We start from the raw sequence: 128,049 nt of genomic DNA on the forward strand, positions 1-128,049 counted from the left end.
TAACATTGCTAATAATATTTCTTGTATGCACATATTGCTTGCACTGTAGAATTATTTCTCTTGTATTTTATGGTTGTTACCAGGGCTGTAATTGAGGGCAGTATACACTGTACACCCTCTGGTTAACCTTACTCATTAGCATATGCCTTCTACTTTCGTTTAGTTTATATTTACTTAATGGGTGTTCAATAAAAATCTGCACAAGGTTCAGTGAGAAATATATTTGAACAAGACATACAGAAAAAGGTAAGAAGGTGATACATATAGGAAGGCACAGCACAGAGAACATTGTGGGATCAATAACGACTTTCAATCACTCCGTCACAATGCACCTTGTCGATACGACGTCTGGTGGCTCTTGCAAGGTTTCATACAACAGACAGATCAATGTTCCGGAGACAGTATCAGATCTGTCGAATAAGCTGCTCTGTGTTTGCTGCGTGCCATTGCTTAGCATAAACAGCAGCCTTCAAAATTGCCCAGAAATTTTCGATAGGTCAAAGTTCCGGAACATTAGTGGGGTTATCTTCTTTCGGTACAAATTCAATATTTTCCTGCTGGATGTGCACAAACGACTTTGGCATAATGCGATGATGCTAGATCAGGCTAGAACACACAGGACTCTGGCTCATAGTTGTCACATATGTAAGATATCAGTCTCTTCTTAACACACACCTCCAGGTATGTCTGGGCATTGATAGAGAATCCAGATTTCCGCAGCAACAGTCGGCTGAGACCTTGTGGACCCATGGCAATCCACACCAGCACTTTCTCTTCAAATTTCTTCTTGGTGACAAATTTAACACTAGCTGGAGCTTGAGAAGGGTCCGAAGTGTAGTATCCATCATTTCCATTAATGGAGGAATGGGTTAATTTCATATAGGTTTCATCATCCAAGATGAAAGCACGACCACCAAATTTCCGCAACAGGCGGCCACACTTGGTTTGAGCCATGTTTATTTGTTGTTCTGTGTGCTTGGAGATGGTTTGTTTCTTCCTGTATTGTATACCCATCTTCTTATGCACTACATAGTGGACCATGGTTGCAGAAGACTTGAAATTTCGCGCCACCATACACATTGAAACACTATCATTGTTCTGAAGGGTCTTCTTCAGCTGCTGAACCTTCCTGTTCGGGATAATACGCGCTGGTCATCCTGATCCCAATTGCCGTTTACACTCAGTCCCACTCTCACATCTTTTAATGATGTCGTAGATAGTTCTTCGCGGCACTCTCTCAGCTGCAAAATGCCTTACTGTATACATTTTCCCCTTACTCTCATGTGTCACGTAGAACTTGTACACACGTTCCCGCAACACGTCTTCCTTTGAGGCCATCCTCACCGTCAAACAGGGTCATGATAACACCACTCGTTTCTGTGCCTGTTGGTGCACTACTGACACATCTTTCCGTCTGGCCTTCAAGCTGTGTCTGTCTTTGGGCATCTGGTGCTGTCCTCGACGACTTTGTGCGGATTTTTATTGAACACCCCTTATATAATTTGTTCATTACTCCAGTGAAAATACTTCTGGTTTCACTTGATCGGGAACACCCCCATCCATGCCGAAATCAGAGTCCCTGGAAAAGCCCCCAGGCCCCCTCCCCTCCTCCAGACCAGTCTACAACTGGAAAAGAGTCAACTGGGAGCAGCTTTCTCTTGTCACCAGCCTTGTACCATGGACAATGATGGATCCCCTCCCCGCGGAAGAAGCAGTGGATTTCCTCGTGGACTGTGTGCAAGCCATAATTTAAGATCATGTGCCCCTAAGGAAAACAAAAGCATCCCGATTCCCAGTGAAGAGACAAAACTTACGCTGAAGAACAAAAAGAATGCGTGGATCCTGTGGAAACAAGTCCCAAATGTTCATACACGGAACACTTTTACTCAATTAAGAAAACATAGCAAAAACTTAATGCAAAGAGACTATAATAATTACATTCAAACTGTGACGGAAAGTGCTGCTAAAAACCCCAAAATGTTCTGGACGTTAATTAACTCACGCCGACAACACGATTGTATTCCTGTTCAAGCCTCCTGGAACGGTAAGTCTGCTACAAAGAAGGAGCGCACATCACTTTTTAACTTGTATTTTCACAGCAACTTTACAAATAATACCGCTACCGCACTGCCTGAAGTCAAGCCCATCACTCCTTACACACACTCTCAAATCTCAACTAACTGCAATGAAGTCCACAAATTATTAAAATCTCTTTCATGTTCTAAAGCTAACGCTCCTAATGATATCCCTGGCATATTTCTACAACGATTAGCCCATATTCTATCCAAACCAATCAGCATAATCTTTAACAAATGTTTTTCCGAGGGTGTATTTCCTCTTGCATGGAATATAGTTCCTATACTCAAACACGGAAACAAAACTCATGTTACTTCTTATCGTCTGATTTCCTTACTTCCTGCACTTGCAATACTAGCCGAAAAAATAATTTCCAATCGTATCCTTGCGCATGCTACTCCGTTCCTCTCTCCCACTCAACACTGTTTTCTTCCTCATGCTTCATGTGACACAAACCTTGCTTGTTTGCTCACCAATGCGGTTAACTGCCTGAGTGCCAAGCAAGACATGGATGTCGCTTTTGACACTGTCCCTCATACAAAACTCATCCATAAACTTTCAAACAGATTCAACGTTCACGGACCTCTTCTTAAATTACTCTCACCTTACTTGCACAATAGAAAGCAAAAGGTTATCATATCTGGTTGCTCTTTGTCATGGCTCCCTGTAGTTTCCGGTGTGCCTCAAGGAAGTTCTCTAGGGCCCCTGTGTTTCACTCTTTTCATGGACGATATTCATGAATATATTTCTCCAGAATGCTCAATTTTATTGTATGCTGATGACTGCAAGTTATTTAGAAACATCGCTTCAGTTGAAGACACTTGTTCCATGCAAGACAATCTCACACACATTGAACGCTGCTGCCAAGACTGGAATCTGAAAATAAATCCCGAGAAATCTGTTTTTATTAGGTTTACCCTCAAATCCAATTTTACAGCACCATCCTACAGATTATGCAACAAAATCATCCCGTTTGTACAACAGCACAAAGATCTTGGAGTCATTTTCGACAGCAAACTCACTTTCAGCCACCACATAGATTACATAACTTCGAGAGCCATGAATACCCTTGGGCTAATTTACAGATTTACAGATATCACACATGTTTCTGCCCTCAAAACCTACTTTACATCGTGCATCGTACCTATTCTTGAATATGGTTCCTGTATTTGGTCAATGGCCTGTGATAGCAATATAAAGAGAACAAACAAAGTGGTAAATTTCTTTATCAGAATAGTCAAACATAGATGTCCAGCCCTTGCAAACTTTTTCAAACATGAAATTCTATCCACTCTTGAAATTCACGATCCGTCCCTTCGCCGTCAAGTTTCAGATCTATCTAACTTTCTTTTCAAAATCATGAATGGACAACTTTTCACTAATGAACTTTCGCCACATCTTCACATCCGGATCCCACGTACCAACAGCAAATGCAACAACTTCTTTTACACAAAAGCCTCAAGGCTATCCCTAGAACAAACGTCATTTCTCTATAGGCTACAAACAAGGTACAATACACTAAATGATCCTCCAGGCTTCCATCTATCTAAGCAGGCTTTCAGAAATGCGTGCATCAAACAGCTGAAGAGAAATTAATATTTGATATACCCTTGTTATTGTTTTTTTATTATTAATTTTTTATTTTATTATTCTTGTTACATACGTGTGCGTCCTTGCTCATTTGTTAATTTCTATTTTTCTCACTGTTGATATCCTGATATAAAATGGATTCTCTGTATTCAGGATTTCTCAAATAAATAAAAAAAATATATATTGTTGAGAAGGGTAAAGACATGATGCACATCAGCCTTTTATCGCCATTATTTGACTGCTAAAATACTTTTGTAGAAATGTGTACCGTTCTTGAGTTAGGTATCTGAATTTTGTTACCAAAACCAAGTTTGACTTTGTATTGAGTAAGCCCTATGCGAAAGTCTCAACAATGTTCTTTTCTTTACCGCAACAATTGGCAGGGGAATATAAAGGATCGTATCTTTAATTGAAGTCTGTTGTATTTCAGTTTTAAAAAATTAGGAAAAGAAAAAAGTAAATTGTTGCTTTTCCTCTAAATTTTTATTTTATTTTGTATGTACCGTTTTTCCCAGTTTTAATTTTTAGTGTAATTAGCAGTATTATTAATGTTATTAACAGTATAGAATCTGACAATTTATAAGCAATATCAACAAACAATGTCATTTTAAAAATGCATTCTCTATTGTAATATCCCTCTTCAAACATGAATTACTTTCTTTTTTGTCAAGTTAATTCATTTTAATAGAAACATAATCTAAAGTTAATGTAAACATAGTATCCACTACACGTTTAATGAAACATAGCATATACCTCGTTTAAAATAGCATGCTGTGCAAGAGAGCTGGGCTTGAGCCTGCACTTTTTGCTGAAATTTCTATGTTGAGCATCTCCTGTGTGTGCCAAACAGTAAGATAAAATATCTGTGTCTTATATTTATCAGAATTGCAAGTCTGAAACACGCACACTTCGAAACCTCCTGTCCATGGAGGCTACCTTCTGCTAAAAGTTATACTTAAGCTCGAATGATGTTGGTTTTGCTGTATATCGTACAGTTTCCTCAAAAAATAGGGGGGATACCAATGGTATAGCGTGAAGCAAGATACCATAGTAGTGACATTATCCTCTTCGTGTGATGTTAAAGGTTATAATACTAAAAACAACAGGCAAAACACATCCTCACTTTACGAACTGTGTCACAGGTCCTGATCCACCACAAGAACTACAGACCCTCCATCTAGTAGCAGAAAAAGCAGTGGCATGAAGTACAGCATAGAACAATGGTTCCCAAAGCATGCACTGTGGCTAGCTTACAAGGTCACCACAAAATGTTCCAATATTTTCACTGAAATGACACTTACTTGTTAGTCTACCCATGGTTTTAGTACTTTTTACATGTAAAACGTTTCTGAATTTCAAATATGTGTTTATTTTTTAACTTAACGCAACCAACCTAACCACACTAACTTGGGCACCGTGGAAAAATCTTGAAACCGTAAGGGTGCCGTGAAAGGAAAAAGTTTGGGAACCACTGGCATAGAAGAAGGAACCAAACCCAAGATCCATTCTCTCTGTCCCCCCTCCCTTTCCTGCATTGGCATTTACATAGTTTTCCTGCCAATGTGGGTGAACTAAGCTAAGAACATGATAAATGGTTTTGCAAGGAAATTGGCAACATGGAGCACCAATTTCAGGGGCTTTGGAATACAACAGTGATGGCAGATTACTGTTGGACATTGATAGGTGAAGATTCACAAGGTGCACACAAGAGAATATCTGTTTTTTTTGGAGCTTCCAAGTGAAAAGGCAGAAACGGACACGAGATATATGTGTTTCACAAATGACATTTCAAATTTATTCTGAAAATTAGCCTTTTTTTTTTAAAGAAAGATCTAGCTGCTAGTGTTCGCAAATAGCGTATGTAAATATCGACATTTGGAATCTTGTTTACCAATTTGTGAAAAAATCTTGACGTGATGGGAAAAAAAGGATTACACATTCATAATCAGCATCCTCTAATTATGTTAAATCACCTATCTTCAAAACAGCTCTCAACAAATGTTATCTTTGTTATGGGTAATTATTAAAATATTTATTGTCCTTTCTTGCCACACACATTTTCACCTTTTGCTAAAATGTGAAATTGTCAAATTTTTCCTTGATCATGTGCGAGTGAAATTTCAGAATTTCCAATAAGAATGTTGCTCAATGACTTTCTGTTGTGATTGCAATGAATCACGTACAGATGGTTTTAGATTTTCTCTTTACAGGATGAGGTACAGGTTCATAGACCACACAGTTCTTCCTGTTTTTGTGGTTATATAAAGAAAAGCAAGTTATTAAAAAACACATTTTTTAATACTTTTTATTGATGAAATGTACATATGGAACACTGGTGCAAGTCACACAAAATATGTGAAAAGCACACAATTCATTTTTTTTCTTTTTTGCATGTGCAAAATGACAGAAAATGTACTGCAATAGTACATAAGATTTCATTGATGAGTTAAACAAAACTCAGACTGATTCATGACAACTGATTTGATTTAAATTTTTCACAACATAGCATGAATATGAAAATAAGCCGTACTCATTGCATTAAATGATTACAAAGACTACACGTTAAATATAAAAATTATTGTTTTGGAGATAAAAAACTACTTTACATATGTACTCTATATACTTTATATGTACAAGACTGTAACTATTTAACATTTCGTATATAACACACTGTGTGGGGAAATAATTTGAGAGCTTGCTGAAGCTCGAAAAACTGTAGGAATTTTTAGTGCTTTGTGAAACATCTACTCTAGTCTATAACGGAGCATAACTTAAAATTGGTACATTAAAAAAAAAAGTGCTGGTACAAGATTTTGCAATTAATCAAGCTCATCTTTATTCTTGATCAGTAATATAATGCTGCTGAATTATAATATTAAGCTACTATCTTTTGTTTTCCGCAGAAGGATTTCTGGCTCGTCTCTAAAGCTTAATACATATTTACAAAATGTCCAACAAAATAATCAGTTTACCAGAGCATCACTTTTATTTTATCAATTACTGGCAACAGCCAAGGGAAACTGGAAGTCAACAATAATTATATCAATAACAATAAAAAAGAACAACACTAATTTCATTTTCCTACAGTTTTCAGTTCGAATTCCCCACACTTTACCTTTACATTAACTGTACACTGACCATAATTACATTGCCATGTCCCGTTGAAGTTTGTATTGCTTTCCAATGCAGAATGTTTTCAGATCCTCGACATTTGTTAACCGCCTGTGTGCAAGTTGATGTGATATCTGAAGTTCAACTAAGGGAGCTTTCACACCAAAGCAACTTGGGGTCACTAATTCAATGCACTGAGGACACGATGCACACCATTGAGAGTCCAAGTGACATATGCAGCTTGTTGCTTTGGTTCGAAAGGCTGCATTGACTACTAAGGGAGATTTCACACCGAAGCAAGAAACTACAAGCGACACTGGAAGAGCGAACCATCAGTAATTACTTAAACCTTTTGAACAGAAGCGACACTACAAGTTGCACGCATTGCTCTGACTGGCCCATTTTCTCAATATCGTGCATCGTGTCGCCTCATGCTCTTGTTTGTGAATGTTTTGGTTTAGACTGAATGGGCTGGTGTTGCTCCCAAGCTACACATGTCACTTGTTGCTCAGTCTGAGAGTTCCCTATGACTGGTCTTGTAGTAAGTCTTATCACAAAATATATCCACTTAGACTTGCAAGTAGTAGTTTAATGCCAATTGGTTAATTCTTATCTCGCTTCTTACATAGATATATTGACTGTATTGTATATTTAAAGTATTACATCACACAATTTTACTATAGTAGCTTAGTTTATCTTAATCAACTGTCACTGGAATTAGCCAATTGGATTTCCAACAAGCTACATGCATTTGTTTACACTGCATTCATACTTACAATAGAATAGTTTGTAACTTGACTGGACAATTCTCTCAATGGCAAAATTTGCAAGCTCTGTTAATGTAATATTTATAAGTAAATATTTGACATTATACTCGTATATTATCAATTTTAAATATCTAGACAGTAATTGAACTAAACAAAACAAATGAAGGTTGGTTAGAAAAGAAAATATATCAAAGTACTTGTGTATAAATGACAGTATCAAGAATTGCATAAGTAAACTTCATCATGTGTACAGTTTGTTATGTGCTGTTTATGGTTAAATTTTATAAACAAAATATGTTCATTGTATGTGATCTTTGCAAATCAAGTACATAATTCACAAAATATAATTTTAAATTTCCACTTAAGATATTAGGTTGATCAAAGCAGTTAATATGTACACACATTTATTTTCAGTAACTTCCAACAAAACTAGTTTACATAAATATAACAAAATACAAGTGTCAAACTTCATTCATAGCTGGTATCCTATACACAAAGAAAATATATATATATATATATATATATATATATATATATCTCTCTCTCTCTGAAAGCCTGTAAACAATTCACATTAACCCCCTAATATAAACATATCTTGTCAGATTGCAAGGGGGGAGGGATTAAAACCTTAATTGACTGGCATGATAAAGTTGCACATCCATTTATAAGTGTACGGAATATCAGACAAGTATAAAAGAACACTGTAATCCGATTGGTTTGTTTATTTCATGAAAAATAGAGTTTTATTATTGAAAAAACAAAATTTTAAAAATATTTATTTTTGAGAAACTAACTAGATAAACAAGGAACATTTTAGAAACTCTATACATTAATGATACAAATAGAAAGATACATTCTGTAACTTGTTGTAGTAATCAATGATTTTTGTAACTTTTACAAGAGCATTAGAGAATTGGAAATAATTGAGAGAGTTAGTAAAAAGCCTTGAGAAAGTAGTTTGTGTTGTGTGAAGTTGCACATAGTATTACTTGTCAGAGAAATTGTGATTTGAAAAACTGGTTAGGCAAACATTTTTTTTGTAAATATGAGCATTCAAGGTAACAGGTATTTTTGAACACTGGTGCTGGTGTATAAGACACATTTTTCCTTTAAAAATAGGTCTGAAAAACAGGGTGTCTCTTATACACATGTAATCAGTAGATTACCGGTACCTTCAATTCTGATTAGGTTTAAAGTGGCTCTTCACTTAGGTCTGGGGATGAATATTTGGATGATGATGAAGCCTTACTTTTTATGTATTACATCATATTTTCCTAACAGAAATTAACAATAACAGAACTTCTCTTGGCTCATCAAGTGGATAATTATAATATATTATTAGCGCCTAACCGATACTGATGTCAATTTGTCTCTCGCAGGGCATGTAACAGACATAATATCATGGGAATTATGGAAAATATATAATTTTCATTATTTTGCAACAACATTGTTGGAGAAATGAATTTTGATTAACTTATTTGAAATGATAAATATTGAAAGCAAAACTATGGTAAATTGACATGGTAGTTCCAATTAAAAACTATATTTTAAAATTTATCTAAACTACATCAAACGGTTTCAGTTTCAAAGTATGGCACCAATGAGAATTGGTGAGGCTATTCACATTGTTTATTTGTATCAGTTGAGCCTTAAATATTACATTAATAATAATTACAATCTTTCAAAGCTCAAATAGCAAAGCTGATTGACGAATCACACGTAAGTGCACCTATCTTCTCACTTATCAACTGGGTCACCACAAGAACGTCAAAACTTATGGAATACCAGACAAGTTGTTTCTTAAAACCTGCACACAACAGCCAAAATACTACAATCACTCAGAAAACATGCAGATGTAATGTTCATTCTGCAGCAACTCTATACAATCATAATTACAAGCCTAAAATATACTAACATACAAATCCTTAGCCTACTGATATGGACCGTGGCACTGCATTATTGTTTTAAAAATGTAACGTATATTTCATTCTATAAAAACCATCGGAATAAGTCATTTCATTCTTAAAAACAACACAAAAATATTTCAGTGTCAATGGCCTTTGCTGTGTGTATGCATCCAGCTGGTTCCCTCTAAAGGATCCTCTTTGCAAACTCTGTCGTAAAACTCCTTTTCCGCGCCAGTCAAGAATCCCGCACCCTTTATATACGGAACGTTCTTATATTTCTTATCTCTCTTGCACGAACATGTTCGAACACACATATTGCTTTCACCGTCTTCAGCAAAGTCTGACAATTCCGCATACACATAATCTGTGTAACGCCTTTGTACTCGTTTTTCCCTCAAGTTATACGCACCTTGGCTATATTTCGAGTTGTCTCTTCGACCATTTCTCTGGACGACACTTCTCTCGACCGGTCTCCGAGACATTCCGCCAAAAATTAATTTTTCCGGAGGGCTGCCACTTGAAACATTACCCCGTTGAGATGGGTTAAAAATGTCACTATCACATGAACTACTAGAGTCGCACGAATCTCGTCGAGTAATATAAGTCGATGAAACGTAACTACCATTCAACACTTTACTTTTACTTAACTTCCTTTCAGTTACGCTGTATAATATATTGGTGGGATTTCCAAACAGTGAGCAACTGCGTTTATCGGGTACATACTTTCTTTTGTGCTTCACACGTTTTCCCTTCCCACGGACAATTCTTCTCTTGCTTTCGCACGAGATTGCACTCAGCTCTTCTTTCGTCCCGTCAGTAGTGGTTCCCGCTTGATCCGTGTCTGCATGTTCAATCTTAGATTGTTCTGTGGATGGAAACTCATCCCCCAACAATGCTCTGTCACTTTCGGGAAGAAGTAATTGTCCATCTTGGTTCGGTGCACTGGAGTTGTTAATTTGGTGTATCATGCTCAGGCAGTTCACAAAATCCTGCAGAAGAAAATGACAATTAGATTTACAGCACGGTGATATACACTGTTGGAACTGTTTCAGGAATCAAGCATCCGTAATGTAATGGTAGAAGCATCAGTCTTCGTTCGAAGTACAGGGTGACTCAGAAATATGACTACATGTTTGAAGTAAATGTAGTGTGTTACTGTACAATATAGTGGGAAAATGGTGAATGGTACATTAAACATAATTTTTTTCATTTCACATAAGTGTCACATGCTAGAGCTTACGTCATTAGCCAAGATGGCCCTGAACAAGTTGTGACTGAGCCCACGCTGATGTGTCTGTACCGGAAAATATCTGTTGGATTTTATTTACTGATACTGGCCTATACTTTTCCAGCATTTTAATCATTCATGGGGTCCGCAAAATTTCTAATGATTTTATACCAATTATGTAAAAAAAAGCAGTATTTTGGGATTGTATAAGAGGTATTTTTACAATGATGTAATTTTTGAATATTTTAAAGCAATACAGATAAATTGATGCTTTCGAGTGGAATTACTCATTCACTATTAACCGATATAGGCAAATCGGTTTACCAGTTTGTAAGTGAAATTACCAATTATTTTACCCATGTCTATAAATATATGATAATTTAGTGCAAAATTGTCATTTGTTATAAATTTTAGATAATCTCCATGCCTTACTTTTAAAAAAGTAAATGTCTAAATATGCAACTTCTGTTTTATTGCAGTCACCTCAAAACAAATTTATTAAGGAGGTCAATGAAGTATTCATGTTTTTCAAGGACCATTTGGAATTTTATATCGGATTAGTAGAATATTTGTTATCAGTATCGGTAAATTATATATCATCCCATCTCTACAATATTTTGAACAACTTTCAATGGTTACAATTTTCAAGCATCGGTATCAGTGGGAATCACTAAGATCGGTATTGTTATGGGTATCGGTTCAGCCCTAGTTAACCCTTAAAGGATAGGCCAGCCCCCGTGGCAGAGTGGTTAGCACCCATGGGCGCCCAGAAGAGGGGCCGTGCCCCCGTGGCAGAGTGGTTAGCACTCATGGGCACCCAGAAGAGGGACCGTGCCCCCCCTGGAAAATCAAAGTCAAGCAAAAATTATGTATTTCACACATATAATTTCATTTTAGCCACAATAATGTGTGTTAATTATTCCATGAACATCATAAATTCAAATTTAAGCAATGTTTTTTTAGGGAACAACACTATTTTTGGAGAACATGTGCCATGCTCCCCCCCCCCCCCTGGGAAAAAATACTTTCCTTGCCCCTCCCTGGAAAAAATCCTGCAGATGTCCATGTAATAGCACATCATGCTACGATGCCAGGGGTCCCAGGTTCGAATCCCAGCCTGGACATGCATGTTTGTGAGTGTCCATTCATGATATCATCACTCATCCCAATCTTTGCAAATTAGCCAAAAGTGGCACACCAGTCTCACAAGCAGCTTTTTCTCATAGTATGTTACTTTTTTACCATACTGTAACTTGGATAATGATCGGAGATATATGTTTTGAGTTCTGATTGAGTCTAGAGCTATGTAATTAACAATTAGAAAAGTTTAATTTCATTGTTACTATTGGGGGGGGGGGGGGGTAGGCTGATGTCCAAAAAATTGATTTTTTTTTTTTGCAATTTACTTTAATTTGTTTCGAAAACATTGCTTCTTTTTCAATTTTGGTGATTCAAAACACATTTTGGCAATAGAAGTACGACCTTCCGACATTCCTAGTGCCAAAAGCATGGGTGGGGGGCAGCAGGAGGGGGATGGGGGAGGTGGCAGGGAAAGGAAGTCAAAAGCCTACAGCCACCAACAAGGGTTTCACGAATTAAAATTATTCGAGTTTGAACTTTTGTTCAGTGTTTGTGTGTGTGTTCCCAGCTTGTGGCATGTGAAATATAAAATTTCATTTAGAAGCATGCAGAATTTCAAATTTCCTGCTGAAAACATGCTCAGCGTTAGTGCAAATACCTGGAAAATCAGCCTCGGCGTCTAAGGGTTAAAAGATAAAATGAACGGGAACAAACAATGCAGTGACGCGGTACCATCTCCGCTTCAAACGCCGTACCCTTTTGTGAAGGAAGACAGTGGATCTTCGAAATTAATAGGATTGAAACATTAAATTGTGCAATGCGGAAGTGCGAAATCTTCTAAATTTCACGTAAGTAATTTTAAACCACGTTTACCGCAACCATCATGAATAAAATAAGAAGATGGATCATGTTGAAGATAAAAGTTGGCTGACTATAGCAAGAGGTCCTATTTTAAATCCAGATTCAGAAAATTTACTATCCACATTTCTGAGGTAATCTGGATTTTGCAGGCAATCCGTTTTCCATCCAGAATACAGATTCTCCAGTTTTACTATTTGGATTTGACCATACCTAGTATGTACGTCTTACATTATTTGCATGATACACGTGCACACAAATATATGAACACTTACACGTGTTTCTAGTACATACAAATTTTTTATGTGCACAATTTTTCAATTAGACCAAGTGGTCACCATTAGATGATGAAATCAAAATGTATTCAACCCTAAAAAATTTCAAATGGGAACTAACTCAGAGAGAACATGAAGAGAAGTAGAAATTTTATAATAATTATTAACTGCAAAGCTGTGATAATTTGTATTATATTTTGTGAACAAGGTTAAGACAACACACCACACATTTTATTTTCTGGAATGTTTGTAGGTACACCTAGTGCTCTGCATTGGAACTTGGAACAATATCAAGTTGAAACGATAAAATATGAGGGACGTTCAAATGCAAACAAGAATTTTACGCATATTTCTCATTGTAGTCCATATCAAGTGCACTTTGGCTAACATTATGGCAATAATCACCTCACCATTAAGTCTAAATTTCTGAACATCTAAAAAAATCTTTCATGGGGGGAAGGGGGAGCAAATTCAGGACTGTATAGTGGATAAGGCAGTGTTATACAATATCATGTACTCAATGTAAACAATGCCAAAGATAATGGTAGAAAAATTGTCCATCACTATTTTTTATTATTTTATATTCTTTATCCTGTGTTCTTTTAAGGAATGGAATTCTGTTCTCATGTAAAGCAGATGTTGTTCTCTGCTTACTGACGTTTTTGTTTCAATCCGTGGTCATCACATTCTGGAAAACAGACTGAATGAAAATGGTGATCTTTCGCCATTGGGTGTACAATACATATACTCTTTGTGTAAGCTGATCAAGTCTCGTAGCATTTTCGGGAGTCAAGAGCTTCTGAACATGAGCTTTGTTTTGAACATGGTATGGTCCTTCTTAAAATATTTTTGTTCTGCTAAACATCCTTATCTGGAAGAAACAATCATCCTTGAACTGTTCTTCTCTGTAAGCAGGATGAAATATTTTGATAATTTTATTAGAAAAAAATATATGTTAAATTTTGTGATGCACAACAAGTTACTTTCTGACATCCTGTTTCCAACTGACTGGTGCAATTAATGGGAACTGGCTAGTAGCGATGTCATGCTGGAACATGTCCAAACATGACAGCATGCATCTTTCCTGTTTTTGTGGACTCATTCATATCTGAATGCCCCTTGGACACAGCAACATAATTTTTTTCTTTTCACAAGCTGTCAAGCCAATTAATAACTAAATAATCAGCTTCGGGCCATTATAGTTTATGTTTTGGTGCAATCAGATGTACTTTGCTAGAATCCAAATGGTAAATGTAGGCTCAATCACGACTCAAACCTGCCATACCCTGGTTTCTTGTCTTTCGCTCCTGCCATTTAAAGTGTACAGAAATGATCTTACAGTCATGCTGCAATGGATTCTGTTGTCTTTGAAATTGCTAGAAACGAAAATAAGGGAAAACTGGAGCCTGTTCGGTACACTGGAATGATTTACCAGGGACCCACGTTTGAGCCCTGGTCGAGCCTACATTTTTCACTAGGTTTCTAGACTAGCTTAGATGTCAGGATGATTCCTGACCTTCATCGTTACCTGTTAGGTCTTTGGTAACTTTAAATTCTTGTTGGCCATACCTACCCCAGTCAGTAGATGCTTTGATGCTGCCAATTTGCATAGCCTCATTCTCCTCATTTTCTGACTTCATCCACTGCGCCTGTTGTCAGAAAAATATTTATCAACTGTGACCTCTCTCAATATTATTTTTACATGGAGCTACGCTTTTGTTTTACAGGGTGATTTGTAATTCGACCTAGTCCTGGAAAGGGGTTTATACTAGAGCACATTTGCAACAAATTTGACCCTATGGACCGGGGGTCGGAAATCAATGGGTTTCGAGTTATTGCAGTTTGTAGATTTTCGTGACATATTCCGACTTGCGACCAAAAAGTACTAATTGTGAAAAAATTATCCACCCTGGGCACTTAATTGACACGTTGCCAACAGCTGACGAATGAGTGACTCCTGGGAAAAAAAATCATGCCCACAGAAAGAAACAGTCATTAGATCACATGTCATGAACAAATTTGGAAACTATCGTTTAAATCGAAGAGGATGACTAACAAAAATGGTAAGAGAGCGTAAAAATTATGGAAGAAACTTCCTCGTTTCATTAGCTCTCCAAAAGATACAAATGTTGTCAACTGTCAAACGGGTTGGGGAAAAAAATCTGAATAAAACGCACAGAGCAAGTAGCAGATTTTTGTTTCTTTTCATTTACGTGAGTTTTCAGGAATCTGTGGGAATATTCGGGGACACAACCCAGGCTCACTCTCTCGCTGAATTCCGTAATCAGTTACTTTCAACCATTGGGAGTTCGGACGTCGCGTTGTTAACTTAACGCTCACAACAGCTTCCATGTCACATGGCTCCTGTCGAAAATGCAGAATACGCGGATATCATGTATTGTTACGGGATTTGTGATGGTGACACCGCTGCAGCACGAAGAGACTACCACAGGCATTTCCCTAACTGCCATTTACCTGACGTGAGCGTGTCTGGTACGACATATCAGCGCATTCGAGAAACAGGATCGGTTCAATGAAACCAAGGCGATACTGGCAAACCCTGAGTTCATGATCCTGTCGAAGAGGAGGAAATCGTGCAGTGTTTTCGAGCAGACGGCACTACTGCAACAAGAGCTGTGGCAAGGTGACTTGGCTTGACTCAATGGAAAGTCTGGTTCACTGTGCATACAGCACTACTGTATCCATACCATTACACGCCAGTGCATGCTATTGAGGAGGGAGATCCTTTCAGAAGGATGGATTTTTGTCGATATTTACTAAAAACCGACACTGAAGACCCCCATTATCTGACAAGAATTCTGTGGACGCATGAATCCAAATTCGACTGCGATGGTATTACGAATTTTCATAATGCGCATTTTTGGGCCCCAAAGGGGCATAACCCAAGGAAATCGAAAGAAAATGCTCACCAGAGAAAATACTCACTAAATGTGTGGATGGGAACCATCCACAATCATGTGATCGGGCCATTCTTTCTACTATAAAACCTAAACAGCATTACCTACGAAAACTTCCTAAGGGAAGACTTGACGACGCTGCTGGAGGATGTGCCACTCGCCACAAGAAGGGGTATGATTTACCAACACGATAGCTGCCCAGCCCACTATTTCCAGGGTGTACGACAGTGGCTGGATGACAATTATCCCATGCGATGGATTGCTCGAGGTGGCCCGACCCCCTGACGGCGAGGAGTCCGGATTTGACGCCAAGCGACTTTTACATTTGGGTTCACATGAAAGAGTTAGTCTACAGTTGTAACGGTGATGACGTGAATCTGTCATTTGTAAGTCCCGCTTTACGTCATCCCATTACAATAAGTGAAAATTTCCCACCCGGGAAATTTCGCATCCATAAAAATCACCTTGAGGTTATTTTCCTCATTACCATTTTATACCGATAGAGGTCTCCCCAGTCACTTTTCACCCTTTTCTTTCTTCGCTAGCAACGGAAGTATGCAAAACACAGTTCGTCACATTCCACTCAAGGTTCAACGTCGTATTTGTATTTTATTCTCAATTGGGGCAAGCTTTATTGTATCGTGTGCAACCTTATATCGTAAGTTGAGACTTTGTGAACTTTTCTGCATGCATTTTTAAAAGTTGCGTGTTACTATTTTGAACTTAGATTGTTTTCTTGCAACAACGAGTCACGTCACGAAAACATTAGTAAGGAATTGTGCATTGGATCTATTTTTCGAGAACCAACTTTCATTTTATATAAAAAATCTTCCGATAGACATTTTTGTGGTAATCGTCACGCCCAGTTGTTTTAATTTCGCGGAACCATTTTTATATATATATATATTTGCATGACCAGTATTTATTTCGAAATAATTAAGTGAGAAGTATTTGATGTCAGTATGAACTGGAGACTGAACTTTGGCATTGAACCTTGAAATAACTAGATCAGATACACTTTGCTACAGTTTCCGCACGAGCACGTGTCAACCAGGAAGTAACGGCGAAATCCATTACGTAACCATAACGCTTGAATTTGACCGCATCAATTTGACGACTTGGATATTATGAACAGTCTGGCTAATTCGCAACTAGAACTTTCGAAGGCACGTAAGAATACGTGTGTTATAGTGAATTGAACTTATGTAACAAAACTCAAATTCATACTTGCCTATTTACTGCATAAAGGGGATTTTTTTCTGAATGGCACATACTTTACTATTCATACGGATGCTTTTTAGATTCTTGCCCACTTATCGCTGTTAAAAAATTGTGAACTTCAATATATCGATGATTTGCGGAAGTGATTTTTATGCATTATTAAAAGACGTGATAACAGATGGGCATTTTGAATGCATCATGTGTATAAAATAAATATCATGAGTGAGAAATAAATATGTACTTGTGCGTGTACTAAGTAATAGTGTAGAACAGCGTCGCAACAGTAAGTCAAAGTGCAACCGATACACGTTTGACCTAAGATTGCAATTCTATGAATAATCATTCAACCTCAAGACATCGTAGTGAAAGTCCTTTTACTAACAACAACAAAAACGAGACGAATAATAACCAACAAGTGTATCTAGAATTTCATGAGCATTTAATTCTCTTAAAAAATAGGCAGAAATTTAAATTTTAAATAATTACAGTTTTATGTATTTTATAATCTAGTAAAACTCGTGTGTTGAATGTTGAAGTGCTAAAAACTTTTAAATGAAGTAATTTTTATCTGTAATATTGCCGAAGGCAAAAAAAAGCGTATTTTTTAATTGGATTGTTATTTTTTTTAGATTATAATTTATTCTGGCTAAGAATACCTAAAATGAGAATGGTCTGTTCGTACATAAACTGGAATTTTATTGTGAAAGCTTATTAAAATTTAGAATGAAATATTAAATGAATGTTGCTACAACTAAATTGTTAAATAAACGTGCATAGTTGAATGTGATACTTTTCATTGGTGTGAGTTATGATTGGCGACGGAACAGATGTAAAGGTTTGTTGTATAACTTACTGAATTTTGGAAGGGTAGAGAAGGGTGCGGACATACGCACGTATTTTTCAAACTGTTGTTATTGTGGGAATTATTCCGTGTACATTTCGGCCAACCCCGTAACAAGCAAAAATTGTAATTGTGGTTCCTCGATTTTATATTGTCCACGCTAAACATACCTCTGCGCGTATTGGTCTCTTGTTTCATGCTTCCATTTTTAGGGACATCGAGGAACTGCGTTACACAGTACACCAGTGGACTCCCAAGAAGAGTTGAGAGAGGGAATTGTGGCAGCTGCCCAATACATAAGAGACAGTATCAACGCGAGTGACTGTGTCTGAAGTATGCTGTACGCTGCACGCTTGCATACATAACCGGGGGAGGCAATTTGAACAGGATTTGTAGTTTTTGTAACAGTTACCGGTAATTCTGACACCGTGGAATCATGAGAATGGTAAATAACATTATTACTTAACTTATTTTCGTTCATTTATTTCTTCAAACCGACAATTTTTTTCACTTGACAAAGAGGTCTCCAACGCGCCTTCTCAGTTTTTTATTCAGATTTTCTCCCCAAACCTGTGTGACAATTGACAACATTTGTATCTTTTTGAAGAGCTTATGAAACGAGGAAGTTTTTTCTGTAATTTTTACACTTTAGTAGTTTTTTATTCGAAAGTCAGAAAATGTCACGAAAATCTACAAACTGCAATAACAAGAAACCCATTGATTTCCGACCCCCGGTGCATAGGGTCAAATTTGTTGCAAATGTGCTTTAGTATTCCCCCTTTCCAGGAATAGGTTGAATTACAAATCACCCTGTATACAAGAAAGTGTAAGTATTCAGTCATGGGTTGAATCAGCCATAATTTGAAATTATATATATATATATTGTTGTTATCATGGCTACTTGTTTATTTTATGTGTGTGTTAGGAAGCTAAAATATAAAAATGAATGAAACCTAGTGTTTGATTTGAAATTATACAAATTGTGTTAGTAAACACAATAGTAAAAATAAAGATATGATAAGTGGTGATAGTTGTGATCAATTTGTAAGTTAAGAATTAAGTATTTAGTGGTACAGAAAATTGAAAACCTAGAAGATGGAAAACGAATCCTAAGTAGGAAGTATTAAAGCTCATGTATGACGATTTGATTCATTTATGATGTTAAAGAAAATAAAAAGGTTAATTTATTGTTATCAGTAATCGGGAATCACGCATTTGAGGCATTGTATATTAAATTAGCTCCCAAGGATTCAAGTAGTTTTCTTGTACAAGTATTGTTGATATTTATGAACCTAAAACAAATAAATTGGTACAGAGTGTACATAAAAGAATACAGCAGTTTTAACAATTTTTCATTTCTTATAGTGACAGGGAGAACAAATGATACATTGGATGAAAGAAGAACTGTCCAAGTTTGTGCAACTTACATTACACGTGTTCAATGTGAAAATGTGAAACACCTTGGTGACACAGCATATATCAGTCAGGACGTCCATTTTCTGTCACACTCGTATCAGCGTGTCTGATGTGATGGACTGAATGGCTGAAACAATCTGGTCTCTCAATTCAGGCAGATTGGTTGGTAGTAATGGCATGTAAATATGGTGTATATATATAAAAAAATATCCCAGATTTGTCAGCACTGTGCTGAAAAATCGCTCTAACACTTCCCACCTTCTCCTCGGCCACATGCAGACATCCTGAACTTTTACTTGTACAGATGCACCCCGTTGTCTGGAACTCCTCATGCCATCACCAGATGTTGTTGCTGGATGGGTGGGGGTCTGCTCTAAATTGTCGCCGGACAGCTCACTGCACAGTAACCACCAAATCACATTTCGCAAACTTGAGTACACAGAATGCTTTCTGCTGGGAGTCGCCATTTTTCGACAGTGGCATCGCCCGTGGCAGTGAGGGAAAGTACAAGTTCATGGGTATGTTTAAAAAATCTTTCACAGTACTTCTTTCATCCAATGTAACATTTGTTCTCATACCCTGTCACTACAAGAAATAAAAAAAAAAGTTGAAACTGCTATACTATTTTATGTACACCCTGTATAAATGTCAAATTGCCAAGAAAGAACATGGAGAATCAATGGAGCACGAGTTAAGAAGTTGTCATTAACTTGCGAGTATAAACCAGAAAATTGACGAAGTATTAGGACAACAAACAATTTTGACTTGAGGAAGGTACATAAATTGATTCTGGAGACACCTAAGACATACAAAGATGTCTGTGACTACATTAGAGACCATGAAGTGCTAGAGAAACATATCAACTTTGAATAAGAAAATTATAGAAGAATGATGCACCCACCAATGGAAAGATAGATAATTGACAATTCCCAATCAATCTGGCAAACAGTAACGTCAATGCTCATTGTAACGTTTTCTTCTACACAGGGTGATTCAGAAGTCCAGTCCCACAAGACAACTCCAGTCATTAGTGCACATAGTGCAAAATGCAAAGATGGGAAAGTTGGAAATATGCAGGTTTCAGTCTGAAATTCTTGAATTTTCAATGTTGTATGCTCCATTGAGACTGTACACTGGTATGAGCCTCATCGATAGCCAAAAATGCCTTGTTGCCATGTGCTTCAGTCATAATACTGTACATCACTGCAGTGGGTAAATTAAGAATTGATGATGCTATTTAGTCCAAGTAAAAACTGTGAATATGTGACCCCTTCCCTGACCACTAGAAAAGGCTAAACATGTAAAAATGACTACCTGGCTATGCCCCTGGTCACCGAGATTCATCAATGTCACCTTAATCAGACAAAAAGATGGAGGATACAAAGTAAAAGTACTAAGCCACACTGCAGGCATTTGTATAATTATAAACTAAAATACTCGCCACTTTATCTACTGGTCTGGGGAGAACGGGAGGGAAGAAAGGTTGCACGAGCCATGTGTTCAACTTTTCTGTTACTTTTTTTTACTTTGCTTGTAATTATCGTCAACAATTTAAATTTACCCAGTACAGTACATTTGCAATGAAGTCCAGTATTCGGGAAGAAACATGTGGCAACATTAGGGTTGCCATACGTCCTGGAATAGTATTACAGTACTTGTTCCTGTGTCCAGAAACGTTTCTTCAGGATGCACTAATATCTGGCAGAAATGATTGAGACTATATTTTCATGAATTTTGTTTTTCATTAATTACATTCCTATACACAAATCTATTATGTAAGGTAGAAAATGGTTTTCTAAAAATTATTTATTTATAAGTATTGAATTTTTGTGACTTTTATCATTTAGCTACCATTGAGGCTTATACAGGCTCCATGATTCATGCAACATTGAAAATTCATGCACTTAGATTCAAACCCACAAGTTTCCAACAACTTTTATTTTTCTCTATGTTCACCGATAATTGAGCTGTAATATGGGAAGAGACTTTTGAATCACCCTGTATATCATACCATATATACGAGGAATTTTGCACATTGGTAACATGTGACATGTTTCATTCTCACAATTTGAACTTGATATTGTTGAAAATTCTGTGAAAACCTTTCAGTCACAATTAGAACCTGGAACCTGTGTAAGTCAAGTTAATTCTTACTAAATTTATGATACATTGATTGACTGATTTGGTGTTTTAAGTCCACTTTATGCACAGTAAGGCTAATCGGGACTGGACCTACAGTTTAAAGTGGGATCCAAACCACTACATACCTCCACCGGGTATCAAACCCCGGGACCCCTTGATTACAAGGCGACGACGCTACCACTGCACCATCAGGGAGGCACCTAAATTTATGGTACAGTTTAGACCCTGTGCATGCAAGGATCTAAATTGCAACACCTAATTTAGTTTCAAACCATGCACATGCTATGTATAAAGAGTTAGTACATTGTTTATACAAATCTGCATTACCACAGCCAGGAAAATTAAAGGACATTTCACACTTATCTTGTATGTATAAAGATGACAAACTGTCCTTAAAGATGAAGGCTGCCTCATCTTCAACATAAACCTCTTACGTGTTCTTACCTTACCAGGTGTGACAATAAAAAAATAAGATGCTTTTTAAATCATCATCATCACAAATTTAGTACACAAAAAATATATATTCAATATATTTTTCAAGTGGGGTTTAACTTTTGATACAAAAAAGAGCATGTTGGAAAGGTGTTAAGGAAAAAATAAGATTGTGATAAAATTAAAATAAAAAAAGATGCAAGATATTGGTGAAACTTGTTGAAAACTACATAGGAATAGTTCAAGTGTTGTCAAGAACATGCTGTGCATAGTAACAAAAAGATATTCCTGAACTTCTGGCCTTTGCACGATGTTCATGAAACCACAGCTACTAATGTAAAAAATGCTTTTTTTTCCTATTTGTTTGCCGTTTTGACACAAGTGCAGATGTGCCTTTGTGGAGAGCAAAGAATGATTTAGAAATGAAATAATACATAAGATACTTAATATTTGTATTTTTGTCTAGTTGGTAGGTCTTCTGACTACCACGCAGTAGACTTGGGTTCGATTGATTTGATCTAAGGTCAAAATTTTTCTGGCCTTCTCCACACATAAAGCAGCTCTGGGACTCACCCGGCCTCAAACCAATGGGTACCTGGGGGCAATCCTAAGGCAGGAGGGGGGGGGGGGGGCAGAGCATGGTGCTGATCACACCACCTCAAAAAAAAAAAGGGGGAAAGGCTGAGATCGAGAATATATGCTCCCTCTCCACTCACCCACACACACATATATGCAAAGCATACATAGGATTTTTGGTGGCCACTGGCATGTACAAGGGGGTTGGTGGAAGTCATACCCCCCCTTCTCTTTGGCCCAGCATTCCTAAAAAAATAACTCCAAAGGCAGGAAAAGGTTTGCAAAATGAAGGCTGACTACAAAAAAAAAAAAGTATACGCAACCCTTAATGTTAACGTGCTCGGCAACCAAGCTCGCAAAATAAGAAATTTCAATCAGGATTGGAAAACAATTGATCAAAGAATTCCACTAAATAATGGAATTAAACAAGCATTTAAATTAACTTTTAGGAGATACTTTATGTGTGTTAAAGCCATATACAGTGTATCCGTAAAATAATGGTGGGGTTTTAAACAGTCATAGTTTTGGAACAAAGCATGGTAGGAAGAGGAATGATACGTCAAAGCAAAGAGAAACTCTCCAAGTTTATGTATGCGAAAGCTTACACGCTGACACCTACAGGCGCGAGGGGTAGCACATGTGCATTGCGTTTCAAGGACACACAAGCTGCATGAGCTCGTGAATGTGTGGTGCGTTATTGGACGAGACAGAGATATTGGCCCCTTCTTTTTTGCTGAACAAACAATAACTGGGTCCACCTTCCTGGATATGTTACAAGGGTATGCCGTGCCCCAAATACCGGAGAATTCCATTTTCCAGTTAGATAGTGCTCCTCCACATTTTTCCACAATCGTGAGGGATTTTCTTAACGAAACATTTCCTCAGCGATGGGTCGGACGAGGAGAGGGGATTGCCTGGTCCGCACGGTCTGCAGATCTTACACCCACTGTTCGAAATCTGAACCTTTTAAAAGCAAGGATTATTGAAACTGTTTCGTCTATCACGCCGGATGTTCTCTGCCGTGTATGGGAAGAGACTGAATATCATCTTGACATCTGCAGGGCAACGAACGGTTCACACATCAAAGTCTACTGAACAGGTAAGAAACTTGGAGAGGTTCTCTGTGCTTTGACGTATCGTTCATCTCTCTACCATGCTTTGTTCCAAAACTGTGACTGTTTAAAAACCCACCATTATTTTATGGACACACTGTATTTATGGTGAATAAAACCCTAAATTTGATTTAAAAAGTATACTTACTACACAACATAAACTTTTCCCTTCTAATAGCATATTTTATGTAGTAATCAGAGTATTAAGTTTAGTTTATTCCTGTGTACAAGAGTCTACTGTTGCTTCTCAAATATACAGCAGAATTAATTAATTTTCTGTTATTTGTGTAGCTCACAGGATAATTTAGACCAGAAATAAACTCTAAATTTTGTGTTTAAGGTGAGAAGGGACAATTTTCCCTAGGTCTTTCTTGCTGGGGCAGGTGCCGATCACTGTTGCCAACGGTAATTAATATACGTACTATAGGAATATCCATAGAACTGGAGCGAGATCTGGCTCTTTCATGCACTCCTTTGACTGTGAACTGTGGCACCCGCCCTCCGTCCCACCATGATGCCACCACTGGCTCCGGCCCATAGAGACCAATCTTTGGCATGAGTGTACAGTTTGCATGTGATGTGATATTCATATATAGGCTGCGTCACCCACCCCCCTCTTTCCTCCCCACGTATTTTTATATACCGCGTGAGGCACCTAAATAACGAAATAGCGAAGAAACCAGAAACAGTAGCGATGTGAGGTTTGCGGGAAACAATAATATCAAATGGGGCTCATAAATCGGAGGTATGGCGTGGGTCGAAAAATATCGACAAATGGAGCATCTGGAGCAAAGTCATATTTTTTTAAATGGAACGATATACAATAACATGCATAATATAAAAGAGCACACGCAGAGAAACACAATGCCGTTGGTCTCATGCATTAACAAACTAACAAGTGGCCCACTTGACCGCATATACAAGTATGAGATGTCGGAAGCCATTGGACAAGATGAAGACAGAACGTGTTAAAGGAAGAAAAAATAAAGTAGACATCGTCAGCACCATGTATTTGACAGTGTTACAGCATAATGAAAATGACCATGACAGTATGTCGAAGAACCACTGCGTAACAAGCGAAAACCTGTCAAAGTGTGTGTTCAAAGTGGTGGCCGTCAGCTGCGATACAGGCAACGAGGCGCCCATGCAAAGATCGTTGCACAGAATGTAGCATCTCGTAGGGAATGTCCCTACAGGCCGCAGTAATGCGGTGTTGCATATCCTCTGGAGTTGTTGGCACATCCCGGTAGACAATGTCCTTCAGCTTTCCCCACAGGAAAAAGTCTAACGGTGTCAAATCTGGGGAACGAGCCGGCCATTTGACAGGCCCTCCACGTCCAATCCAACGATTTGGAAATGTATTTTCCACACATGCTGTAGCGCGTCTTGCACTGTGAGCTGGGCACCCGTCATGTTGGTACCACATTTCCCTCCTTGTCTGAAGTGGTATGTCCTCCAATAGTACAGGCAGTTCATGTTGTAAAAACTGTATGTATCGGTCACCATTCAGTGTCCCTTGTATAAAAAAAGGGCCAATGAGATGTTCAACCACTATACCACACCACACGTTCACACTCCATGGGCGCTGGCGTTCCACTTGGCGAAGCCAATGTGGATTTGTCACCGACCAATAGTGCATGTTCCTTAGGTTGACATTTCCATGATTGGTAAAAGTTGCCTAGTCAGTGAAGAGGATACGTGACAAATCGGGTGTGTCGTGTCGTAACATCCATGTGCAAAACCGAACACGGTCCACAAAATCATTCCCGTGAAGTTCCTGATGGAGGGAGATATGATATGGGTGAAACTTGTGTGTGTGCAGAATGCGCAATACACTTCGCTGACTCATCCCAGCATCCCTGGCAATTTCACGGGAGCTAACGTGCGGATTCACAGCAACAGCGGCGAGAACATTTGTTGCACCTGCCTCACCTGTAGTTGGCTTGTTCCGCACACGTGCTCATGGTGTTACACTTCCGGTGTCTCTTAATTTAATAAATAACTTACCAAACAGACGTCGAGATGGCTGTCGTCTGTCCGGATATCTCTCTGCGTACACACGGTATGCTTCTGAGGCATTATTTCGTCATTCCCCATAAATCAGGATCATGTCCGCTTTTTCTATGTTTGTGAACACCATAATCTTCACTCTTACCACTACGACTGCTTGCTATGAACTAACACGATCTCGTGGACCTGCTATCAAAACTAGCTCTGCGTAAAGGCAGTTCTGTCAGGCACCTGAGAAGTCTTACATGCCGTGGTACTGACGGTCAAGTGGGCCACTTGTTAGTTTGTTTACATATTTACACATGGCCATATCTTCGTTCCTATGTGCAGTAGATGCATGAGACCAACGGCGTTGTGTTTCTCTGCGTGTGCTCTTTTATATTATGCATGTTATTGTATATCGTTCCATTTAAAAAAATATGACTTTGCTCCAGATGCCCCATTTGTCGATATTTTTCGACCCACCCCATACCTCCGATTTACGAGCCCCATTTGATATTATTGTTTCCTGCAAACGTCACATCGCTACTGTTTCTGGTTTCTTCGCTATTTCAGGTGGTACTTTTAGGTGCCTCACGCAGTATAGCGCTGTGGCTAAGGTGAAGATGACAATATTATTATCCGGGAATCCTTTATTTTCGATTTTGTATGAACATCATTGGATTATTGAGATGGGTGATGCTGCCAAATCTAGGCTGTGAAAACCAAGAATAAATTGCCATCACTTTAAAGCTAATGGTAATAGCAGTGCCCACACCCCTCTGACACATAAAATTACCCTAGGAGGCCCTTTATGCAGCCTTCGTTAATCTAGATCCTTGAAAGTCATCTTTAGCTCCATTAATGATGAAATGTAGCTTTTTTATGCACATCAGGTTTGGCAACACTGCCAGGATGGCCGTATGAGGCAAGGAGAAATACATTAGGTTTATGGGACCATTATTTTATTTATTCTCTCGGGAATATCAAACATCCGATGACGTAGAAAAGTACATGGACGGAAAAAGGACACGTTGAACTATGTCATAGTAGTAGGAAGAGTCGAAACTCCCATTTGATTAGCCGTAACTTGAAGCTGAAGTCAGTTTCCCATAAGGAATACATGGGATTCTGTAAATCAATCATATTTTTCAAACATCGTGTCTAGCTTACTAATCAACTTGAGAAACAGTTTCCACTTGCAACATGGAGAGAAATTCATACTCTCTTGCATACTAAACCCTTTTTTAAATAGCAGTGCCTAATCAGATGATATTGAAATAAATGCACAACTAGTGCGTATTTGCCCCTCCTTGCCTTAAGAGTTTATTGCATGTTTTGCAGTTCATGTCGCACCATTTCATGACAAAACCTGGTAGGAAAATGCACCTTTACACCTTTCAAAATCATTTTGTGTTTCCATCAAAAATGAATTAGCGATGGGACTGATTAATTGGTACACCATCGGTACCTGCCAATATAGCCATATCGGTAAGATTACCGATAATTTTACCGAACTGATATATCTATAAATATCTTCTAATTTAGAATATTTTGCCATTTGTTATGATTATTATGAATATAAACATATAATCTTCATGTCCTATTTGTTTTTTTTTTTAAAAAAAGGAAATGCCAAAATATGCAGCTTCTTTTGCACTGCAGTCCTCGGTAACATGTATTTATTAAAGAGGTCAATCAAATATTCAGGTTCTTCAAGGGCCATTTGGAATTTTATATTGGATCGGTTGAACATCGGTTATTGGTATCGGTAAATTTGATATTGGACTTTATCCGGATTGGCCAAAATTTCATATTGGCTCATCCTTATGAAATATGCATGCCTCTAGTGTGTGTGTGTGTGTGTGTATGTAACATCATAATTATCCCACATGTGAATTCATTAGTCTTCAGGTAATAATTTTCCACGGCGTACTATGAGGAAGAACAATCCACCCCGAATAACAAAGATGGTTTCAAATCTAGAAATGAATTAGAACATGTAACAACATGCACACTACTAACTTACTGTTTTTTTCCAACGGCCCTCATACGGGCGAACACGAGCAGCTGTATTGTTGTCATCGTCATCATCATCGGATTCTTCCGTTGGGTATATTTCGTCTGTCGAATGTCTTAATGGATCTTCGGATTCATTAACACCTGAAATTGAAATATGATTTTCCTCAAGGTTTCAAGGAAAACTACAGAGTGGTGAAATGATTTGTATATGAAGTAAACATACAAAGGTAGAACATATTAACGAGTCAACATTTGCTTACCTTTCCTTTGACGATGGGAACTTCATTTTGCTAAAACAATTCCCCTACTTTTCCGAGATATATTAAAATATATTTTCAGACTATTTTTGACATTTTAACTTACCCAAATTTATTCTTCTATGTACATTGTGGAATTACTTTTTAATGCAAAAAAAAAAAAAAAGAATTTATTTAAATGCTTGTAATAATTGTAACCCAAAAGATGAATTACTTAACTTTTTATTTTTACTTATGAACACCCACTATGTATAAATCCACTCTGGATTTACAGTTCAAAGTGAGATCTGACCGACTATGCAATTTGCTTCCACCACGTATCAAATGGAGGCATACCTGTTGTATCTGATTAGAATCATATTTAGGGCAAAAGCTCAGTTAAGGCAAAGAGTAACAGTTTTGAGAAGCAACTTCAAGTTATGGCTATTCAAATGTAAGTTTTGACTTTTCCGACAAAGAAAATATTCAACGTGTCCTTTTTCTGTTCATGTTTTTTCTACACCATCAGAAGTTTGACACTCCCAAGAGAACAAGTAAAATAATACTCCCATAAGCATATTGCTGAGTTTTCTCCCCTCTTACAACCATCCAGTGCACAGACCTCTCCCTCTACAGGTCAGTGTGGCAGGGACAATTTAGGGACTTTCCAGAACATCGTGTCTGGCCGGACACTGAAAATGTTTCTTGTGGCCTTAAGGCATGAATTTTTATCTGAAACTAATTGTTGTTAATGGTATTCACATTTTATTAATTCAGCTTATATTTTTTCTCTACCCAGAGTCATCATATTGTAAAGAATATCTAACTGTAAAATTATTTTTAAAAAAATACTCACAAAAAGACAGTTTGTTATATTAACGAATTTTGTAGGCTACATTTTAAGTTTATAACGTTATATTTTGGTAACTTTTAGTGCACAAATACATGCAAATTCCAAAACTTTTCAGGTCATAGAAATACAAACCATGATGAGATTAGGTTATCTATTGGCCTACCTTGACTAGTTGATGATCTAGCTCTGTTTGCAGATACCAGTCTCAATGGGTCTATGAATATGGGAGCAGCACGTTCTTCAGGATACATAATTTTCTGGAAGAGGCATTGCAGTTACAGACACACACACTTCAATCATGCATAGAAGATGAAAACACTTGTTAGGTTAGCATTAGATTCATTTAAAAAACAGCAAGAAACAACTAGCAACAAACAACATAATCACACAAGGAATAAAATGCAAAGGAATATTGTATCTCTAGTATTTATGAATACTTACAATCTCAGATGAGCAACTCTGACATGTTCTGTAGGTGCTAACCTTTAACATGGCCCAAGTAAGAAAACTGTAGGTTTTGACAAAAATGATGTCAATGTTTCCATGAAACAAGATATTACAGTAATATTTAGTCCTGAAATATGATCCTCTCCCAAGTCTGCTCTTGTAACTAGTATTTTAGGATTGTTTTCTTAGAAATATGTTCATAAACAGTACTAAGCAAATCTAATTATACTAATCTGAAGTACCACAGATTTAGTATTATTATTCACTATTTAATTTCTCAACAGTACACTGTTACTATAACAGGTGATGTTTCACAATTTCCTTGTATTATCAGAGCTAATGAAGGTGGAAGAAAAACACTTGCGTTGCATAATACTGTTGAACAAGATCCAAGATGGATGAACCTGATTGAATAAACTATGCAGTCCACAATATAGGTTTCTTCTTTAAACCATCAATGTGCTGTTCAGAAACGGAATAATTAATAATAAAAGCTTAAAACACCAGGACTCGAAAAATCCCAGTCGCCAGGTCGACTAGAAATTTCAGCTTGGTGACTGTTCTTTTGCTGTAATATTGCCATTTTTTCAAGTTTGCATGTACGAAATTCTGAAAACTCCAAGTTAAATTTGCAGTACAGCGTAAGTTAGCAAATTATTTTTTTTATCAACGTTGATTTCAAAGAATAAATAACAATTTCTTACTCTTTGGCTCCCAACTCCCCCCCCTCCATTTTCCGCTTTCTCACATGATTTAGCGATGTTTTGAATACAGCGATGCTCAGCTTCTTATAGATTGATTGATTTGCTTTATTTTACTTTGCTTTCTTTTTTGCCACTTTTGACTTATTTGTGAAGATGGGGATGAGTGAGGATATGATCAATGAACACTCACAAACATCCATGCTCAGGCCGGGATTGAAACCTGAGACCCCTGGCATCGTAGCACGATGTGCTAACCACTATGCCACTAGGGCCGGCTCACCTTCTTATAGTATGCACAATTGCTAGTAGGTGGTTTCCTGGTGCCTGATTTTTAGAAGAAGATTTTTCGAGCACTGGTCATGTCCCCCTTCTCCCTGGAATGTACGTATCAAACAAGCATTACATATTTCATATACAGTGTGCCCCAAATTAGTGTTTAGAGTCTTTGAATGTTAATAAATTGGCTCACCTCTTGCCATTTTGTATACATTTATGCCTTTTATCTGGCAAGCTGTGATGGAACTAGAAACAACAGAATGCCTACACTCGCTCAACATAGACATTGCAGCTTCACATATAGAAAGTCCAGTCAAGTGATCTTCGTTTCTCCGTTATTAACGTTCAAAGAATGTAAACATTATTTTGGGACACACCGTATATACATTTATTTAAGCGACAGTTTGTTTCATTCAGTGTGCTTTTGCAACCTGCCAAGTTTTCTGATTATGTCAGAATAGGATCGAATAAATTCAAGGATATCTATAAAATAAGTTCTATTTGCAAACACTGCTGCAGCGATCACAATAGAATAACTACCACCCAACGATAATACATTTTTAAGCAGATAGCTGCAACTTATTTTACTCAGATGAACCCATAAAGATTTGACAGAAATGTGCCCTTAACTTCTCCCAGTGATCACATACAAGGTCCTGAGCTTACTGATATGATCTCATATACATGAATTAAGAAGCTGAAGTACTTACAGCATGCGTCACTCCTTGCCATGGTGCAGGTGCCTGGCCCTTGCAGCGTTTCAGCAGGAACTTGTATTTGGTGAAACTGCTCTCCTCGCTGGTCTGCCAACCTTTCTCAACAGTGTATAGGCCTGAAATGATAGACCAACACAACGGGTAAGTTCAAAAAAATATTTGTTCTCCTAAAACTTCCTCAAAGTTGTAGTCAGATTAGAAATGGGATATTTCAATTCTTTATGATGGTTGCGGTAAACGCGGTTTAAAATTACTTACGTGAAATTTAGAAGATTTCGCACTTCCGCATTGCACAATTTAATGGTTCAATCCTATTGATTTCGTACCCTTTTGTGAATGAAGACAGTGGATCTTCGAAATTAATAGGATTGAACCATTAAATTGTGCAATGCGGAAGTGCGAAATCTTCTAAATTTCAAGTAAGTAATTCAATTCTTTATATAACAATCTTTAAAAGGATTCAATTAAGTCACTATTGTTCATAATCTGCAACATTCTCTAGTAGTAATTGTGGAAATGTTTCATTGAAATACACAGAACAAAAATTGGAAATGCCAATACTGTTCTTTGAGTTGAGTTAAAGTTTGCTCCAAGTACACTTTATGCACAGATAGGCTAATCGGAACTCAAAATACAGTTTAAAGTGGGATAAAAACCAGTATGTGGCTCCACAGGGCATTGAACCTATGACCTCCTCATTACACGGCAAGACATTACTACTATGCCATCCATCAGTGAGACATTCCAACTGTTCAGGGATTCAAGAATATGCATTACAAGTAGAGATAAGCTGATACCAATGCTGGCGTATTGGTTGGAATTCATTTACTGACACTGGCTGATAGTTTTCTATGATTGTAGAAGCATTAAAAAATGCTACACAACACTTCATAAGCTATCCTGGAAATTACACAAAATTCAAGTATCCATTTATTTTCACTGCATGAAAAATGGAACTTGCAATTACATAACAGCAATTTTAATATTCTGATGTAATTTACTCTGACATGCAAATTTTCTTTGCAGAAAAAATGAAAAGTAAGCTTATAAAAGTAAATTATCATATTTACGCGTGTATAATGCACACCCTGGTTTTTCATGGTGAAAAGCAACTAACAATTATAGCTCGTATATAATGGGCAGTACAATTTAGGTTAAAAAATTGGCTTTCTCGGTTGTAGGTCTTAAAGCTGCTGCTATGCCAATCAAGAGGCCAGCAAATATGTGTAACATAACAGTGTTGTAGGGCCTACATGTTAGCCACATTGATGTATTTATATTAGTCAGTTTTTATTGGTGCTTCGGAGCAATATTTCCAAATATATTTTATGAGGTCATAATTGGTCATATTTAGGCTCTAATTTTGGTGTAAGTGGTTTGTTATTCCTTCTTTACTTTTTCTAATAAAAACTTGAAAATATGCTTTTTCCGTGACTAATGTACACTATAAGAGGCACATTCAGGATGCACAACAGTTAGCAGCACACGATTTCTTCCATTAAGGCATTTATACACTCCATGCATGTCATATTGTTTGGCCAGTAATACATTTAATTATTTCTTTTTTCCATATCTTTTCTTTCATCCAAAGTACAATAAAAATCAGAATGTTCCTTTATTTTGTGATAGCTTATTTCAACAGTATTGCCATCTTCAATGGAATACTGTTGCTATATTCAAAAACTACAGAATTCAAGCTTTACAACAATATATAACATGATAGGATTCCGTAAACATGAAAAAACAATGCAAGTGTCAAAAAATCATGGAATGACCCTGTACGCTTTCATGTTGGCTGTCTAAATTATTCTGTGAATAATACACACGACAGTTTTTGAGGGCAAAAATTTTGGAAAAAAGTGTTCATTATACATGAGTAAATACGGTATCTATCTCTGCGTAACCGCCAAACAGATATCTTTAGATACAATGTATTCTGATGTAGTTCATGAATATTATACTTTGCTAAATTGATGCATGTACAGTACTCAAAAAAATGTTGCAAATTGTGAAAACATTGTGTGGCACTACCGTGACCTTATTGTCACCCTGTTCCTACACGAGGACAGATTCCATCGCAGACATGACCACCTTACTCACCAAACTCAACTTCATCAAATATTCTTTGCAACTCCTGAAGAGAGCTATCACTAGAGGCACATATTTTTGGTAAATAAAAAAGCAAAATTTCGGTATAAAAACTGAGTCAATTTCGGGTTCAAAAGTGGTAAATAAAATAAAATATAGGTGTTATAGCGGTGAAAAATTGGATCAAAAGTGTATATAAAAAGAAATTTTGGTTTTAAAATTGTGAATATAATCCTAAATTTGATTTAAAAACTACACTTATTCCACAGAATTAACATTTCACTTCTAATAGCCCATTTATGTAGTTATCCGAGTATTAAGTTTATTTCTGTGTAAAGGAGTCAATTTTTGTTTCTCCAATATTAACAGCAGAATTAATCAATTTTCCGGGAATTGCATAACTCTCAGAATAATTCAGACCTCAGAAGGTGCCGCATCAGTGAATAAACCCCAAATTTCGTGTTTAAGAGTTAATTTCGCTTTTTGCAGTTCATTTCGCATTATTTCGTGACAAAACATAATCACAAAATGCATTTCACACCTTTCAAAAACATGAAAAATTAACACTACAATGTGTTTTTTCAAATTTAGTTTTTTCGTCAAAAACGAAATATGTATACCCCTAGCTATCACCAACCATCACAACCCAACAGACCCTCTGATAGCTCACCGAGGTCAACATACAGGAATGGGACTGTATTCCTCAGGATACACTGGACAACCTGGTGCGAAGCATGTCACATCATGTAGCATGCAGTGCATCTTGCGAAGGTGCACTGGTTCCTGAAGACAGCGATAGCTGTTGGGACTGCTGACACTCATTATACACCTAGAATGTTGCGGTCCATTTTGCAACAGCGTTACTGTATACATTTTCCTTTTGTTTGTTGTAAAACACTTTGACTTTACCGTCAAATAAAACTATTTGCTTTCTGCCTCATTTCCAGGAAATCCTATTTCCTTCTGTAAAAATCACATTATTCAACAATTTTTCTGAGCACTGTAATTGGAGTAATACTCATACGATAATATTATTCAATATAAAGAACAACTTTCAATTGTTACAATTTTGAAGCATTGGTTCATAGGCATCCCTTCCGGCTCGGCCTTATTAAGAACACTTAACTTGCTGAAACTCTTCATATTTAAAAAATTGGCAAAGAGGACTCACCATCGTAACGATACCCATCCGTAGGAGCGTAGTCACTTTGAAGTTTGGATTCTCTGACCACACGGACCGGCCTTCCGGATTTTATACTTCGCCGCAGCGTAAATACAGACCTTGGGACAGTTGGCTGCAGAGAGAGACAACATATTAATATCATAATTGATCCCTTTTAGTGTGCACTTATTTCTTCCTATAATATAAAGATCTATAAAAACATTTTTCAAAAGGTTTAATAAAGATTGACAAACATGACATTTCCATAGTCACTGCTAAAAATAAGGGACCAATTAATTGGTAGTCTATCATTATCGGCCAATATAGCCATTTTAGGGATGGGCCGATATGAAATTTTGGCCGATACCGATAAAGTACCGATATAAAATTTACCGATACCGATATTCTACCGATCCGATATAAAATTAGAAATGGTCCTTGAAGAACCTGAAATGATCATTGATCTCCTTAATAAATGCGTGTTTCAAGGTGACTGCAGTGCAAAAGAAGTTGAATATTTAGACAATTACATTTTTAAAAAGTAGGGCATTGAGATTATCCATAAAAATTACAACAAAATGGCAGAATTTTGCACTAAATTATAAGATATTTATCGATATATCGGATCGGTAAAATAATCGGCAATTTTACCGATAAACTGATGCACCCATATCGGCCGATACCGATAGAGTACCGATTAATCGGTCCTATCCCTAAGCCATATCAATGTTTATTGTTAACATTTCCGATAATTTCACTGATCTGATAAATATCTTCTAATTTAGTGCAATATTGTGACATTTTGTTACAATTTTTATGGTTACAAACATATAATCTAGATTCCCTATTTTCTTAAAGTATCACGTATCTACCCTATTTTTTATCCAAACTTTTTACTGACTTGCACCAATTTCTGGGATAAAGAGATAACTTGCAGAACATTTTAAAATGTAAGGAAGTTTAAAAGAACATAAAAGATAAAAAAAAAAAATTGTACACCTGTAGGGTATTAACTAATAATGTATCTCAATTCCCATTATTATTTGGGATGTTAGTTTCTTGGCAATTAAAAATTTTGATACATTTGGAAGTTCCAAAAACTGAAGTAAGGCACACACTGGAGGTTAGTGTGAGGAGAATTTCTGTTGCAATACATTTTCAAATTCTCCGAACTTCACTTAAAGAGTTTTACTTTCATCTTTTCTTACTCATTCACTCACTCACTCTCACTCTCTCTCTCTTTCCTTGTACACAAAATCCCCTGGTAAACTCCCATATCATATTACACAGAGCCATATGACAAGACACCAACGTCAAAGCATTCTTATGCCATTATGCTACATTTAAATACATACAACAACTGCATATGAACCTTTTCGTTCAGTTGTCGATCATACGCATTCTCCTCCGCTGTGTATACAAACTCCTCTCCGTTGTCCACCACATTCCCGCAGAGGCCGGACAACAACACCGAGTATATGCCATCAGGTCCATTGTGGGCAGTCACGTTGATAGGGCAGTGGACTTTGTCTCGCGATAAATCATGCCTTGAAACCCAAACTGATCCTATTTCTATGCCTGGAAATACAATCAATATACCAATACAATCAGCCATTTACTGTAACAGGTTTTCTACCATGAACATATGCAAGATTGAATTAAATTACATACATACACTGAGCGAAGCATTCTTGCGATAATTTTCATTCTATACAAAGTAATAATTTCAATTATCAAAATCTTGCAAAACATGGTAAAATATTACTTTCACACACACAGATATATATATTAGGGTTGAGTCAATACAATTTTGAACCAATACCAACACTGATGCGAACACTATTACCATTTCCCACCAATACTGACAATTGAAAATCGTAATTCAAATTCAAATTGTTCAAAATACTGATACCACTACTGGGTGAACATTCCACTCCAATTATAAGAATCTAACAAATTGGAAAAATGTGATGCAAAACCTTCGCGGAATCTAATTATCCTGAAAGTTACACAACATTTGAAGTTTCTACTGTATTTTGTGATTATATAACAGGTATTTAGAGTGGCCGCAGTGGCTCAGTCGGTAACGTGTCTGACTACCATGCTAAAGGTCCCGGGTTCGATTCCCGGCCGGTTCAAATCCGGGAACTTTTTTAACGATGGAAGTGGCCCCGGCGACCACCCAGCATCGAATAACATGGGTACCTGGGGGAAACCCTGGGGGGTAAAGGCGGTCAGGGGCGTGATGCTGATCACATCACCCCCACTCCCGACCGGATCAAGAAAGTGTGGGGCATTACCCCCCCACCCCCTATATGCCTTCATGGCATAGTGCTATGCACAGGGGAGCTTTTACCTTTTTTTTTATAACAGGTATTTATATAATCTGATGTGATTTTTGAATATTTTAAAGCAAAACTCTGTTAACTTGATGCTTATGCAGGGTGTCTACCAAAATAATAAATCCAAAATTCTTGACCTTTCCATGACATTTTCTTGACGTGTTTTTCGTTATTTATTCGACCCCTACTTAGGTAGAGTTGGAAATTAGCAAATAAGAAAATAAATATTTATGAACTGGAAAACTCCTACCAAAAGGCCAATTACAATGAAAACCGAAGCTGTATTTAACAAGAGAATTAGACTTGCTTTATCTACTAATGCATTGTGGACTGCATTTGGCAGACTAGTGTGGCCCTGGCATCTGGACTCTCAGTCAGTATAAACATCTGTGGGGATCATGTTGTCGTTCCTATATATTTGTGATTGTCCCTTCATTCATCTAATCTTACCACCCTTCATCCTCATTACAATTAGCCAAAAAGAGCAGAAAAGTGAAATAAAATAAACTAAATCCATCAATCAGACATCGTGATAGCAAAAATTCTTGACCACAAGTATAATTTCATAACTTTCCTGACTTTCTTGACCGGAAGACACCCTGCTAAAATTGGAATGGAATACTATCTCATTAATATTAATCATAATTTTGAACAACTTTTAATTGTTACGATTTTCAAGCATCAGTAATGGTAAGTACTGATTAGTAGGGACATTGAATTTTCGCGATGCGCGAAATCACGAAATGTGAAAAAAATATCAATTTTGAACATTCTGCACTACACCCCCAATGATGAAGTATGCATGAGTTTTATTCGCGAAGTAATGCGAAATGTGTGCTTTTCCACGAAATGAATGCTTTTTCGTGAAATAACCGTGAAATATCATCAAATTAAGTAGAAAACACACAAAAACCGGGAATCGAGGTTGTTCACGCAAACTGTCGATTTGTAACGAAACGTTTGCCTAAAGTTTCCTACCACTTGCAGCTGAAGAACGTTTTATCTTCAATCACATCAGGAAGATGCTGCAAATTGGGATTTCCCATGCACATAATCTCAGTTCGAAAACTTTGTTCCCTGTCAAGCTGCATTCCTTTCTTCCCCCGAATGTCTACTCAACTTCCAGTTTCATTGAACTTGCTATCTGTAGCAGTGATAAGATTAGTCTGTTCCCGCACATCAAGGGAAACAATGGTGTCATATGTGTTCAGTCATGAATGAATTTTGTTTATTATCATGTGATTTTCAACATGTGTTTGTGTATGTGCAGTAGTGATTATTTTATTTGTTGGACAGCAAGGATATCCTTTAAATACATACAATAAATAAATCACTTGAGATATGCAATTTAGAAATGAAGAGATTTTGTGTTGATGTTTTCTTCTTGGTTGGACAGCTAAGTACTTGTGTATGTGTACAGTATATAAAAATGAAGTAGTTTATCAATTTATAGCTCTTTTGTATGTTGTTTCCTCTCATGATGAAAAAGTGTGTGCCAGTTTTTTTTTCCACCACTGGTATATACCGCCGATTTAACATTTTATTTACCGCTCTCCTCAGTTTTTATTTACCATAAATTTGTCTTCCTACTGATTAGCATCACCATGGGTATCAGCTCAGCTAAAAATTTAGTTTTATGTTCAGAATTGATAACTTGATATTTTATTTACATAAAAACCAGCCAAAACTGACTCTATCCTCTATAGGCCTACCTTCAATTGGTCCATAGGAATGCCGATTCGATCCACTCGATCTGTGCACAGGTGTTCTCCAACTGTGGTCCTCCGAAACTTTTGGTTTCTGGATCTTGCGTGCAGACTTCTGAATGCGACTACCACTAAACGTCTGCTGCGCAAATTCACTACCATCCGATATCCGTAAAAAACCACTTCCCCGAGAACTGTACGGGCAGTTGGAGTCACTGGTCGACGACGCACGACAGTAGTCGCGACTTAATGTCTTTTGGCTGTGGTCACTCTCTGACACATTCCGGCTGAATGGTTTCTGGTCGTACCTCTCCGATGGTGTTTCCTGTAGAGGGTCGGTAGTTGGTGACGTCTGCATGTAGTTTCTGCGTGGTGCTTTATGTAAGTGTCCGGTCCGTGACAGCTTCGGTGCATAACTTGTGGATGATGATGCATGGGCACGTTCACTTGCAAATGATTTCTGCATTGGATGACTTCCCAGAGGACTTGAATTGTCCTGAAAGAAACAATACATACACATACTAATACCAATATTATTATTTTCTACTTTTTGTATTTTCTTGATTGACTGAGTTGGTGTTTTAAGTCCACTTTATGCACAGTAAGGCTAATTGGGACTGGACCTACAATTTAAAGTGGGATACGAACCACTATATGCCTCCAATGGGTATTGAATCCGGGCCCCCTTGATTACAAGTCAATGATGCTACCATTAGGCCATTGGATTTTATTTGTATTTTCGTATTTGTCTCTCTCTTTACACTACTTGTCATGACAAGAATAAGTGTGAATGGATGAAACTAATGACACTAACACAGAACTACTGATGACAGGACTTGAACACAAACATTCAGTGACAAAACTGTATGTAGACCACTTAACATATCAAACAGCAAGGCAGCCATACCCAGGGGTAGAAAAAATCTAAAACAATTTCATTCGCCAGCCCCTTTTTGCCAGAAGCCAATTTTTTCTATAACTTTTTATTTTTTTTTAGTTTAGCAAATATGGTCTAACAAAGTAATGAACACAACTAAGATAAAGGTACACATTTTGAACTTAACACATTTCTTACTTACATGAAATTTAGAAGATTTCGCACTTCCGCATTTTTATTTATTAATTAACCCTAGCTTTCCTGTGACACCCCTTCCCACCCCTTTCCTAGAGTACTGAACACCCAATTTATACTATGGCTACCAGTAAAACTCAGTGTATCAAACTGATGTATGGTTTGTCCACAATAAATTTAAAATGTCTTGCTCGTCCTTTTCTTTGTTCAAAAACTTTCTTTTTGTGCACTTCAAAAAAAATATTGATTTTTCTTGAAATACAGGAAATTTCCCAGACTTTTCCAGGATTTCCAGATGGATAGATGCCCTGACTACCATATTTAATACTGGCATCAGCTCATAGCCATTTCCAACATACTACTCATTCAGAAGAATATAATTTTGAGAAATGTTCACATTAAGCTCTGCAATAAGAGACTTATCAGGTATCCTGTAGTTTAGTGTCATATGCTTTATTGTTCTGACAAATCTTTCTGGAAGAAACCAAAACTAATCGAGAATGTTTCCAAAAAAAAAAAAAACACTTACCTCATCAACATACAAACATGGTCGCTTAATTCTCTTTTCCCTCCTGTTAACAGATGATATTAGTCCATTCACTTTGTTCTCAGCCACGTCACTGAGTTGCAGAAGATCATTCACCATGTTCTTCAGATCTTTCTTGTCATCTTCCTGTGCCCTCCCTGTGCCTGGATGAGTTCTTCTTGTAGAGTATCTGGGAGTCAATGGCCTTGCGGACAGTTCTTCTTCACTACCTGGAATAAAGGAATAAACAAGATGTACTTTCAGCATTTAGACTTTTTAAAAATCAAAGTGATTGATTGAAACAAAAATTATGGGTGCTTCAGCACTTAGGCTATTTGTACCCATCACATTATGTAGGGTAAAGCTCTTTCCCTAGTTGAAATCAATATATTTCACCAAGTTAAAAGCTGAGGATGTAAAGGGGCACACATGTGGATATATGGACAAAACAGCTCTACAGAGGATTATACTCGTTGTAGGTCTAGGTGCCTAGTTGATCTGCAAGACTTCAGTTTCCGGGGTGTACTATGTGGAAGTGAGGTTCACATTTGGGTGTCCTTGGAGAGGATCATCCCTAGGGGCATGCATATTTCGTTTTTGACGAAAATACAAAATGTCAAAAAACACATCTTAGTGTAAATTTTTCATGATTTTGAAAGGTGTGAGATGCATTTTGCTACCGTGTTTTGTCATGAAATAATGCGAAATGAACTGCAAAATGCAAAATAAACTCTTAAACACGAAATTTAGGGTTTATTAACCGACATGACACCTTCTGAGGTCTGAATTATCCTGTGAGTTATGCAATTCACGGAAAATTGATTGATTCTGCTGTTAATATTGTAGAAATTAACTTAATACTCTGATAATGACATAAATGTGCTTTTAGAAGTGAAATGTTAATTTTGTGTAATAAGTATAGTTTTTAAATCAAATTTAGGATTATATTCACAATTTTAATACCAAAATGTCTTCTTTTATACCACTTTTTATCCAATTTTTCACCGCTATAACACCGAAATTTTAGTTTATTTGCCGCTTTTGAACCCAAAATTGAGTACATTTTTGTACCGAAATTTTGCTTTTTTATTTACCAAAATTATGTGCCTCTAATCATTCCTTACAATGCAAAAAATTTGAAGTTGCAGCTATTCACTGTAGAGACTAGCAGATTGTTAGGTTGATTGGTTTAGTGTATTTTTCTCACCTTTTTCTGCCACTTGTGGCTAATTGCAAAGATAAGGATGGATAGTGATAAGATGAGACAGATGGATGAAACAAAAAGAGCCCCACAGAGGATGTGAGTTGAAAGACAGCCTCACTAGTCTGCAAAATGCAGTCCAGGGTGTACTACATGGAAGGGTGGTTGACATTCAGGTTATCTTTCGAAAGGGTCCTTCCTTGCACTCCTGTCAATGATAGATTACAGTGGTGAAGCCAATACCAGGATGTAGGATCAGAATTAATCACTATGTAACATCGGTCACTAATTGATTCTGTAACATGCTAGAACTGCTCTATCAAGGCTCTTTAGCTGCTCTTCAGCACAATAATGTAGGTGTAGTGGACTAGATTTAATTCGAACTTGGAAATTCTGAAATCCTAACAGCCTATTGAAAACAGTGTTAAAAAAATTATATGTTTTCAAACCTTTTATTTGGGCAATTCGAAGGCAGCTATCCACAGAGAGCCATAGAAAAGAGAAAGTTTCTTTTTACAGCTATGCAGCCTCCACCTTCTCAACAATGTGGGACTGCCTACTCCTTTTTGTGTGCAAGCGTTCGTCTTTGAACAGCCACTAACCAATTGTGAAAGCCTTCATATCGGGCTCCGTTGTGATTAGTCAGGTTACATTGCTCACAATGTCAAAGCGTAGCACACTGAATCTTAAAAAAAAACATTGGTGATGATTTGTTTCACGCCATGTAAAAATAAAGAAACAAAAATCACAAACTTCTTTAAGTGAGAACATGTACCTATTCTTGTTTTACATGTATGTGATTTTGTATGTTACTACAGTGTACTTAAACTTGTTTCCCATTTACTGGTGGCTTAATTACTATTGTGAGAAAAATTGTTTGGCTCGAGCAAAATTTACAAAATATGGCATCTTTTATGTATGCATGTTCAATATTTTTGTTTATACTGTATTATTTATTGATTTTCTTCTTGAAATGTTTTTATGTCCTCTTGGAGTTTGAATTAAAGAGTCCATTGTACAAATAAATAAAACTCTGAGACTATATGTTATAGGGATGGGACCGATTGATCGGTTCTCTATCGGTATCGGCCGATATAGGCATATCGGTGTATCGGTAAAATTACCAATTATTTTACCGACCTGATATATCGATAAATATCTGATAATTTAGTGCTAAATTCTGCCATTTTGTTGTAATTTTTATGGATAATCTCCATACCCTACTTTCTAAAAAGTAAACGTCTAAATATGCAATTTCTTTTGTACAGCAGGCACCTCGAAACACACATTTATTAAGGAGGTCAATGAACATTTCAGGTTCTTCAAGGACCATTTCTAATTTTATATCGGATCGGTAGAATATCAGTTATCGGTATCGGTAAATTTAATATCGGTACTTTATCGGTATCGGCCAAAATTTCATATCGACCCATCCCTAATATGTTATGACGAATATCCAGTTCATTGTACAAGTTTCTGTAAATTATAGCTGTTTCAGTGGGCAAACACATTCATTTTTGTGTGTGTGTGGCAGGGGGGGAGAGGGAACTCCAAAGTAAGCCTGCCTCCACCCGTATATATATGAGGGTATGCACTTAGTGTCCTGGTGCCTTAAAATATACCAGGACATTACTTGCATGAATTTAACAGTTCGCCTTCCACTTAATTTGTCTCATTTATTGATTATTTATTCTAGGGATGGGACCTTACTCTATCGGTATTGGCTGATATAGGCATATCGGTGCATCGGTAAAATTACCGATTATTTTACCGATATGATAATTGATAAATATCTGATAATTTAGTGCAAAATCCAGCTATTTTGTTGTAATTTTTATGGATAATCTCCATGCCCTACTTTCTAAAAAAAAGTAAATGCCTAAATATGTAATTTCTTTTTCACTGCAGTCACCTTGAAACACACATTTATTAAGGTCAATGAACCTTTCAGGTTCTTCAAGGACCATTTCTAATTTTATATCGGATCGGTAGCGTATCGGTTATCGGTATCTGCCAAAATTTCATATTGGCCCATCCCTAATTTATTCATACAATATACATGAGAAAAATAAACATGATAGAATAATAATACAGATATAGTAAAATAAAAATAAAATAAAATTAAATATTGCACGGTACTTAATTTCTAGTGATTGTTTATTAAGTACTTTGTGAGTGAGGTGATCGATTACTGCAAAGTAGGTTGAGGTCTGATTGTCATTAAATTTGATATTTAAGTGTTGCGACTGTATCAGCAACAGCAAATCCAGTGTTATCAGAACGGGTATTTGAAGCGAGTTTTTTTGTTTCCCTTATTCTGAAGTCCAGAACAAATAACTTGCGTTTTTAATGAACTGTGTGCCATGTTACAATCTACAGTTTGAAATTGATAAAATGTTTCAGAATGTATGTAATTTTGTTTTGATGCACCGACATCATGCGCCTCATTACAAGCACATTAAGTGGTTGACTTTCGATCTCGCCACCTAAGCTCCTTGGTTCAATTCCAGCTTGTCATGGGTGTTCTTTACAGGTCATCACAAACAGCCAAAAGTGGCAGAAAACTGACATAAAATAACAAAAATATAAATCCTTAAAATACATCGGCTAGGATGTTACAAAGCAATAAACAAGTGTGTGGAACGTCACCGCTTGAAGGAAAAAAGGTGCTCTTTACAAAATGAAATAAGCATTGATTGATTTAAAGTTGGTGGGTGCATTTGCACATATGGCCCCTTTGCACCCTTCAATGTCTACGGAGAAATATCCCCTTATCTAAAATTCTTACAACTGTTAAAGCAAGGGGTGTAAGAAGCCCCTTGAGAAAGGGTAAAAGTGTGACGTTGTAGAGGGACTTGCACCAAAACAAACACAACACATTAAAAAGTAGGGATGGGCCGATATGAAATTTTTGGCCGATACCGATAAAGTACCGATATAAAATTTACCGATACCGATATTCTACCAATCTGATATAAAATTAGAAATGGTCCTTGAAGAACCTGAAATGATCATTGATCTCCTTAATAAATGTGTGTTTCAAGGTGACTGCAGTGCAAAAGAAGTTGAATATTTAGACATTTCCTTTTTTAGAAATTAGGACATGGAGATTATCCATAAAAATTACAACAAAATGGCAGAATTTTGCACTAAATTATAAGATATTTATCAATATATCGGATTGGTAAATTAATCGGTAATTTTACCGATAAACCAATATGCCTATATCTGCCGATACCGATAGAGTACCAATTAATTGGTCCCATTGCTATTAAAAAGTAAGAATAACTTTTCACAGACAGTGAAAAACAACAGCTCTTCTCAAAAACCTAAAAACAGTTGATAAAACACTGTCGTCGTACGGAAAAAAGCTGAGTGGAACAGATGTAATTCTGAATGTTTCTATCAGATTACCACAGGTTTTCCAACATGGTTATCCACCTAATTTTTTTAACGTTTCTTTCTCCTTCAATTACACTTAGGGTGACCAATCTCCGATATTTTCTGGGAACTCTCGTATTAGAATTAATGTTTCTGGAATGTTCCGGTTCCTGTATATATTTCATCAAGAATGAGAATTGTGAAGATCAGTGAATCATACAAAACTTCAAGTTGACTGCAAGATCTCGCAAGCTTAGAGTTCAGTGGGTGTGATTGTGATATAGTGAAAACAGGAAGTCTAGATCAATGATGGGTCAATATTTTCAGTGATTTATTGATTTGCCAAAGTTTAGGAAGATCTTAATCTTTGTTTTGAGCATCCCAGGCTAAAATGCCATTCATGAGCAATGCATGGACTGATCAGAGAAATCGAAGCAGCTTAGAACTAATTAAGCCAGAACTCATGGTAGCAATTAATTATGAGTATAGTTGTAGCATTTTTGAAATTTGCACGAGATAAAAAATTCTTGGTTCTTCAGCATCAGTGAACAAATACATATAGGTTAGGGCTAAGAAACATGCAAATTGTAAATTTTTATTCTGTATTGTGAACGGTATATTATATAAAATGCAAATTAATTCTTTTGTTCAACATTATCCAATCCATGAGTTTTTGCTGAAGTGTCACTGGGCCGTTGAAAATGTGCAAAATTTGTCACGAATAAATCTCATGGAAATTCAATGCCGAAAGCTGGAAATCTCCCTTAAATTCATAGCCACAAGTTGGTCACTCTAACCACACTGCTCCCCCAATGAGTTGTGACTGATGTTCCTGATATCTTGACACAAAATTTATAAATTCTCATCTCCACTCACCAATCACTGAGGGATTTTCTGTTTTTTGCCTCAGGCTGTATGACCGTCCCACCTGCTCATCCTGCAAAAAAAGAAAGAATTTTAAAATAAAATCTGACACTAATCTATAAGTGAAGGAAGCATAATACATATATTGTTTTAAAAGAAATATACTTTTAATACATTTATCGGCATGTTACTTCTCTCCATTACATCATTTTAAACAATTTAACATCTCTCTTATTATTTTTTTTTAATATCTCAAGTCACGGGATTGCCTGATGAAGAAACAAGAAATAGTTTCGCAATATTGGAGATTTGAAGACCAACCATTTGTAAATATATGCTAATTTTCATGTTTTTATCCCTCTTACATAATTCAAGATTGCAATTGTACATTACACTGAACTTGTACTTCATACAATATATGAACAATGAGCAGACTTTTATACAATTTAAAAGTTGAATTTCAAGTCCTTAGAGCTCAACTGAGTTTTGAGGATGTTACAGAAGTTACATTGCAAGAATTAAAAACATAGTATAACCGACTGTTTGGAGGACTGGTGATTTGTTCAGAGAAGGAGTATAAAGATATTAACACCCCTTGGACAAAATAAACTGTGCTTACTACGCAGTTTGTAAAGGGGACAAAGGAAAACGGGGGGTCAGTTTCTAGCAGTCGTTGCAGAGTCTTCAGATGGAAGACCACGTTGCTTCGTACATTGGCTGCATATGACCATAGCAGTTGGCATTGAGATTTCTGCAAAAGCGAGACCTCACAAGCTTTGATTGTGCAGGAAGTAGCAGTTATCTGTGGACATTTTTATTGAAGTCGTTTGCTTGGATAGTTTCTAGTTGACAGTTAATAATGTGCTGTCTTTTGGAAGTTTCATCATTTGCGTGGTTGAAAAGAAGCTTTACTTGGATACAGACAGTACCCCTGTGGTAGTTCTTACAGTGCGGGAAGTAAAAAGAACTCAGCAAATTTGTAGTTGTACCCAAAGCGGTATTTTAGTTGTGAACTGAGGTTCGCTAATCGAGAAGGTGGTGTTGTCACCAAGTTCCATCTTCAGACTGTGGATTCAGCAGAGTTACTTCAAAGGAGAGATGTTGAAGAACTCTGGTGGAAAGAAGCAGAAACAAGAAATCAAGAAGCTGCAATGAAAAGTGTTCCCCTAGTGTCGAGAGCTCTCGAGATATAATTTTTCGTACAGAGTGTCAATTGAAAGATAAAAGAAAAGTAAGTAAAAGTGCACGGCTGAATTCCTCGCAAAGCTAGTTAGTTTCCGTAAGCAGAGGCCAAGCATATTATTATTTTAAGATTTGAGAGTTTGGTTTTTATTTGAAAATCTATGTAACTTTTAATTCCTCATTTAAGAATAATCTATGGCATCTGGAGGTAACTTTTGTATTAGATTTATCCAAGTAAAACAAAACCTTCCAGCTTACCAGGTCAAATTTAAATTTTGTTAATTGCTTTAATTTAGAAATTTGTAATAAAAACCAGTAAAGAATTCTTTGGTTTTCCTTAGCAATTTAAAAGTGTAAATTAAAAAAAAAATCTGTTCTTGCTTGACGCAAAACTAACTTTAACTGTTATAATAGTTCATATTCTTAACCTATTACTAGAGGCACATATTTTTGGTAAATAAAAAGGCAAAATTTCGGTACAAAAACTGGGTCAATTTCGGGTTCAAAAGCGGTAAATAAAAGAAAATATCGGTGTTATAGCGGTGAAAAAAATGGATGAAAAGTGGTATATAAAAAGACATATTAGTTTTAAAATTGTGAAAATAATCCTAAATTTGATTTAAAAACTACACTTATTCCACAGAATTAACATTTCACTTCTAATAGCACATTTATGTAGTTATCAGAGTATTAAGTTTATTTTTGTGTAAAGGAGTCCATTTTTGCTTCTCTAATATTAACAGCAGAATTAATCAATTTTCCGGGAATTGCATAACTCTCAGGATAATTCAGACCTCGGAAGGTGTCGCGTCGGTGAATAAACCCTGAATTTCGTGTTTAAGAGTTAATTTCGCTTTTTGCAGTTCATTTCGCATTATTTCGTGACAAAATATGGTCACAAAATGCACCTCACACCTTTCAAAAACATGAAAAATTAACACTACAATGTGTTTTTTCAAATTTCGTTTTTTCGTCAAAAACGAAATATGCATGCCCCTACCTATTACTTTCTTAATTCTTAACCTATTACTAAACATAAAAATAAATCGAAACCAACAACTTTAAAACATTCTTGAACTCAGCAAGTCCCTGTTAATTTATAAAAAAAATGCACAATAGAAAATAAATAAATATTTGACATTTCTGAGTGTAGAAGACAGTCACAAGGTAATATGAAAATTAACGTATCCACTTAAGGAGGATAAAAGCAATTGACTTTAAAAAAAAAACAACAAAAAAAACAAAAAAAAACAAAGGAGGCGGGGCACTGTTATGTAGACAGTTGCAATATGAAAGCGTACTGTACACTTACAGGTTCATCTGCTAAGTCCCTGTATGGTATGGGTTTCTGCCGACCCATTCTTTCAAAGAGAAACTTGTAAGGAATCTTCCCAGACAACCCACCGCTGGTCGTGTAATACTCCTTCACAACGTACACACCTGCAAAAGTATAAATAGATTTAACTACAGCTTTATTGCAATTATTAAGGCTTGACTCGACTTTTGACTGACTTCAGTGAAGCCCTTTTCGATAATTTCTCTCCTTTTGAGAAACCGATATGGTATTTCAAACTCTGAATAATTACATGTGCTTAGAATACTTTCTAGAGCATTCACGCAAATCTTGGTGCATTTTGCGTTGACTGTTGTCTAGATATTCAGAATAATTTCGTAGCTACCTAAATCTATTAAACTACTGATTATCTAGAAAATACCCAAAGCAAATTACACGAACATTCATTTGAATGCTGTAGAAGGAATGATAAGCATATGTAATTTTTCAGATTTTGAAATATCATAGTGGTTTTTCGAGACGAGAGGAATTTTCAACTTTGCTATAGAGTGACCACAAGGAAAAAAACCTTAAGGAAGCATGGTCCACTCTCCCCCTCCCCCCTCGCGGGTCTGTGCAGGTTTCTTTGCTTGTGGTTCTTCCACTATAGCATTCTGCCAAAGGTCCAGTTGTGCCTTGAAGTAAATATCAACATTTCACAGGTAAACAAAATAATATAAGTAAAGATGAGCTGATACCAATATCTAAGCATGAAATTTGCAGATTCTGATGTATACAGGGAAATAGTATGAGATTATATGAGGGTCATCCAGAACATAAAGACCGTTTGGTTATATAAAATGAAAAACACAATATTTATTGGAAAAACAATATTGTTATATACCTGAAGCTTCCTTCACTTCTCTACATAATCACCTCCTACATTTAAACATTTGTCGTATCTGGGCACGAACTTCAGAATTCCCATATTATACTCTTTTGCCGCCACTTCATTAAGCCAGGTGGTCACTGCATTCAAACAAAAGACCGTCGCACATTTCTGCCAAAAGGCACTACGATCAATGCAAATCGTTATTGTGAGACTCTCAGAAAACTACAGCGAGCCATCCAAAACAGGAGGCGAGGAATGCTTTCTGGAGGAATTGTGCTTCTGCACGATAATGCCCACCCTCACACTGCTGGTGCAACTCAAGAATTGCTGGATCAATTCGGATGGGAAATTTTTGATCACCTACCCTATAGTCCAGACCTTGCTCCTAGCGATTTCCACCTTTTCCCTAAGCTGAAAGAGTTTCTGGGCAGTAAACGTTTTGGAAGTGATGAAGAGTTGGAGAATGCAGTGACCACCTGGCTTAATAAACTGGCGGCAGAAGAGTATAACATGGGAGTTCTGAAGCTCGTGCCCAGATACGACAAATGTTTAAATGTAGGAGGTGATTATGTAGAGAAGTGAAGGAAGCTTCAGGTATGTAACAGAATTGTTGTTCTCTAATAAATATTGTGTTTTTCATTTTATATAACCAAACGGTCTTTATGTTCTGGATGACCCTCGTAATATTTAATTTCCTTTTCTTCATATGTTCATGTTTATTTTGTATATTCTTAAAGATTTTTACAGCATGTCTGTAAACATATTTTGTTTGTTTTTAGTGCACATAAATCCTCATTCTAAATCCCTCTTTCAATACTACACTTCCCTCGTCCTTGTAGTCAAGGGATCCTGGGTCCTATACCCGGTGGAGGCATATGGCACAGTAGCTCCAGTCCCAATTAGCCTATCTGTGCATAAAGTGGACTTAAAACAACAAAGCAAACAACACCCTTCCCTATGGGAAGTACGAAGCATAATCCATTTTAGCAAGTGAATACCTACCATCATGCCAGCCTCTGCGAAATTGTGCTACATCACATGGTGTCCTAGGTACGAATCCCAGCCGAGGCATGGATGTTCTTTGTGAGCATACCTCCATCATTTCTCATCCTCATCTTGTGAACGGCCAAAAGTGACAAACAAGCAAACTCAAGTAAACCAAATCAATCAATAAGCCTACCATCGTAACGGAATCCGGTTTCAGGTGCATAGTTGCTTCTCAGGGTGTGACTACGAATGACCCTCACGTGCCGCTGGCCTTTGTAGCTGGCAATCAGGGCCAGGGTGTTCCTACTGGGCTTGGCATCTTCCGGTTCTTCAAGCAGCCCCCAGCTCTCATTCTGGCAAGAGAAATAAAACGATCATTAATGTCTCCTCTCCCTTTCGGAAAAATTTCAAAAGATTCGTTGAAATTAGGGTTGAATCAATGCCAAAGTATTGGAAAGTATAAGTTGAATTTTATTTACCGATACTTTCCTTGTATTTCGGTCTTACACAGGATCCACAAAAATGCCAGACAACTCTTACGTGGAGTGAAATTATCCTGCAAGAAGTTTCTCTTTACTTTTTCCCAATATTGCATGATAAACTGTACTTTTGTGATACGCAATAGATATTTTAATATTCGCATATAATTCTTGAATGTTTCAAAGCAAACTTTTGTAAATTGATGTTCATAATTCAAATGGAATACTCACAAACTAATATAAATCAATATGTTCGAACAACTTATTGTTACAATAAGTCGCAGTCGAAATGTATATGAAATAGGGATGGATCGATATGAAATTGTGGCTGATACCTATAAAGAAAGTACTGATAAAATTCCAAATGGTTCATTGACCTCCATAATAAATGTGTTACCAGATGATGCTTGATGTTTTGAAAGAAAATAGAGAATGGAAATTATATGTCCATATCCCATAAAAATTATTTAAAGAATGACACCTACCAATAGAGTACTGTCCCATCCCAAATATGAAAGGAATTTCTACCTATAATTCACCATTACTTTAGGCTATCATAAAATATTCCATGACAACAGGAAGTGAGGGAGGGGGAGAGAACCACTCCACCCTCTCACTGTCTGTCTGTGACCATGCGGGGTAAAAGTAGAACGGAGGGAATCAGGAACACTTTCTGGAGACCGGGAGAACAGTTGATATTTCATGGCCTGCAGATGCATTGTTGTGACTAGGGATAGAAAAATCGGAATAAAATTTTATCTGGGGATATTAGATATTTTGATATCTGAATTATCTGGATATTCGAATTGGCCAAAATGTCCGGATATCCAGATTATCTGTAAATACCCAAATGTATGCATTATTAGTTTTATCCCTGATTTGTTTTACTGGCTCTTGCCATATACTTCTACTACTCATGTTTTTATTGCTATTGTACAGATTTTCTACAAATTCTTCACCCAGTCTGCCAGTTTATCCTTTCACGAATTCTCCACATATTTTTTAAATGTTTAAGTTGTTTTTTTTTGTCTAAAACCAGCACTCAAAGTGGAAAATGTTAGCTGGGGGGATGTTTGGTCGAGCCTTGTGGTTAGCTGAGGGATGCTCATGGTTTAACATGGCGACAATGAGACACCTGGGGGCATGCTTTCAAAAATTTTGCTAGCTGGGGGGATGCCATCCCCCCACATCCCCCCTCACTTCGAGCACTGCCTAAAACAGTTCTCTGCATTACTACAGCAACAAAAAAAGCGTAAAAGACATACAGTTTAGAATATATCATTCTAAGTTTGGTGTCCCAATCCTTTATTTGGCAATTATTTCCTTAATTCAGACACCATTCTTATCAGAACAACTTACTGAACTTGAACAAATTAAGGTTTGAATACTCAGATAACATGAATAACAGAATTAGTCTGATATCCAGACTATCCTTACTATCCACATACTTAGATTAACCAGATATCCATGTAATGCAGATATTCAGAATATCCAGATTATCCATCGCATCCGAAATGGATATCATAATTTGTAATCAGGATATCAATTATTCGGATTTTATGGCCATCCCTAGTTGGGACACAGTGCAGACAGGCATCAGTCAACAAACAGGATGAAATCACATCAGTGAAAGAGTAAGTGGTGACAGAGGTTTGCATGCATAAATGATATAGTGCACTGAAAATGAAGTGTCTTACTGACTGCTTGCAACAGCTAACCAGCAATATTCTCATTCTAGATGCACCACTTCCTTTTTTCATAATAGCACAGAAGGTGCTTAAGTTGAGCATTTCACCTGTGCCTTACTCTTAAAATATTTTAAGCTACTTACTGTGTCCCTCGGCTCTGATTTAATACAGTGTTCCTCAACGGTGTACGTGAAGCAAGATCCATTATCCTCCACCATGTCAGCTCCTGAGAGCACGACGGAATACACCCCTTTCTCCCCAATGTGGAGACCAGTGGAGTTAGGTACATGGATGCCATCAGGCTCCAGGCTCTCGACGGAGTCGTACACCTTTCCTACTTCGATACCTGAAAGTATATTTGAAAAGAGACATAACAATTAGCTGACTGACGTGAACACATCATGTTTAACCAGGTGTTTTTTTTGTGATATGATGTGGAAAAAGGTTCTAAGATATTATTCACCAAACCCTTCTGAATCTACAAAACATCCTCTTTCCCCAGACGTATGTGTTACATGCTATACTCACAGAAGGACCACAACCAGAATAGCTGACAATGCAATATAAAGAAATGTGGTTTTAAAAAAAAAACATTAGCATTACCCGAGTTAATATTGTTTACAAAAAAATATTGTATGTCTTGACTCTAACCATATTAAGTTGATAATAATAATAATAACACCAATATGTAATGTAAAAATAATCAATGAAAAATTATGACAATAAAATTAATACATTGTCATAACAACATTTGAAAATGGTTAGGCTAAGTTCAGAGTTCCACATTTGTGCAATGGTTATAATAATTTTGGTCATATGAGTGCTCAAAATCTATTCACCTAATACAATTAAGTGTCTGAAATTTGTATTTAAACTAATTTTAATAAATATGATGTTTAAAAAAAAACAATTTGTATATCATGACAAAATTATCAAATTGGGCAATATTTTGAATTCATATTTATAACCAGTGCTCGAAAAATCTTTTTCAGAGCTAGGCGACAGCTCTGAAAATCAGGCGCCAAGGAATCACCTACTAGCAATTGCGCATACTACAAGAAGTTGAGCATCACCGTATTCAAAACATTGCTAAATCATGTGAGAAAGCTGCAAATGGGGAGGGGGAGTTCGGGGACAAAGAGTAAGGAATAGTTATTGATTCTATGAAATGTTCACAACATTGATAAAAAAAACATTTGCTAACTTTCACTGTATTGCAATTTGAACTTAGAATCTTCAAAATTTCATACGTGCAAATTTAAAAAAATGGCAATATTACAGCAAAAGATCACAGTTGCCAGGCTGAAATATTTAGTCGCCATGGCAACCTGGTGACTGGGATTTTTCGAGCCCTGTTTATAACAGATATTTTTGATTAATATTATGGAAAATAACCATATCTTCAATCATATGTGTTCTTTCAGACAAGCAAGATAAGATACATTCAGATTTATAATTAATTTTATTAAAATTGTGTACATTTGCTTAGGCATCAAAGTTCATATACAAAGGTCAAATCTTTAAAATTCTTCTATGTATAATATGATGTCATTCTTGGTATTTTGTATCAACATTAAAAAAAAACAGGCAATTGTAATAATTAGATAAGTATATTGTGATATACATTGCAAAATAGCTGAAACAGAGCAAATATGTACATTTACTACACAAATATTCAAGCTGTTAAGCACTTATTGACAAAAATATAAAACAAAAACAATTGAAGATAACACATACTAAAAAATCTTGCTTGAACTAGCTGGTTCTCCATGACTTTTGAGGAATCGGATGATGGATGGAGGATAAGTAAAAATGTGGCAACTGGTAAAGGATTTATATTTGTATAAATCTTGATATTTTGTAAGATTATACTATATAGTTTGTTTAAACTATATAGAGACATTTTTGTTCATAAAGAATCTTGAAAATGCTTTTATAATGACATAATCTTTAAAAAGATTTGGAACTTGTGAAAAGTAAAGGTAAAGGTAAAGTGTTCCCCTGTGCATAGCACCACGCCATGAAGGTGTATAGGGGGTGTGGGGGTAACGCCCCACACTTTCTTGATCCGGTCGTGAGTGGGGGTGATGTGATCAGCATCACGCCCCTGACTGCCTTTACCCCCCAGGGTTTCCCCCAGGTACCCATGTTATTCGATGCTGGGTGGGCGCCGGGGCCGCTTCCATCGTTAGAAAAGTTCCCGGATTTGAACCGGCCGGGGATCGAACCCGGGACCTTGAGCATGGTAGTCAGACGCGTTACCGACTGAGCCACCGCGGCTGCCAAGTTTAAATTTGAAGCAGGAAATTATTATCTGCTTGCATCTGCATTTTCAAGCTAGTAGATGCATTACCTCAAATGGATGTTTTGAGAAATAAGACTTAAAGTGAGAGAAATATCTTCTGCATTTTGGATGTTAATTAACCATATGTGGAGTTTTAAAAATTGAAGAATGGAAGCATAAGAATGCATAATTTGATACTGCTGTAACCTTTGTTTTTCCCTGGTTTTTATCAATATAATTTGCATAAAAATGCTTATAATTGTTTGAACATAAACGCTATTCCTCAGCATATGTAAGCTCGTATTCCTTTTCAACATATATCCGTAGCTTCCTACTGTGCTATAACATTAATTTGAATTCTGACAGGTATATACATAAAATGATGTGTCAATCAAGACTTCATATTTAACCGAGGGCATTTATCAAAGTGATGTGCCAATCAAGACTTCATATTTAACCGAGGGCATTTATCAAAGTGATTGATTAGTGAGATAGATTAACAGAATTGTCTTCTCGATATTTAGTCTCACTGTATCTCACTTCTCTTTTCATTTATCATAATAAAATAACCTAAACAGTAAATATACTATTTCCTCTTCAGAAGTGAAGTAGTCACAACTTAAAAAATCCGAATTGGAATCCTAAAGGAAGAATTTCCACAATGTGATCTGTATCTAACTTGTTCAAGAGTACAAACAAAGGTAACACAGTTCAACATTCAAATTTGAAAGAAGTGGTTACAATACACATGCACAAGAGACATGGTGAGATTGAAGCATATTGTTGATTCACAATATGATTGGTTGAGTTGTTATTTAAAGTCCACTTTATGCACAGTTAAGGCTAATCGAGACTGGACCTACAATTTAAAGTGGGATCCGAACCACTATGTGCCTCCACCTGGTTTCGAACCCGGGACCCTTTAGATTCACAAGATGAATTTACCTCATTGCCCATCTAATTGAACAGTAGTTGTGCAATGAGCCATGTGTTAATTTGGGATGAAAACTATGAACAGCACATAATGCCATAGACAATACACTAAAGTTCTTTGATATTTAGTTGGAATGTTGTGCTAGTTCGTTTTTAATTTGTCAAATGTTTAAGGTGTCACAGGCAACTAGTATTAGTAGGTCAAATAGACTAACCTGCAAATGTCAACTGATAGATCTATCGAGTTCAAAATAGCATAGCAACAAGATAACTGTAGTATAGAAATATCAAGAGAATACCAATGTGTGATTTTATGTTTCTAAATCACTGTTAACTGCCTTTATGACGAATAATTGATTGATTGATTGATTTGCTGTTTTGAGTCCACTTTATGCACAGTAAGGCTAATCGGGACTGGACCTACAGTTTAAAGTGGAATCCAAACCACTATGTGCCTCCACCGGATATTGAACCCGGGATCCCTTTATTAAAAGGCAATGACACTACCATTCTGCCATCGGGGAGGCCTTTTATGACGAATAAACCTTTTATTAAGGTAAAACAGAGAGTTTCAATAACCACTATCAGTCTTTTCCTCATGACGTGAAGATGGTGGGGTAGATTCCTAGAAAGATTCAAAGTTATGTTAACATACGTTGGCAACATAGGAAGGATTATATAACAATGTTTATTTACATTTATAAGTTAAAAGGCACAGGAAAGATAGCAAAAGGGGTGGAAGAGGAAAATGGAAGAAAACTGTGACCTTCGTAGCATAGATCATCTTGGCATTCGGGTGGAGTTAATGAGAAAAAAATACATATGTTTAGAATTTATTCTGCAATCTTTGTGTGGTTTGCTTTTGCATTTTTTTTTAGATATTATCAATAGTTTAATAGGCACAAAACTATTACAACTATCTACACAACAGCGAATGTAAATCGCAGGAAGGTTCACTTGAATGCTCTGGAAGGAATTGTAATGATGTAATTATTTGGATATTTGAATATAACTGTTTCTCGAAAGGAGAGGAAAATTCAAATAAAGCTGCTCTGGCATCAGCCAAAGCTCCTGCCAAGCCTTAACATTAAAGTTCATTCATTTACACCCTTAATAGCATATTTTAAGAAAAAAATTTCTGTAGATAGTGGAGAAAATACCTTTTACTGATCCATATCTGTCACATACAGCCACAGCCTTCTCTTTCGGCACTTTGCAAGTTTCCTGTGCAGTGGCTTGGGTTTGCACCACTCTGCCAGTCACCTGCAATCAAAACATCATACAGAAATATCAATAGTACTGTTACAAACGATAACGCTTTCACCAAATTATAATGCAAAAGAAGCACATGGATGTGGCAGTCAAGGTCGTTGAAGACTTTCCCCTACCCCGCTTCAAGAGGTCTGACCATAACAGCCCCTTTTCTGTGGGGGGAGGGGATAGTAAACTTGTGACATCTACTTTGACAAAGTCATTTGAAAACAACGATGACGTCTCAATATTTTTCAATAGTTACAACAAACTATTTGATTCATTACGTCGTTCATTTCTTTTCTGGGGCATGGCATGGACATACGTACTTATCTGGAAATATATTCGGGAAGTGTTCTCGGACGTTGGTCAATTGTATCACATGTAATATGAATAGCAAAATTGTCTTGATATTACAATATCTGCTAATAATAATATACAAGGTGTCCCACAAGTCTTTCCCTGATTACAAACTTTATTTATATCCGCTATATGCAAGGTAGAGATGTGAAAGTTGTGCCAAAATGTTGAAAAACTAACTAAGTTTTTTTGTTGCAGGTTTGAGTAACGTGGCTGTAGTGTAGCAGTGTCAGTGCCCAGAAAACCAGAAATGTTAACAAATCAGGAAAAAGCTCAGCATGTCCTCTGGTATCACGAGACCCGGTCACCAATAACAGTGCAGAGAAACTTTGAAATGTACAGAATCCTTTCGTCTAGAATATCTGCCATCAATAAGTTGGTATTTAAAAAATGGAATTTATCTTCATTCCCAAATCCTGTCAAGTCCAAGAAACATTGTACGGAAAGATGTCACCCAATGTCAAGAGCAATAATTCCGGATTCCTTGGCACTGACACTGCTACACTACAGCCTTATTACTGAAACCTACAACAAATAAACTTGGTTAGTTTTCCAACATTTTGGCACCACTTTCACATTTCTACATTGCATATAGCAGATATGAATAAAGTTTGTAATCAGGGAAAAACTTCTGGAACACCCGGTATTATAAGACAGAGCGCACAAAGTGGTCGACTTTCGCCTGGGCGTGCATGTTCTTCATCAATTTCATCCAAATATCACTTGTCGCGATTAGCCAAAAGTGACAGAAATGCGATAAAATAACTAAGTAGAAAGAAATAGATACAGAACAGATAATACTTGTAATAATTATGGATTATTATGTGAACAGAGGCAGGGAACGCCGGTGATATAGTCGTAGGGCATCTGACTGCAACGAGACCTGAGTTCGATTCCCGATGTGGTCTAAGGTCGGAATTTTTCCTGCCTTGTCCCTGCATGAAGCGACTATGGGGTTCACACTGCCTCAAATAAATGGGTTCTTGGGTACAACCCTTGGGGTTGGATAAGTCTGCCGGAGCATGATGCTGATCACACATCTAAAATGACGAGAATTGTGTGCTTAATGGCACGGTGAAATGGGAAATGGGAACTTTACCTTACCTATATGAACAGTAAAGAGATGGTGTAAGAATATACATGTAACAAAACACATTTTCATTTTCTAGCTTCTTTCTACTTAAGAACACTATTCTTTTTATCAGAGGGAGATATTGTACCTAGAAAATTAATGTCAAAATAAATAGTAAAATGAGAAATGTATAGATTAACAAAAAGATCGATTGATTGATTTGTTGTTTTAAGTCCACTTTATGCACAGATAGGCTAATCAGGACTGGCCTACAGTTTAAAGATGGGTTTCCAAACAACTATGTGCATCCATCGGGTATCCAACACCAGACCCCTTGATTACAAGGCGACGACGAGATTAACGAAAATGTTGATAGTTCCAGATGATAAAAATGTGGCCACTGAAATTAATCGAAAAAGAAGAAAAACAACAGCTTCGCGGATAAAAGTGAGTACTAGTTTCTCCGTATTTATATACTACCGCGTCTCTCTTTTCCCAATCATGAATAAAAATGTAATGTATTACTATCTTCACCATGCACTAATTTCTGCAGGCACTGTCAATACAAAACTAATTTATTCAATAGCCGGAATGCCAATCACAAATGAATAGACATGGGAACTATGTACTTTAATTTGATTTATTTTACTTTGCTTTTCTGCCACTTTAGGCTAATTGCGAAGATGGGCTCTCATAATCACTCATGCCCGGATTTGAACCCGTGACCCTTTGCATTGTAGGGTGATGTGCTAACCACTCTGTCATGGGGGCCGGCTCATGGGAACTACTACTTCTAATAATAATAATAATAATAAAGGTATTAAAACAATGTAATTTTATTTATTATATTATTATCATCATTAGTGATACTTTTGTGGGAAGAGAGGTTTTGGTACCCTTTAGGTTCCTTTGCTTTTATTATTATTTGTTATGTACATCATAAAAACTACTCTAAATATTGTGGTATGTTCATAAATGATTGTGGGGGTGTAAGGAGTGACCCCTTCTCAAGACACCCACATGTCAACCTCACTGGACTACATTATTCAGGGGCGTCTGAATCCATGGGCAGTATATTCCTCTATGGGGCTTGTGTTGCGTGCTCTCAATATGAATTTATGATTGTGCCTCATCTATATCTTACCACCATTTTCCCTCATTTACACAATTAGCCAAAAGTGGCAAAAAGCACCACATAAAATAAAACAATTTATCAATCTTAAAGCCGTGGTAGCCTAGTCATTACGGCATCTGACTACCATGCGAGAGACCCGGGTTAGATCCCCGGCTGGGGAGAATAGGGATTTTTTCAACCTGTTCAAGCAGCTCCGGCACCCTCCCAGCATTGTATAATGTGGGTCCTGGAGGAAACTCTGGGAGGTAAAGGTGGACATAGGTGTGGTGCTTATCACATCACCCCCACCTTCGGTCATGATCAAGAAAGTGTGGGGCCCTAACTCCACACCCCCTATATGCCTTCATGGCATGGTGCAAAGCACAGGGGAGCACTATACCTTTACCGTCATTCATAATTGATCGTGCAAGAGAAAATTGGAGTGATTATTATTATTGCATCCTATAAACACAAGATCTATCGCGTCTGTCACTTCAGGAAATTAGGTTCTCAATTAAAACTTAAACGAATTGCACTGACTAAAATGTATATTATTTTCTAAATTTCGGACCACCCACCGACAAGAGACAAATTTAGCTGTCATTCATCTTTACCTATTCTTTACAAGGTGTAACAAATGGTGGACTTCCGTGTACCTGAGTTCCGCCAACAAACGGAGTTCGGGAGCATTCCCACTCACATACTGCAATTCAGTATTTTGGTTATTTAATTTTAGTACTTGGAAACTTTTCCTGAGGAGCTTGATGCCCCCGGACCCTCCCTCTAAATACGACGTTGTATACAAAAACTCCAACAAGAATTGCATACACATATGTCTGTATACTAATTGATAACATTCATGCCTCCATATAAAAAGACTGGCGAAGGAAGGCAAGTGCTTCCACGATGACTTCACAGAATTCTCAACTGCGGGGGTTGTTAGAAAGCCCAGTTATGGCGGAACCTTCTCAGGCCCTTGTGTGGCGGTCACATCTATCTAATGTGTGCTACAAAATGAGTTCATCCAGTGAACTTCGATTATACGTTCTTTAGGGAACCAAGAACAAAAAAAACTTAAAATGCAGGGAAATGTAAAATCTGGATTCCGCTGTATGCTAATACGAAATCAATGCTATAGACTGATGTTTATAGGAGGAACACACAATTCAAAGACAAGCATAACAGAGAAACAAACCTTCTGTTTTTATCCTTCTTACTTAAAAAAAAAATACAAAAATGAAAGACTGATATGGCCAATGTTGCTATACAAACTTTACGAGAGCAATTCACACATAACATACATTGTGAGTTTCTGTCAAAAAAGAAGTAAATACCAGGGTATTTACAGTTTCATAAAAACAAAATTCCATGACTTGTCCAGGTTTTCCAGTTCAAGAATAAAAAAATTTCCTGCCCAAATTATTTAGGCAATTAGCGTACAAGAACAGGTCTGAAAGAACACTAAACACTCTTGTATAGAATTAAACAAGTTTTAGAATAGTATTGAATGATTGATTGGTTTTATTTTACTTCACTTTTCTGCCATGAAGATGAGGATGAATGATGAAACTCATGAAGGAACACTCACAAAGAAAATGGAATTCCAGCATTACACGTTTGACATTTCACACATAAAATGTAAGCTTCTAGACATCAAATACTTATAAATTTTCATAAAATGATTTCATAGAATTATAGGGCTGGGCCCATTAGAATTTTGGCTGATACCGATAAAAAATTTACCGAAACCAATCCGATATAAAAGTAGAAATGGTCCTTGAAGAACCTGAAAGGTTCATTGACCTCCTTAATAAATGTGTGTTTCAAGGTGACTGCAGTGCAAGAGAAATTGCATATTTAGAGATTTACTTTTTTAGAAAGTAGGGATGGATATTATAAATAAAACAATATGTCAGAATTTTGCACTAAATGATCAGATAATAATCGATATATCGGATCGGTAAAATAATAGGTAATTTTACCGATACACCGACATGCCTATATCGGCCGATACCGATAGACTACTGATTAATCAGTCCCATCCCTATAGAATTATAAGTAATCTGTGGTGTCTGCTAACAAATGAAAAATAAAGAGAATACGACCACATAGTCATTTCACAACATGCACGAAAAGCATTAAGAAAAATGTGTTACGTGCGTGATACTTCAAAAATGTAGCAGCATTTGAATCAATTATCTGTGAAGCGTGTAGGCTGCAAATACTAATAATTTATGTTGATGCAAATTATATGCATTCACAAACACTTAACTTTAATGCAATTAAAAAAAACAATAATAATGTTCGGATTAAAACATTTTGTGATTTACAAGGAGTAGGACTACTTTTTGTGGAATGCTCTAAACCCATGTCTATACTGGGATTGAACCTGGGACCTCTGGGGTTAGAGGATCACTAATTGACTGTTGGATAGGGAAAGATAGTTTCTATGCAATGCTTTTCGGATAAGGAGAGTGTTTCTGTGCAACGCTTGAAATACATTGACTAACAATTAACAATAAATTCTTTTTCCTACGAATCCATAACTATAGTGCAAATAATGCACATACATATATATTATCAAATTTAATATATTACTACAGATATATCTAGCACACATGCCTCCCACAAAAACGCAACAAGAAAGCAGTAAATATAAATACACTCATTGTGGTACATTTCTATGATAAAGAGTTCAAAATATGTCTTTTTCTACAGCATTTAATAAACAATTTACTGTAAGTACCAGTAATACTAAAACTGAAGCCTAATTTGTGCACAATAATCTTAAAATTTGTAGCTTATCGTAACTTTTACGGCAATGTTCACTTTTCCAGAAAAAAAGTAAATTTCCCTGATATTTCCAGCAAAAGTAAATTTCCTGACTTTTCCAAGTTTTTCATACAGACACCCTGAAGTATGTTGAACTCTTACAACAGATCAATCCACACTTAGAGAGGGTCACAGAAACTGCATATTTTCTGGTTCTCTCAAACTCACCTCCGGTTTCTTTTCCCCGTCATGCGCAACCTTCTCCATGACAACAAAGCATTCAAAATCATCTTCGTTGTCTCCTTCTGCTACCTGTTCGTCTCCCGCTTTCTCATCCTTGACCTTCACGACAATTCCGCCCACTTGAACCCCACCTTCAGCATCCACGAAGGCATTACAGTCTTCCGTGAAGAAACCAAAATTCCTCTTCCGGTCCTGTACATCCTCACAAATTGGATAGCTTGTTTCTGGGAAACTATGTGAAGAACTGCATCCATTACTTACATCAGAAGACCATTCACCTTGCTTGCACTGAAAAGAGAAATAACAACTTCAGGTACCAAGTATTCTCATATTACTTGTGTCACAGCTCTACATGGTCTCCCTGATGGCACAGTGATAACGTCGTTACCTCGTAATCAAGGGGTCCCGAGTTCGATACCTGGTGGTTCAGATTCAACATTAAACTCTATGCCCTGTCCTGATAAGCCTTTCTGTAGACTGAAAACAAAAATTCAAAACACTCAATAGCACCACATCCGATGACTTGATGTAAGCCAATCAAAACTGACTCATTGTGCAATGTGTCTCCATCACGGATAAAACCTAGGGCCCCTTGATTACATAGTGACAGTGCTACTAATCCGAAAATCGGGCTACCTCTCTCTGTTCTGAAACTAATACATTATGCCACATCAACTTCATTGGTTAAGATGCTCCATGCGCATACCAGTTTGTATACACCATGCTCACACATGAATTTCATTGGTTTTATTTGTCATTTCTTTCAATATATTCTTACATTGATCGCATTAAAAGTAGTTCATAAATATTTATTGCTAATCTTTTGTTGCAATATTATTGATTTCAGTGTGATAAACAATTTATCAAGAAAACATAACAATAGCTATAATTTTATTTAAATTTACATTTGATTTCATATTTTGGGAAATGAGAGATGTGGTAGTAAATAAATACAAAGAAACTTAGCTCACTTTTCTACAAAGCTTCTTTTCTTCAGCTTCATGAAGAAGACTCTCTGTATTTACTTTTGATGTTAACCAATATGCACAACATTAGTAATAAATTCCATAATTTTTTTCATGTTGACAAGGAGGAATGTAGTTTATTCCTGCCAAATATACTGAGGAGAAAGGACAAGTAAATTAGGATCACCTTCACAGGAAGATTAATCCATGTTGCTTTCATGATCACTGTTTAATGGCTCAAGAACATTATCTTCTGGTCCCTGAAAATCAAATTCTCTGCCCAGGTCTTTCATCACTGATGATCAGCCATGATCGGATCTGCAGTTCTTCATTCGTGGCAAATATCAGTTTTCAAAGTTCATTTAGTGTGAAATATTTGCAGTAATAGGTGAATCGAGATAAATACTGAAGTATCAAAACAGAAAATAGTGAAACACGAATTTAATGGGCACAGAAATAAAATATTCTGAAAAAAAAAATGGTTATGTGGTTGATACACGTGTGAGTATTGTGATCCAGATGTTGTCTCTGCTCAGACTGTGAACAGTGGTGCCACCTGCAACTCAAACTTCTGGCTGAAGACATTTCCAAATAACAGCTACACAAGCTCAGATGATATCATTATCTCAGCCTGAAAAACTAACGATTAAATCCCAGAGTAATACACTTATAGAGAAGAGTTAAATTACTCCATATAAAAACAGTGATTAGAACGCTACATTTTAAAAGTAGCTTCGCTACAGCTACATTTACCAAAAAGTAGCTCGCTACTCTACTCCTGTGTTCACTACTCGCTACTTCACTATTCTTGCACATCAAACCAATAAACATTCACATGTATATTCAAAAGAAAATAACATCATTGACTTGTAATCAAGGGGTCCCGGGTTTGATACCTGGTGAAGGCTTATAGTGGTTCGGATCCCACTTTAAACTGTAGGTCCTGTCCCGATTAGCCTTACTGTGCATAAAGTGGACTTAAAACACCAACTCAATCAATCAAAAGAAAATTTAGCAATTATACTTACACTCCTTCACGCTACCGCCAGGCCAATCGTAGGATGTTACTATTTCAGTGAAGTAGGATGTGAATTTCGGCAATGTTTGAAGGCAATATTTAACTATTGCTTAAAAACCTTGCCCGTCCCATTTATGTATCATTATGGATTTAAAACATATTTTGCATTTGTTACATAGTGGAAATGTCCATTGAATGACTGGAAATCTATATGATGGATATCTTGATATATTTTTATCTGAATATCTGACATTTGGATTTTCCATTTACTGCCACTGGATATCAGAATTACTGAGATACTAATTAAATAATTATGCATATATCTATAATCTGGGATATCAGAATATATATCACCTGGATTATAAGCATTGCTATTATCAAGTAGGCATCAATATTGACAATCTTTTGACACTGTTGCCACACACAAGATTTATCTCCAAACAGGTAGAAGAAATGTAGATGTAGCTGTAGCGAATTTTTGCTACAAGGTACGAGAATTTTGCAGCTTCGCTACAGTTACAATTTTAAAAATGTAGCTCTGGTACAAGTAGCTCGCTACTTCCGACCACTGGTAAAAACCTTGTTGAGATAAGTGTAAGAGTTTGTGGTTTAGCTGTACCAGTTAATGAATTTGTAATATTCCAATACAGTGTGTCTAAAAAGAACAAAATTCCCTGACTTTTCCAGGTTTTCCATACCAGCAATTAATGTATTTAAACATGTCTGTAAGAATGTCAGTACATTTTAGCTAAACACCAGCCTCAGAATCACACTTAACCAAGTTTTTACAATATTCACCTCACACGTTGAAGATGCAGTGGTCTAGTTGGTAGGGTTGCTATGCAGGAGACCCATGGTGTGTGATCTGACGTTGAAATTTTTCTGGCATTGTCCCTGCATAAAGAAGCTCTGGGGCTCACCCAGCCTCAAATAAATGGGTACCTGGGGGGGTTTAATGTGGCTGTAACATGGTGCTGAACACATCACCTACAAAATGGCCCGAGATCGAAAAATGTGTGGGGCCCTAACCTCATGACTTGGCGCAAAGTGCATGGGGTACTTTAAAGTAATAACAACTGAATGAAAATTGACTGTTATATGGGGTCATCAGGGGCTAGCTTTTAAGTATTATTTGCCATGTGTTAACTTATGGTAAACAAAGAATTTTTTTTTATAAAAAATTGCAACAATTGTAGCATAAAAATGCATAACTGTAGTAAGATTTAGTAATATTTGTATAAATCCAAATATCAACCAAACCTAATGCAAAAATTGCAAGAAGAAAGTGGTCAATAGCCACTTACTGTAGTAGACTTCTACTTGGATATAGGTCAAAACCCCTTTTCCTAGAGTATTTAAAACATGCATTTCTTACTGTAACAACCAGTAATGCTCAGTATATCAAACTCAAGTATAGTTTGTCCACAACAAATTTTAAATTCGTTTCCTTCTTTGTTCAAATTTTTTCTTAGTGTATTACTTCAGAAATCTGGATTTTTCCAGAAAGAGTAAATTTCCCTGGCATCTTCAGGATTTCCAGACTAGACATTTAGAAGTGTAATACAACTGAAATTTGCTGCTACTACCCCGTGCTGTCGCCATTGTTTTTACCAGCACTTTGTCCCGATCCCCTCCTGCAGATGAAAACTATCCCTATTACCATCACTGGGACATACCTTGCATTCTGAACTACATTCATTAGACATTGAGTCGTCCTCGTCTTCCAAAAGATCTTGCGAGTGCAACACGGAGTACATCAACTGAAGGCTCTCAGTGTCCATCTGTTCACTGTACCATCCCGGAAAATCGTCCTCCTCATCTTCGCTAACCACTCCTTCGTTTCCCTCCGAGTAGCCATCTTTCTGCCTACTTCCGGTCATCATTGGTAGTGTCAAACTTCAAACTTTAGTTATCACCTAGTACCTGAAAAGTAAAATCAGAAATGAGTCGATAGTCTATGAACCGACAATGAATATTGCCCCATAAACATACACTTATATTCTGTTTTAATTCAATTTTTGTTTACTGTCATTTCCTGCCACTTTTGGCTTACTATGATGATGAAGATGAGTGATGATAACAGGTGGTTACAACTTGGTGTAGAGACTAAAGAGACCAGGGGGAAGTAAATGCTGACAGAAAAAAAATAGTTCAATTTTTTACCACCAGGTGAAAATGTGGTGTTGAAATTTGTGAACAGTGAACATCTTGCTGTTGAATCATTGATCATGCTGCCTTACACTTCCAAAGGGTCATTCATGTTGACAGTGCACACATTGGACACTTCTGTTCTGACGCAAACTAAAAATAATATTAGGGGAGATCAAATGAAAATGGAACAGTGGATGTATTGGGTTACATTTATGTATGTGTGAGGCGACAACCCTGTGTAGAGGTAAAGCGGGAGTGGGTGTACAGTGTTGGAACACCCACCATATAGCCCTGATCTATCAGCATGCAACTTCCATATCTCTGGTCCATTGAAAAAGGCATTGAAGGATCGGCACTTCCACTCAGACAATGAAATCATGGACAATAATCAGTAGTTGTTACAAGTGGAAATATGAAGTTACGCTTGCCGCCATGATAGTATTCCCCAGTTTTGAAATTTTTGGATTCAAGTTGGCCCATGTTAACACATTGGGGTCTCACGACGGGCATAGCCCACAGGGCACTTAAAGTCAATGTGGACAAACGACGGGCATAGCCCGTCCTGCAGTATGCAATCGCAATGGCGGCCCCCCATCATGCACAGGAAATCCGCTTGTTTTGTAATGTTCCCAATTTTCAAAATTACGGTTACAATTACAATTGAAATAAGCACGTAATTTGTCTCAAGGATGCTGGAAAAGGTGACCTCCCAAATACAAATATTTCTGGCACCTTATTTCTGACATCTAATCTAAGATTAGACATCACTACTTTATCCTCAGTTGTCTCGAGAGCGCCGGCTGCTTATCGGGGGAGTTGTCAGCAACGAGAGGGCACTTCATACTGCACAAATGCGACACCTGTTGGCAGTGATGCCAAACCGCAGGGACATGTCCCTACGAATAGGGTCTTTCCACTATATTTTCCCCGCATAGGGACAGATTTTGCCAAATGAGGGAAAACGTAGGGACTTTTTTCAATCTTGGAAAATAACATTTTAATGTGCAAAGGTTACTCGCCAGTCAGTTGCACTTTCTTCGCACTCGGTTTGGAATGACTGGATTAATTTCTCTGGATACTTTAGCAAGCAGGAGAAAAAAAGAACTAATTAACAAATCTCCATCAGAATTACGGAACATGTTATTAGTTACCAAGAACTTTCAAGGCAAATTATTTTTTGAAAACATTTCCACTCTCGCGAAAATTGTCCTAACATTGCCACATTCTAACTTGGAAATGGAAAGAATATGTTCAATGTTAAGTGATACAAAAACAAAAAAGAGAAATAAAATGGGACCAGAATTGTTAAAGACTGCAGGAAATACAGCATCACCAACCAACACCTATCTATTCACACCAGCAGCATGTATGACTTCAAATAACATAATCAACAGTAAACGACTCAACGTTATTCAGTAAGACAAGAATTTACAATATTGGACGCTTCTGTAATTTCAATGCTACGTCTTATACTCACGAAATAATTAGTCATGATGATTTATCTCAGGTTAATATGTTGGAGTGAGGTGAAAAAATTGTTCATTAACATGTAGAAGTTGTAAAATAAGCTTTTCAATTCTCGCAATGATTCTCCGTATATAAGTATGGTAGTCACATTTGGTGATATGAACAATTGACGTTCGCAATTTGTTACACTGTCTACAGCATTGCCACACTGGTGATTTCATACTTGGAGAGCATGGATTGTGTAAGAATGGCGGAGGAGAACAGTAAAAAAGTTGTTAATGTTGTACAGATTGTTAGGTGGAGTGTGCAGGAGGATGGCCGTGGGCTAATTAATAAACTTATCTATCTACAATCACGATGTAGAAGAACATGTGGAATGTGGACTGATTTGATTACAGGTAAGTTTGGCAACAGTGCATCGATCGAAAAATTGCAGGATACGAAAATGGCATCTTTGATGATGAACGTTTGCCGTTAAAGTGATACGTAAATAAGATTTTTTTATCGGTTCGTAATCACAATTAGTGCAAAACCATTCACGGATAGCCCCACTGACCATTCTCGGTAAGGTAAGGTAAGGTTAGGCAAACATAGTTAAAATTTGGGGTCGTAGTAATATCAGTAATATATAAGTTGTTTTTTTAAGTATTGGAAACATAAAATCTTCAGGTAAATTATGAGCAATCGTGCCGATCTCAGACCACTCAATTTAGATTATTTGGCAATTTCTACATGTGACCCCCAAATTTTAACTTTAAATTCGTGATTAGGAGACTTCAATTAGTGAGTATGCGAAATATTACAAAAATCGGGGAGGGTTCCTGTATCCTAAATTTGCTAATTGTGGAAGCACCGAGTAGACATGTTGACTATGTCTGTTGGGACATTGTCGAAAAATGGTTGGCAACACTGTCAGCTACCAGATGTCGTAAGTGCACACTCATGTTCACTTTTGTTTGCGTTTATCAGTACGCGTGTTGTTTATACTGTGTTATTGAGTTTGTGTGCTATTCAGTGCTAGTGCTTTATTGTGTGTTAATTGTAATTGATTCATTAGTGATGCCGCTAAACAAATGTAGTCTTGAACAAATAGTTTTTATGTACGATAATTACGTGAAAACGTACTCTTGCAGAAAAGTGGTCAGGCCATTACGAGACACAGGATCTCTTGAACCTAAGAAACGTATTGTATCGCTGTTGAAGGAGGGCATTTTCAACATCTCTTATCACAGGAGGTTAGTGATCACCATTATTATTACTTTTAAATATCATTTTACGCTTTCGATGCGCTTTATGCACCAGGATGCTGTCTCCCCTTTCTGCCTTCCTTTTCCCATTGTGAAAAGTCGAAACATTACAAAACAAGCGGTTTCTGTTAAGGACTTCCTGTAACGCAATTTGCCAGGACCTGTTGCATGAAGGGGATGCCAAGTGGCTGACGCTCTCGTGGTAAAAGACTTAAATAACCTCCCTGTATATCCGACACAAATGGAAGAAAAACAAGTTAAATTAACGAAAATAAATTGCAGTTATAAAGAAATAGAAATCTCAATATCCAAAAACAAAATAAAAATCATAAATACCAATAAAAAAAATAAAAAAAATTGAATCCTAGTGGAAATTCGCATATTTCTGAATCCAAGATGAGGTTTCTTGCATCCATTTCATGCCCAGAAGTATGGGGTCATCTTGCTTTTGCAGCATATGATGTGGAGTTTTTATTTTCTTTACTGAACAGAACCATGAGCTTCCATTAAGCTCTAACTCTTTCCTCTAACACGCCTACCGCTTTAGCCTTGAACGTCCGCATGCGCCTTGAGCATTGTTGTGCGACAGCACGCAGTGATCGTTGTTCTGAACATTTCTTTTTTATCAATTGTTGTGAGATGTTGTATATTCCACTTGTAAACTTCATAGTAAAGTGTGACATACCATACTATACGAAGGTACGCTACAGAACGGTAACCATTTGTAAGTTTTGAATATAGTTTTTCTTGTTGAAAAATGGGGGTTGTCTTGGATTCAGAGACATACGGTATATCCACATTGAAAACCAAAGTTCGACCTGATAATAATGTGTGTTTACAACATGGGTTTGGTTAAAGGAAAGCAGCTATGGCAAGTATTGTAGTAGTAACTTCTTTATTATTTCATTGAACTGGAACGTTTAATTGAGAAATGTACAGTGCCAATTTGAAGTGTAAAATACTTACTATTAGTGAACAAATATTTTTTTTTACTTCCACATGGTAAAACACAAGGGTCAATTGTGTAGTATAGCCCTAAACCCAACCCACCTAACCTACCAGCGAAATCATTTAGACACACATGGTGTTATTAGCACCTAGAGCCCATAAACTGACCTGCCTAACCTCATAACGAAAGCATTAAGGACGGAATACTACACACATCCTCAACCAAGATGACAATAAAGGAAACGCTTCTAGTAACCGAAAAAGTACATAAGTGTGTATGGAAGGAAAAAATCATTCTCCAGACAAGATGAGGTATATGTAAACAGGCATAAATACAAATCGAACAATGTAAATCATGCACATGAACCATGATCAATTCATAATTAAACAATCGGAACTTGGAGCTGAGGTTTCCCATTGTTTAATTAGTTTCTGTTGGCTATCTGGCAAACGGTTTTAGAAGTGATAACGGGCGGGGCCGCGCAGAGCATGTCCTTGGCAACCAGCCTATTGCAGAAGTGCAATGTTGTACAATTAGGAAACTGCAGCACACAAGTTAAAGGCTGGGTTCTATATTTTTCTTCCGTGCAAGAAGTTTTCATAAAACTCGCCACTTTAAAGTTCATCATAAGATCGAGCAAGACATTTTAAACCTGGCCGTCCAAGTCCCATAAATTTTCATCGTCTACAGCTGGAGTTATCATTTCTCGTAGAAACATTGAGAAACAACACTTCTCAACACACACACAATGACCCATTCATTTTCCTTCCATCTGCTCTTTTTGCCACCATGTTGACATCTGAGTTGTGTTCTGGGAAAACAATGGGTGTTAAATTAGTCTCAATATACACAATGACCCTTCCCTGTCACGGGCATTCTCCAACATTGCAAGTCTGAGTCAGTTTGAGTTCTTATATGCAGCAGTGATATGATATTATAAACCTGCGTAGAAATATTCACTGTACACGTATATACAGTTTAGTTCCAGCATGCGGAAAACACAAATAATGGAGATATTCAATCACAAAGTATGACACGCATAAGCAAAAACCTGCTAACTCCGAGTGCTTTCACCACTTTTTATTATTAGAATGCTTTGTATGCACACTCAAATAGCGAAAGAACACATCGATAATAACTATAGGAACCAAATGTAACAACGTAAAATTATAGTTGCTTAATTCACTTGCGTGAAACCTTTGGGTTATTCTTCACGGTAAAGTAACAGACTACTTTATTTCACAATAACACATTTCCGCAAGCTAAAATCAACTGAAAACTTTCATAAATAACAAAATATTCATATACCATGCAAAATATTTCGCTTTCTCTAGGGGGTACAGAGGGTCAGGGGTACCCCAAAATTTAGACCTGAAAATTGTATTTTAGAAACCCCAAAATTTAGACATGATAAAATGTATTTTAGAAACCCCAAAATTTGACCTGAAAAATTGTATTTCAGAATACTACATTCACTGTAACTGTCATGTAGGTGTCTAATGTGCTACATTAAAAAATGTATGACCTAGTGCTCCATTGTATATTGTTTACGAGTCCATGGCAAAAATTTACTTTGATTGACCATAATAAAACCACAAAAGATCGTGAATGTTTGTCACTTCATTAGCATGATGCATGACACATTGATATTTCACAAACAAGTCGAGAGATGTTATGGATTCATGGTAACCTTGGTTTCCCTGTCATGTTTTCCACATTAACAATATACAGGAGTAATTGAAGGTGACAGAATGTACTAACCAAATAAGTTTTCCGGATGAAGTATCAGAGGTTCTGATGTCCCGGTCACTGTTTGAAATTTGGATATTAGTGTATAAGGTGTAATATATTGCTTTTCATAATGGCGATATTTCTCCAGAAAGAAGTGAGGAAGCCATGTTTTGTGGAATGTAGCCACCGAGTTGCGCTGTCTACAGTGTTGCCGCATAGTGTGTTTGTCACTTGAAGAGGAAGGACCAGTTGAGAATGGCAGGACAGCAGAGAGTGTAATGCATTTAGGGACTTTATGTTAATGCTAAGGGAACCAAACCTAACCTAACCATGAAAGCATATGTTGAACAAAATCTTAAGTAATCACTAAAACTCCGCATGGTAACGATTAGATAAACCCGAAACACATTTCTTGAAATTTAGAGGAGAAAAGACGAGAAAGTACTTACGGAATTTGGTTCTTGTGGACTTTCTGAAGCTGGGAAAAGTGTTTTTACGAATCGTGCAAGTTATTCGGCCTGTAAACCATGTATTTTTCGACATTCATGTATCTCCGTAATAAGATGGCGCCTAACAAGGTAGACGTAGGTATCTCGTGCTCTCAGTTCTCAACATTTTTACAAGATAGTAAATGTGGTAAATGTTCTCGTTAAGTGAAAAATGGAATTTTATGCGATATCTGTGATAAATGGTATCATTTCTCAAAATGTTCTAATGTTAATGAGGCCAATATACCAGAAAATGTGTGGGCGTGTGTAACTTGCGTAAACTATCAGAAAACTGTGACAAAGGAAAGTGCACAACGTGATGATTATAATATTCAGAAAGAAGACTATGAAAGTATAATTAGAAACCTTACGGAGGAAATGGAGTCTTTACGAACAATAAATCAAATCCTCCAAAAACAATTAGAGTGCAAAGGAGGAGAATCCGAGGACCTTTACAGGTATAGTCCCAGTAAAGACTGGCCAACTCTACCAGGTAGGCCAAATTCTAATGTTAGCAATACATGGACATCTGTAATAAAGAACAAGAAAAGATCTAAGAGCCCCCCATTAAGGAAAATTCCGTCAATTTCCAGTCACGAAACCGTTTCGAGATACTACAAGATGTGTCCACCGTACCTGAAGAAACAAACAGTTTAAAGTGCAAGGCAGACTCCTATAGTACAAAGCGCATTTCCGCTGGTAGAAAGTATTTGAAGAACACAAGTTATAAGGGGAAAATATGCTTGTATACCGATAGTCAAGGAAGGAATGTAGCTACAACTTTCAAGGAAGCCACAATGGAGGTGTCTCAAGAAAACATGCAATTATGCTCAAAGGATCTCGTGGTTTTACTAGCAGGAACAAATGACATTGCTAGAAATGGAAGCAAGTGTGTTTATGAGAACTTTGAGGAGACGATTACAACTTCTTCTGCACACAAATGTTCCTCTGTTCACAGTGCCTCACCGTTACGATCTCCTACCTTGGTCATGTGTAAATGTAGAAATAGATCGTGTGAATCAAGAAATTTATAAACTTAGCAAACATTTAAAAAATGTAAGTGTTGTAGACATAAGTTTGATAGGCAGAAGGTTTTACACTAGACACGGACTTCACCTTAATAGGCTAGGTAAGAAATTTGTCTGTTATGAAATACAGAAGGTAAGCAATAAAATATTTGCAAATATGTACAAGGAAATAATACCAATGAACTGGTATGAACAGGGAAACTCCCTTGTGAACCTGACTCCATAAAAAAAACTGCTTCAGTGTGGAGCCAGGTCAAACAATCAAATCTAACGAAACCACTTCAAGATAGCCTTTATAGAGTAGTACGTTCGAATAGTAATGGTGGCAAAAAACAAACTTCACAGCCTGAAAGTGCAACTAATTTATTACTTTTTCATATTAATCTACAATCTATTAGAAATAAATTACCGGAGTTGGAACTTTTTTTGGATGATTTTCCTTGTCATGTTTTTTCCGTTAATGAACATTGGTTGGTTAACGATGAAATAGATATGTACATCCCCTCAAATTACAAGTTAGCTAGTATTTTCTCTAGAAAGTCTATAAGGAGTATCAACCGTTAGATATACATCACTTATGTGTTGAAGGAGTATTTGAAGTTACCGGCATTGTATTTAACAGTTTGAAAGTTGTGGTCATATCCATATACCGCATTCCTAATTCAGATTTAAATGTGTTTTTGTTACAATGGGAAAAACTTACAAGGTCCATTGATAAGTACAAGCAATTTGATGTTGTTTACTTGGGAGATATAAACATAAATGTTCTAATTGATAATGCTGTAAAGAAATCATTCTGTGATACTCTCAGGTCTTATGATTATTATTATGCTAATGATCAAGTAACTAGAATGAAATCTTGCATTGATAATGTGATCACTAATGTTAACAGAAATATGATATCCTGTGGAACTATTGATCCCTGTTTATCAGACCACAGCGGTCTGTGGCTTATTTTACCAATTTTAATTTATAACACACCCCCCACCTCAAAAACTACAAGTTTTAGATTGCTTGGTGAAACTAACATAAGAAACCTCAGAGATAGCCTTATTGAAATAAATTTCTATGAATTGTTAAGTACCTGTAATAATTTGACTGAAGCATGGAACAAATTTACACATACAATTGTCGATATTTATAATGAGTGCAGTCCAATAAAATACAGAACTATCAGCACTGGTAAGAAGAAAATGAGAACACATCTAACATGGTTCACTCCTAAATTAGCGAACCTTAGAGCTATTATGCTCAGACTACATGATAATGCCAAAAATGGCGATCAAACTTCTAAATTGAACTATAATGAGATTAAAAAAAAAATTAGAAAGGAAATAAAATTAGCTAAGCTAAAAGCTAATGAAGAGTACATAGCTAAGGCAAGTAATAAATGCAAAGCTGCCTGGTCAATAATCAAAAAGGAAACAAAGATAACGGACGAAACAAGGTTGCCAAGTATCACACCCAATGAGTTTAATAGTTTCTTTATAAACAATCTTGAACATTTAAACAAAATTCCTGTGAACTATGAAGAAAATGTCAACAATGATCTTAATGGCTATCTTGGTAAGCAAAGTTTCCCACAATTTAATCATATAAATTTTAAGTGGATATAGATTAGTACGGATGAAATTTTAATTATTGTGTCAAAAATGAAAAACTCCTATAGTGAAGATTTTTTCGGTCTATCAACATTTATTATAAAGCATATAATTGACATAATAGCACTTCCAATTACATATCTTATTAATGGGACATTAAATGATGGTATTTTTCCTGATAACCTAAAAATATCTATAACAGTCCCTATCCACAAAAAGGGTGACAGAGATAACCCTGGTAACTACCGACCTATATCCCTTGTTCCAGTGTTTTCTAAAATTATAGAGTACTGTGTAAAAAAACAATTGACCCCCTATTTTTGAACAGAATTCACTTATTAATGTAGCCCACTTTGGATTCAGATCGGGGTTATCTACTATTAATGCGGTAGAGACGGTCGTAAATGAGATAATTAATGGTTTCGAGTCTGGCTCATATACATGTACTACTTTGATAGATTTAAGTAAGGCCTTTGATACAGTTGCGCATGAAATCTTGCTTAAAAAACTACAGTATTATGGAATAAAGGGTATTGAACTATCCCTTCTTAAGTCTTATCTCACGAATCGAAGACAGATAGTAAAATTTAATAATAAGAAATCTGATGAGCTAGACGTTTTGTCTGGTGTCCCCCAAGGATCAGTGTTAGGTCCATTTTTGTTTTTAGTTTATATGAATGACCTACCGTATAAAACAGCTATCTATGCTGATGACACTACCTTTATTACAAATGATCATAGTATTCTTAACCTTAGTATCAAAAATAAAGAAATGTTAAATGCTTCCTCTTTATGGTTTAAAACAAATAGCTTGGTGTTAAATACGACAAAAACAGAAACTCACTTTTTCTACTTAAATAACCCACCATGCACCTTAAATAATCAGGATTATGTAAAATTGCTTGGCATATATTTAGATACAAAATTAAGCTGGTCAATTCATACCCAGGAACTATGTAAGAAACTTGCCCGTGTCTTATATCTATTGCGGAAATTAAAAAGGTCTGTAAGTGAAGAAATGATGATCTCTGTGTACTACGCTCTTTTCCATTCACACTTACTGTATGGAAATTTACTATGGGGAAACTCTACAGGTGCAAAGGAAGTCTTTAAATGGCAAAAGAAGGCTATACGTTGTATTAAAGGAGTACAGGATATGGAGTCATGTAGGGAATTCTTTAAGGAATACCGAATTATGACAGTGCCCTCTATAAATATTTATCATAGTTTAATGTACATAAAGGAAAACCTCCCCAGTTTTAGGTTGCGTTCTAATGTACATGACTATAATACAAGGCACAATCTGAATATAGAAATGCCATACGCTAGACTATGCAAGACTCAACAAAATTTTAAACATAATGGAATGAGATTATTCAATTTGCTACCAGCTTCTATACGTAATTTAGAAAACAAGCAGTTTGCTAAACACATTAATAATATATTAGTACGATATTGTATATATAGTGTCACGGAATTTGAAGAACACTTCCGTCAGGGCCTGTAAAATGTAAATGTCTACTCATAATGCATCACAGAGCTGTAAATTGGGTTTTTGTACATGACTTGTATTGTAATCAAAATAGAGTACTATTTTCCAATTGCTATCGCTGTAATAAACCATGTAGTGTAATTTGCAAACTGTATTGTTGAATGTGTAATATTTTATTATGTATTTTTAATTTTCTTTTCTTTTGTAATTTTTTATATTAGTATTTATATACTTATTATGACGAAGTCTATTGCAATCATGTTGTCTAATGACTAATAAAGTATTCTATTCTATTCTATTCCGTTGCACGATAGCTCGTGCCACCATTACCGTCGACTGCGTGAATCAAATGTTCTGTGCGTTCGATTACGTAACCCCCTGTCAGTGTACCAACCACACGGTAGTTTTACAAGATGACGTGGGAGCGGGATTTTTTTTTCCAATTTAATTTTCTGTTTGCCTAACCTAACCTTCCGTGACTGGTTTGTGGATTAATAACAATCATATTTCGGTTAATAAGTGTTAGTGTAACAACCACGCGGTAGTTTTACAAGACGACGTGTGAGCGGTTTTTTTATTCCAATTCAATTTCTGTTTGCCTAACCTAACTTTCCGTGAATGGTTTGTGGATCAATTTTCACTTAAAAACCTTTTGTGAATAGTTTGAGCGGCATTTATCGGTTCAAAAGTTTGGAAAGATTTGTCTGCCAAATTAGCAACGACCAATAAATAATTATAATGTTAAAAATAACGCTTTTTCATGGAAAAAAAGTGATACAAATTTGAAAAATGTTCCGCTATGCATATGAGGTAAGTAGAAATGAATTTTATTTGAAAATAAACGAGTTTAAATGTGTCTCTGGCATATCTAACTGGTACCCTCCGCAGTATGTGTTAACAGACGTACATCGAAATCGAACCATGTAAAAATTGCATTCGTAGCATGATGAAATCGCAATAAAACAAAAGGAGGAACGAGTTTACAATACCGGACCACTCTTCAATTGCTATGAAATTTCGCCTGCTCACTAATTGAGACCTCCTAATCACGAATCTGCATGTAATAATTGGCGGTCAAGTATGGAAATCGATAAAAAAACGAAATATACTATGTTTTCTTAACGTAACGTAACCCTACCATAAGAACAGCAGCTCCACGGAACACGCCATTTTCCCCGAATGGGTGTCGCTTATCGCACAACACTGTAGCAACATTGTGTTCTGACGTCACTGGAGAGAGCTTTTTCATGTTAGGCAATACAAAATTATTAATATTAATTTTTCTTTGTATTTATGCTAATGGAACCTAACCTAACAGGCCTAACCTAACCATGTAGGCATTCCTCGTCTGACGTCAATATTCAAGGTTGCAAGATTGTTGTGCGTAAAGGAAGAGCATTAACGAATTGTGAAAGAAAGATGGTTCCGAATTGCTGTATGTGGACAATGAACGTGGTAAATCGCAAGGTTATTTTACAAGTCCTACACGTAAATGTACAATTTTAACAAGTAACCGCCAAATATGAACTACAGATAAGTCATCAGGACACCGAAATTAGTAAGTAGGCAAAATTTTATAGAAATTGGAGAGTGGTCCGGTATTGTAAACTCATGCCCAAAAGGAACTTGGGTTCGTGGGGCTATCGTGAATTTTTGGGCTAATGTCAATGGTTTTTGGGGCTACCCGTGGATGGTTTGTGGGAAATAAGGAACAACAGTAAGTACTCGTTAATGTAAGAAATAGACATTATTTTCGTTAGAAATTCATTATTTCACGTAAATAAATGTTCCGCAATGCAGAATAGTACGTTAGCAATGTAAAAAATTGCAAAACAAATCATTGATAGGTGTGTCTGGTATAGTAAAGTAGTACCCGTAAAAGAATTTCATATGCTCATACAATAGTCGTTCACTTCCTAGCCTCATCAAATGGTTTATTCGAGCTTTCCGCGGATGAAGAAATCTACTGTCAACTCCTTATTAAAGAAATTTACCAAATTTACATTATATGTTTCAATTAAAAAACATAAAATCTTACTTGGAATATTCTAATAGCAATTCTCACACCAGACGTTAATAAGGTATGTTATTACAAAGTAAAGACTATCAAGTAGGAAAACTCCGCGGTAATTTTCGCGGAGACAACATCTAGGCTAATACGAAATGCGTGGTAGGTTTATCTACCAATATGTTCTTTCAGTGTGCATATTCACTAATCCGTTCAGAAACATAGCATTTATTCAAAATAAGCACATGAAAAATATAAACAAACAATAATAAAAACAAAGCATCAGAAACAAATCTTCAACTTACGTCACAGATTACTTCCTAATATATTTAGCACAGAATATAAAGTTCTACTAAACCCATCCCATACCACAGAGATGCGTAGGGTGTGCGCCTGTGTAGTAGGGGTTTGCGGAACAGAAATTTTTTGGGTCGGGACAGGAAATTTTTTTATCCTGACATTCGGCACCGAGAAAATTCGCAATTTTCCGACTAGGTCGTAAATTTTCAGGGCGGGAAATGTTCAAAATATCCCGAGGCTCTGAAAATCTCAAATTCTACACGTCATTTTCACCTTAACTGATTGTTTTTGCATTTCTGGTACAAAAACTGACGATTTCCAATAAATTCCAAACATTAACAATACAGAAAACGTCGAGAATTAACGATTTTTTTAAAGGCCGAGTCTGCTGCCACGCACGTGTCAGCAGTAAGAATAAGCATCAAATTTGTTGCTGCCACGTAATTCGTCTGGTAAGAGGATATTACAAATCTTAAGAACAGATTAAGACGAGAGAAATGCAAGTTTGTGGTTAGTGGGAATGAATGTACAGGTAATTTAGAACCTTTTTCTTTAGAAAGCATTTAACGATATTATTTTAATGCTAATAGAACTTAACCTAACTAGGAGAGCATTTAGGTTTATTATTAGAAGAATGCTGAGGGACCTAATCTCAAAACATTTTTGTGAAAGTAATCGCTACAACTTTACAGTATGTGTTACAGACGTAATTGCATACATAGCATGATGAAATCACGATAAAACAAAGACCGAGTCTACTGCCACGCGCATCTTTTTTGAGGTTCCAGCAGAAAAAGAACGTGGCAGCAGACACTGCCTTTTTTAAATGACCATTCGGTATTTCCGAACTCCTCGGGACCCCGAAAAGTCCGGAAGTCATATCATGGTCATATCTCGAAGTCAGGATCGGGACGGAAAATTCCTTTCCTGATCCTGGTCCCGTCTTTTCGGGATCCCGTACCATGCACCTGATATGCAGGATCCCGAGGAAAAATATTCTCGTCCCCACCCCGACTCCGGGAAATGATTTCCAGACTTTTCCGAATCCAAAACAGTCGGAAAATTCCAAATAGTCATGTTTGAATGGAGTTATCTCTCGATGTTTTATTTTCTGTATTTTCGGTCGGGAAGTTACGATATTTTCTATTCAAGGAGGCCCCGCCAAAAAATCTCCTTCTACACAGTACACAGCATTGAAACTTCTCACAAGTGCTCTTTATTTTTGATTCTGGTAACACTACATGCAAATGGCAGACGTGATGGGATAAGTGTAAGTAGTTGTCTTATATACAGTAAACTGCTTTCACTGTATTTTGTAATGAGAGATGAATTAAGGATAAATAGTGTAAGTGAACAGCGTGGACATAATAAGAGACATTGTATGACACTATGCAATATATTATACGTAGAGCGCGTTGTATGACACTTTTTAATTGTTCGAGACACCTTTCTTTATCTAACATTTCCAGATGCTTCGTCAATACTTTTGATCCTGAGTGTTTGTGTGCCTTCGCAGTGTAACAACCAAAATCTGCTGTTTTCTAAACATGAGGCACAGAATATACCATGACGCGAACATGAAGAATGTTAAGTTCAGTGTGCCAACTTGAACAGCTGATTTGTGGCAATTCAATACACCTTACGAAACCCTCCATCGGACACACCTGGAAATGTAAACGAAATTTGTCGCTCTGGGTAAGATTCTACTTTACGTCCTTTTCCTAAGGAATACGCGTCATAGATCGTTGGAAAGCTTATTGTATAAGGAATTCAACAACGTAAGTCCCAAGGGTCCATGTCGAAATCTTACACCCTCGTTTTCACAGGGGATTTTTTATATATATAAAGAGTATGTCCTGCTAATTGTGAATAATAAAATTCTGGAGCGCAGAAATAAGTATTTGCGACTGTACAGCCGTTTGAAGTTGAGATGTAGCCCTTTGAAGTTGCAAGGTGGTTGCTGTGGTGAAATGTCGGTAACACTTTCATATAGAGGAAACGGATTTCTTACTTTGGTACCAGTTAGATATACCGGAAACACATTTAACTGGTTTATTTTTAAATAAAATTCATTTCTACTTACCTCATATGCAGGGCTAGAAAAATCCCGGTCGCCATGGCGACTAAAGATTTCAGCCTGGCGACTGTGATCTTTTGCTATAATATGTACAAAATTTTGATGATGTTCAAATTGCAGTAGAGCGTAAGTTAGTAAGTGATTTTTTTATCAGTGTTGTGAACATTGTATATCATGGAAACCATAAGATATATTTACACCGGGTTTTCTGCATTATAAAGGGAGCGATTTTACAATACCGGGAATTTCTCCATTTTGTTTGAAATTCGGCATACTCACTAAATTAGGGCTCCTAATCACGAATCTGAAGTTAAAATTTGGCGCTCACGTGTCAAACTTGCAAAATAATAGGGTCAGTCATCGGAACCGACAATGCACAATTGCTCATTATTTATTGCAATATTTTCCGTTTCGAATACTTAAAGAACGAAATATATATATTCCTGATATTACTACGACTCTAAAATTTAACTGTTTCCTAACCTAGCCTAACCTAACCACGTGCCAATGGTCCGTGGGGCTAGCCATAATTCAGGAATTTCTATACGTGAGCGCCAAATTTTAAGTGCAGATTCGTGATTAGGAGACCCAAATTAGTAAGTATCCGAAATTGGAGAAATTCCTTGCATTGTTAAATTATACCTTATAAAGTCTCATCCATTGAGATATTTTTCAATGCTTAAAATTAGTTCTGTTAGGTTAGGAAACATAGTTAAAATTTGGTGTCGTGTTGGTATCAGGATCTAGAAATTGGAAATAATTGCGAACCATTGGCACGTCGTTAGGTTAGTTCTGTTAGGTTAGGAAACATAGTTAAAATTTGGTGTCGTGTTAGTATCAGGATCTAGAATGTTGAAAAATACCTTATTTACAGGCCGAATAACTTGCACAATTCGAAAAATTCTTGTCCCAGCTTCAGAAAGTCCACAAGAACTAAATTCCGTAAGTACTTTCTAGTCTTTTCTCCTGTAAATTTCAAGAAATGTGTTTCGGGTATATCTGATCGTTACCCTTACTTTTTACATAAGGGTACTAGTTTACTATTGTTTGGACAGATTTCTTCATATCTACAGAAGAAGCTATGTACCGTAATAAGTTCTTGTAGTATTGTCTAACACCGGGAAGGTGTTTTGTGTGATGTGGGAATGTATGGTAGAGGAAATTCATGTTCTTTGTTGAAAATTTATTATCCGACGGACAATAGCGTTTGGTGCGTACACCTTCGTACATCATCACGCATCGTGATTGTGTTTTGTTCATGTTCATTGGGTATCTAGTGTTTCGAACTGTCTCGTGTCTTTAACAGGGACTCTATAGAGAAAGCCGGAGCAGTGGCGGGGCAGTGGTAGGTCAATTACCCCAGGGGCAGAGCCCGGAATCTGTGGGAAATTTGGACTCAAAAATTTCAAGCAAAAATAATTTTTTAGTTTAAATTTCCCACCGATTATGGGACGGATAGCCCCAAAAACCATTCACGGATAGTGCCACAAAACGTTACAATTTTCTTCGTAAAACCATGGGAAAATGTTTTAAAAATAAATAAATGGATCAGATGAGCTTTGTTCGCGGGTATTTCTTTGGTTTCGAAGGTTGAAACACTGCATAATGAATGAAAATCGACAAAACACAAGCACGACGCGCTATTATATAGGAAGGTGTACGCGCCATATTGTGTCTCAGGCAAGAGAAAAGACTACGAGAAAGAAGTACTCGTAATTTGAAAAATTTCAATTACTTTGATGAAAAAAAGTCAATACACCTTAAGGAATGTTCCGCGAAGCAGAAAGGGAAGTACGAATGTCAAAAATTGACAAAACGAAGAAGTTATAGGTGTCCGAAGGATAATAAATTTTTATCTAATGCGTAATTGTGTTTACCTGCAAAAATATCTCTCCGACACTTTATTGCTGCACGTGAGCACAATGTTCCGTGTGTTGCATGACGTAACGCCCAGTAGGTGTTTCAAACTTTGCCGTGTTTTCACTATAACATGACGTGTCGAGTATTTTTAATTTTTTTTAAACTTTGCTTGCCTAACCTAACCTAACCTTATGGTTTGTGGGGCTAACTTCAATGGTTTGTGAGGTATTAGCATAATTTCAAATCCGGGCAAGAAAGTAGGTACTTTTTGTGGTGAACAAGGTTGCAACACTGCATGCACACTCCAAATCAACAAAACACTGGCACAATGCGTGATGAACCAGTACGCTATCACCATATTTTGTGTTACAGAATGAAAACAACGACGAGCAGTAAGTACTCGAAAATGTAGGAAATATACATTTTTTTCGTTAGAAATACATTATTACACCTAGAGAAATGTTCACCAATGCAAAATAGTACGTTCGCAATGTATAAAAGTGTGAAGTAAATGATTTCTAGGTGTTTCACCTATACGAAAGTGCCGAAATTTCCCACATATTCCGGGCCCCGCCCCTGGGGTAATTAACCTACCGCTACCGTGGCCCCGCCTCCAGTCCGCTCCGGCTACCCACCTTTCTATATAGAGTCCCTTTTGAAGGGATGCCGCCTGCCCCTAATACTATTTTTCGCACCGACACATTTAGGTACCAGAGAAATAAGGCTAAAATTAAACCTAAAAAAAAAATAATTAAACTTACCTCTTTATCTCAAGTGCAGGCTGAATTGTGGGCCGAAGTTAATTTGAAAGTCCAAAAGGGAAGTCAGTTGTATATCAAAAGTCTTTGTAGTCCTTTTCCACAGAATACTACCCTCCCCTGTCAGTACCATCATAGAAATTGCAATTATCCCATCCCACAAGTCATTTCTGGCCTGCGGTTGCGAAGAGAACTGTGTACGAGTTACACAAGATAACATATTTACACACGCTGAGTATACCGTTCAACAATATGTTAAATGATATTCCTCATCTCGTCTCGTCGCTGTTTACCATGCCTGTCAAACCACATAAACTCATCCAGATACTCCTCCAAAAAATGTTGCAAATTATCCCATTGAACAAGCCAGTCATAAGAAGAAAAAGAAAATGTTTAGACTGTGCGCCTGTGACATGAATCCAATATGGAATCCCTGAAAAGTGGTATAGATACGTAAGGAACTTCAATATCAAAGAAACGTAAGTTTCGTAGCCGTAGATGTAAAAAAAAAAAACCTTCTGTGCTATTTGAAACACACTTACAAGAAACTTATTTATTTGACGAAAACATTTGAAATCCAGGGTGTAAGATTTCGGCACCGAACCCAGGCATAACCTAACCTCGCAGGCATACATCGTCCCTGTGAATGGCTCGTGGGGCTACCCGTGCATGGTTTTTGGGGCTATCGTGAACAGAAAGTGTAAAAAGAAAAAGGTACTTGCCCGAAGAGATGCCGGCTGTCTGCAAGCACGGTTTTGAACAATGCACTAAATTCACCACTTCTTTTCACAAATCCCATACCATGGCCCGATTTTAGACATCGAAACCTTCCTACAGCAATAGGTGCCGATTCCAATGGTCTTGGGGGGGGGGGGGGGGGCTAGAGCCCTCCGAATGTTAACAATGTGAGACAGAGCCCCATCAAAATAATTTTGTTTAAGAGGATCTAATGTATTATTTTGCTTCTCTTGTAAAGTTTACTCTGAATTGTGCCACTTGAACTTAACTTTAAATACACATTTGAAATGTTCTAGTCTAGACCATCAACTTGGGGGGGGGGGGGGTGGGTATGGCCAGAGACAGCAAAACACATGACTTATTACTATATACTAAGTACGTAATTATGAGTATTGTTAACATTTTTACTAAAAGAGTTTCAAAAGACAATGTGCATGAAGTAGGGTAGTTCGGGCTACAAATGGCTCTCACATGACATTCAGAACGAAATCATTCATATATTAGGGAGATGTGTTTTGCGCTCCGTGGTAGCAGATATTAAATGTCGGGAATATTTTGCTGTTATGGTTGACGAAACTTGTGCCATATCCATCCGTGGACAGTTAATTTTCTGCATTCGAACTGTGAATAAAATTTTGATATTTTTTAGGAATTCATGGGGTTTTATGAGATTCCGAACACTGAAGCCAAAACTTAAAAAAGGGAGACTGAGTCATTCATTAATTTATTTCAGTGATCAGAGCCCCCCTCCCACACAATAATTTTGGCAAGTCGGCGCCCCTGCCTACAACTCCATAATTTACTTCCAGAATCATCTCGCACCTATGTATCCTACAAATCTTGCCCTTCTTCAAAAATCCGTTTTCCTCACACTATGTCAAACACTTGTCTCTAGTCCCGAAAGTAATTTCCAAGTGCTTCATGTTCCAGAAACCATCCAACCAGACATACGCCATTCTGATCTGTGATCATACACACGCACAACGCACTATGAACGCAAAGAAGCAATCACCACGCAGAACGCAAACGAGCGAAGCATGCTCATTCACAACGTGGACACAAAGACGAGCCTGCAGTGTTGTTAACTCCCATCGGTTACCACCAAAGGGCAATAAGGACGTAAAGTAGAATCTAGCCTCGCGCTGTATCTGTGAGATTATAGTACGGTTTTACTAACATATTCATCATTATTTTTGTTCTGCACAAAATGATTTTTAAGCACCTTAAAAGCATTGTTTTTGCACTCCATATGCTATATATTGTCACCTTACAACAACTTTATTTATATACGTCACTGACATTCATAGCAATCGTCATCACATTTCAGTTCAGTTTCCGAATTGCGTTATCTTATGCCTGCATTATCTCAATCGACAACAGACACCTATCACTGATGATATCATATTCATTGTAATCACCATCACTGCTGCAGAGCATGGAACAAATGAATTTTAAATTCTACAATTTACATTTAACTCAAAGGAGAACAGTCTCACTGTATCTCACACATACAAACAGCCTACTAACCCCAGTCATGAAGGGACTACAGGCAAAGACTGTGTCATTTGTATATAGACAAGGAGGAAAAAAGCTACTGAGAAAGCTAGAACCGTACTCCCTAACAGTTTCCAAGAAAATAAACAGTTTTAGTTGCATATATCTCACTGATGTAGTGTGACTGATGGAGTATAAATCAGGTGTTCCGATTGTAGTATGATTTTTTTAAAATCCACCTAGCAGAAAGACTAATTATCGTAGTATTTTGGCAATCATTCTCACAAAATTTGAACCTTCCTTAAAGTAATGAGCACTGTATGGATTTTGATAAAGTTATTTAGGTTAAAAATAAAACAACTTAAAATTACCTTACGCAGGCATGCGTACTCCCCATGGATAGAAGGTAGAATTCAAACCTTTTGGCTGCGATCAGTAGTAGAAAGCATTTAGGGATTTTATTTTAATGCTAAGAGAACTAAACCTGACCTGCCTAACCATGAAAGCATTTAGGGTTATAATTAAAATTCTAAGAGAACTAAAACCTGACCCACCTAACTACGAGAGCATGTGTTGCAAAGTGAAAAACCATTGTCAAGGAAACATGCAGTAAGTAATCGCGAAAGTTCCTCAGTACGTGTTAACAGACGTAAATCAAAATCAAACCATATGTAGCATCATGAGTTCGCAACTTGGGTTGTTAATCGGTTATATGTATGAAAATATGCACATATACAGGAAGATTTATGTTATTATTGGGCATGAGCTTTTATCAGGATACATGATTAATTTATCTGCTTGGTGTTTACCCAGCTTTCGGTTCTGTAGCATTGAACAAGATCTAGAGCATATTTCAACAATACAGAGTGGCTCAATAAGTCACTTAACACCCCCAGTACAACGCCACTGCGACATGGAACGTGAAAATGGCGATGACCAATCGTTATCAGGCCAAGGGGGAACCACATTGACGTCACCCGCATGGTCGGCAGCCATCTTGATGTCCGCCATCTTGAATTCAACTTCAGAAATTTAAATGGAAGGGGGTTGTGCGACATATCAAAATGGGCTAGAATTTCACCAGGAAAATAACTGTGACATTTGTTTTCACCTAACTTTAATTGTTGCCGAGTTAACAATACCACAAAGTTATGGCTCAATAAGTCACTTAACACCCCCAGTACAAGGCCACTGCGGCATGGAACGTGAAAATGGCAATGACCAATCGTTGCCTGGCCAAGGGGGAACCACACTGACGTCACCCGCATGGTCGGCAGCCATCTTGATGTCTGCCATCTTGAATTCAACTTCAGAAATTTAAATGGGAAGTGGGTCGTGCGACATATCAAAATGGGCTAGAATTTCACCAGGAAAACAACTGTGACATTTGTTTTCACCTAACTTTAATTGTTGCAGAGTTAACAATACCACAAAGTTATGGCTCAATAAGTCACTTAACACCCCCAGTACAAGGCCACTGCGGCATGGAACGTGAAAATGGTGATGACCAATCGTTGCCTGGCCAAGGGGGAACCACATTAACGTCACCCGCATGGTCGGCAGCCATATTAATGCCTGCCATCTTGAATTCAACTTCGGAAATTTAAATGGGAAGGGGGTCGTGCGACATCAAAATGGGCTAGAATTTCACCAGGAAAACAACTGTGACATTTGTTTTCACCTAACTTTAAATTTAAGGGCGATTTCTGCATGGGAGAGTGACACGTCCTTTCCTTTTTGCTTAAATGTTTATTGTTCAAATAATCGTTATAGATCGACCACAAGGAAAAAAAACTTTGGGTCGATAAGTCCCCGCGCAGCTTTCCCTTCTTCCCTCCACCTCGAGCCATAAGGAAGCATTGTCTACTCTCCCCCTCCCCTACTCGCGGGGGTACGGTGCACAGGAGACGCAGGTCTGCGCAAGTTGTTTGATCGTGGTTCCACTATAGTATGTGATTATGTGGTATTTATTGTTTAGACCAATCACTGAAAATGTCCGGATATTGACTTACCGGTATGTACATATCTTGTAGTATTGGTTGGCATTAGAATTACGATTGTGTTTTGTCTTTACATAAAAGTTTAAAAGAGTGATGATGTGAATTGATCGTGTCAAGAGTAGCACATTTCCTTTCTCACTGATCTGAACGAAAATGCCAGTAACACGTGAGGAACGGATTGCCATCATATTGATGTCAGGGGAGAGAAGTACACGTGACATTGCCGCAGACTTCAATAACCGCAATCCTGCAAGACAACCTGTGTCACATGTGGCCGTCAGCCAGTTGCTGGCAAAGTTCCAAGATACTGGATCTGTGGATGACAAGCCACGACATGGACGTCCGAAAACAGCCACGGATGAGGGTACTGCTGTAGCGGTGTTGGCATCATTTGCAAAGTCCCCAACCCGTAGCACATGGAGACTGGCACTGGAAAGTGGTGTCAGCAGGTGTTCAATTCAAAGGATTGTACGTGACCACCACTGGCATCTGTATAAGATACAGCTGCAACAGCACCTTAGTGAGGACGATCCAGACAGGCGTTTGCAGTTTTGTGAGTGGGCTATAGCACAACTGCAACGTGACCCTGCCGTCGGTAGGAAGATTCTGTTCAGTGATTAGGCTAATTTTTATGTGTCGGGAGAGGTGAATAAGCAAAATCTGCGGTAGTGGTCACCCGAAAATCCACATTGGACAGATCCCAGCAAGGTGACGGGAGGCGGGAAGCTAATGGTGTGGTGTGGTACTTGGGGTTCCCGACTTGTTGGTCCATTTTTCATTGAGGGCAACTTAAATGCAGAGGGCTACTTGCTTCTGCCACGGGAGCAGATCTTACCATCCTTACTGTCCGAGGACGGGAGCTATCCTGAATGGTTCCAGCAAGATGGTGCTCCACCGCACTATGGGATGATAGTCCGTCAGTACCTGGATCAACAATTCCCTCACCACTGGATTGGTCGCCGAGGGACTGAGGAATGGCCTGCATGCTCACCTGACCTGACACCATTGGACTTTTACCTCTGGGGACACCTGAAAGCCATGGTGTATGCTACGAAAATCAGGGATCTGGCCCACTTGCGCACACACATTGTGGATGCCTGTACTGCAATAACTAATGAGGTTCTTCAGAATGTGGTAAGGTCATGGGAGAGACGATTACACATGTGTGTTGCACAAGAGGGACGTCATATTGAGCATGTGTTATAACTTTGTGGTATTGTTAGCTCTGCAACAATTAAAGTTAGGTGAAAACAAATGCCACAGTTGTTTTCCTGGTGAAATTCTAGCCCATTTTGATATGTCGCACGACCCCCTTCCCATTTAAATTTCTGAAGTTGAATTCAAGATGGCGGACATCAAGATGGCTGCCAACCATGCGGGTGACGTCAGTGTGGTTCCCCCTTGGCCAGGCAACGCTTGGTCATCACCATTTTCACATTCCATGCCGCAGTGGCCTTGTACTGGGGGTGTTAAGTGACTTATTGAGCCATAACTTTGTGGTATTGTTAACTCGGCAACAATTAAAGTTAGGTGAAAACAAATGTCACAGTTGTTTTCCTGGTGAAATTCTAGCCCATTTTGATATGTCGCACAACCCCCTTCCCATTTAAATTTCTGAAGTTGAATTCAAGATGGCGGACATCAAGATGGCTGCCGACCATGGGGGTGGCGTCAATGTGGTTCCCCCTTGGCCAGGAAACGATTGGTCATTTCCAATTTCACATCCCATGCCGCAGTGACCTTGTACTGGGGGTGTTAAGTGACTTATTGAGCCACCCTGTATATTAACATTCGTGTATTACATCTAGTACTACCAGGTGTGCCGGTTAATAATTCTTAATTGATCCGAGAGAAAACAAGTGTATCTGGGAGAAAGGTAACAAATGCTTTATTCAAAGTATGGGCCATCGCTAGTTATACATTTTGCCCATCTGTCCGTGAAATTGTGGATGCCCTACCAGAAAAATCGTTCACATTTTGAGGTGATCCAGTCGGCAAGCCATTGTTGGACATCTTCGTTATTGTTGAAGTGTTGCTGGAAAAGTGAGTGAGACATCGATGAAAACAAGTGCTAGTCTGAAGGGGCTAAGTCTGGTGCGTTTGGCAGGTGGGGCAAAGATTCCCAGCCAAGTGCAGAAATGGTGTGTGTGATGCCTTTCGCTGTGTGTGATGAGGCGTTGTCGTGCTGCAAAATCACTTTTCCGTGTGTTGTCGCCCAATCTAGACCTTTCCCATGGCATGAAAACTATCAGATATGGTTTGGCGACCAACATTTAACTTCTCTCCCAGTTGTTGTTGCATTTGCGCATCGTCTTCATCCAACAGTGCTTGCAATTTGTCATCTTGGAATTTTTTGGCTGGCCCGGGCAATCTTTGTCTTTCAAGTCAAAATCACCACTTTTTGAATCGTCAAAACCAACGCACTCACGTGTCGTGCGTTAGGACATTGTCACCGTATGTTTCCACAAGGATACGATGTCTTTCACTTGCATTTTCTTTTGATTAAACAAGAAAAGCAGGACGTGCCGCACATGCTTCCAGCGCCATCCAGCGACGAAATTAAGAATTATTAACAGGCACACGTAATTTTTTTGTTGACTAGATAATTATAAGCCTTGTAAAGTATTATCTGCCTACTTTCACGGGATGTGAGAATATCAGAAATAGGTCACCAACAAGAATATTTGTGTTTTCACGTAATTGGTATTTTAACACATTCACACTGCTCCATTAGTTAAATCATTTGCATAGAATCTTATAGTGGGAGTTAAAGAGAAAACAAAGGTAATTATTGTTTTTTTTTTATAGAAAGCCTAACTAACCTATCCAATATGTACATTTTTTTTATCCAGTGATTGTTTATAAGAAAGGTATTGGGTAATGGTTCCGAATGTGTAATGATTTTTGATAATTTTTGGGAGTTTTCTTGAATTCTGGAAATGATTGTAGATGTAAATTTGAAGCTTGAAGAAACTAATTAGCACAGTTAAAAGCCCCCTCCCACCATGACCAAGCAGGGAGTTGAACTCATGAACTTTGGGGACGAGATGGGTCATTCTGTGCCAAATCAACAAAGTTCACAACCCGACCATACCAGAATTTTCTGAAACTCTACTATTTGGTATTTGAAATTGTAGCTTTCTCTGTGGTGTAGTAATGGAGTTTTGGGGGCTCTAAAATACAAAAAAATTGTCGATTTTTGGTCTGCGCTCGAAACTTCCATGGATAATTGCTCTTACCCTAATTGAGGTAGAGAGCTCGTTGTAGACTTGTTTGAAAGGACATGGAATAAGCTTTCCAACGGTGTATCACATCACTATATTTAGAATAAAATCTTTTCAAGGTCACCCACTTTGACCTTTGGACCTTGAACTTTTAAAGATGCATATCTGCTATTTCCTTGGTACTGAAATATATTGTTAACACAAGGTTACGCTATAACGTAACCAAATTTGAAGTTAGGATGGGACGATTATGGGATAATTAAAAAAAAACAATTTAATTCGTATAAGTGTATTTTTTGAACCGGTCATTTCCAGTGGGAGTTTGCAACACTGTTTTTATTTACTTTTAAGAATAATATGATTATCTACCGTAGTGAAAAATGGAGAAGAATGTTTGTTTCCTGAGAAATAACTTACATGCACCATAGTTCACAGGTTGTTCTTCAGTATTCAATCATTCATTCAGTCTTTGCATGGCAAGCTGGCATTCGTCCATTGTTAAAGTGTACATTCTTCTTGTAGCAGTGGAAGGATCCACTTTTGTTAGAACATTGCACGTTGGGACCCAACAAATGTCCAGTTGAACCAAATGGGGACAAAAATGATGCTGATGGTCCTTGAGGTTGAAGAAAGTTAATTTGTAAATCACCGGTGTCTTCAGACACTTTATGAACACACACTAGCCACCAGTTGTTATTATATTCACAAGTAAAATATCCAGTAATATATATGAATTCTAAGGCATTTTAACATATTATGAAACGATGTTCTATAAATTCATCACATGCAGAATTACATTTCATATGTATGACATCTTTTGTAAAACGAAGTACGGCATGAACCTTTTTGATTCCTGGAATGGAATTAACTTTAGCAAATCGGTCACACAACATAGAAAAATCATCCTCATGGTAGGCAACATTGATGAACTTTTTGCGATTTTTGTAGTGTGCTGCTGCTCCATCCGAAAAGTAAAATATCTTGACCAGGTTGTAGGAACCAAATTTATGCTTCTAAAATGTAATAAGTACTTTCTGGAGTAAGTGAACTAATGCTTTATCATGCTATCTGATATGACAACCAAATTTTCAGTTATGATTGTAGAAGTATTGGGATTTCCATAATAAATAGTGAATGGATGTATTGTTGTTGCTTGACCATTGTTCCAATGAAAACCTCGCGAGGCATCTTGCAACACACAGGGGTAATTTTCTGCAAAATCACAAGGGACAATGTAGTGCCTATCAAGAACTGTTTCTTTTAAATGCTTGAGAAATTAAACTTGTTGGCATGAAAAAATTTCCCATCAGGTGCACATTTTTTCAACTAGAATTTCTATGAATTCTGCAGACTTCATTGATGTTTCAAGTGTTGATGTGTCTGTGGATATCCACTGTTTGTTCCTGCTTTGGTGTTAATTTCCAGGTGATATTTATTAATTTCAAAATGTGGACTGTCAAGGTTTCCACGGATCTCAAAATCTTCAAGGCTTTCTAATCTGGATGATGCCATGATGCTGGTGATCAAGGTATCTTACTTAAAAAAAGTCAGCTCAAATTAGAACTGTCACACTAAACACACTATCTATTCAACATTCTACCACACTTGTTTCAAACAACACTGCTGCACACATTCTTCACTTTCTAGTTGCAGAAGTATTGCAGATTAGCAAGTCTGCAATGCAAGAGTGCAGTGTTGCAAACTCCAACTAGAAATGACTGGCTGAAATAATACACTAATACTAATTAAATTGTTTTTCTTTAATTATTCCATTATCATCCCAACTTCAAATTTGGTTACGTTATAGTGTAACCTTGTGTTAACAATATATTTCAGTTCCAAGGAAATCGCAGGTATGCATCTTCAAAAGTTCAAAGTACAAAGATCAAAGTGGATAACCTTGAAAAGATTTTATTCTAAATATAGTGATATGATACACCGTTGGAAAGCTTATTTCATGACCTTTCAAACAAGACTACAACCAGCTCTCTACGTCAATTAGGGTAAGAGCAATTATCCATGAAAGTCTCGAGCGCAGACTAAAAATCGACAATTTTTTGTATTTTCGAGCCCCCAAAACTCCATAACTACGCCACACAGGAAGCTACAATTTCTCAGGATTTCATATCTTCATGAAGACTACCAAATAGTAGAGTTTCAGAAAAATCCAAGATGGTCGGGTCTTTTTTTTGTTGATTTGGCTTGATTTGGCATGGAATGACCCAGATGGAAAGTCAAACAATCGCCCCTGACCACCAAGCTGGCTGGCTTCTTAACCATATGGTAACGAGCCCTCTGATTTTGTGTATATTTCTTTTTCTATGTTTATTGTGTAAGTAGTTGTATATTTTAATAACCATGTAATGTACATATTGTATTTCTCTCCAGTTCCAAACAATGATTGAGCACCTGTAGGAGGCAACCAGAGAATCGTAACGATGTATGACTCCCCGCTTTCCCTCCAAGAGGCATGCGTTGACTTCATCTGCGAGAATATTGAGGCCATTTGCGAAAGCCATCCAGCTCAAGATGACAGTGGTTCCGTGAAACTTACATTTCGCGAAAATGATGTATACTTTCATTCGGAAATATCAGAACAGCTCTTGACTACTCTCTGCGAAAAGGGCAAACTAACGGACTCAACTCTCACTCTATTCGATGCTAGCGTAACTCGTCTGAGGCATGTGAAGTTGAAGAATGCCAGTGGTGTCACGACCAGAGGCCTCAGGGTCTTACGAGCACACAAGATTGTGGACTTGGAAGTGACGGGATTGAAAGTTACAGTGAACGATTTGATTGGCTGTTTAGGAGAGTGGACTTTACAGAATTTACGTTCCCTTAACGTTGCTAGGAGTACTTTTATGGATAGCTCGAAGTACTGTGTAGTGGTTGCGTTGTCAAAGTTGCGGAACCTTCAGACACTTAACGTGAGCAATACCGAGTTTAACAGGCACGGGTTGGAAATCGTTGCGGAAGATCTTCCATTGTTAGAAAATTTAGACATCTCTTGCACGCGTGTGGATGACATATCAGCTTTAAGGAAGTGTCGTGATAGGCTGAAATCTTTAAGTATGTATAATCTGAAAGTGGCGACCTGTGAAAATGTGATTCCGGTGATTCTGGAGCTGAGTGAGTTGCGATGTTTGGACATCTCTGACGAGAGGGATAACCACCCATTCGAGATGTTCACGCCGTTGAGGTCGAAAGTCACCGAGCTGCTTCAAAACCCTGAGTGCATCCGTCATCTCACCTCCCTTGACATTTCCGGCAAGGAAGAGATCGACCTAGTGGATTTAAAGTGGTTTGTCTGCCAGCAAAGAAAATTGACGTTCTTGGGGCTTATTCAGACTGACGTTTGCTATGATGACATGTTCACGGATGAGAAGAATCCACAGTATAATCCGAATTTGGTTGTAAGTAGATTTTCTCCTTTCTTTTCAATAAACAGTGTGTTCACCAGTCTGGAAATCCTGGAAAAATTAGGGAATTTACTTTTTCTGGAAATGTCATGGAAATTTACTCTTTCTGGAAAAAATTATCACTTTTGTAGTTGTACACTAAAAGTGAGGGTAACAGTTCGTTATATCGGAGACACATTAAAATCGGATTTTTTGTGTTTTGCATGGTTCGTACTTGCCAATTGTGTATTGCGGAATATAGTTCAAGGTGCCATTATGCTTTTTACACTAAAACAAACACAATTTTCCACATAGAGAGTAGTTTTTGTTATTCCTTTTTTCACTTCCTTAACACACAATATGGTGGGCAGAGGTTGACTAGCGTTGTAGGTATGCAGTGTTTCCAACCTTCTTCACAAAAAAATACATACTATCGTGTTCGTCACGTGTGCAAATTGTACATTGTGCACGGGTAGCTGATGGATAGCCCAACAAACCATTTCCGATAAGGTTAGGTTAGGCAAGCATAGTTTGAAAAAGGGGGGTTGGAAACACTGACAGGGGGTTACGTCATGAAACGTATGCAGCATCCGGTTCATGTAGCGAAAGCAATGGTGAGATATTTCTCTTGAAAAATACATAATTTCCCGGTGAAAGAAAGTAGCTCGACGAACATTGGAAACCTTACAGAAACTCATTTCCGTAAGTAGTTTCTTCTGTAAAAATGAAGAAATGTGTCTCCCATATAATGAACTGTTACCAAAGTGAGTTTTTGAACAAAGGAAAAAGGATAAGCAAGACATTTTAAATTTGCTTTGGACAACCTATAAGTGTACTTCAGTTTGTTACCAGTAGTTCCTGCATGAATAAATAAATAAAGTTCCTTAAATAATGTAGGAAAAAGGACCATGCTTTGAACTATTTTCAATTGAAAGTCTACTATAGTAAGTTAGTACTTAGCAGTTACCACGTTCTTGTTGCAATTTTTGGATTGTTTGGTTTATATTAGACTTAGAACATATACAGAGGTTGTTTCCGATCTGTGGTGACCAAATTGCACACCTTGTGAAGCAACACCAAGCGGGAAGAGAATGAAGCTGCCAGTCGTGTGGGCACTTTGGACCCTTGACTGTGCGTGACAGGTATGGTGATAGCGTATCGGGAAGAAAGCCGCCAATAATCAGTGCATATTGAGAGGGTTCCATAACTGCAGTTTCAGACGTAAACTACAGTTATAGTGCCATTATAAAACTGTGCAAGGAGCGTGGATTCACTGTGTTCAAAAATGGCATATATAACGGGTGTTGAAAGTGGCAGGTAAGGCGAAGCGTGGGATGATTCCTGTGGGGCAGAACAGAAACAGGCCAACCCCCGGCCTGTCACTAGCCGCACACCAGCTACAATTCGGGACGTCAGGATGCTGGTCACTAGGGAGAATCCAGTCACACAGAGAAGTATCGCGAACCGGCTACAAACATTACTGAAGACAGTGCACACCGTCATTCACCACGATTTGGGTTTTGAAAAGCGACGCAAAGGGCATGTTCATAAGCTCTTGCCAAAACACATCCAGGAACGTCGCACTAACTGTCGATAGCTTTATGAGCGGCACCTGTCAGGTGAAAAGTGGAAGTTTGTTGTTACATTGGACGAGGCTTATGTTTATCTTGATGGCTGTCACAAGCCAGGTGCAATTTTTTATCGATCTACAGGTACAAGGGACTTTCAAAGATGGTTCACTGAATGTAAGGGAAGTTTTGGCACAGGTTTCATGGTCATTGCTAGATACTTGTACAATGGCAAGCTGACCATACATTGTGTTGCCAAAAATACAAATGTTAATTCCGATTATTATCAGGCTAATGTCCTGACATCTGTTTATCGCCATGACATTCCCCATCTCTGCGGGAGGGACCAGAATGGTGTGTGGGTGCATGAAGACAAGGTATCAAGTCACACATCTCTCTCAACCCACCTCTTCGTCCAACAAATGGCAGAAGAAAATGGAATTTGTGCCATTCCTTTCACTCCAGTCAAGTCGTCTGATGTCTCACCGATGGCCTTTTGCGCCTTCGGCCTACTGAAACAAGCCTTGTCTCACAGGAGACCCCACACCATCGAAGGGATATGGAAAGTCTGGCACGAGGAGTTGTTGAGGCTGGGCATGACTACACTTTGCGCCAGTCTCCTACAGTGGAAACTTCGCTGTCGGGCAATTGCCAAGATGCATGGCCACCAAATAGAGCACTCTCGATGGTGGCGACATGGTTTCTCTGAAGGTAGGTGCAGTTGGAAATTGTCACCATAGATTCAAAACAACCTCTGTATTACAAAATTTGACTATAATTATGTATTATCTATGCTATGATTGTTACTTTTTTTTTTTTTTTTTTTACATAAAAGGATCTTAGTTTACCATTAGTCAAAATGTTGCTCCTATCTATCAATCAACTTCTTCAGTTTCCCTACTTGTTATTACTTTTAACTAGGTTAAGTTGAATGCTAACTGTGGTGTGTAGATAAAATGATGTGACCTTTTTAAAGACATGTGTGTAGACATGAATTGCCCGAATGACTTGGTATGGAAAATTTTGGTTATTGGTTTAGAAAATTTGCAGATGTCTGAAAAGTTTGTTTAGATGAGATTGTACAACACTTTAAATAAATAAATTTATGGAATGATGTACATAAGGATTCTGTAGATATCAGAATCACTTTTAGTGAAAGTACATTAATCTCGTAAACATTTAATGGTATTTATTAGGCTCTAAGAAGGAAAACAAAATATATGTACTGATGGGTTGAAGCTCATATGAAGGGAAATTTAATATGTAAACTGGAAGTTCTTAAATTTCTCTTGATATAAAATTCAATACTTCTTGTGGCAGAAATATCAAACATTTTGTGTAGAAAATTATACAAAATACTAATCATGTTAAACCATTAATAGTGTCAATATCATTAAACTGGAAATAAACCTGGCAATTGATATTTAGCAAAGTATCATTTAAAAACTTGCCAAAATTCAGCTACAAAGTCTATAAGAATATTTTAAGTTACAATTATAGAGTACATCCAGAATGTTTTATTTTCACTGGAAGAAAAGTTACTGCAATTAAGATTGTTTCATTAGCATAACACACTCAAGAAACAGTTCTATAGTAGGTTCATATACACAGTATCAGATACAGAAAAATGTATATTTACATATAATTTTTTATTTGCTTTAATCCAACTGTGTGACTGTAATGCACAGATTGTCAAAGAAGAGACATTTAAACCCACGATTGGTAAAGAAAGTTCATGAATTAAGTAATGATAATGGTATAAGATTGATTACTTTTGCAACCTCAAAGAATTTAATTGTGAAAAGTACCACTTTTAAACATAAAAGATATCCATAAATATACCTGGTCTTCTCCAGATGGTAAAACTCATAATCAGATAGATCATATTCTCATTGATAAGAGAAGGCATACTAGTATAATTGACGTTCGTACACATAGAGGTGCTGACTGTGCCAGTGACCATTATTTAGTAATTGCTAAATTAAGAGAAAGACTCTCAGTGATAAAACATAAGCAACAAAATCTAAAAGTTATAAAATTTGATACAGGAAAGTTTGCTGATGCAATAATTAAGAAAGATTACCAAATTAAACTGTCAAATAGATTTGATGTTTTGCAGGATTTAAATGATGCTGAAAATATAAATGAAACAGACGTAAATAAGAATTGGAAGCACATACGTAATGCAATAAAATCAGCAGCTAAAGAAAGGATAGGATACCATAAACCAAGAAAAAGTAAGCCATGGTTTGATAATGAATGTCATAATCTAATAGAAATAAGAAATCAGGCTAGACTTAGGTGGTTAAATAACTCGGATGATACAAATCTAAGCAATTATAATAGAATAAAGCAAGAAGTTAAACGCACGTTTAGAAGTAAAAAAAGAGATTACTTGAAAAGCAAAATTAACGAAATTGAAACAAACAGCAAAAAAAAAAAATATCAGAGATTTATATAAAGGTGTAAATGAATTTAGAAAGGGGTGGCAACCTAAAGTAAACTTGATAAAAGATAAAGACGGTGATTTTCTAGCTGACCCAAGCGATATTCTAAATAGATGGAAGAACTACTTTAATGACCTTTTAAATGTCCATGTAGGAGATAAATCGGAAGTAAATGAAGTACACACAGCAGAACCTTTAGTTCCAGAACCTAACTTGACTGAAGTTAAAGATGCTATTAAAAGGCTAAAGAATAACAAAGCACCTGGCATTGATTTAATACCAGCTGAGTTAATTAAATATGGTGGAAATTCATTAATATGTCAAATTCATAAATTAATTTGTTTAATATGGAATAAAGAAGAAATCCCTCAACAGTGGAAAGAATCCATAATTGTTCCTGTGTTTAAAAAAGGTGATAAAATGAACTGCAGTAATTACCGTGGAATTTCTCTACTCTCAACAACATACAAAATATTGTCTAACATTCTTTTAACAAGACTAACCCCATATGCTAATGAAATTATAGGTGATTATCAATGTGGATTTAAACGTAACCGATCAACTACAGATCAAATTTTTCACATCAGACAGACACTTGAAAAAAAGTGGGAATATCATCAAAATGTCCATCAGCTATTCATTGATTTCAAAAAAGCATATGATTCGGTCAAAAGAGATAAATTATATAATATATTAGTAGAGTTTGGAATACCTAAGAAGCTTGTTAGTATGATAAAAATATGCACTAGTGAAACAGAATATATTAGTAGAGTTTGGAATACCTAAGAAGCTTGTTAGTATGATAAAAATATGCACAAGTGAAACAGAAAGTAAAATTCGTGTGGGTAATAATATGTCTGACAAATTTACAATTCATGATGGGTTAAAACAAGGAGATGCATTATCTCCATTGCTCTTTAATTTTGCCTTAGAATATGCTGTAAGGAAGGTAAGAGAAACTAAAGAAGGACTAAAATTAAATGGTGTGACTCAGTTGTTAGCATATGCAGATGATGTAGACTTACTGGGGGATGATGTGAATACAATTAAGAATAATGCTAAAATATTTTTCAAAACTGCTAAAGAGATAGGTTTGGAAGTTAACAAAGAGAAAACTAAATATATGCTTACAGGCCGAAACCAAGTGTTAGGTAATAATCAAAATCTAATTATTGATAACAACTCGTTTGAACCATTTTCCAAATTCAAATACTTAGGAGTAATATTAACAAATGAAAATTATATTAAAGAGGAAATAAAAAGTAGGCTTAATTCAGGAAATGCATGTTACTTCTCTCTTCATAAACTTTTGTCTTCTCGTTTAATATCTAAGAAACTAAAAGTTAAAATATACAAAACAGTAATTTTGCCCGTAGTATTATATGGGTGTGAAACTTGGTCCCTTACATTGAAAGAGGAACATAAATTGAGAGTATTTGAAAATAAGATCCTTAGGAAAATCTTTGGACCTAAAAGGGATGAGGAGACAGGTGAGTGGAGAAGGTTACATAATTTAGAACTACATAATTTGTACTCATGTCCAGATATTATTAGAATAATTAAATCAAGACGACTTAGGTGGGCCGGCCATGTGGCACGAATGGGAGAGGAAAGAGGAGTTTACAGGATTCTTGTTGGGAAACCAGATGGTAAGAGACCTGTAGGAAGGCCAAGACGAAGATCAAGGGACAACGTTGAGATGGACCTAAAGGAAATCGGTAGGGATGGGAAAGAGTATATAGATCTTGCTCAAGAAAGGGACAGATGGAAGGCCTGTGTTGCTGCAGTCATGAACCTTCGGGTTTAAGAAGGCTAGAGAGTTAGTTTTAGTTAGTTAATCAAACTGTTCAAATATTTTACAATGTCGTTTATGAGGAAAAGCATTTCTATAAAAAACATATATCTATATGTATGGCACCAAAAGCAATACAAGCAATTTTAAGCATGAAGAAAAAAAGATTTAAGTAAAAAGAAATGATCAAAGATGATTTTTTAAAATAAAAATCATGATTGTTATCCACCCTCCATTACATTATTTCACATATATGTAATTTCATTACGAGCAATGTAGTCGTGTAGCAAGGGCTGCTCTTAATAATTCATTTAATTTCATCGTACAATTTTCATAAGATAATGTAAAGTGAACATGTCTATATATATTTCTGAAACATATGTAAAAAAAAAATGTTTACACCTTTGCACCGTGCTGCATTGTGTGATGTGAGGCAGGGGAGGAGGCAACCAGAATATATTGCCTTAGTAATTTTTTTACTTTAGCTATTTCCAAGTCACTTTTGCTACCATAGTGTATCTTCTAGATGAAGAAATGGGTGGAGGGGCCAGCTTAAGTAGTGTTCACAAAAAGTGACTTTCAGTAATAAAATAGTAGTAGACAAATTGTCGTAATTAAGTACTTTAGGGAGATTACAACATGATGGAAGGGATGCACCATTGACATTGGGGTGGATGTCACCCATGTATACTTCGCAGCTCCAGCATGTAAATATTATACAGGCTGGTCCATAAGTGTCGAAACACCTGTCTAAAATACAGGTAGGAAAACACCAATGTAAGGGCCACATGATATAGGAAAGGGGGAGAAACATGTTAGGGTATGTTACCGACATGGTGGGTATCTTCGAGTATCTTTTTTTGTAATAGACATCAAAATGGTGTCCAATTTCATGAGAAACACGATGATATGCTTAATTTTAGGGCTATGTTACGAACAAGGTAACACATGTACCCTCTTTTCTTGCATCACGTATATAAGTATGGGTACATACATATTTGTGTTTAATAACAGATTCAAGATTGTGCTACAAAACTGAGCATGTTGCAGGGTATTGAATGGCATTTTATTGTTAAGATGGTGAATATAAGTTTGAATTCAAATTTATTTTTATTTTATATTTATTCTTAAGTTTATCGCTGTGTAAATTAGTCCATTTTTGCTTCTCAAATTTGTACATCAGAATTAATCAATTTTCAATGATTTTGTACAACTTATAGTATAAATCAGACTTCAGAAAGTGTCGTGTTACTAAATACCTCGTTAATCGGGAGTAAAGGTAGGGATAAGTTGACCAGCTTAACGAAAGTCTGGATTAACTAAAATAACCTAAAGGAACAGTAGAAGTGCATAAAACTCCATTTATAGCAACAAAACACATTTATTATGGTGTATTTAAAGGGATAGTCCTAAATACACTATACAGTACAGTACAAAGTCGGCAGGAAAGAGAATTTCATCAGTGGTTGACTGCATTTTTTTGGGAAGTTCTTTTGTTGACTTCTATCCATTTAAAACCTTGCAGTCTGCTTTTTTTTTGGGGGGGGGGGGGGCACCTTTGCCTGTCCGGATTAATGAAGTTTTACGGTATACTCTAAATTTTAAGAGTTTATTTAGCATTTTGCAATTTATTTCACATCATTCTTGACACAACATTGTAGGAAAATGCACCTCACATCTTTCAAGAACATGAAAAATGGACATTACAGGGTGTCATTTCACATTCTGCGTTTCTGTCAAAAATAAAACATGCATGTCTATGTTTAGGGATGCTTGATTGATGTTTTTCCACACTTATGAACCACCCTGTACATAGGGCATCTAAAGGTTGAAATTCTAATATGTCATCTCGTAAAGTATCAGTTTTTAAGGATAATTTAATTCAATTAGATAGGTAAATATTTTATACTCTCTATATTCCAGGTGACAGGGACTGCTTCTGAGGCACAAATTCTTGAAGCCTTGCGTCGTTATGCTCATCGTCCTGTGTACATTCAGAAGTGCTTGTACAACCTCTTCCGCCTCACGCCTAACTTCACCGATGCTCGTGTTGATGTTATCCAGGTATGTTAGCCATGATATTAGTACTCCTTGTATTTAAGATGTAATTTTTCCATTGTCTGTCAGATTATGAACAAGTGTCAGTTTTCATGGTGAAGTGGTTAGTGTAACATACCATGTTGCCCGTGGTCTTAAATGTGAACCTTGGGTGCAAGAGGCCTGCATTGTTATGCAAAACCTAGGGCTGAGCTGATATCGATGGCGATGTATCTGGATCTGAAAGTATCGGTTGGAATTTATTTACCGATACAATCCGATACTTTTCCGGAATTTTGGTACCTCATGTGATCCGCAAAAATCCTACGCTACACTTTTGCAGAGTCTAAATTATGCAAAATTCGAACTTCCTTTTTATTCTGCACCAATTTTTGCGTGAAAGCTGGATTTTGTGATTACACAACTCGTATTTTCATTTTCTGACATAATTCTTGAATATAGAAAGTAAAATTCTTTGTAAATTCATACACGTAATTGGAGTTTGAGAATCACACACAAGTATTTATCAACATTGAGAACAACTTACAATTATTACATTTTTCAAGTATCAGTATCTGGTCAAAGTGGTATCAGTTCAGACCTAGCAAGAACTTGTCTCTCTGTACGATAAATGCCTTTTTTTTTTCTTTATTACCAAATGGTTATTACTTTCTGGATGTATTTAACATAAAGTGTCAGACTCAAATACTGAAGATTCACTGGAAAGATTGTACATTTTCTTAGCTCACAGCTCGGGCCAGTAACCAAATGTGAATGTTTTTTCCTGCAGTTGGTCCTCCCGGGAATGCAGCAACATCCGGAGCAGTTCGGAGTCCAAATGGCAGCCACAGCGTGCTTGTACAACCTCACCAAAGGAGACTTAGCTCAGAAGATCCATCCGAGAGTCCTCAAGGATGTTGTGGATCTTACCCTCAGGGCGATGGAAATTTACCCTGGGCATTACCAAGTGAGTTTTCTGTTCCAGTTTTCAGTGCTAGGTCCTGTTTGTACTAATATTTCTAGAGTTTGCATTGTACAGAGTGAGCAAGGATGTATTTAGTTTACTAAGTTTTACTTAGTACAAAAATGAAAATGATGAAATAATAAAATAACTAAAATTAAATAATGAAAATATTATTTTGTTTATGACTTAATGACAAAAACATTTATGCAAGGTTTATTACTACTTAGAACGTAACATTCATAAAAAAATTACAGGAACTTTATTTTTCGTCAACTCGATCTAACATCCTTTTTTTATTCAATAAATATTAAATTCTTTATCTATTTAACATTAATTTCCTTAACAGCAGTTTTTTTTGGTAATGTTTTTTTATATATAAGTTTTGCCGGCCTTAACTACACGTAAGCTAGATAATCAATATGTGCTGTTATATCACTATTTTTATATCGTACTTTTACCAATTCATGCAATAAAAATGTAATATGAATTAATTTGAATATTTTAATTAATGTACCTAGTCATATCACAAATTCTGTTACAAAGTTAATAATGAACTACAGGCACAGTGAGCAAGCTAATGTATTAATATTTGGATGTTACAAAGGTACAGGTATTGCCAACACAGAGCACCAATCAATGTTCAAAATGGCCACCTCTGGCCTTCACACAGGCCCGAAGTCTCTGAGGCCAGTCATCGATCGCAGCATGCATGGTCTCAAGCGGAAAGTCCGCCACTGCTTTCACTAGAGAACGATTGAGACTCGGAACGTTCCTACAGACCATGCCCTCCAAAACGGATCACAACCTGTAGTCCAATGTGCCGAATTCGGGGCTGCTGGAGGGCCAATCAGCCGAAGCAATGAAATCTGGCACATTCCTCTGAAGCCACTCCTGTGTGATCTTTGCCTTGTGGGCCGGTGCTGAGTCCTGCTGGAAGCTCCACGGTTCATTGTTGAACATGGTGCGTATCATTGATTTCACAAGTGGCTCCAACACTGTCGCTTGGTACACTTTTGCAGATGTTTTCACACCATATTCACAGAAGTGGAGGTCAGTTGTGCCATCGTACAAAACCCCCCACCAAACCATCAATGAGGCGGAATGATGGCCTCTGAGGATGCGTGGAGTGTTTTCACAAGCTTCCTGGGATGTCGAGGCATAAACATGGTCATTTTGACGATTGTAAGACTCTTCAATCATGAAGATTTTTTCGTCCTTGAAAAGGATCCTCCTGTGGACACCATTTGCATAATGCTGAAGAAGTCGTTTTGTTTTCTGCTCCCTCTGGACCTTAAGCTGTGAAGTGAAGAAGTGACCAGTACTTCGCGATAAGTGGTCGGAGCACACGCAGCATCGACATTTTCGAAATGTTCAGCTCTCGAGCCATCACTGCTTGTTTCCTGATAGGATTTCATCGAAACCCCGCTGCCACTGCTTTCACGAGCTGCGAAGTCTACCTTTCCTGGGGTGGTCCTCAAGTGTCCCTGTGTCACAGTATCTGTTGATGGTCCGATTCACAAACATCCTGCTGATATTCAGCTTTTTTAGGGTGTTGGAAGTGGTGATTTGCCAACTTTGTGCAGTGCGATTACTGCCACACGGTTCTCATATACACCCCACTCCATTCGACTCGCAGTGAAATTCACTTTTCTGCTACCACAGCCAAATTTTCAAGTGGCATCACTCATCTCAATAATCCAACAATGATCGTATGAACTCAAATAAAGGATTCTTGGATAACAATATTATGTCATCTCAATGGTGCTGTAAAAAAAATAGCTGGGAAGGTAAGAGGGGGCTGGTGCGACACAGCAAATATAATAATATTGCATCACGTGCAAAATGTATACTCAGGCAAATGGTTGGAGCCATTGATGGCATCATAGTGCGGCATGCATCAGGTGCCGTAATTGACAGCCAATCGAGTGCATAAAAGAGCCAGATGAGGCCCCAAAAGAGCCAAGTTGGCAACACTGACTCTGAGAGACGAGCTTGGCAGAAACTGTTCCGCATGCTCTTAATGCATATTTTTTTATTTTTATTAGTATCCCATCTTCAATTTCGTTTTAGTTAAGGGCGTATATATTGCATGATAGGTACAAATAGCCTATTTGTTGACATGCCCATAATTTTGAATCAATCAAAAAGGAGCTTGGAATTCATGTATGTTCAGATGGGATCGTGGCTGTAGCAAGGAATTTTTGTAAAGTGCCCAGTTGTGGATAAAAGCTTGAGTATATAATGTTCATGTATTGTTATTCCTTCACTCGACCATTTACATAAAATTATGACTAGAGGCACATATTTTTGGTAAATAAAAAGCAAAATTTCGGTACGAAAACTGAGTCAATTTCGGGTTCAAAAGCGGTAAATAAAATAAAATATCGGTGTTATAGCGGTGAAAAAATGGATGAAAAGTGGTATATAAAAAGACATATTGGTTTCAAAATTGTGAATATAATCCTAAATTTGATTTAAAAACTACACTTATTCCACAGAATTAACATTTCACTTGTAATAGCACATTTATGTAGTTATCAGAGTATTAAGTTTATTTCTGTGTAAAGGAGTCAATTTTTGCTTCTCCAATATTAACAGCAGAATTAATCAATTTTCCGGAAATTGCATAACTCTCAGGATAATTCAGACCTCAGAAGGTGTCGCGTTGGTGAATAAACCCTGAATTTTGTGTTTAAGAGTTAATTTCGCTTTTTGCAGTTCATTTCGCATTATTTCGTGACAAAATATGGTCACAAAATGCATCTCACACCTTTCAAAAACATGAAAAATTAACACTACAATGTGTTTTTTCAAATTTCGTTTTTTCATTAAAAACGAAATATGCATGCCCCTAATTATGACTAATACGTTACAAACGAAACACACAGGTTTTTCACTTTGGCCCCTTGTAAAATGTAAAATTGAGCTTTGCCTGATACAGCTTTTACAAGCATGTTCTTCATCTTGATTCTTATCCTGACAAGAGGCAGGTGTGCTTGTTTGTTGATCTACAGTTTCCCCTGTTTCTTCCAGCTTCAGAAGAACACGTTGCTCACCCTTTGCAGTGACAGGATTCTACAGGATGTGGCATTCGACAAGTACAGATGCGCTCGTTTAGTGATGAACTGCCTGTGCCAGTTTGATGACGCTTCAATGAACAGGATGAGTGTAGCCATTTGCTCCATTTTAGGTAGGTACTAGTGTAAAAAATAAGTATATCATTGAATTAAAACATGACATACACATCTGGGCTCTTTTGTTATGAAGGTGTTCTGGTGGAAGCACACAATGGTTCAGATCTCAGTCTCAATTTGCCCGTCTTTTTATAAAGTTAACATGAAATAACAGGGTGTCTACCAGTCAAGAATATCAAGAAAAAGTCAAGAAAGTATGCTTGCAGTCAATAATTTTTGCTACTTTTCACAGTACCAGGTGTGCTGGTTAATAATTCTTAATTGATCCGAAAAAACAAAACAAGTGTATCTGGGGAGAAAGGTAACAAATGCTTTATTCAAAGTATGCCCCATCGCTAGCTATACATTTTGCCCATCTGTCCGTCAAATTGTGGATGCCCTACCAGAAATATCATTCACATTTTGAGGTGATCCAGTCAGCAAGTCATTGTTCGACATCTTCGTAATTGTTGAAGTGTTGCTGGGAAAGTGAATGAGACCGATGAAAACAAGTGGTAGTTCGAAGGGGCTAAGTCTGGTGCATATGGCGGGTGGGGCAATAATTCCCAGCCAAGTGTAGAAATGGTCTGATGCCTTTCGCTGTGTGTGATAGGGGTTGTCATGCTGCAAAATCACTTTTCCGTGTCTTTGTCGCCCAAACTGGGTGCTTTTCGATCAATGCATGGTTCAAATTGATGAGCGGTAGCGAATGGCATTCACTGTTTCACCTGGTTTCAGAAGCTCATGGTACACCACACCCTTCTGATCCCACCAAATGCACAGCATTGTCTTCCTTCCGAAACGATTCAATTTTGCGGTCGATGTTAAAGGTTGTCCTGGTTCAACCCACGACTTCTTGCATTTTGGGTTCTCGAAGTAGATCCATTTTTCGTCCCCAGTCACTATCCGATGCAAGCAAGACTTTGTTTCATGCCGAGAAAGCAACATTTCACAAACCGTTTTTAGCTTTTCCATTTGTCTGTTGTTCAGATGATGTGGGACCCATTTTCCTGCCTTCTGGATCTTTTCCATGGCATGAAGACAATCAGATATGGTTTGGTGACCGACATTTAACTTCTCTGCCAGTTGTTGTTGCGTTTGCATATCGTCTTCGTCCAACAGTGCTTGCAATTCGGCATCTCGGAATTTTTACGGCTGGCCCGTGCGATCTTTGTCTTTCAAGTGGAAATCACCACTTTTGAATCATCAAAACCAATGCGCACACACGTCTTGCGTTAGGACATTGTCACTGTACGTTTCCAGAAGGTTATGATGGCTTTCAGTCGCGTTTTTCTTTTTATTGAACAAGAAAATCAGGACATGCCGCACATGCTCCTTATTTGGTTTGAAGGTCAACATGTTTCCCACACAAACCGAATATTTCACGATCACTCACACTGGGTTGCACATCCACGGCATTTTGACAGGTACTCTCCTGGCAACACACTGATGTAACAGTTGAGACTGTGCACCAACCCTTGCTTCCAGCACCATCCAAGGACGAAATTAAGAATTATTAACCCGCACACCTGCTATAGTGAATTTACATACAGTACCTGTACTGGGATTTGATAAAATTTAATATTTGGAAATCTATTGTTTTAAGTTGTGGTTAAGATATTTTCGCTTTGTTTCTTAAGAACTACATTCTTGTATGTGAAGTTTTGTAAAAATATTGAAGTAAAGTGGTCATTCCCCATCCAGGATGATGTCTGAAGCATTAATTTGGACATAAAGCAAGTCTAAATCTCTTGTTAAAGTACCACTTCAGTAATCATCTTAACTGGCCTTGTGGTTAAGAGTTTTTCATTGAATAATAATGTTTATTTTCTTAATTTTTTAATTTCTTAATTTCCAACTATATCTAAGTTGGCGGGGGGCGATTATATAAATGTTAAGAAGATGAAGGAAAAAAGTCAAGAAGAAGGAATGAAAGGCAAGGAAAAGTCATGAAAAGGTCAAAATTTTGGATTTGTTATTTTGGTATACACCCTGAATAAGCTTTGCTTGACATTTTGGCTAGTATTAAAAATGACGTAAATAAATGCGTAACACACTCCCTCATATTTCTCATGGAGAACGAGAATACAGTCTTCAACTTGACGGTTTTACCAATCGGAGCAAAGTTTTGGCATCTTGTATATTAACCAATTAGTCTTCAACCTTTCATCTCTCCATTCATGTGCTTTGTGCATTTATATTACGTAACATGTTCCTAGAGTACTTAAAAAATACTTCCGTAAGTACACGTGTAAATATTTCTGCTGCTAGGCCTAGACCTTAGAAAGGTTGGAGTAATCAACTTATGAGTGAAAAAGTCAGGGAATTTTGAAAATATACCCTGCAAATGTCAGGGAAAATCAAGTTTTTTTATGTATTTCGCAGGGTTTGAGGATTAAAAAAAAATAACTGTTTTTGTCTTGAACCAGTTTCTTGATTGAATAATAATTTTGTAGTTTATTTTGAACAATGTTGAATAAACTTTATTTTCTTTAATACCAAGTGCAGTTTAACACTTAAGGTCATGCTGGGTGATTAACCTTTGCTAGCGAAGTCATTTTTGAATCCCCCACCCCCTTTTGATAAGCTGCTATGATATTCCATATTTGAAAAATTACATCAGATTAGAATTCCTTCTAGAGAATTCACATGATTCTTCTAAGATATCTGTGATATCTAAACAGCAAAAGCAAACCACACAGTTTCTCAAAACAAGGGGAATTTTCGAAAACGCCTCTACTGGTGGATTGATTGATTTACTTTATTGTACTTTGCTTTTTGCGCCACTTTTTGGCTAATTTGCAAAGATGGAGATGAGTGATGATGTGATAAAATTGATGAATGGACACTCATAAACATTTATGCCTAGGCTAGGATTCGAACCTGGTATTCCTGGCATCGTAACACGATGTGCTAACCACTCTGCGACGGGGGCCGGCTCTACTTGTGGAGGCCAAAGGCGAAACATGTCCTTAAAACTCATTATTTGCATGTTAAAAGTGCCATGAAATGGTCTGAAAAAAAAGCCTGGGAAATTGTTTTGTCAATATGAATGAGAAACTTTGAGCAATACAGAACCTTTAACAATAAATAAAGGCTATGAATTCTTGTGAACTTGCTTAGTTTATGTAAAAAAGGATATATTTTACGCCTTGTGTTGATAACATTGTCAATATTTTTTCTCGGAAGCAAGTTAAAGAAATATTGATGTGATTATTTTCGTGCATTGACTGAAGAAGTTTTATATTTCAGCTGCCAAGATTTCTACTAGCGAAACATCCATGCTTGGTGCCCAGCCCCAGTACATGCAGAAGTTGCTGTCGATCGTGAGAGGGAAGGTGGAGACCGGAACAGTCGATATCACTATGAAGTTTACTTTAAGTGCCCTGTGGAATTTAACAGGCAAGTTAACTCATATATATTGCTCTATTTTATTTCTTGTTTAATGCTCTTGCACGTAACGATCATGTGCAACATGTTGAGACCAAATCCTATGCTGTTTCTGTCCCTTTCTGTTAAAATTGAAAGCATACTTGCTAACACTAGGCCAATGGTGTATCCAGAAGTTAGTCGGAAGAGGCAAATTTCAGTTGGGTACATCACTTCACCAAGAATCAATGCTAACCTACACTATGTAAACAATACATGGTTCTGTTGGCAGCACCCAACTATGTTCTAGAGATAAACATTTTTTTGGTCACGAATAGTGTTCCAGGGCTGGAAAACATGGTTATTAGTGTAGGTTGTTATTACCATAACTCATACCTTTGTATTCTATCATGAGCAAAAAGTGAGCTTAAATCACACTTTAAAAAGTATTCTTGAGCCTTGGTGATAAAAGACATAACAGTCGCGTGTAAAAATATTAGGCGTAATAATATATCTAAAAAACTGGCAGTTTGGAGAGGTGATATGGTTTAGTTTCAATGGAAAACTTACATCTTAATATTTGTTAATATTCAGAAGTACTTTAAATGGTTTCAGTTTTAAAGTATCAGCATGATCAATGCAAATTGTATGTTCAGATACATTGCTTGTAAGAATGTAATTCATTTTTTAAGTGTATATTTTGAAGAATAACCTGGAAAAAACCTACAATAAAACCCAATCTTCTTATCTGGAAAACAAACAAACCTGGAGTGCGCCATTTCGAAAAACCACGGTGAAATTGCCAAACCTGCTGGGAGAATCAAATTAATCAGGACTGTCAATGTTGAAAATAGATTCTTTAATGTGTTAGGCTGATGTATTGATATTATTGAAAGAATTATAAGAATCCTTTGCATACGAGGATCACTATTTATATTTTGAGCCTTGGCAACACTGATTGAAGTTAGGCGCGATTTGACGTTTGCACGGAATCGTCTGGCATTATTGACCATAACGTACTTCAAATTTTTTTGTCAATAGCTTCATTTGTGTTGTTTATGTTGCCTTGGAGATTGCGCGACAACAATAAAGTGGAATTAACTCGTGAACCTTTTCGTGCGATGATTATTTACGATTTTCGACGTGGATTATCAAAACAAGAGTGCATCGATCAACTTACTTCCACATTTGGCGATAAAGCCCCATCCTTTGCCACTGTGAAACGCTGGTATAACGAATTTAATCGTGGCCGCCATTCGCTCACCGACGAGATTCGCGAAGGTCGTCTAAAATCAGTTGTTGTTCAAGAAAATATTGATGCTGTGCAAAACCTAATACTGCAAGATCGTCATGTGACATACTGTGAGATTGAGGCAACCATAGGCATTAGTTCCACCAGCATATATAAAATATTACATGATCATTTAGCTGTGAGAAAGGTATGTTCTCGTTGGATCCCACACAATTTGACAAACACTCAAAAAGAAGCTCGCGTCAATTGGTGCAAACAAATGCTCAATAAATACAATTATGGTGCTTCAAAAGACTTATATAAGATTGTAACAGGTGACGAATCATGGATATATGCATATGAGCCGGAACGTAAACAGCAGTCGACTGTATGGGTGTTTCAAGATGAACCCAATCCAACAAAAGTTGTTCGCGCTCGAAGCGCATCGAAACAAATGGTCGCCTGTTTTTTTGGGAAAACTGGTCATGTGGCAACTGTTCCTTTAGAGGAACATAGAACGGTCAACTCTGTGGTGAATGGTACACAACAATTTGTTTGCCAGAGGTCTTCGGTCAAATACGGAAAACAAACAAATGCCGTCGGATCATTCTTCATCAAGACAATGCCAGCTGTCACACATCTCGTCTAACAACCGACTTTATGAACAGTCAAAAAATCGAATTGATGGGGCATTTGCCTTACAGTCCTGATTTGGCACCCAATGACTTCTTCTTGTTCCCGAATGTCAAGAATAAATTGCGTGGACAACGATTTTCGTCTGCGGAAGAGGCCGTTGATGCGTTCAAAAACCATATTATGGAGGTGTCTCAAGAAGATTGGAAAAACTGCTTTGACAAATGGTTCAAACGAATGCAAAAGTTTATTGACCATAAAGGAGAATACTTCGAAAAACAATAAAGCAGTTTTCAATACCAAATTCCTGTTTTTTCATTGTTAGGCTCAAAATATAAATAGTGACCCTCGTATATCCATAGTTTTCTGGCAGTGTTTCGGTATTATCTTCTCAAATTTCGAGATAAGACTGAAAGACTTCTCATGCTGCTAAGTATGCCATAAGTATGAGTAACCTAACTTAACCTGGGATGCATTTCTTTGTGTTATATAATACATGTCCCAAAATGATAAGCAGGGTTTCATAGTTGTTTAATTTCTCTTATATGTGGAGTACAAGGACAAAGCTTTTTTGGGAGTAAACAACAAAATTAACTTCCCTCCCCCCTCTCTAATTGCGAAGATGAAGGTGGGGGATGATGATATGAGATTGATGGACACTCACAATAAAAACCCATGCTCAGGTCGGGATTCGAAACCAGGACCTGTGGCATCTAATTACATTGTGCCAACCGCTCCATCATGGAGGTCAGCAATATAACTTCGAGACTGACAGTGCAATTCTTTCTTTTCTAGATGAGTCCCCAACCACGTGTTCAGTGTTCCTTCAGGAAGGGGGCATGGAGCTCTTCCTTGAAGTTCTAGAGAACTTCCAAGGAGAGAGTGCTGTGGAAACAAAGGTGCTGGGCCTCATTAACAACATTGCAGAAGTATCAAGTCTCCGGAAAATGCTGATGGTGGAGAATTTCATTTCCATACTCAGGTAACTTGTAAGAATCAGAAGTGTGCAATTATCAAACATGAATGTGCTAACAAGTCAGTTTGTCCAGTTCCAATTACCTACTATTCACATTTGTACATAACTAACAAAGTTTATCATAGGTATGCATGTAAATAAGAGATGAGTTGACTTACATACAGGGTTATTCAAAATGACTGTCAGGGTTGTAATACTTTTTTCTGGGCAGGTCAGGAAACATGGAATTTATAGCCATGCCAATTGATAACATACAGAATTTATAACGATGGCAATTGATGGAGACAATATCAAAGTTTTCTTTCATAATAGTTAGTGTCCTCTAGTTCAATAGGGATAACGGTACCTGACGATTTTGAAACGGACAAACTAGCTTCGTAGGTACTTCTGAGTAACACCATGGAACAGAATGTTTAAAATAGAGGACTTATAAACTAATAATAATGGAAATAGGAAAGCCACGTATGGCATTCTTTGTGATAATTACAATATGGATGTAAACCTTAGTCTGCATCCTCACGTGGGATGGTGAAGGAGGGTGGTAACCCACCATGAACCCTCTTACCCAACGTGAAGAGTCCACACTAGAGATTTTGAACGCAAAGTGACAACAACTGATTAAGGGTTTACAGTGATATTACAAAATATTAACATAAGATTACATCATGCATGTTAATATTTTGTCCACCCTTGTGCTCAGCAGAACAACAAATCTCTAGCGAAGCCTTTGTACTTTGTTGGTAAATAGTACCCAAAGTGAATAAACTGTAAGGTTGCTTTCTTATATCCTACTGACAGTATGTTGACATTTTAAACTGTACAAGGCAATTAGGAATGGTTTAGGTTCTGTGACTCATTTTTTGTACATTACGAGGAAAATTGGCTTTGTTCAAGAAAGATCCCTGAGAATTGCACCGTGTCGTAAAGACATGGGGAATATTTAAGTAGGATATGATAAGCAGAATTGTATTGAAATAAGATAAGCAAAATGATGAAATAGTGAGTGGTGGGCAGGAAGAACAGTATAAATTCCATCAAGGACATCATTTAAGAATGAGCAAGAGAACTAGTTGGCCTTTTGCCAGTGCCAAATGTAGGGGAAGAGCATAGTTTTTTTTATTGTTGAACTTCAAGTTATCAAGTCTTACTTCAGAGACTGATTACTTTCCATTCTCATTGAGTATCCTGCATGTAAGATGGTTCATAGACTCCATGGAACCTCTTTCATTGTTAGGTTGTTTATGCTTCTTTCTTGCTTTGCATTGTTGCATGATAAAGCATGTCGCTTGGTAACACTCGATACTGCGATTATGAGCCTGTAAAAATCTGAATTTATTTCTGGAAAACCTGGAAAATGTATACCACTGGTTGTCATGTATCAGTGAGGTAAGATATACTTTGATATAGTAATGTTTTGTACAGTATAATATATGTTCTACTTGCTTAACAACTTACCACAAAAATGGATGCATCCGAGTTCGTGTCTTGGAGAAGACACAACAGATTGTGCACACTCTTTTATCATCAATACTCATCCATCCATATTTATCGTCATGCTTAAACTACCTGTAGCATACGAGACATGAAACAACATCATAAGATACGAGGCTTTCAGGTTTATTCTCTTCGATACCATACTACTGTTTTATTAAGCAATAAGAAATTGTATTTTACATATATAAACATCATATACACTTGTACACTCATAAATTGCTTTCTTCTGCTTGCATCTTTTGAACTTGGAAACTCTTAATAAACAGTTCAGTACACCCACAGTATTACCATTTTGTCCAGTGATTGTATGATCAAAATATCCAGTAAAATAACATGGGAAGTACTAATTTTATTGTGGATATAAATTAGGTCCCACCTATGCTCCACTTCCAGCTTGTAAAACCTGCCTCCTAGAGGCAAAATGCGTGATTAAAGGACACTGCCTATTATGAAAGAAAACGTCGTGTGTGTCTCCATCATGTTTCCTGACCTGCTCAGAAAAAAATATTCAAACCTTGACAATCATTTTGAATATCCCTGTACATGGTTTGCTACCAGCTGCCTTAGGTCTTTGTACATATCACTCGGAGATACAAGGGAATATGTACTTCTTAAGAGCTACATATGGCACATAAACACACAAGTGGTACATATGGCACATAAACACACAAGTGGAATTGTTTCAAATGTTCTCCTGATAAGAGGTTGGGGGCATAAGGCATGCAGAGAGGGAGGCCAGGAATTCGTCAAAGGACATTTGGTTCCTCCACGACACAGAAGTAGCAAATTCATAGGGGGAGGAGACAATTCATGTTGCACTTGATTTGAAAAGACCAAACTGCCATTCCTAATCTGCCTAGGGATCTGCCAGTCATGTACTTTCTAGTTCTCGCTGTTAGAGGAAACTTGATGCCAGGTTCATTTAATGAGTGCAAAAATATTTTCTCAAATTTTCTTCAGAATCAAAAAGAAGTTGGAAAAAATTAGCATCATCATTAGACCATATTGGCTCCCCTACGATGATAAGTGGAGAATTTATAGAACAATAACATATGGAGCTGAAACATGTACTTTTACTGAGTGTGAATTTCATTTACATAGAATAAACAGTTCTCAATTGAAAACAAAATGTAGGACATTACTTTTTGAACAACCCTTGTATATTGTAGGTTAGAAAAGCCATTTTTATTCGTGAGAATTCTTTTAATTTAAAACATGTTTAAATTATCTTTCGTTACAGAATGTTGCTTCATTCGAAGCACATAGACGTGAGTTACTTTGCAGCGGGCATAATAGCTCATCTGGCAAGCGATGGTGCCACTCACTGGACTGTCACGACGGTGACAAGAGACATTCTTCTGCATGAGTTGGTATGTTGTCACTCATTTGGTTCTAAACTGTGTAGAAACACAACATGCTGATTTTTTTACACAATGAATATATGGCCCTAGCATTAAGTGTCAAGTCTTTAATACAGCTCTTGATATTTTATCATTGCAGCAGTGATTTTTCTTACTCTCTTAATTTTTTGATTTAGCAGTGCTAGTGTTCGCTTTGTGGAGATAAAGAAGTTTATGAAAACTGTTATCTCCGATGCAAGTGTGTGTAAAACAAAATATTATACTTTTCTTTTCAGGGGGAGGTGGTAGTAAATTGGGAAACACCAGAGGGGGAGATGGTGGCGTACCGCTCCTTCCATCCATTCTTTCCTCTGCTGGCCTGCCACGAGGCGTACCAAGTGCAGCTGTGGGCCGTTTGGGCCATCCAACATGTCTGCACTAAAAATGGTAAGTTGTTGTCTCATATTTTCAATTAATCATTTGCTGGGTTCCGACTTTTAAAAATCTCATTCACACACGCTCCATTTACAGATTGTCTACCAGTCATGAAAGTTGAGAAATTATGCTTGTGGTCAAGAATTTTTTGACCGATTGATTTGATTTTGTTTGTTTTACTTCACTTTTCTGCCCCATTTCGCTAATCTGGAATACGAGGATGAATAGTTTTAATATAAGGTGCATGAAGGGGCAATCTCAAATATATGGGGACCACAACACAAGCCTCGCATAAGATTATACTGGTTGAGTCTCCAGGTGTCAGAGCCTTGCTAGTCTGCCAAATAAAAGTCCAGGATGCATTAAGAGATAAATCAAGTCTAATTCTCATGTTAAATACAGCTTCAGTTTTCATCTTAACTGGCCTTTTGATAGCAGTTTGTCATTAAATAAATATTTATTTTCTTAATTGCTAATTTCCAATTTTACCTAAGTAGGGGTCGAATAAATTAAGATTTTAGATTTGTTATTTTGGTAGACACCCTGTTTAGAACAAGTTTTATTTCTGATGCTGTGAAAATTCTCCCAGCACCAGATTTGGCAAGTAGGGAGGATGTTTGAGTTTCAAAGCTCTGTGATTTACTAACTGCTGCCTGTGAGACAATTAGCTATAGTTGCCACTAAGTAAATTAATAAATACTTTAAATGTGCATTTCTCTGCATGCGAGAAGTCAAACAACAATATCTTGACAGAAATCCTGCTGGTATTATTTTTTTGTTACTGTTGCTAAATTGAAAATTGAAGTTCAATATTGTTATTATTTCTATTGTAGTTTATGGCTATTACAAGCATAAATAATGCTTTTGTTGTATGGTTTAAGGAGAACACACACTTCATTCATTACACACAAATTTTTACTTTGATGAAAGATACAGTTATAACAATGGGATAAATGTAACAAAAGAGAAACAGTTATACAATGGATGTTATATTGTTGGAACATAGCAACTTCACTGTGAAACAAGCAGTCCGGTTTTGTTATTATTTTATAACTAATATTTAAATGGAGAATTTTATTAAATTTAAATAGGGATGGGACACTATCGATACTCTATCAGTATCGACCAGTAAGTTACTGATATTTTTTACAATCTGATTTATCTAAATAGGTCGTAATTTAGTGCAAAATTCTGTCATTGTTGTTATACTTTTATGAACATATAATTCATGTACCCTAGTTTTATAAGTAAATGCATACATATGCTTGTTTCTTTTTCAAAGCAACGCTGAGTGCCATTATATGGTTACTTACATGAATTATGGAGATTAATGAACCATTCATGTTCAAGGAATATCTGTAATTTAAATCAGATCAGTAGAATCGACTTTTGGTACTTTATGATTCTGTAAAGAAAAAAAAAGTCTGTCTGTCCATCTGTAGTCAATACGAGGGTAATTTCATAAATATTGCACAAAGTGGCAACACTGCAGATTGGATTATACAATCAGAGTAAACGTTACACCGATTGCAGTTGAATGTTTCGTCACTTTTCTAGTCAACACTAGTTGGAGGCCAAAAAAGATATTGTATTAAAATTGAAAGTTTCCATGGTAAAAACTCCGACAGAAATTCACAGTGCTTTGCGTGAAGTTTATGGTGAGGAAACAGTGGACTGTAAACTTTGAACAATGATTGAAGTCCCATCATCCCCACGGCAAACAACATTATACAAACACAAGTAAAGGTGAACCAAATCATCACCAAGGAATCATCATGACCAATAGTTCCTCATATGAAACTAGTCCCACAGCAGCATTTTATCATGCCTGGATCCAAAAATTACGCAGAAAACTGCACAAAAACCAGCCTGGCTTGTTTTGGAATGGATCATTCATTTTTGCACGCCTGCACCTCAGGAAGTTTGTGACCGATTTGCTGAGCAATTATGAGTAGGAAGTATTGACTCACCACCCACACAGTTCAGACATGAGTCCATAGACTTTGACTTATTCCCCAAGTTGAAAGAGCCCATAAGTGGACAACGTTTTTACCTCCGTGGAAGAGTTTTCTGCAGCAGTACCCAAGCCATCCACGGACTGAACAACAGTGGTACCCTAACTGGCACAGCAAATCTTCTGAGACACTGGGTTACAGTTACTAAACACTGAAGGACTGTAAGAAGATACTGCCTAACATGCAATAAACATGTAATCAAAAAATAGTGTGCATTATTTAAGAAACGACCCTCGTAATTACAATTGTTACGGTTGACTTGATTTTAATTTCCCAGTTACAGAACAGTTGTGGAAGAAACAATTTTTGGAGTTCCAGAATTTGCATAAGCATTTTCCTTATACTTGATTCCCTCTCTTTGTAGCTAAACGTTACTGCCCAATGCTGGTAGAAGAAGGTGGTGACAGAATCCTGGGACATTTGATGGAAAATCCAACAGTGAACTACAATGTGAGGCGCATATGCCAGTCTATCTTTGAAGTCCTGATTTCAGAAGGGTTCTGCCGGAGAATTTGATTTTAGTAGATTATATTAATTACAAATGGTTATGGTTGACTGATTTTATTTTCTCGATTAAAGAATAGTTGTGAAAAGAAAGAGCAAATTTTTAGACACCAGTGTCACTGTAAGAACGATATTAATATTTATTAGAATTGGAGAGGCTCTGTATGTGCATACATGCTCACACCATCAGCTCCTGATATTAGCGTGTGGGCAGTTCTGAAGGAGAAACTAGTCACAGAAATATTTTTCCCCTCTGATGATATTGTCTTGATATTGAAAGATGATGCCGCTATGCTTGTAGTCAAATCACCAGCTTTGGGGAAAATAAAGCATAATAGACTTGTGCTCGAAATCTTCAGTGTTATTCTCCCCCTCCTTTTTTTAAAAAAATGATTTCGTGTCATCTAGTTAATATATGTATATCTTTTTTGTTGACACCTTTATACAGTGGTTTGTTACATCTTTTTTCGTTGTTATGGGTTAAAACAAATTAAAGTTCATTTCTGTAAGGTTAACAAATTACTCTGTACATCTAATTTGAAATTGTGTTGTAAAGTGGTTTTCTACGAGGGTTGTTTGAAAAGTTCATACCCTTGTGTGGAGGTGGTCTTTTGAATCATCTGAATATGTAAAGAAAATTGTATTATTTAATTGTATGTATATATTATAACTTATTTGTATTCACCTACAACTTTTGCAGCCCAACATAACACTAAATTGGTTCAGGATGAAATGTGAAATGACCTTCCATCATCGTAAATTGCTAGTTTCAGGACAAAACACACAGACTTGTATTCAGTGGAATTGTAAATTGTAGTTTTTCATAAAATTGCAATAAATGTGTTTAGAATGGTGTTGCTTTTACAGTTAGTTCATGATCCATGCATGAATAGCAATCTACTCTTCGTGGTTTACAAAATTATTACTAATTTTCATTAAATGCAGTACTGATGTGAAGAGTTGATAACTTCAAATAAATAAACATTTACAAAGTACAGGGTGTCCCAGTTAAAAGTAGCCTGGCTCCGATCAACAGTTACATGCCAAGGATCCTGAAAAGAAATGAAATGTGCATACTTACTGATTACGAAGATGCTGAAAACGATGACCTGCAGAATCAATATGTATCTGGACGTGCCTCAACTCTTATGCTGCACCTTATGCAATTCTGGCACTCCCAATATCATAGATATAGTTACTCACAATGTTTTCGTACAGATGAATTATGAGAAGGAAAAGAAAGCAAAAATAGAATAAGCCTTAGTACATTAGGTATTCTCCCTACATGTAGTTATAACACACACAGTGATTTATTTACAATCGTTTGTTCCCCATAAACTTTATTAATAATGAAACAACATACATTTTAGTGTAAGCAAACTACTTTTGTCACATTTCTGTTTGTACACTTAAAAACAGAAAAAGAAACATAAAAATGTTACAAAATGAGACAGTTTAATAGCCAGATGAATAACATAACTGTTTGGCATCTCCTGTTCATAGAAGCGACCAAGGTCTTGCAGATATCTGGGCTGATTCCCTCCCACTGTAAAGCGACGGCCCTATTCAGATCTTCTTTTGACTTGCACTCATGTTTATGGACACGTTTCTTCATAAATGCTCAATCGGATTCAGATCTGGACTTTGAGCTGGCATTTTCAACTGCTTTGGTACATTCAAAATCAACCAGTCCCTGTTGAGTTGAGCAGAATGTTTGCTGTCGTTATGCTGCTGGAACGTGAACACAGTGGCAACCCCATTTGCTGGGCACTTTTTTTCACGTCATTCTTGAGGATATTATTGCAGACATGTTTCTCCATGTTTCCATCAATGACTTGCATTTTCCCCAACTCCTTTAGTCGACATAGAGGCCCAGATCATAATGGATACTCCACCATGTTTTGCCGTAGGTGTTGTATTGGCAACATTGTCCTGTGTATGTGCCCTCCTCCACACACACTGGTCACACCGTCTGATCCTTGCAGGTTTATTTCGGTTTAATTGGACAAGATCACGTTGTCCCAAAACTCCTGATGCTTATGTAAATGCTCTTTAGCAAATCTGACTCTGTCGATACATTGCCCTGTACGAACAACATTGTGAGTAACTGTAGCACGATCCATCAGGTCGTCCAACTAGTGTGGGTTGGTGCATAACCCCTGCTTTACATAATATGCACTAATGCCTCCACAATGGCAAGTCTTTATTTTCTTTCCTTTTCTTTGAGCTGGGCTTTTAATAGGGACACCCAGTAATATTGCAAGTACAGCACAAGACCACATGTGTGATTTTCCCAGGGTTTTAAACTTTACTGGATGGCTGGTTTCAAACTAGATCACCCGAAATATGCACTTTGGGATGGCTAGTTTCAACCAAAACCACCACTACGTCGCAGGAATTAACACTTCATTTCTCGAAAACTGCAGATAATATATCAATTCTGTATTTTTGTTCATTTTTATACACTTGAGGTAGGAGATGCTGTTATGACAAAACAATATTTATTGTTACTATTTTTAACAAAAAAAATGAGAAAATTTCAATTCTTTCCAAGTAAAATGTTATTTAAAACAAAATACTGCATTCCTTTTCAACCCAACGTTCCTTGCTGGTGCGTGTACTGATAATTGAAATTGCACAAAAAGTGTTCACAATGTACTTACTGTTTATTGCAAATACAATTTATTGTATAAATACTGCATTTGAAAATGCATTTTTTTTTTTTTTTTTTGAATTTGTAAATATAGCACTTGTAATAAATAGTTAATGTGGAAAGCAAATCATCCTCAACTCAAGCAGTGTTGAATAGGGTTTTCACATTATACTATCGTGGTGACCATGGGGGTGCCGGTCCGCATCCATGGCCGTGTGGTCTAAGGTGCTGTGCTTTGGACTTCGACTGCGGGACGGCAAAGTTTCGAGTCTGCCGGGGTTTAGTATCTGGTTCTCGGCCTGTGTATATGACTGGTGGCAACCCACCATCGTGAGGAAATAGGGGAGCTCCCCTACGAGTGAGTAGCGTAACCCAGCCTCCAAAATCTACTATAACGCCTATTACCTGTTGAAGATCTCCACACCTCTAGGTAGGTTTGTGGGAGGGAAACTGGCAGTTGGGAGATCGGCCTAGGCCCTTCAAGGCCTATGAGCCACGGGCAATTATTATTATAATAATATATGGGGGGTGCCGAACAAGAATTTTTGTGTAAAATTTCTGTTTTCTTTTTGTCGGGAGGTAATATGTATCCGTGAATAGTCTTGCCATTTCATGAAAACAAAAGATTTCATATCTCTTAGTTCTTGCAGCAAGTTTGAAAAGCACGCATCTGATAAGTTCCCATGTGTTAAAGATTAAAACTCTTATGCTTCTAGAATTTATAATTCTGACATTTCTGGGATGAGGCTGTAGAGCAATTTACAGTCTTCAGCCTTTGTGACTTCCAACTTCAGTCTCACTGGGTGTTTCTTTGCAATTGCTCCTTCATCAGCTTTGTTTAATCATCCTCATTGTCACAATGTTCTAAAGCGGCAGAAAAGAGATACAAGGTGAAGACATTCAATTTTCAAGATGGCAATGTTCTCCTTTCCTTGCTTCCGGAGTCTGTGGAACATAATTTCATAACACATCTGGCAATATAATGAAAATTCATTCGAAAACCTGATGCAATGAACCTGTTTTTCTGGGAAACTCAAGAACGTGCGAGAGGAAAAAAAATCTTACGTTTTAGTAGGACCCTGAAGCTTTAATTCTGGAAAATATAAAATCCAGGATAGTAAATTTGGAATTCCATTGTACATGTCAAAGTTTTCTTGAAATTTTTAAACATCGTGCTTTCTTCAGGAGCTGACCTCCGTGAGAGTGGTTAGCACAACACATTACAATGCCAGGGGTCCTGGATTTGAATCCTGGCCTGAGTGTTCTTTGTGAGTATACCTTCATCAATATCATGATTATATCATCACTCATTGTCACAATTAGCCAAAAGTGACAGAAGAGGGTCGCTAAATGCCAAAAATCAAATCTTTAGACGAGGTCAAAACTTTGTGTTTACATGAAACAATATCAAGTCCATATGAATGCGTTCTTTCTCAATGCAAACACATGATTAAGACCAAAAATTTGAGGAAAACAACTTGTCATAACTTTTCCTTCATGATAGGTTGAGATATTTCTCAAGGTGGACAATTGTGATTCTTTCACCAGGACAAAACACACTCCTGCATTTGCAACTCAAAATGGCTTAAATTAATAAATTTTGGTTATTTCCAGATTCATAATAATAAAGTCTCAAACCTTTTATAAGATGCAGGAAAAATGAAAATCTGTTGTTAATCTGATGATACTCAAACATGTTGAACATAAATGGGCAAACATTTATTACAATCAAATATTACAGTGCGTCCATTTCGATCTGCAGCCGAGAGATCTGGAGAAACGTGGCGGGCGGCACTGACGGAGATGCCGACATTTGAGGCCTGTAATGCCCGCTTATTTTTGTGGACATCTTGCAAAACGAGCACTAACCTGTGTTATAACACGCAAAAGTTCTTCTGTAATTCTTCCAAGTTCCACCCTTATATACACAAATAAATACGCTTTAGAAATTATATTGAGAGCCACAGATAATACTCTGTAAAACATTTTAATCATAGTTTTGACCAGTAACGTCCTGCTTAAGTTTATATCCTTGAAAGAGTTTTGTGTCTATGGGGATCGTTTGGAGGTTTCGAATGTGCAACACTGTATCAAGATTATGCTGCAGATGAACCGTTAAAAGCTAATGGTGTTCGTGAGCTTCATTGCAATCCGAAATCTCCTAGCTCAAGTTTTTTGTTCCTTCGCGACTACAGAGCTGTGAATATAGTGGTAGGCAGATGTAAACCAAGAGCGTGTTAATTTCGTACTGTGCGTAAGAGTGTTATTCTTGGTTACTTGCCGTTACTTGTTTGTGTTATTGCAGTGTGTATGTGTGTTGTGTCAGTCAGACGATTGGAATGCCAGCCGCAAGGTTCACGTTAGAACAAATAATTTTTATGTATGACACTTACGTGAAAGAAGACTCGTGTCGAGACGTGTGTAGGCAATTTGTATAGAAATTCCCAGGCGTTTCACCTCCACATAGAGATACGGTTAGACGTCTTGTCCTTAAATTACGAGAAACTGGATCGTTAAATTTTAAAACACCTAAGCAAAAACGATTGATTCTAACCGAAGCAAAACTCGATGAAATTGGTGCAGCGTTAGAACGTTCTCCAAACAAACCTCTACGCCGTGTTTCACAGGAGATGGGCGTGTCAAAATCATCAGCACATACAGCCACTAAGCTACTAAAATTAAAACCGTACAGAGTTTCTATAGTGCAAGAATTACGGCCCCCTGACAACGTAAGTAGAGTAAATTTCTGTAATTGGGTTTTGCAGAATATTGTAGATGGTATTGTTGATCCACAGTTAATAATTTTTTCGGATGAGGCATGGTTTCACTTGCATGGTCATGTTTGTTCACAGAACAATAGATACTGGAGCACTGAAAATCCCCGAATAATACACGAAGTTCCGTTACACGATGCAAAAATTGGTGTGTGGTGTGCTGTAAGTGCCAAAAGAATAATAGGGCCTATATTTTTTGAAGACACAATAAATTCAGAGAGGTACCGCACACAAATACTCGCGCCGTTTTTTCAGTTGTTATCAGATAATGAGAGACAATATGGGTATTTTCAACAAGATTCGGCCACAGCCCATACCGCCGCTGATTCTTTGGACGCTATAAGGGAGGTGTTTGATGACAGAATAATTTCAAGAGGTTTATGGCCTTCATATTTTTGAGTCTACATGCTATGATCTGCGAATATAATACAAAACACAACTGATTTCAGCTTCATACATAAATAATGTATATTTACATATAAATCCATTCCCTGCCGATAACCCAAGATCACATGTTTGCATTGTCAGTGAATGATGAGATCTATATATGTGCATGTGAAATGTTGGATACTTATGTTGAATTAACCTGTCTGCTAACCCATGAACACTAGTTGGATTCATTAAAAAAAAAGAAGAAAAAAAAGAAATACACTTGAATTACCTGTCCGAACATATTCAATTTCATTCCAGTACATTGGTCCCATTAGTCCTTGAAAGTATATTTGCCAAGAAATACCATGTGCCCCAAATATACTGCACTTGTTAACCTTGTTGCACATGTAACATTCAGAGGCAAAGCATCCAGTCCAGCAGATGCGGCAATAACTTAGCAAAATTATGAAAATACTGCATTTTAAATATTTTAGAGAAGTAAAAAATAAGTCTGAATATTCTCATATTTGTGCGAAATAAGCCAAGTGACACCATGAAATGGCTAGAAATACGCAAGGGATTCTCTAAGTTGATCGCATCAGTATGAGAACCCACTACTATTCCCCATGGCCAACACTCGCGCTATGTTTCCTATTGAAGGTAATGCTGCTCGCTGGCCCAGGTCATCGCAGAAAATGTGCTGCTCCGAGTCTTGAAGACACCCGACGACCACTTGATGGTCTGGTCATAAAAGTCATCATCAGGATTACAATTTTTCTGAGTGCTATTTCCATCATTGTAAAGCATGCGATGCAATCATCTAATACATGCAATTAATGATGTCGTGAGTGAATTTTTTTAAAAAATAAACTGAAAAATCAGACTTTCTTTCAATTGGGTTAGTCAAATCATCTAATGTTCCTAATATTAACAGTTGTCTTAATTGTCAACTGTCTTGACATCTGTGCATAAGGAGGAGGGTTTATTGGTTTTAGTGATGTGAGTACCGATTGTATATCTGACGGGTTATTTATTCATGTAAAAATTGTCAATAAGTAGAAACTGGAGGATAAATTTATTATTGCTCAAACTTATGATGGGTCTGCAGTTATGTCTGGGCTTTTAGCGGATTTGCAAAAGAAGGTTCAGGACGAGTACCCGAAGGCGTTAGGTACGCATTGCTATGCTCAAGTATAGATTTCGTGCCACAGGGAGCCAATAATTGACTTTTTTCCTAATATTTGATAACAAATTAAATGGACCGGGCAGGTGTGCACAGCGTATGGATTTGTGCACTCTTTGCACTGCTTTCAAACAATATTTTTACAGAAGACATTTTCTCCTTTGATGAAAATTTTGTCTTTGGTTATCGACCAGGTGAGTTGTGGAGAAGATTCCAAGATTCAGGGTAGAAGTGAGAGTGACGTTTGCTATCGAAAGCTTGGAATATTTTTTTGGCATTCACTGAAATACGGAATGACTTGAGATTACCGGAACCCTCTCAGATTTTTTTCATATTTGGCATACTCACTAATTGAGGCCTCCTAATCACGAATCTGAAGTTAAAATTTGTCGGAAACGTCTAGAAATTGCAAAATAAGCTAAAATAAGGCGTTAGTTTTCGGAATGGAAACTGTAGATTTTCACAAAATTTTATGTTTCACAACCAGATACTACCACGACAACAAATTTTAACTACGTTTGCCTAACCTAACTGTACTAACCTAACCACGCGCCAATGGTTTGTGGGGCTAGCGCCAATGCTTCGTGAGGCTAGTGTCAATGGTTCGCAATTTGCAGACATGACCGACAAATTTTAATTTCAGATTCGTGATTAGGAGGCCTCAATTAGTGAGTATGTCAAATATGAAGAAAATCGGAGAGGGGTCCGGTCATCTCGAGTCATATTGTGAAGAAATATCATCCAACCAGTTGTAGGATGACATATGGTCAGCATGATAAGTCCCCAACCATCGTCATCGGTTTCCGTGACCGGGTTATGCTCCCAATTTTCTTGCGATGGTGAGTGGCTACTGGTCCCATACACAGGCTGAAAGTCTTGAACCTGTGGTTGTCCAACAGCCAAGCCCCAAAAGCTTGATGCCATAGACTGCGTGTGGGACATACTAATACTCTTACCAATTCCCACAATACCCATGCTTGAAATCTAACAAAAAGTTCAAAATACTATAGGGATCAATTTAAATTTAACAGAGTTCTGCTTCAAAATATCCAACAATTACATTATCAGAGTATTACCTGTTAAGTAATCACAAAATGCAATTTAACATTTTCAACTTGGAGCCCTGATTTCTGCCCCAGGGTTTGAGCAATCCCCTCTCGCAAACAATTTCCAATTCTAGTGCTGTTGCTACTCCAGAAAAGAAAAATAAAACTGCTGCAACTTATTCACGTACCATGTGGCATACAACTGCGATGACTGCAACCATACTGCCAGGGAGATTTGGGAACAAGTTAATAAACAGGAATGATCCTCACTGTAGTAGTGTGACAGTCCATACAAGCCTGCATTCAAATAATGAAATCCTCATGCGACACATTTCGCCTGTCGCTTCAGTGTGAATTATCCCTAAGGAAGCTTTCACACCGAAGTGACATGGGCCCCACTGAGTGTAGAAAAGCGTTAATTGCGCTTAGAGAGGCAACACTGCACAAAAAATGAGAAAAAAGCCCCGAAGCAACAAGAAACACACACAGCTAGTTTCAGTTTATGAATATTGCTTTCCAAGTGAGAATGCCTGATAAGTTTACGACTAATAGATCTAATAATATCACTGGGAGGCGGTGAGGGATAAAATTTTTACGATAACACCATGAAGCCTTGTTTGCATGATAACCAAAAACTCAATATGCTGACCAAGGCAGAATTTATTTTACTTTAAAACATTGTTGGTAACAGTTTCATACATCGGAGACACATTTCTTCAATTTTACACAAGAAAGTACTTACGGAAATGAGTTTCTCCAAGGTTTACAATGTTCGTCGAGTTATTTTCTTTCATCGTGGAATATATTTGACCGGGAAATCATCTATTTTTCAAGACAAATATCTCACAATTGCCATTGCTTTCATTTGCTTGCCCTTCGACAACCGGATGCTGCGAACGTTTGATGGCGTAAGCCCCTGTAAGTGTTTCAACCCCTTTTTTTTACTATGCTCACCTAACGTAACCTAACCTTATCGGAAATGGTTCGTGGGGCTATCCGTCAGATATCCATGCATAATGTATAATTTCCACCGGTAATGAACACGATAGTAGGTATTTTTCAGTGAAGAAGGTTGGGTAAATATGCAATATCGCCCGGACGGATTTCTTCAAATTTACAGGAAAAAGTACTTACTGAAATGAGTTTCTTTAGCATTCTGGACGTTCTTGGAGTTATTTTCTTTCACAGGAAACTAAAATCTTCGTATTTGAATGCTGCCGAACAAGAATTAATCACTTTTTATGTAAGAAACTTGCATTGCCTGCCATATTATGCCGTTGTTTCCATTGTGTGCGTGCAGATGGCGAGAGCGTCGAAAGTCACACAGTCTCGGCAGTGTTTCGAAACGTGCATTTTTTTATGAGAATTTTTTTTTAACTATGCTTACCTAACCTAACCTTGCCAGAAATGGTTTTTGGGGCTATCCGTCAGTGGTTTGTGATGACATAATGGACACAAAACTAGGTATTTTTTCGGTTAAGAAGGTTGAAACACTGCATACCCACTCCAAAACACAAGCACGGCGCGATGATCCATGACGAGTGCATGCCATATTGTCTGTTACCCAAGCAGAACAAGGAAGACAAATAATCACTCATAATATGAAAGGTTGACACTATTTTATGGAAAAAGGCATAACTTCACCTTAAAGAATGTTCCGCAATGCAGAAAAGGTACCAGTGGTAAAATTAAGGAAATAAATGAGTTAAAGGTGTCCGGGCGTTATCGCATATTTTCTGAAGGTTGAAACGCTGCATACCCACAACATGAGTCAAGCTGTGCCCGCCATATTGTGTGTTCCGGAAGCAAAGAAAGGAATAAAAAAATATCACTGTAAATGTGAAAAATTGCGTTTGTTTTCGTGTAAAAAGTATAATGGCACCTTGAACTTGTTCCGCAATACACAATTGGTAAGTACGAACCATGCGTAACACAAAAATCCGATTTTAATGTGTCTCCGATCTATGAAACTGGTACCACATTGTTTTACAGCATATTGAGTTTTTGGTTAAAATTTTTATGAAAACACACCCGCGTTTCACCTTTCGCAGTATGTGGCTTGGTTGATTGATTTTATTTTTCTTCTAAATGTACACGAATGTTCAATCCGGGATTAGAACTCGGGACCCCTGGCGTCGTAGCGGGCTGTCAGTGGATTTTCAGTTACAACTTACAAGATTTAAAAAATATATATTCGGAAGACGAGACATCTTTTCGCAATGTACACTTACAGAAGCTACCTTCAAATGTAACAATGGGCGCAAGCTAAATTGATGATGTAAATTAGCAGCATAACCTTATGATTATAGATACTTATTTATAAGAATGGCCTGTTCAACATCATTGTACATTTTGCGCTCTTCTATTTACTGATCCTTGCAAAA

General features: G+C 37.2%; 2 protein-coding genes across 5 annotated transcripts; one reads left to right on the forward strand and one right to left on the reverse strand.

Moving 5' to 3' along the window:
• Positions 1-5,942: 5,942 nt before the first annotated feature.
• Positions 5,943-78,133, reverse strand: LOC145995978 (uncharacterized). 2 transcript variants are annotated; one of them, XM_083132084.1, is made up of 16 exons: positions 78,116-78,133; positions 65,325-65,571; positions 61,651-61,953; positions 56,014-56,116; positions 51,780-51,982; positions 49,663-49,822; positions 47,630-47,757; positions 45,148-45,208; positions 39,693-39,919; positions 38,098-38,587; positions 35,416-35,621; positions 34,053-34,176; positions 30,788-30,909; positions 28,814-28,907; positions 27,569-27,702; positions 5,943-10,440 (listed from the first exon to the last, which is right to left on the reverse strand). In XM_083132084.1, the coding sequence occupies exons 2-16, from the start codon at positions 65,529-65,531 to the stop codon at positions 9,595-9,597; spliced, it is 3,408 nt and encodes a 1,135-aa protein (XP_082988210.1). In that variant the 5' UTR covers positions 65,532-65,571; positions 78,116-78,133; the 3' UTR covers positions 5,943-9,594. The 2 variants fall into 2 exon arrangements, with proteins under 2 accessions (XP_082988210.1, XP_082988209.1); XM_083132083.1 differs by lacking the exon at positions 78,116-78,133 and adding an exon at positions 77,841-77,951.
• Positions 78,134-79,271: 1,138 nt separating this feature from the next.
• LOC145995979 (protein zyg-11 homolog B-like) lies at positions 79,272-120,331 on the forward strand. 3 transcript variants are annotated; one of them, XM_083132086.1, is made up of 10 exons: positions 79,272-79,380; positions 92,650-93,674; positions 101,390-101,530; positions 102,294-102,470; positions 105,501-105,657; positions 108,893-109,042; positions 111,669-111,855; positions 114,584-114,713; positions 114,980-115,130; positions 117,498-120,331. In XM_083132086.1, exons 2-10 carry the CDS (start codon positions 92,700-92,702, stop codon positions 117,647-117,649), a joined length of 2,220 nt encoding a protein of 739 aa, XP_082988212.1. In that variant the 5' UTR covers positions 79,272-79,380; positions 92,650-92,699; the 3' UTR covers positions 117,650-120,331. The 3 variants fall into 3 exon arrangements, with proteins under 3 accessions (XP_082988212.1, XP_082988211.1, XP_082988213.1); XM_083132085.1 differs by having other exon boundaries at positions 79,359-79,455; XM_083132087.1 differs by lacking the exon at positions 79,272-79,380 and adding an exon at positions 79,612-79,805.
• The last annotated feature ends 7,718 nt before the right edge of the window (positions 120,332-128,049 follow it).

This window comes from Lepisma saccharinum, chromosome 12 (assembly GCF_977018435.1).
Source record: "Lepisma saccharinum chromosome 12, izLepSacc3.1, whole genome shotgun sequence".
Taxonomy (NCBI): Eukaryota; Metazoa; Arthropoda; class Insecta; order Zygentoma; family Lepismatidae; genus Lepisma; species Lepisma saccharinum.

Bases quoted from the DNA above. Each gene is read 5' to 3' on its own strand.
- LOC145995978 (XM_083132084.1), bottom strand. From the start codon at position 65,531: ATGATGACCGGAAGTAGGCAGAAAGATGGCTACTCGGAGGGAAACGAA. The intron at 49,823-51,779 runs GTAAGTAGCTTA...TTCTCTTGCCAG, and splicing joins AATCAGAGCCGAGGGACACA to AATGAGAGCTGGGGGCTGCT. The intron at 39,920-45,147 runs GTGAGTGGAGAT...CCTTTATTCCAG, and splicing joins AGAAAATCCCTCAGTGATTG to GTAGTGAAGAAGAACTGTCC.
- LOC145995979 (XM_083132086.1), top strand. From the start codon at position 92,700: ATGTATGACTCCCCGCTTTCCCTCCAAGAGGCATGCGTTGACTTCATC. The intron at 109,043-111,668 runs GCAAGTTAACTC...TTTCTTTTCTAG, and splicing joins TGCCCTGTGGAATTTAACAG to ATGAGTCCCCAACCACGTGT. The intron at 114,714-114,979 runs GTATGTTGTCAC...TTTTCTTTTCAG, and splicing joins ACATTCTTCTGCATGAGTTG to GGGGAGGTGGTAGTAAATTG.